This window comes from Trichomycterus rosablanca, chromosome 24 (assembly GCF_030014385.1).
Source record: "Trichomycterus rosablanca isolate fTriRos1 chromosome 24, fTriRos1.hap1, whole genome shotgun sequence".
Lineage (NCBI taxonomy): Eukaryota > Metazoa > Chordata > Actinopteri > Siluriformes > Trichomycteridae > Trichomycterus > Trichomycterus rosablanca.
This window is the reverse complement of record NC_086011.1, coordinates 15,302,583-15,446,761: the sequence shown is the minus strand read 5'-3', so window position 1 is coordinate 15,446,761 and position 144,179 is coordinate 15,302,583. Positions and strand designations below refer to the sequence as shown.

Sequence of the window (144,179 nt, the reverse complement as noted above, 5' to 3'; positions counted from 1 at the left end):
TAGCACTGTCAATGTTTGAAGCTTAAAAGGACACATTTAATGTAGACAAGCTGTCCAATTTATCTTAAATAAGATCCGTTCTGTTACCGGACTGTCAAAATGTTAGCCAAAATTAGCCACTTTCCACAGCGCTACATCTGTACTACTGTTCATTTAGAGGCCGTAAACAATATTCACGTTGCTGAGTTAAGCAAAGTTCATGCTTGATTAAGTCAAGGTGTTCTCAGCACTGTCTGTATTGCTGTCATAAGCACTGTTTATGATGCTGGCGTAATCAATCTCTACAACGCTGCTGTAACCTTTGCCAGTGATGCGTTTGCTTAGATTGTCCATAGGGCTTTCTTAAAATATATGCAGAATGGATGTATCAAAGGAAGTATCAAAATTCCTGCCCTAAATATTGGCACTGTCTATGCTGGGCTATTAGAAGGTTTTTATAGTATAGCTGTGGATTGTGCAATTTTAAAATACAACTTGTTCTGGAACAATATGACAAATACTTTAAAAGCTAATGAAGTTATTAATAAAAAAAATATTTTTATTATGTAATAAAAGGTGACTGTCAGTATAAGAGTTGTAGTATATAATGTGGGATACACTTGATAAAATACAACATGTTTTGGAGCAATTTGATGAATACCTTAAAAGCTATTGAAGTTATAAATATGCTGAATACTTTAAATGCTATTGAAGTTTTGAATAAAAATCTGTTTTTTTATTATGTAATAAAAGTTAAAAGTGTCAGTATAAGAGTTGTAGTGTGTAGTGTGCATTACACTTGATAAAATACAACTTGGTTTGGAGCAATTTGATGAATATTTTAAAATCTATTGGAGTTATAAATATGCTGAATACTTTAAATGCTATTGAAGTTATGCATAAAAATATGTTTTTATTATGTAAAAAAAGTATAAAAGTGTCAGTGTAAGAGTTGTAGTGTGTAGTGTGGGTTACACTTGATAAAACACAACTTGTTTTAAAACAATTTGATGAATATTTTAAAAGCTATTGAAGTTATTAATATGCACAATACTTTAAATGCTATTGAAGTTATGCATAAAAATATGTTTTTTTTATGTAACAAAAGTAAAAAAGTGTCAGTATAAGAGTTGTAGTGTGTAGTGTGGGTTACACTTGATAAAATACAACTTGTTTTAAAACAATTTGATGAATATTTTAAAAGCTATTGACGTTATAAATATGCTGAATACTTTAAATGCTATTGAAGTTATGCATAAAAATATGTTTTTATTATGTAACAAAAGTATAAAAGTGTCAGTATAAGAGCTGTAGTATGTAATGTCGGTTACACTTGATAAAATACAACTTGTTTTGGAGCAATTTGATGAATATTTTAAAAGCTATTGAAGTTATTAATATCCTCAATACTTTAAATGCTATTGAAGTTATGCATACAAATCTGTTCTTTATTATGTAATAAAGGTTTAAAAGTGTCAGTATAAGAGTTGTAGTGTGTAATGTGGGTTACACTTGATAAAATTCCACTTGGTTTGGAGCAATTTGATGAATATTTTAAAAGCTATTGAAGTTATTAATATCCTCAATACTTTAAATGCTATGAAGTTGTTAATAAAAAATTCTTTATTACGTACTAAAGAGTAAAAGTGTCAGTATAACAGTTGTAGTATTTATTGTGCAATGTTACTTATTCTATACAATTCAACCTTGTGTAATGAATAACTACCGTTCCTGTCATGAATGTAACCAAAAGTTTAAAAACATGACGGTAAAACCCAAATAAACAAATAAACAAACAAATTCTATACAATTCTCATGAATTATTAATGCCTTACTGCACTGTTGTATTACTCTGATTACAGATACCGGCTTCTGAGCAACTTTTCTAAGCAACGAGCTATCATGCTAATGCTAGTGTTTGTTTAGATTCACAGCCTTTAACCACTGTCAATATAAACCCCATTTCTTCAATGATATGCTTTTTATTATAGGACTCGATCTTGCAGATCTGCATGGATAAACATCTGTACAACAACAATTATTTGTCAATTAATGCAATTCACTTTTTTTTAAATGTGCAAAAAGGTGAAATAAAGGTGCAAGTTCAGCAACACACAAAACTGCAGCTAAAGGAGAGAGAGTTCGTCAGGTAAATGAACTAAATTGTGAGGTGATCAGGCAAAACAGAAGATGTTGTTACTGCTGCAGAGGGAGTTTTTGCAATTCAAACCATGTAGCATCACAACAGCTACAGATTAATGGACTGCACATCTGCCTTGTTAAAAAAACAGCATAAACATTTCCAAATTTGCATGCTAAGACAGATGTTACTGTAAATGCCATGATAGCGCCACATTTTTATTAGTTGTTTTTATTTTTTAGGGCCAAATGCTAAATGGAAGGGAATAAGATTATCCGACCATAAAGGCATTTGTTGGTTATCTTGTTAAAGAGTAGCTTTATATAAAGTATATGTATTAAGTTCAATAACATGGTTGCGTTATTGATGCATTTGTCAGATTTACATACATACATACCCATACAAATTCCCATGGTGCCACCAATTACATGAAATTGCCACCCCTTCCTTCCCTGTACCAAGATATGGTCACCCTAGTTTCACGTGTGTTGTGGATTAAACTCTCCTGGTGTTGGGTAGCTTTTAAAAAAACTGTGAGCAGAGCCGTGCTTGAGCTCAGTGACGTTAATGCCCGAGTCTAGAGAGATCACTAAAGCACAGACAAAACTACTTCCTACCTTTCCCTTCACAGAGAAGCTCAGTGCAACTCATGATACTCATATTTTTGTAATGCGCAAATATCACTGCCTTGGTGATGGGCATCTAATGTGAGCTAAATTACATTTTATGGCTCCAGCCAGACCTGCCACCAGTGCTGCAATGGTTTCTCACTGTTACAGCTTCACTTAATGGGTTTTCCACTGGAAGATGTTTTATCACAGACAGAAATACCACTATCACCATCTACAGCTCACATTCTGCTACTACACTGAATACTCTTGGATCTGTAGACGTTGCTCCTCAAGGAACACTTGATCACATTATAACTGACTCGTACATTTCTAAAGACACGGTGTGCGTGTGTTGAAAAACAGCTGGCATTTCATATTCCACCTGATAACTTGGCCCCATAAAGCGTGTAGCTTGTTGAAAAAGCATCTGCTCACGTGGCTAATGAGTCAGTCTGGTGCGGTGAAAACAGGCAGCCATGACCTTTTATTAAACACACTCAGCACCTCGTGGACCTGATAAAGTCTCTTTATCATGAACAGCCTGGAAGGAAACAGTGAATGGATCCTGGTAAAAGCCTGACAGCCAGGATTTAACAAGCTTCAAGCCACTGAGACTTAAAATGCCACGATCGGAGTTAAAACCCACGGGCGTGGAGGCACAGCTGGAATTTGGCTTGGATGAGATTAGATGAGCCCTGAAGATAGGTGATTCTGGATCAGCGTAACTGGCACATAGAAAAAGCATGATTGGATTTATTTGTGCCTTAATTACAGTATAAATTAAATAATAAATTAAATAGTAATTAATGCCTGACGTTTCTTGTTATTTAAAATAACCAGTACTAGCAATCATGTGCTTTTTATGTGACCATACTGGACAAAAATCTGACCTAAAACTAAGACTTTTCACTTAGCTACCTACCCATTTTTTTACCAATCTTGAGAAACTGAGACTGTTATAGCTGTAAATGGTGCAGGGGAGCAATTTTAATGGCCATGGATTTAGACTGGTATATATACAGTTATAATGTAGAGAGAGAGCACACAAAGCACAGAGATAAGCAACATGTCTGTCATTAAACTGTTGTAAAATGTTGTGAGCAGATAAGAAACAACAATTAGCACAGAATGGAGGTTCCAAAGTCCAACACCCAATGCAATATGACTAGAGCAGTATAAAAAGAGGCCCACACTTTTTTCCTTGTTCTTCAGCTTACCAACTGCTGTAAGAACCCACAATTATGTTTTAATAAGTCTTCTTTAATCCAGTCCATTGGTACCATTTGCCTTGTTTTGAATTCTCACCACATTTTCCATGACAGACCTTTGAAGCAAACAGTAACAGTGAAGCAAAGCAAAGCAAGTCAGTCGGTTCCAGTGGTGGTTAAAAATATGAACGTTCTTACAAATAGAGATTTCTCTCCATCTTTCGCAGATTTTCTGGATTGCGAGGCTGCAAATCATGTGTAAAAATGAAATTATGGTGCCTGTTGAGGCGGCAACGGTTTTTTTGCATAAACCGCTCAGTGTTTGAGCCTTATATTCTTCTCTTAATTTCACACTACATCAGACGCCTACTCGTGACCTTCCAGCGCAATATCCGAGCGGCTCTGTTCCTCTGCCAAAAAGCTGGGTCTATTTTAAAGCTCAGATCAGAATAGCAGATGGGTTGTGTAAATAATGAGAGATTATATGCAGCAGGTCTAGCATGTAAATGAACGTCAGATATGAAGCTGTACTACGCTTACAGTATCACGTGCCCGTGTTTTACATTATTGACTGGAAGTGATATTTCAGCAGGCTTTTTTGTAGATCCAATATTGTTTATGAAGGCCACACTTCCAGTTTGGCAAGCAGCTTTGGTACTCGAGATCTCACACGGTGACGGCAGTTTACTACTCTTGTGAAAAAACAGTTGAGCTTGTTGCAGATCCAAGATCTCCAGCCTCCAATCTTCTAAGAAGGTTTTTCAGAAGATTTTGGAGGACGTCTTTGGAAATGGGCCTGATGCCTAAGGTGCAAGCTGAAGTTTCTCTGCACCAAACCGATCAAACCAGCCAAACTTATGCCACATTGTTAAAAGAGCCCAAATCAAGGTCGCCGTGGGTCCGATTCACCAGGCGAAAGACAGGAAACACTTGGGGAGGAAACCGGAGCTCCAGGTGGAAACCCTAAAGACATGAATAGAACATTCAAACTCCACACCATAGCAAACTCCACACAGAAAGGACCCGGAGCGAATCAAACCCAGGACCAGCCCTTTTTGCTGTGAGGCAACAGTGCTACCCTCCAAGCCACCTAGCCACCTTGTTAAAAGCATGTAGTTTTATAATATCAATCCTATACACCAGGGGTGTCCAAACCTTTCTTTTTGGGGTCAATGCCACGATAACGCCACCCAGATTGCATTACGCTTCTTCTCCACTGATGTTGACCTCCACTCCTGACTGAGGAGAGCCGTGACTAACACACGCCCCCTCCGACACGTGTGCAGTAGCCGACTGCATATTTTTACCAGCACGAGGCGAGTTCATATGTGGATCAGCTTTTCTTTGCTTTCTTTGGAGCTGCCATGTTTATGTGGGTGTAACGTTAATGTCTTGAGTCGGGGAAAGAAGACTAGGAGTGTTTTAGATTTGTTTTATGTAATAGCGCCACCCAGAGTTCAAACAGTTCAAGCTGCTTTTTAAACACCTGATTAATAGTGGGTCAACTTTAATTTTAGCCGTTTCAAAAATGGTAACGGGACATAGTTTAGTTTGGACATCCCTGCCATACACTTAATAGCAATGGATGTGGCTAAAAAACACCTGAATTCAACAATTAGCAGTGCCGTACACATACTTTTGAGCATACATTAAGCCTGTCCGGTACAGAATGTAATGTTTGATTTTGACTATGTTGGATCTGCTTTATTTAGTTAATGTAATGACTAGTTACCACAGATTTGAATTTATCATAAACAGCAAACGGATTTCCACTTACACACATACAGCTATGGAGTATACAAACGCACAAACACACAATCATACACAGTTTTTGTGTGTTTTTACCATGTAATGTCATTTGCACAATTATCTTTAGTAAACTGCCCATAACGTAGACGAGGCGAGTTCTCTCAGTACAATCCAAATACATTCGAACACACAAATAAGCACCATTACGTCCACACAGTTCTATCTAAATAGCCTCCAGGAATGGGCTCAATGTCTCTGGCACATTAAAATTCATGCTCTCATCTCCTAAAATGCTGCCCACAGGCCACTGGGGGGAATAAGTCCCATTAGCTCTCCCTGTGTATCGAAGATGTTTTATACAGATCAGCTGAGGATTCGCTCGCCATCGCCTCCCACGGGGTGTCAACCCAGGAATGAACCGTAAACGTAATAAACGTATTGGTTTAGACGTCTTGATAGCAAATTGTAATGATATTCATTTTGCTTCAGGCTGAAACTGAGGTGTACACTGTGCATCAAAAAGTATGTGGACGCCTGATCATGTGCTCGTTGGACATCACATTCTGAAAGCATTAATACAGAGTTGGTCAGGCTGCTCAGGCGGCGCAGCGGTAAAAACACACGCTGGAACCAGAGTTGGGATCTTGAATACATCGTATCTAATCTCAGCTCTGTCTGTGGGCTAGGCTGAGCGGCCACATGAACAACAATTGGCCTGTTGTTCAGACATGGGCAGGATTAAGACGGATGGGGTCTCTCGCTCTCATGACTAATGCAATTACGACCTCTGCTGGCTGACTGATGGCGCCTGCACAGAGATAAGGAAAGAGTGCTCTCAGGGAGTGTCTCTCCATACACAGTGCTAAGCTGCACTGCACTCGTCAAAGTGTAGTTGATAAGATGCATATAGCATGCTGCCCAGGTGTCGGAGGGGGCATGGGTTCGCTTGCATGACGCAATCAGACAATTGGATGCACTAAAAGGGAGAAAAAGGGGGCGCCCAGGTGGCGCAGCGGGATATTCCGCTGACGCACCAGCACCGAGTTTCTGAACCTCCCAGTTCGAGGCTCGGTGTTGCCACCGGTCGGCTGGGCGCCATCTGGCGGGCATAATTGGCAGTGCCTGCAGGGTGGGGGACCGGACTATATGTGGGTGGGTGGGTCTTCATGCGCTGTGTAAGGACCCTGATTTGCAGAAGAGACGCCCGTGCAGAATGCACGGACGAGAAGAGGAGGGCTGTACACGTGTAAAGAAGGTGTGGGGCAGCGGCGTGCTCTCCTTGGATGCAGGTCTGGTGTGCCTGTTAACAGCGGAAGACAGATTGGAAGCGCTAAAAATTGGGAGAAAAATTGGGGAGAAAATTCGGAGAAAAATAATAAAAAATAAAAATAAAAAAAAGGGAGAAAAAGGGGAGAAAATGCATAAACAAAATTTTTTAAAAATACAGAGTTGGTCTGCCTACTCCACCCACATATTTGTAGTGATAGGAAAAATTTTCTTAATATTTTGGAGTGGGTCTGTGGCCATTCTTGGGTCCATTTGTGAGGTCAGGCACTGAACTAAATAATAAGAGCTGTCTCGCACATGTAGACCCACATTCCTATTCATCCTAAAAGTGTTCTGGGCAAAGTTCTGTCTTTTCACCCTTTGCTGAAATAACAGCTTTTAATTTCTCACCCCAAACTACTATCACGAAGTTGGAGTCATATGATGAATTTAATTAATTGATTTTATACACCTGAAACACCCAAACTCAATAATTAGGAGGTGAACCCACATATACTGACCTTGTCTCCCCTGCCAGGCCTGCCACTCCCAACCCTGATAAATACCAACAATCCCTCACAGAGAGTGTTGAGAGCGATCTCTCCAACCCACCAGATTCTGCAGAGTGTGTTTCTTCCCGGCAAGCAGAATGACAAGCGATAAAGCCGTAAACACAAATAATTGAGGGCAGGATGGAGGACCGAGGTCGTGTTTTTAGATAAATATCTGCAAAGCGGTAGAGCAAACAGCCTGGAGTTGGGGTTATGGGCCGAGAGGTAAAACAAACGTAAAGCAAACACTGTGGGAAAGGAATGAAAAACTGCATGATCAGAAATCCAAATAAAGAGATGAAGGATTTAAAGCCGACCACTGGGATTTGCAGATCTTTCCAATCTACCTGATTGCATTAAGTTTCCTCTCTACTGATGCTGACCTCCACTTTGACTGAGGAGAGCCTTGACGAACACATGCCCCCTCTGAACGTGTGCAGTACTGACTGCATCTTTTCACCTGCACCAGATTTAATGTGTGGATCAGCTTTGTGTATGGAGACACACACCATGATCACATTATCCCCGTCTCTGTGCAGGCGCAGAAGTCGTAATTGCATCAGTTATGAGGAATCCCCTCCGACACCCTCCCTACGAACGAGCCAATCATTGTTTGTGTAGGCGCCCAGCCTGCCGGTAGCAGAGCTGAGATTCGAACCGACAAGTGAACCTATTAACCTAAAAATTAGGACAAGTGTGCATATACTTCTGCCCATATAATGCATCTTGTAATAGTGTCTAAGCTCCCAAATCAGTTTATTGCATCACATCACAAGTTGACCGATGACTGCGCCAGTACTGAGCAATCACGATTACACACAGAACAGACCAGCTTGAGCCGTCATACATCTCACCCTGAATGGGAAACGAATAGAGTGCACTGACATGACTCTGGATTTTCCACCCCAGCGCTAGTTTTTTGTTCCCCTCCTGGTCTTTTTTCTCTCCAAGTCAAGACCATTTAAAGCACTGTATAATTTATTATAGGTAAAAAGCAAATGGTACATGAGGGAAAGATTCAAAGGAGCTACTGTCAGTAATATAGCTAATCTATTTCTGTCTGGTTTAACAGTTGCTGAAGTTCTGGCGTGACCTGACTTTAATATAACGCTGGAGCTTTTTCACACGTATCCAGTATCGATTCTGGGCTCATTTGGGGGAGGCGAGCGTTATTATTTTTGTTTTGTTTTTTACACAAGCTGGTATCTTTTGGGACGAGGCTTCAAATAAAAGCAAAACAAGAAAATATTTTTACTATTTATATAAATGCATCTTTAAAGGAGAAGTGGAACACAGGTAAAATACATAATGTCTTAAAAATTAGATTTGGATCATTCTTGGTGTCATTAAAGGGTTCAACATAGACTTTAAACCAGGGTTTAAACCCAGGCAACACAATGCATCTTACCCTCTCTAAGATGTAACCTAAAGCCTCCACAAGGGGGTGTTTGCGTATAAGTTAATTTAATTGTTATTATTTTTCTCTGTGACCCATTTTTTTGTCCCATGACCCACCTTAGGGTCACGACCCAGGGTTTGAAAAACCCTGCTTTGAACAAGGTCACGTGCCAGGACGTTAGCGCTTTCAAGGGCATTGTTTATGTTGTTGCTACAACAGCCTACTGCCCTGTATCATGTTCGACTGGCATTGGGACAGTGGTAGCCTAGTGGGTAGAGCTTTGGGCCATCAATGGCTTTGCCATTCAGCCTCTGTCTCTGCTCCAGGGGTGTTGTACAATGGCTGACCCTGCGCTCTGACCCCAGCCTCCAAATATGTTGTACTGTACACCTGTATATGTATATATGACAAATAAAAGCATTCTATTTTATTCTAAGTAATAATACTGCAGTGGCGTAATCTGTACTAGCGTCTACAGAGGACCAAGCTACGCTCTCAAAATTCTTCCATCGCTAATGTTGGTGCAGTGAACAGACAGTAGAAGTCGCTGTTCCATAGACAATGGAACTCTGGAACAGCGTCTTTCCTATAGCTACAGTATGTTTGTGTTGACTTTAACGACTTTAGCCTGTCACATTCCTTTATCCTATATCAGGAGCATCTCTGATTGGTGAATTCCGCTTTGATTGTGGGTAGTATACTGTACTTATAGCCTCTACTAAAGCATATACTATTGATTACCAGTCATGTAGCTTGTGGTAAACCAGATTTGTCAGGTTTAAATATTAAAACACAATTTTCTATTCAGCTCTATGAAATGCTGACAAAACACAGGCCCCTCAGGTACTTCTGTCATGGCCTGTATGGAACGAACCATGTATTCAGTCAGTCGTGAGTAAATATAATTGCATACATGATCAGTGTTTAATATTGCATAAGGTTAAGACGTGGACTCTACAATCCACATTACAAACACGCATTATTTTTACAATATTCGCTCACTACATGTGACAGGGTGGTGTTCAAATTTGAAATTTAAAAGATGATTTAATTGCAGTATGAGTATCAAACTGGTTTTACAATTTAAAAAAAACATTTTTACCTACAGCATTAAGGTATTACAATGTGTAACAGCAAATTAATACATTTTCACCCATCCATTTGCTTTTGTTTGTATACCCAAGTGAAAAGGTTGGGGTGTTGCCTCCTCAGTTCTCCTACAACATTAACAGATGCAGCTCTTATTGCCCACAGCAAGAGAAGGAAAAGGTCCAGGGAGTGTGGACTCATACAGCCGTTAAATGACCTGAAACAAACATCGTCTCCTCACTTCCAGGAATCTCAGCCCCTCTGGCTTTCCGGTCCTCACTTCAGCGCCCGTTTCATTTTGTCTTCAGGCTACCATGTTCATTTTTGATCATTTTCGCTTCACTTTTGAATTCCACCGTCCCCGGTCTGCGGCATCAAGCTTCTATTCATCGTACGAGTACCCGCTGTGAAAAGCGGGCTGATTTTGGCTCGGCACGTCACGTGGCGTAAATCGTCTCCGAGCTAATGGAGCGCAAGTGTAAGTACAAAAAATGTGGCGCAAATTCATTTTGGAGCTTTTTCAGGGCTTTTATGTTGGGCTGGGTTTATCAGAAGGCTTTTCAAAGCAGATGTGAGGTAAACAAAGTGCAAAATATAATAAATACCAGTTTGATCTTTTATTAGGTTTGTCAACATCAAAAGAGATTTTTTTGTCTTGTATCTCAAGAGGGGGGTGTAGCTGGGGGGGGGGGGGGTAGCTTAATAGACCTGTGTGCCTTATACTAGGACAAAAAGCATTGTATTGCATTAGTAAAAAAGTCATAATACAATAATTGGTTAATTGCTTAATCGGAATTCATTAAACAGTATATGAAATAGTTGTCGCCTGTTGATCTGGAGTATTTAGTAGTACAATGGTACCTTGAAACTCAACATCAATTGGTTCTGGGAGTGGCGTTCAGTTTCAAGATTTCAAGGTATTTTTTCCCATAAGGATGTATGGGAAAGCTGTTAATGTGTTCCATGGTCCCGTGGACTTGCATATATTTTAGGCTCATGTAAAATAATTAGGTTGTTTTTGACACTTATACACTGAAAATAACATAAATATAATATAAAAACACTAAATAAAAAGCTGATTCTTACAATTTCCCAGAACCTTGAGCTGTAACACAGGTTTAAAAGTGAAACAGTGAAAGGAAATCCAGATAAACACAGATACATGTGGAGCTTTCAGAGCGAATCTGACGGTTATTCCACACTAATGCAGATTTGTCTCATATTTGCACTTTGATGACGTTTTAAGCCAAGCACTGAACACTTAGGGGACATTGAGTTAAAAGGTTCTACTGTACTTTAAGAGGCACAAAAAACACTTCTTGAATTCGAAGCTGCTAGGACATGGATGGCACCCGTGTATGTAAACCTTTGACTAACAGAAAATTGAAAAGTCGCATGATGTCTTGGTTTATAAAGCTCACAAATTATATTTATTTCTGGATGCACCTTCAATTCTGTTTTGTCATTACTGAAAATGATTAATTATGATTAATAATTTACCTCATCGTTCGTTCTCCCTCTGTTCTGTTCCTGGTTAATGAATCTGCCTGACAGATAAACACATTTAAATGTAATTTTGTCAGCTGCCACAAACATTCGGGGTAAAAGAAATTACCTGACAGATTAATTGATTAATGTCCATAATCTCACATTCTGCATTTTACAAAATGTCTTAACTTTAGTGGTAATGGGGTTTGTGAAAGCAATAAGCTCATGGTCAAGTATTCACATATTTGTCCATATTCTTGATGTATTTTAACATCATGTTCATGAAAGGGAATTTTGGACAGCATCTGACCATATTATGATTTTTATAACATCAAGTAAATAGAAGTTGATGTATTTTTTCCAATTTAAAGCAGACAATCGACCATATGAAGGTTTTTGTGAGGTTAAAGAAAACTAGAGTAGATAGAGGAACATAACATGTAAGATTTGTAACCCTGTCTCGGGTGTGTTTCTATCCTGGACTCTGAGTCTTAAACCCCCACAGAGTGTGCTCCACTAATCCCCAATATCTTAAACGGCAAAGCTGGACACAAGATTACAGAAACATTTTTTCATCTGATTCCAAGCTGCATTCATGCTGGCCAGCTTTATCATTTTGGGTGATTTAAGGTTTAGTAGTTGATCTGGCTTCTTTGACTTCAGTGTTTTTGTGTGGAAAGAGATTTCTGTAATTCCCCAGTGTAATCCGGGAAGTACAAACCTGTGAAAGATGAGAAGTAGGTTGTCCATCCTGAAATCTGAACATCTGATATAACAGAGCGGAGCCAATTTGGAGTCGGATCACGTTAGATAATTTGTTGATTGTCCATTGCGTTTTTCCCAGATGACATGGTAGTAAATTATTTGTACCTGTTGTTTGTTGTCCCTGTTTAGTCAGTCTGTTTAGTCAGTCTGTCATTCCTCTTTGTGTACTGATAGAAAACATAGATTCTTTTTCAGGAAGCTATGAATAAAATATGATTTACTTAATTTCCATTATTGTGGACTTTATTAGACAAATAATACAGCACTTTACTTATAGCATTGTTCTGTAAATGTACAATTGATTATTTGATTATTGGGTCATAACCACTGTCAAATTTCTACATTTATAAACTAGTATTTATACCCCAAGTTGATGTCATACCACTTGATTACACCACAATGTTTTACATTACATTTAATTGTAGTTTGGTCGTCTTTGATGGCCATGACCCGTTTAAAAGACTGAGTTTACCCAATTGCATTATGCTTCCTCACCACTGGAGCTGATCCCCACCCTGTTTGAGGAGAGCGAGACTGTCATACGGCCCCTCCAGTAGCCGACTGCATCTTTTCACCTGCACGAGGTGAGTTTATATGTGGATCAGCTTTGTGTACGGAGAGCCACACCCTGATCAGCATTATTCCTCAACTCTGTGCAGACGCCATCAACCAGCCAGCAGAGGTTGTAAGTCGCTCAGTTGTGAGAAGTCCCTATCCGGCTCCCACCCTGTATGAACAACAGCCAAATGTTGTTCATGTAGCCGCCCAGCCCAGCCGGATGGCAGAGCTGAGATTCTACATCTTTTAAACTCGACGCCACTCACAGAACCAATTGAAGGACTACTGTATCAATGTACCACTGTATTATCAAAATGCTAATAAATGTGTTTAAGAAATGCATGACAATCTGTGCCCTACTCTCTCTCTCTCTCTGTCGGCACAATCCAGTAGTAATGGAGCATTGCTTGTGTAAATAATGATATGGCTTAATAACTATAAGGAAAGTCCACACACATACCTATAGCCATATAGTGCATGTTTATGTCTTGACTATGATTAATACTATAATAATTAGGCTGAATTTATTTCCCTGTGCTATATTACCAGGACTGGAACTTTATACAGAGCTGAAGAGAACTTTAAGATCAGCTGTGGGAGAATTTTCTCTGGACAGGATTACTAAACATGTTTTTATCACCCACTGTTCAAGCACTTTTAATGCTTTTCTCAGGTCTTTACAGTGTAATGCCTTCAAATATCTGAAGCTTGCGTTTGTGTTCTTTGCGGGGCGACAGTAAACTCTGCAGAAACGTAAACGTGATGCTTCAGCGCTCGACTCTGTGTGCACAGTCCCAGTCAAATGTGTTCCGACGCTGATAAAAAGCTTATCTCCCTCCACCAGGATCTACTCATTAAAACAGAGCAAATGTCCTCTCCATATCACTCCCTCTCTTCCCATCGCTTCCTTTCTGCAGATTATAGCGGCGTTATAGTTAAAAAGGAGGCGATGTTTGGTCGGTCGGTCGGCTCTCGCTGACTGCATTCCTAATAGCGTCTTCTAGATAGTGGCAAGAATCGGCTAAATGTAGAGTCTGTCTGACAAAAGCGTTCCAATATCCACTGAAAATCAACCCAAAGGGCGCTCGGCTGATGCAGTGGTTTAATAAGCAAGCTGATCGTTGCAGAGGCTCAGGTTTGAGCCCTAGTGGTGCCTGTATGGTCAGGCACTATATGCACACAGTTAGCTGTGTCTGAAAAAGGGAAGGTTAGATAGATCTTGATGCTTTTTTGTGATGGTATTTGAATATACCTCTTTCAAACCTTAAAAGCCAACATCATCATGCTTTTTGCCAGTCTATAGTGATATAATAATGGTAGCGTCACTTGGGCTGTAACTGTATGCTGGTCAAACAATATAAACGCTTCTTTTTAATGGGTTTGCATGTGTTTTCCCATGTCTGGACTGCCCATAATCAGCCCACAATGGGTCGTAGGATCCTGAATGAGCTTATCTATGTAGATAATTTGGTTTAAATAGGATTTTCCAAACCTGCTTTGCCCAAAATTAGTGATATGAGCAGTGTAAAGTTAAAAACAATACATATATATCTGATTAAGCAATTGTAAATAAGGCTAATCAGCTTTAATACAAAGAGATAATTAAAACCACAAAGGCCACATCATCCTTCCAACCAGAATACTAAAGGATTCAGACTAAAAAACAGGCAGAGTAAATGCGCCCTGGTCACCATTGCTGTGCTGGCATAGATTGTTGGCATGGGAACTAAAGGAAGGTGCTTGGCGCTGAGGCATTTTGTTCAGACAGACACACTAAAAGGGGCACATCGCTGAATTTTCTCTCTGTCACTACCTCTCTCAATAAATGCTCCCTATAGATTGACGGGCAGTTCGGTGGCTCTCGTGAAGAAGAATTAGAGTCCATATTTTACTTAATACTGATTAATGCTGAATGCTTCTAAGCTTATGTCAGTGCAAAGCTGGCAGTTGGCACCCACACTTAAGGTGCCACCCATGCTTGGATTTTTAATGCGTTCTAATTATTTAGTCAAAAATATTCCCTCTGAGCATTTTACTGACAGTAGACCATCTGTTGCTCGGTACACTTCGTCACCCCTGTCTGCCCCATCCGCCGATGGAAAGGGACTCCACCAAACCGCCACATAGGAGACGTTATTAGGCTGTTGGACCATTCTCAGCACTGCTAAGATACTAACATGGTGTGTGTGCACGTATGTGCAGAAATTAAAAATATAAAGCCAGAAGCATCTTGTGATCAGAAAGTTCCCACTGACTTTATTTAGATTTAAAGATATTGTGCAGAAGGTAAGAGGGGGAAAAAGAAGAAGCTTTAGTCTCTAGATGAACACGTTACATAACACTGTGTAAACAGTCTACGTGTTCCTAAAAAAGAAGGCAGAAAGTGTAAACTGTATTCAAAATCCCAGCAACACTGCTACATCCGATACAGCTGAACCAGAATAACAAACACCACCATGTTATTACCCTGTTAGTGTAGTGCAGTGCTGAGAATTATTTGAATTGCAGTGGTACAAATTGAAGTGGTAAGTATTGCAGTGCTAAGAATGGCAGTTCTGAAAATGATTAACATCGCAGTGCTGAGAATTGCAGTGCTAAAAATTGCAGTGCTAAGAATTGCAGTGCTAAGAATGACAGTTCTGAAAATGATGTACATCGCAGTCCTGAAAATTGCAGTGATGAAAATTGCAGTGCTGAGAATAGCAGTGGTAAGAATTGCAGTGCTAAGAATGGCAGTGCTATGAATGATTTACATCGCAGTGCTGAGAATTGCAGTGCTAAGAATTGCAGTTCTGAAAATGATTTACATTGCAGTGCTGAGAATTTCAGTGCTAAGAATTGCAGTGAAGAATTGCAGTGATAAGAATTGCAGTGCTGAGAATAATTTATATCACAGTGCTGAGAATTGCAATGGTAAGAATTGCAGTGGTAAGAATTGCGGTAAGAATCACAGTGCTGAGAATTGCAGTGCTGAAAATGATTTACATCGCAGTGCTGAGAATTTCAGTGCTAAGAATTGCAGTGATAAGAATTGTAGTGCTGAGAATAATTTATATCCCAGTGCTGAGAATTGCAGTGGTAAGAATTGCAGTGTTGAAAATTGCAGTGGTAAGAATTGCAGTGTTGAAAATTGCAGTGCTGAGAATGATTTCAACTGCAGTGCTGAGAATGATTTACATCGCAGTGCTGAGAATCAGTGATAAGAATTGCAGTGCTGAGAATGATTTAAATCGCAGTGCTGAGAATCACAGTGATAAGAAATGCAGTGCTGAGAATGATTTAAATCGCAGTGCTGAGAATCACATTGCTGAGAATCACAGTGATTAGAATTGCAGTGCTGAGAATGATTTAAATTGCAGTGCTGAGAATGATTTAAATCGCAGTGCTGAGAATAATTTAAATCACATTGCTGAGAATCACAGTAATTAGAATCGCAGTGCTGAGAATTGCAGTGCTGAAAATGATTTAAATTGCAGTGCTGAGAATGATCACCTACTGATATATGATCATTTAATCATATAACAATATCATATAACAAGGCGTACAGAGCAACATTTAATAACTGTGTATCAATATGGTAGGTGTAGCTCATAAAATGGCCAATTACTGTATATTTAGGACAGTTATTCCTAATAAAGTGCTCACTTAGTACAATTATTTGCAAATGTTTGACTCCACCTTTCTCTGGTTCCCTGCCTATAATTTTAACACTGACCTCTGAAAAGAAGCTACAGTCCTTACAGGCCTGTGTTGGATAAAACGCAACTGCTTATTGTCTCCAGTCCCCATGTTCAACATGCCTGACTGAGCCCACCTGGCACGCCATTGGCATTGCCATGGAAAACACACACTTAAACACACTCAGATGCTTGGCAGAGTCCTGGAACCTGAGGGAAAGCAGAGGGACACGCTGTTCTGCTCAAGTCAACCTGCAAGCATGGGTTTAGCCAGCCAGCAGCCAGCCAACACACACACACACACACACACACACTCACTCGTCTCTTATGAACCAGTCAATCTGACACTTATGACAAAGCCTGTCATGTTCAGTGAAGCGAAGTGCTTTGTGACATGATGGTCTGTGTTTTCCTCCTTTGTGGTCAGTGACTCGTACCTAATCAGACCATACACATGGAATTCTGTCCAATTGTTCTCATTTTACTCCTGATGTCCATGTTTTACACGTTGTATTTACTGCTGAACACCTGTCAGCTGCTCTGTGGCGGCAAAAATTAATTACAATACAAATCATAAACACTTGTGACTGTTTTGGCACTGCAAAGGTCTTGTTTCATTTTACAGTTTCAATTCAGAGAGTGAGGTCTTGGCCCGTGTTTTGAGGTCAGGCATGACCGAGCTGGACCGCTTCATGACTAGTTTTCAAGATGCCAGACTTTTTTACCAATCACAATTTATCGACTTGATTTTATTAGGATTTGTTGTGGAAAAATAAGGTGAGATGATAAATGAAAACAAAGATACAGTTGACTGGATTGGCAGAATGTATTGGCACAAACGTTGGTTCTTACAGCAGTGGAGTGGCCGAAGAACGAGGAACAGAGCTGTGGGCGTCCCTTTATACTGCTCTAGTCACATCACATTGGGTGTTGGACTTTGGAACCTCAATTCTGTGCTAACTGTTGTTTCTTATCTGCTTACTACAGACATGTTGCTTATCTCTGTAGTTTAAACTCCCAGTCACATCTCAAGTAACCACGTAACTAAGGATTTATTGCAAACTCACTCCACCTGGGAATCAAACCCAGAATGTTCTTGCTGTTAAGCAACAGTGCTACCCACCTAGCCACAGTACCGCCCTTCTGAAACAATAAAGCCATTGTTTCATGGACCACAAACTACTACTAAATAGTTTGTCTATGTCGTTTTGTCTCATTTTGTAGCACATAGGATGTGGTTTGGGACACAGCCAGGAAATTACTTGTAAGCAATGTTTACATGAGTAAAAATCTGCATAGCATGACTGTTAATGTAAAACAATGCAATACTCATTTGTGTAAGCTATGATCTGCTCCAGAGCCCAGTGGTGTTGTGCTTTACTTCCATCCTGCTGACACTTGGTGTCCTGCATCGTACCCCTGGTATTGTGGGAACTTATTTGGACAATTTTTATCTTCCTGACCCATGCCTTTCTTGGACAGATTACTGAATACAAAGGTACGAAGGGTTATGAGCCTTGCTCGGAGGTCCAACAGTGCAAGACTGGCAGTAGCAAGGATGAACCAGTGACCAGTACTTTAATCACTGAGCTACCACTCCTATACCATAACAATGTTGCTCTCAGACTAACACAAAGAAAGATAAAAGAGAAGCCAGTAGTTAATTAAAAGGAGTTGCAGGATGTCCTGAACCCAGCAGGAACAACAACTACAGAAGCACAATGAAACATACAACCAAAATAGCTAAGACTAGTTTGAAAGAAAGAAAGTGAAGATGCTTTGATACTATAAAATCTTTAAAAAAAATTTAAGTTTAAGTTAATCAGAGGGACGTTTGCAATCTTGGGGATTAAAGATGTGTTATGAATATTTATTCCTCCTTATATTAATAATTAATAATTAAAATGTGCATGAATTTGAAGTAGACGTACACACTGGGGCCAAATCACATATAAACAGCACAAAATAGGTTGAATGCTCATTTGCCAAAGCTGTAGCATGGATGGTCAGTTGATGACTGAAAAACTGACCATCCAATCAGATTTTACAGTCTATGAAAATTGCATTAGTGTGCCCGAGTTAGTCAAAATAAACAACCCAGTATGATAAATCTAATGCCGTTTGCCTCAAAGGCCATGGTTTGGTTTTCACTGGTACAGAAACCCCTGGGTGATCTGAATAATGTTGTTTATAAGGAGGAGTCGAGCCTGGAGGCTGTTGGCTTTTATCTCACAGCACATGTAATAACTCAACAGCGCCCGAAGCTCCAACACCTCAGCGCAGGGATGTTTATGTGGCAGCCAAATGGATGTGAACGGTGATGAGATGGAATGCGGGGACATGTGTTTATGTGTTTGTATAGATTTAAGAAAGTATAAAGTATGCATTTTTAAAATTACGACTTGGCGGAAAACGACCCAAAATGGCATCTTAAGAAAGCGCTGCATGTCCACCTGCTATTGTTCCCCAAAACCGAATGCTTTCAGACGTGGTGTGTATCACAGCAGGAGGCGAATTCAGTAAACACTCTGTCATGGTGAATGGTTTCCTCCGGTAAAAGAGAGAGCCTTTCAAATAGTAATCAGCTTTTAATTTGCCTTCCGTCTCTTTCCTCATTTTATCAGCAGTGATGCATTATTTCCAGACAGCTGAATCAAAGTCATTTGCTAAAGAAAAGCATCATCTTTTTTTCTATTTTTCGCTCCTATTATTTGTGTATTGCTTTCAAAGACGTCTTTGCTGGCTGTGTAATTTCCTTTTTTCTGTTTCATTGCATGTAAAAGTAAACTTTAGAAGAAATCACCATAAAGAATTGATCAAATGAGTAGTACAATAATACAATATTAACGCCTAAAAACCTACCAATTTCTACTGATAATGTTTTAATGACACTGTGCAGTCATTCAGGCACCTCAGTATTTACTTTGTGGTGTATACAATGGTGGGAAAAAGTAACTGTCCACATTATTTAGATAGATAGATAGATAGATAGATAGATAGATAGATAGATAGATAGATAGATAGATAGATAGATAGAGAGAGAGAGAGAGAGAGAGAGAGAGAGAGAGAGAGAGAGAGAGAGAGAGAGAGAGAGAACATTATGTTGATTTGATTTTTTTTTTCTTTAGTGCTAATGTGACTGGGCAGTTATAAAAAAGCACTGCTAGTTATACCATGTATGACCTGTATGTGATTCAATGAAATTGCATTCAGTAGCCAGGTAAGCGACACGGCCTCATCCTATAGGAAACAATGGTACAGCTGGTGCAGAAGCGTTGAAGCCTACGGCCAACAACATCCAGAACTCAACAACAGACTTTATTCAATTCTTTATTCTTAATATTGATTTGAAATATTTAGTCCTTGATCATTTAGAACTGAAATAAGACTATTTCATTCTAAAAGTAGCACATTTAACATTAAAACCTCGACTTAAAGGTGGTTTAGTACTTAAACTTGTTTTGAAAAGTTTTGGTACTGGAAACAAAATCTTTGACACTGCAATTAAAGCTTTCAGGTTGGAATTGCTGGACTGGTGAGTCTTCAGTACTCAGGAGTGAAACTACACTGCTGGCTAATATATTTTTACACATAAAAAGTAAATCACAAAGTCTTACTTCACTTTTTTTCCATGTAAAACTTACCAAATTAATTCAACAAGACTTATCTTTAACCTTAACAGTTCAGCTCACAATGTAACAAGAGGAAATCAATATTTTTAAAAAAAGCATTGAAGCAAGAAACACTTAATGAGGCTTTGGAAATCTGATCCTTCTCTCTTTTTACTGGGATATTTTTGCCTCCAGAAATATCAGCACCGAGTCCAAATCTGTCTTCACTGTTTGATCTCTCAGACCATGAAGAGGTTTAATTCGATGAATATTAAACAGTTAAACAACAAGAAGGTTATTTATATGATCTCTTTATAAAATGCAGTGTCTCTTAAGTACATTTACAATAAACCTAAAATAAAAAGTATAGTGTGTTTCTCCAGTGGAAGTTAAAAAGAAAAACTATTGGGATGGTTTGAGGTGTCTGAGGAGCATGTGCTACGATCCGCTCCTCTTCTGGTAGTACAGGCTGAAAGCACAATGGTTGGGGGTTACTATATACCCTACACTACCCTACCCTACACCATACATCATACCAAGCTGTAACCTAAAGCTGTACAAATTCTTTTACTTAATTATTATTGTTTTTTATCTGTGACCCATTTCTTTTGGTTCATGACCCCTCCCAGGGATTGAAAATCCCTTTACTGTATTGTACTAAACAGTAAAGGCACTCGAGTGCACAAACTTGCTCTTACCTTCTGCCTGTAAAAGTGTATGATGAGTAAATGCTGGCTATGCTGATACAGTACTTTGTACACCAATATGTGGTTTGGAACACAGCCACAAACAGTTTAAAACAGGATGACAGTATGTTAGTTTTTTTTTTTTTGCTGGAGTTGAAGTTAATAATATCTATACTAATTTATTTGCAATAGTAAGTCTGGGGAACTCTACAGTACTGTAGAAGAAAAAAATCTGTCAATTGCTTCATCTAAACCAAAACAGAGTTTGTTATGAACGATATTGAACAAGCATGATTCCAAAAACAATGAAGGCTGAACTATGAAGAACATCAAGGATCCATTTGCAAATCTCACTTAAAAAATCCAGTTTAAACAAAAGGTCAATGCCAAATAACAAGGTGAATAACAAGGTGAGGCCAAGGTCAGTTAAAATAACAGCAACGTACAAACAATTCCAAACAAGGTTCATGAACAACAGTCCAGATCTGCTGTTGTCACACTCAGGAAACTCATATTGAAAATTAATCTGATAGAAATCAAAGCTCAGAACTTACAAAACAATGTCAAGTCTCCACTTCTGTCTTTATGTAGAAGAGAATTAAGGTGTGTTGAGTTGAGCTTGATGAGGTTACCTAAAATTCAGACGTTATCCTCTGGTGACCTGGAGAGCTACTGCAGCCAGACGTTCCTACACTCCCATTTCTATTTATTTCTAGTGTACTTATGCTTTTGAAGCTGACAGAAAAGCAATGTAATCATTAATTTACTGGAAAGAAAGCCATTTGTATTTCTTATTTACTGTACAAAAATAAAACCAACAGGTTTATCCTACCTAGTTTAAGCACTTAATGCTGATGTCATATCTACTACACCCGCCCCTTATTCCCCAAAACAGAATCTATTGTTCCACACAACCCAACAACAAATCTCTGTAATCTACATGGCATAGAAACATTATAATATGTATTTCCTTTATTTGTCTTTATACTACCTATATTCCTCACTGTATATTTGTGTGAACATGACATTTTAACCAGGTGAAATTAACTGTTGGAGCAGCTTGTTTGCTTACACTCTTTTTCACCTTTGACACTTTAGACATAACTGATTATTAACAATAAATTTTAAAAAAACATACCACCTTGGGTTATGACATTAAAATGTTAATTTTGAATTTACATGAATTTTCAGGGCAGTTGTAGCCTAGCGGTTAAGTAATACTGGACTAGTAATCAAAAGGTTTCTAGTTTAAGCCCCACCACTTGCCTCTGGTGGGCCCCTGTGCAAGGCCCTTAACCTTTGATTGCTTAGACAATATACTGTCAAGGTACTGTAAGTCATTTCGAATTAAAGTGTCTGTTAAATACAGAAAATGTAAATGTACTCAACTTTTATATATTTAGGGTTAATTTTAACATGGCATGAATAACCATCTGACTTTATATGATGCATAACCGTATGACCTGTCCACATTATTCTAAATATGGATTACCTGCTACACACTGCGCCACAGTGATTAAAAACAACTTTAGCTGTATTTTCGTCTTATCTTCCAGACAGAGTGTTGCCATACATGTGGTGTCTAATTAAAGATGCCACCATTATCAAAAAATGCCACCATTATCTACTTACCTCTCTAACCACCTTCCTCACTGTACATTAGTGGAACTGCACACTACACAGCTCTGGCTGTTCCAACTTTTATATCATTATCCTAAAAGTGGATTTGAGTATTTTTAGGCTCATCGTCTGATTTGTGAAGGTCAACACAATTCTATTTCTATATACAACTTTTATTTATTTATTTTAGTTGCTTATAACTATGATGTAAGGTTTTCAGACTAGCTAAGCTAAGCAAAAAAAACTTTTTTTGGGTGACATTAAAATTTTCTAGGCTCGTCAGAAATAAAAAAGAACCTATAAAACAGGGCACCTTTAATGCCAGGCTCAGCATGGAACCCGTCTACTTTCATGTCTCCCAATTTACTTTTAAGACTTTCTGGTTGAGTCGTCGCTGAACCTTTGGACGGTTTTAAGCAGACTGAATCCTCACAGGTTGATACGGAGCCACTGTTCCGAGTTAAAATAATGACTTCTACTACGGTCCAGTAAAGTCCAAGAAAACGCTCTGTATTCCTTAACAAACTTATATTTTATTACACCTTATTTTCTCATCTCCTTTGGAATTTCCTCAGAATAAGGCACAGTGTAACCTGGATTCAAACGTTTAGGATTATTGATGTATGTGGTTTATATTCTACTACACTGATCAGCCATAACCATAAAACCACCTCCTTGTTTCTACACTCACTGTCCATTTTATCAGCTCCACTTACCATTCTACAATTACTGACTGTAGTCCATCTGTTTCTCTGCATGCTTTGTTAGCCCACTTTCATGCTGTTCTTCAATGGTTAGGACCACCACAGAGCAGGTATTATTTGGGTGGTGGATCATTCTCAGCACTGCAGTGACAATGACATGGTGGTGGTGTGTTAGTGTGTGTTGTGCTGGTATGAGTGGATAAGATACAGCAATGCTGCTGGAGTTTTTAAACACCTCACTGTCACTGCTGGACTGAGAATAGTCCACCAACCAAAAATATCCAGCCAACAGCGCCCCGTGGGCAGCGTCCTGTGACCACTGATGAAGGTCTAGAAGATGACCAACTCAAACAGCAGCAATAGATGAGCGATCGTCTCTGACTTTACATCTACAAGGTGGACCAACTAGGTAGGAGTGTCTAATAGAGAGGACAGTGAGTGGACACGGTATTTAAAAACTCCAGCAGCGCTGCTGTGTCTGATTCACTCATACCAGCACAACACACACTAACACACCACCACCATGTCAGTGTCACTGCAGTGCTGAGAATGATCCACCACCTAAATAATACCTGCTCTGTGGTGGTCCTGTGGGGGTCCTGACCTTTGAAGAACAGGGTGAAAGCAGGCTAACAAAGTATGCAGAGAAACAGATGGACTACAGTCAGTAATTGTAGAACTACAAAGTGCTTCTATATGGTAAGTGGAGCTGATAATATGGACAGTGAGTGTAGATACAAGGAGGTGGTTTTAATGTTATGGCTGATCAGTGTAAAATTTCTTTATGTAATATAACATGTTTGTAATTGTAACTGTATGGCTAGAAGAGTACAATTGTTTTATGTGTCAAAAATTAATTATATAAAATAAATAATATGCTTTTAACTTTTAGACAATTTGAGGAAAACCAATTCCCTGATTGGTCTCTATTGGTGAATGTACTTTTATTCACAAATTGAGATTCAGACTGAGAACTTAGAGTCCATCCCACAGCCCATGAGCTGGTTTTTAGTCTTAGACTGATCATATATTTAGGCTGCTGTAGCTCAGTGGTAGACCACACGCTTGGTGTGTTTGAGGTCCAGGGTTTGATCCCTGGTGTCCACATCAGTGCTGTAGCCTAGAACGGTGGAGTGTTGCAATGTGAATGTAATTCCTGAATTTTAAGGGCAGGTGTAGCCTAGCGGTTAAGGTACTGGACTAGTAACCAAAAGGCCACTGGTTCAAGCAACTGGTATAACCTTCAGTTGCTTACAGAGTGTACTGTCACAGTGCCTAACACTGGGCAGTTGTAGCTCAGTGGTTAAGATACTGGACTAGTAATCAGAAGGTTGATGGTTTAAGACTTACCACTGCCAATTTGCCACTATTGGGCACTGAGCAAGACATGATGATAAGTTGCTTTGGATAAAAGTGTCAAACAAATAATAACAAGGAAATTTTACAGATTTTATTAGTATATTGACATATTATACCATACCCATGTCATAGTATACACAGCATAACCCTACACACCACCCAACACCCACACAAAAGCTATACGCTACAGCAAATGAAAGAAAAACAGAAATAGGTTTAAAAAGCCACAGATACGTGTTTACAGAATAAAAAATAGATCAGCAAGAGGAAGCCAGCAGTTAATAAAAGCATCTGAAAAATAGGACTAAAGATAAAATAAAACAGGAGCCGCACAGGTCAGAAGAAAGAACACGATAGAAAATATCTGACCTTAAAACTTGACACGAGATAGCGTCGACCCAAAGGTCAGCGTGGCATTTAAAACACATAATAAAAAACAAGGCATTCTTTTGTACATATTAGTCAGAACAAACTCAGTATGGCTCATCTTATAAAGCTGTAATAAAAAATACATTTACCCAAATGTCAAGGGTGTGTCGGCAAGAACACTTACAGGTTTAAAAGATAAACAAGGGAAAAAATACATTAAAAAATATAAAATGTATTTATGAAAAACAATGGACAATTTGTAAAAGTAAAAACTGACTCTGTGATAAACAAAAGCCCAAAAAACTAAGCAAATATATATAACAGACATGTATTGGCATCTATTAGCAGTAAGTAAAACAATCCAGAGTGAAAATAATTAGTGTGCACAAACAGTGGGCTAATGACCCTTAAGAAGACTAATCTGTGGTCGTGGCTTTGGCGCCGGTCCCTTTCCCTTGGTCCTGAGGTAAGATGATCCAGGTGCTCATGAGCTAACTCAGTGGTGAGTGTGTAATTGACCGGACAGATCCTGGAGTCGTAGGCCAGCATCCTCTTGATCTTCAGCAGCAAAGGTGGCTCAGTGGCGATCCTCATATCCTGTACAGAGTAAAAGACTGATTAAAGCAGAAGGACGTTGAAAAGGACATTGTTACAGAGAAAGTCCGGGCAAACGATAGTCTGAAAATTAAAAAGACCTGGGTAAAATGATAACAATGCCGCTCAGGTGGCACAGCGGTAAAATACACTAGCACACCAGAGCTGGGATTTCGAATACATCGTATCGAATCTCAGCTCTGCCATCCGGCTGGGCTGGGCGGCCACATGAACAATGATTGGCTGTTGTTCACAGGGTGGAATAAGCCGGAACAGGGTTTCTCATAACTGGTGCAATTGTGACCTCTGCTGGCTGATTGATGGGGAATAATGCTGATCAGGGTATGGCTCTCCGTGCACAAAGTTGATCCACATATGAACTCGCCTCATCCAGGTGAAAAGAGGCAATCGGATAATGCACCAGTTGCGAAGCTCCTCAATCAGCAGTGGAGGGTTGTATCAGTAGAGGTGAAGCGTAACACAATCAGGGTAACTGGATTAGGGGACAAAATTTCAGAGATTCTGAGTACCCTTGCCTGGAGTGCCTGCTTCGTGTCTGGTCGTCTACAAAAGAAACATTAGATGGTTTTCAAAACAGGGCAGTTGAAACCCAACACACACTGAAACGGTTTGAATCTTGTAAAAAGGTGTTTGAGGATGTGCTAACCATTCCACTCCTGGTAGAAAATATAAATATAAATATAGTGTTGGATGGAAATTGACCCTGACAACATTGAAAGATTGAAAGAACATTCAACCCAATATATAAAGAACATTCAAACCATAATGGTTTGAATGTTCTTTCAATGTTGTCAGGGTCAATTTCCATCCAACACTTGAGTCTATAGTAAGACGCAAATGATGCCACCCTAGAAGAACACATTTTTAAGGCACGTCGAGCCACCCACTAGATCTTTTTGAACTGCTGCTCATGTAACGTAATAGAGCAGCTGAACATGCCTGAAGGGGACTCTAACTGTCCCATTTTTTTTGCATTGCTCTGATGGATAAGGGAGAGAGAAACTGCATCCCTTCTCCCAAGGCTAGAGCCAAGAAATCAATGTTTCAACACACTGAAACCCAGTTACACAGCTGAGATCACAGGAAGATACAGATCGAAGTCGACGTTAGGATGTCGGTTCGTTAGGATGATGTGATAAGCGCTCTGTATTTGTGCATCTACCTGCATTTACATTTATATATATACTAGGGCTGTCGTTAATCGCGTTAATTAACGCGATTAACGCGTTAAAATTTTAATCGCGATTAAAAAAATTTATCAAGATTACAAAATTTTATCTAACTATTTTTATTTGGCATATACATGTGTGTCTCTGTGGTAATTATCTGTATTTCAGATGAATTAGGATGTAAAGCACATGAACTGTCCGATGATAAACTACTTTTTGTAATGGTTCTGTGGCGTTTGTGGGACTTACCACTCTTCCCTGACGTCACAGGCCTTACAGAGCAGTAAAGAGCTAGGCCTTTAATAAGAGGCCAGCTCGTTAGGGTGGACGACCTGCAGCTGCGGCTCCCTTATTTAAGGGTACGCCGTCTGGCTGCAGGTGTCGCACCTTTTGTCTTGTTTGCTCCTTTTGTTTTGGGCACTGCGGTGTCCGTGGGGACTGCTGACGGCTCCCCCACGCTTCTTTTGTAGTTTTAGAGGTACCCCCGGTGGCATTAGGCCATCAGGGTGTGTAGACTGCAAGGTTGAGGTAATTAGCTTTTCTTTTACCTTCTTAGAAGTAGCGTGGTGCGATGTCGTGCAGTCCTCGTACTGTGTTTATTTTTCCCGTTAGCATTTAGCATTAGCGGGTGAAGCCAGCCCCGTGACACGGCGCTGGTCCTCTCCCCGCTAATGTTTACCTAGCTAACCTAGCTGTGGTATTCGGCAGCCGGTGGGTGGCGTCTCGGTAAGACACTCGGTTGGTCTGCCAGCACCCCCGGTTCGAATCCGCACTAGGAGCTTGGGTAACTGTTTTGTTAACCGGTTTTCTTTACTCTGTTTTGTGTGCTTTAACAGATTGGCTCTAGCTGCGGCTGATGAAGGAGCCGTCTGTTACCCCGAACTGCGCCTGAGGCGATTTCGGGGCTTTGTAGCGTAAAACAAGTATTCTGGGATTCAGCAACCGCTGGGTGGCGACACCGCTAAGTGCGTGGCTGTCCTGCCAGCCGCCCCGGTTCGAATCCGCACCCTTTTGTGTGCTTTAACAGATTGGCTCTAGCTGCGGCTGATAACGGAGCCGTCTGTTACCTCGAACTGCGCCTGAGGCGATTTCGAGGCTTTGTAGCCGAAAGTAATTGTAGCGCCTTAAGCGCATGAAGTCATCTGCTTTCCCCCGCGGCAGCAGCGCGCTGGTTACGCGCCCGGCTCTCACCCGAGCGGCCGGGGTTCGCGCCCAGCGTCTTTTAGTTTTCTTCTTTTCTTTTTGTTGCTGCCTGCATTCCCCAGCTAAAGTCCATCGGGGTTCCTTATGTTTGTTTTTGAGTTCTGTCTTGTGTGTGATGTTCTGTGTTTTTCTGTTTATAAATAAACTTTTATTTATTTAAACCTCCGCATTTGAGTCCTTTCTCTCCCACGTAACAGAAAGGTGCGACCATTTCTGGACTCAGTGGAGGACCCCCATTCTCTCCCAATAATTTTTTTGGGGGGGCACTCCCTGGTTGCTTATAGCAACCTGGGGGAATCCCCCGGTTGCCTGTAGCAACCTGGGGGAACTGGACCGCTGGCTAGGGACCTCAGGAGAGGTCCCTTTAAGGAGGGGGTACTGTAATGGTTCTGTGGCGTTTGTGGGACTTACCACTCTTCCCTGACGTCACAGGCCTTACAGAGCAGTAAAGAGCTAGGCCTTTAATAAGAGGCCAGCTCGTTAGGGTGGACGACCTGCAGCTGCGGCTCCCTTATTTAAGGGTACGCCGTCTGGCTGCAGGTGTCGCACCTTTTGTCTTGTTTGCTCCTTTTGTTTTGGGCACTGCGGTGTCCGTGGGGACTGCTGACGGCTCCCCCACGCTTCTTTTGTAGTTTTAGAGGTACCCCCGGTGGCATTAGGCCATCAGGGTGTGTAGACTGCAAGGTTGAGGTAATTAGCTTTTCTTTTACCTTCTTAGAAGTAGCGTGGTGCGATGTCGTGCAGTCCTCGTACTGTGTTTATTTTTCCCGTTAGCATTTAGCATTAGCGGGTGAAGCCAGCCCCGTGACACGGCGCTGGTCCTCTCCCCGCTAATGTTTACCTAGCTAACCTAGCTGTGGTATTCGGCAGCCGGTGGGTGGCGTCTCGGTAAGACACTCGGTTGGTCTGCCAGCACCCCCGGTTCGAATCCGCACTAGGAGCTTGGGTAACTGTTTTGTTAACCGGTTTTCTTTACTCTGTTTTGTGTGCTTTAACAGATTGGCTCTAGCTGCGGCTGATGAAGGAGCCGTCTGTTACCCCGAACTGCGCCTGAGGCGATTTCGGGGCTTTGTAGCGTAAAACAAGTATTCTGGGATTCAGCAACCGCTGGGTGGCGACACCGCTAAGTGCGCGGCTGTCCTGCCAGCCGCCCCGGTTCGAATCCGCACCCTTTTGTGTGCTTTAACAGATTGGCTCTAGCTGCGGCTGATAACGGAGCCGTCTGTTACCTCGAACTGCGCCTGAGGCGATTTCGAGGCTTTGTAGCCGAAAGTAATTGTAGCGCCTTAAGCGCATGAAGTCATCTGCTTTCCCCCGCGGCAGCAGCGCGCTGGTTACGCGCCCGGCTCTCACCCGAGCGGCCGGGGTTCGCGCCCAGCGTCTTTTAGTTTTCTTCTTTTCTTTTTGTTGCTGCCTGCATTCCCCAGCTAAAGTCCATCGGGGTTCCTTATGTTTGTTTTTGAGTTCTGTCTTGTGTGTGATGTTCTGTGTTTTTCTGTTTATAAATAAACTTTTATTTATTTAAACCTCCGCATTTGAGTCCTTTCTCTCCCACGTAACACTTTTAGCGGTTTTCACTTTTTTTTCGTGTTGATGAAAAGATGAATGAAATCACGCGATCCCTGTAACGAGTATTTCCATTGGCTGCTAGAGCTCTCCATCAAAACCGCGTAGCTCCGCCTCCTCCCCCTCAGGTAAAAAGTGAAACTCTGTGTGATGTTTCATCTCTACAGTTCATTCAGCTTATTCTATCACATGGTTATAAACATGACTTATATTTGTGATGTTTGTAGTTTTCTAAAAACACATTCGTATCTGATATTTATATGGACTAAGCGTTTACATGGACTGTTTTAATTAACACTTTTTTTTATATAGCTACAGTCAATTGCTTATACGTAGATAATGTCTGCTAACTTGACTGTTTCAGGTATTTATAGGTGTTTAAATGGTAATTTAGAACAGTATTTCCCAGTATTCTTTCTGCATTTTTCTTAATAGATCTATGAAATAATCATATCTGTGTTTTGATGCTTTATTGATGCCTTATATTAGATCAAAACATTATGGTTGGTGCACCTGTTTTCAGTGTCAGGGTCATGAACAGGAAAAGATCCTCACTTTTGTCAGATAATGTGCTTTCTACAATGAATTTAGATTTAATAATTCTATCATATTTTATGAATGTTTTATTGGTAAACACGTTCTTGCAATAACAATGTGCATAACTGTTCAAATTTTGCTTAATTATTAGTTTGCGATTAATTGAGATGAATACATATATATTTAGGGCTGTCACACGATTAAAAATTTTAATCGAGATTAATCTAGATTAATTTTGTTCTTTAATCGCGATTAATCTCGATTAAAATTTTTAATCGTGTGACAGCCCTAATATATACATATTTTGTTTATGCACATTCTCCCGACTTTTAGCGTGTCCAGTTGCCCGATTGCGTCATGCCTCCTCTCCAGTACTGCCGGCCCCGACTCTGATCGAAGAGAACGAAGCTAACCAACCCCTCCTCCGACAAGTGGGCGGCAGCCGTATGCATTTTGTCACCCACACCAGACGAGATCAGATGTGGATTTGCACATGAGGTCGGCTTTGCGCCCTGATCTCTGCACTCCTCCTTACACAGCTTTGATAACCCCAGAGCTGTCTTGAACGTCTTGAACGAATGGAAGATATACACTCTCAAGAGGTGGTAAAACAGACTAAGGCTCTAGAATGTGGTCAAAGCTCTGGAGTGTAATAATTATCAGCAGAGTCTCTGGAGGTGTGTTATTAACAGTCTGAGGAACTGAAGGTAACAGAAAGAGACTGCTATGACAGGCAGAGACTCCGGAGACTCATAAAGCTGAGACTCCGAAGGCGTGGTGATAAAAGGTGAGGGCTCTGGAGTATCTATTAGACTAGAACAGGCTACAAAGAGAATGAGATGGTAGGTGGAGGCTCTGGAGAGACTGTGATGGCTGCCAACATCCCTGGAGGTGTAGTGACAGGGATGAAGGGTTTATTACAGCTGGCATGAGCTATAGAAAGGCACGACGACTGTTAGAGACTGAAGAAATGATGTTAGAAAGCTTGGAGATGGTCTAGGTGATTTTTAAGGGTTAGAGAATTCAGCTGATAGTACATGGGCAAAGTTCTTTGGAGGGTTTTTAGGGGTTTTGGTAGAACAGGGCTTTACTATAAGCCCTATAAGACCACTACCTACTCTGTAGTGGTCCTGTGGGGTCCTGACCATTGAAGAACAGGGTGAAAGCAGGCTAAAAAGGTATGTAGACAAACAGACTGAGTGTAGAAACAAGGAGGTGGTCATAATGTTATGCCTAATCGGTGTATACTTAATTAATGAAGTTGGTGGCAATCTGGTCCCACTGTGGTTTACAAGATGTAACGTAAAGCCTCCACAAGGCGTGTTTGTGTACAAGTTCATTTCGTGTTTATGTGCATTGTTAATTTGTTTATTTAATTATTATTATTTTTCTCTCTGACCCATTTTTTGGGGTAGCAACCCACCCAAGGGTCGCGGGTTTGAGGACAGCACATCCAGCTTGTCCATCATGTCCATCATGTCCATCATGCAAATTAGCTAATCCATTTGAATCTTTTGACCACAAAAGAATGATGTTTTCATTCTAACATTTAAATGCCAAAGTACGCCGGGGTTTCATTATTATGTAGATATTCTGTGTTTTACCGTGAACACCTAAGGTTATGTTACATTACCGGACTTTAGCAATGCTACTGAAAGGTTATGCTTTCATTAGCTCTGCCTAAGCTAATGAATTGTTAAAGGTTTGCTGTGCTTTTGCATTCGCTTAACAAAATAGATAGTTTATATAAACAGTACTTTCCTCCTCCTCTGATTTTTGCTAATTTGTCCCAGTAAATGGGTTTAGAACCATAAGACAAAAGCAACCTAAGTAAATATTAAATTTTATCATTTATTAATGTTATTCACTGGGATAAAAGGAAAGGAAATTCAAAACCAATAAAAGGAAATTCAATACCAACTGACACTCAAACTTTCAAGCTTAATAACTGTCTTGTTGAATCTAACCTTTACTTTCCAGCAGTGCAATACAATATTTCTACAAGCAGCCCACTATACCAAGATAAGAAAGACAGTAATTAAGATATATCTATTCCCTGAGATTCTGAGAAGTCTGCCTACAGAGGAAACCCACGCAGACACTGGAAGAACATGCACACATAAAAGTTCACACATAAAAGAATCGAACCCGGGCCCTTCTTGCTGTAAGCCGATAGCGCTGCTCACTGCACCACTGTGCCACCTTGTTTTGTTACATCTCATATAAAGATAACTTTAGATGGTCTTCATACCAGAAGATACTAAAGAATTATGTCTGGTCATCAGTTCTCAGTTAGAATCTCAAGTGTGAATGGGTTACACATCAGCAACACTTATTTCTGAATCTGAACACATTAATTTTGAGAGATATGTAAAAATAAAAGCACCAGGAAAAGGCAAATACTTCTAATAACATTGTATAGCTCTTCTCTATGTTTCCATTTTAGTATATAAAAGCTCAGAGCTCTGGTTGTTTGGAAAAAAAAGTCTAATGTTTGTGTAATGAGGCTCTTTGGAGATGCATACAGCTTGTCGAGACGAGCAGCATCATTACCTAAGCTTTTACCATCAGTCATCACGATCATACTGCAACAACAGGAAAGTATTACAATAACAAGTGTCAAATCGTGCCTCTTTAACTCACAGCACTGGTACTCTATGTATGCCAATAGAAAAAGTATTTTGCCAGGGTGATAATGTACCCCATATACACTGTATTTGGGCATCCCATTTTAAAAACAAATGGTATTAAAATATAATGACCTCGGTGTGGTATTTTAGCTATAAAAACAGCCACCGTTCTGAGAAGGTTCTGGAACTCTTTTAGTGTGATAGAAGGTTCTGTTTTATATCCCAAACCAAGGCCCTTCTTGTCCAGGGGCCAAATTTTGCTGGACTGCCAGCTCTAGAAAGGTTCGAGGTTGGGCACAGATTCTTCCATTTGAGAACTATTAAGCCCGCTGTAGTTCTTGGGTTGAGAAGGTCCACAGACACTTGCTTGCACACCAGTGCCGAGATTCTGAACTCCTCGGTTCGAAACTCGACGTTGCCACCGGTCGGCTGGGCGCCAGTTAGTGGGCATAATTGGCAGTGCCTGCAGGGCGGGATGACCGGATTACGTGGGTGGGGTCTTCAAACGCTGTGTAAGGACCCTGATTGACAGATAGAGAGGCACCTGTGCAGAATGCATGGGTGAAAAAGGGTTCTGTTAAGGGCTGCATGAGGGTCGGAGGAGGCGTGAGCAGCAATATAACCACCTTAACTGCAATCAGGGATCCCCCAGCAGCGGAAGACAAATTGACTACGCTAAATTGGGAGAAAAGGGGAGAAAATGCATAAATAAAATAGAAAAAAGTATTCACCTCCTCCACTGATCTTTGCAATATTGTCCCAGTAAATGGGTTCAGATCTTTAAAAAGGCAACCTAAGTACCTAAGTACAAGGTGAGTCAAAATTATGTTAACACTAATGGACTTATTCCCCGTGAAATGTGTGTTCGGGCTGGTACTGTTGCTCGCTGGTTTTTGTGTGTTGAACATAATGGCAAACAGGTTGAGACCTGAGTCCTGTAAATCATCCTACACATATGATGTATGGTTCGTGAATAAATGGTTTCCGCCATTCAAGTGTTAACATAATTTTGACTCACCCTGTAAATATAAATAACAGTTTTATCATCTTAGTATCATTTTATTCACTGGGAAAAAAAGAAATCCAATACCAGGCCCTGAAACCTCCAGGCTTTATAACCACCAGCCCTGCTGAATCTAACCTAAACTTTCCAGCATTATAATAAACTATGTCCAGTCATTTAAAATTACAACAGTTCTAAATATATGTTAGGGATGAATGAAGCAAACACAATACACCTGACCACTACTTGAAGTGCCACAGCAAAGAGGTGTTTTTAATACATTTTAAACTGTTTTCACTGAGTAAAGATTGATGTGTAAATGGCATTCTACCACAGAGTCTACCACAGAGTCTATCACAGAATAAAGTGTGTGAAAAGTCAAGGGAACTAAACACATATTCTCTCACACGGTGGTTGTGTAAGTAGAAAAAGTGGGACAGCAGAAAAAGCTGTTAAATGAGCACGACCTGATTTTACAACAATTTGCATTATTTAGCGGACGCTTTTATCCAAAGTGACTTACAGTTATCACTGAATACAGTTTGAGCAATTGAGGATTAAGGGTTTTGCTCAGGGGCCCAACAGTGGCAACTTACTGGTGGTGGGGCTTGAACCAGCAACCTTCTGTCAACCTACTAGTCCAGTACCTAAACCGCCAAGCTACCACTGCCCTTAAGATTTGATCTGAACTCTGAACTGATTTGCCCAGCTGCAGTATTTTCTTGACAGTAAATAAAAGCAGGTCACTCAGGGGACGGAGAGTTTATACTTTAAACCCATTTTAGTTGGTACATCCTGTTTTTTTTCTGTTCCACTCAAGTCACCATCGTGAGTAAAATTCTGCTGTGACAGGGTTAGGCAGGCTCATGATCTATTCTTTTAAATTGAAGGTACTTAGGAAATTAAAGACCTAAAAGGTAGAGCAATATAACTGTACGCTTACACTGGGTGACGTATAAAAGGCAGCTTGAAATAACTCTGTTGGCTAGCCAGATACGTCAACCAGATACAAATGATCTGTGATAAATGACAAAACCAGAAATGCTAAGTAGGCCGCTCAGGTAAAATACACCAGCACACTAGAGCTGGGATTTTTAATACATCGTATCAAATCTCAGCTCTACCATCTGGCTGGACTGGGCGACTGCATGAACAACGATTGGCTGTTGTTCAGGGGTGGGACAAGCCGGACCAGGGTTCCTCATAATTGGTGCAATTACAACCTCTGCTGGCTGATTGGTGGAACAATGCTGATCAGGGTGTGGCTCTCGGTACACAAGGCTGATCTGCATATGAATTTGCCTTGTGCAGGTGAAAAGATGCACACGTGTCGGAGGTGGTGTGTGTCAGTTGCGAAGCTCCTCAGTCAGCAGTGGAGGGTTGTATCGGTAGAGGGGAAGCGTAACGCAATCAGGGTAATTGGATACGACTAGATTAGGGGAGAAAATTGGGGGGGAAAGTACTTAAAGTGCTTTAACTTTCAGTCTGATAAAAAAAACACTGATCCTTCTCATAGGATTACATGTACAATTGGCGCTGGCATTTGGAAAAACAGTTACCTAGAGTAAAAATACCCTAAGGGTAAAGCTGCAGGGTTCCAGCTCGCACACACGAGCATGCATTAGACACATCAGCATTCTCCAACTGAACATAAAAAGAAGCATCAGTTAACTACTCATCTTCTATCACTATAATGAGATGGATTGATTTAATCCTGTATTATCAGCTCAGTACAAACCAAATCAGAGAAGCCCGTCCCTTCTATCTCGTTCCCTTTGTTTTTCAGAGTCTGTCTTTAGCTCGCTATCACTGTCTAAAGATAAAAGCCATTTATGAAGCAGCTAACACAAAGGGCAAAAACGGTTATTGGTATTTTTTTTATCTTCGGGACATGCAGCATTGATGTGTTTGAAGGACAACTTCAGAAACATATCAAGAAAGGACAAGTGCTCGTCAATGTTGAGCTCCACAGCAGTAAGGATGCATTTCTGAAGGCTTCTGGCATGTTACTGATCCTCTTTTAATTTCAGATTAAACATGGGGTTGATTGCCTTATTGGGTTGAGGTCAGAGCTATGTGCAGGCCAGTCGAGTTCCTACCCAACCGTGCCTTTATGGACTTTGCTTTGTGCACTGGAGAAAAGAAAAGGACCTTCCCCAAACTGATTCCACAGAATTGGAAGCACACAATTGTCCAAAATGTGTTAATATGCTAAAGCATTAAGCTTTCACTGTACTGGAACAAAGGGGCATAGGCTAACCTCCAAAAACAAGCCCATAGCATTAACCCTCCTCCACCACACTTTACAGTTGAAACGATGTTCTCCTGTCAGAGTGGCATCACTCCACAGAACACTCCTTGACTGCTCCAGAGTCCAATGGGAGTGTGCTTTACACATATTGCTGCAGAGAAGAGCAGAGAGAGGCAACTCTATATTATTACCCATGGTTTTACAATCCAACAATCTGTCCAACATACTCCTAATCAGGCGTCCAGATACTTTTAGCCATGTAATGTAAATCATTGCAATAGGACTTCATTATAATTGGTCTACATGAATGCAGATGCTGCTGATCCGTATCCGGACACGCTGTTTTCTGTCTGCACCCTGACATGAAGATGTCCAGAAGGATACAAGGTATTAAAACTACATTTCTGCCCACATCACCCGTCTTCTCTCCTTCTGCCACCCATGTTTGACTCCACTTCTGCGCCGTTAACTGTAAACCGAGTGCTTGGACATCGTCCAGTAATGGGCATTGTGGGCAGACAGCTGAGAGTGATGGTGACAATTAGTTGGACAGATATAGCTCTGCTGACACTCGGGCTGAAGTTTCTTCAATCCACCTCCACTGTTTCTTTTACCTGCTGAGGGCAAACTTTTAATCCTGCAGGGTACGAGAAGATAACGGGTTGGTTAACAGTAACTGCTGTTGCATCTGCACTTCTGACAATCGGAGTTAAAGTGTTGAAGTATGGAGGAAGCCAGGAGCAATGTGCAACTATTCACCTTCTTGTTGAGTTCCTTACAAAGGCATCTTTGGTTACTCCAGGTTACTTGAGGAGTGTTGGGGTCACCTCAAATAAAAATAACTGGATCACTCAGGAACATCAATTTTCTTAATTATAAACCAGTGTGCAATGGATCATTGCCTTGCTGAAGGACAAATGATCCCAGGTGGAGCAGTGGGATAATCCTCTAGCACACCAGCGCTGGGATTCTGAACTGTCCGAGTTTGAATCTTAGCTCAGCTACCGGTCGGCTGGGCGCCCCCTAGCAGGCATAATTGGCAGAGCCTGCAGCAGACAGAATTGGCCACTAAGTCTGCTAGGTGGGAAAAGACCGGACTAAAAAAGAGGGTGGGGTCTTCGACTTTACACCAAACTTATTAAAAAATTCTTTATGGACCTCGCTTTGTACACTGGTGAACATTTATACTAGAACAGCTTATACTACATGCCTAAAGTTATGTGGGCACATCTATTAATTAAGATTAAGTAATGAATTCCAATGTTTTGACCACACCCATTGCTAACGTGTATAAATTGCAGTATACAGTATGAAGTAAAATATATGGTTCCACCTTTGTGGCAAGTTGCTGTGCCTCTGTGCACAAAACAAGGTCCTTAAAGACATGGTTTGATGTGAAGGGAATCCGAAGGCCTGATCAAAGTAAAAGCCCCGGCCTTAGTCTTACTGAACACCTTTTGGATGAATTGGAACATCAACTGTGAGCCAGGACTGCTCAACCAAACTCAATAGCGGTCTTTTCACTAAATGGACACAAATTTCCTCAAACATGTCAAAATATTGTAACAACTATAAAGTTAAGTATGTAATTAGTTCAGAAGTGGAACACTTTAATTTTGAAGCACTGTGTACATGACCGTCCATCACCGTCGCTCTTTTAACCACATCAAAGTTAAAAAAGCAAGTCACTTTTAATTTTATACAGGCTTTTGTTGTAGAAATCCATTCACTCATCTTTCATGAATGTAATCATGGCATTTCTGCAGGATTAAAGCAAATTCATTAATTAGTCCCCGAGGCATTTCCATCACACACAAACAGCGTCTACATGACTTTTCATTTCAGAGAGCTGGATGAAGAAGCACCTTCAGTAGAATAATGATGTTTGACAGATTCAGCGTGAGCATCACGTTTCCACCAAGAGGGAACCTACACGGGGAAAACAATACGAAACCATTAACGGCTTCAAATCGTACTCACGGTTTCTCAGGTCTGGGGCTGTAACTGTGAATGTGAAAGGAAGACACATTAGATGAGGTGCAAATAAGCGTTAACAGTGACGGAGGAACTGAAATAATGTTCAGGTAATTCTGGTTTGTTCCAATTCCGGTATGATCCCGAATTTACATACTTAATTAAATAAAAAATAAAAAAATAAAACTAAATAAAACTGTAAATGAAGTTAACCTGAATGCATTATTACAAAACACCTGAGATTTTTTAAATGGATTGATCCTAATTATTATTGCATGAATTTATTTAATGGAAATTTGGGCTGATTTGTAAAATGCAAACAAAAGTGCTGCTCTCAGGGCAGGGGAAGTGTACTGTATAGTGTAGTGCTGCTCTCAGAGCAGGGGAAGTGTACTGTATAGTGTAGTGCTGCTCTCAGAGCAGGGGAAGTGTACTGTATAGTGTAGTGCTGCTCTCAGAGCAGGGGAAGTGTACTGTATAGTGTAGTGCTGCTCTCAGAGCAGGGGAAGTGTACTGTATAGTGTAGCAGCACTACACTATACAGTACATTCGTGTAGTGTGAACTTGGCATAAGTAAAACTCCCATCTGCGTAATAATTTGGGAACTGAGGACACAATATGATCCAGTATGACACTAAGACTTTACTTCTTAATAAATACAAATAAATGAAATTAGAGAGACCTTAATTATTATTGCGTAGATTTATTTTATGAAAATTTGGAGCAATTTGTAAAATGCAAACAAACAAGAATCTGTGGTTCATTCATTCTCTAGAACTTTCATTTAAATGTAAAGTGTAATACAAAAAAATTCCACTTTTATTGACTAAATTTTTTACACTTTGTAAATATTAACAAATTTGGAATTTAATACCTGGACATACAAAAAAATTAAGACAGAGGCATGTTTACCTATGAGTTACATCACTTTTCCTATTATTCTTCAGGACCTGAGGACACTAGATTTGAAAGTGGAATTTTTCCTTCATTCCTGCCTGATATGAGACTTCAGCTGCTAAACAGGCCATTAAAATAAGTGAGTGCTAGCTGTGCTCTTGCTTTCGCATCTTAAAACGACTCTAATGCTATCCCGAATGTATTTAATTGCACCCCTGTGCGCTGCACACCACAGACAGACAGCTTAACAACTAAGTGCTTTTAATGCAATTTGAGACGTGGCATTTACAGGCTGTTGTGTTTGGACCTTGACGAGAAGTTGTTGTTGTGCCATGTTAGCATCATTTGCATAAAAAACTGTAATTTTATTTTAATTATTTTACATCAGGTGAGAAGCTTGTGCTTTAAAAATGTGTGTACTGTAGTAGAATATGTTTTTAGAACACCTTTACTTGTCATATACTGTATATTTACAGTATACAGGTGTACAGTACAGTTAAATTATTTTCTTCCCGTATCCCAGCTTGTTTGGATGCTGGGGTCAGAGCGCAGGATCAGTCATTGGCCCAACAGAGAACGGCAGAGCTGGGATTCAAACTCTCAACCTTTCGGTTGATAGCCCAAAGCTCTACCCACTAGGCTACCAATGTCCCTTGCTAAATGCCATGTCCAGGGTGCATTAATGCTTAGTGTCTAAATTTTCAGACACACCAGAGTTGGGGTTTCAAATACATCGTATCGAATCTCAGCTCTGCCTTCCGACTGGGCTGGGCGGCATGAACTACGATTGGCTGTTGTTCATAGGGGTAAAAAGATGCATCATAGGTCCTCATAACTGGTGCAACTGCGGCCCCTGCTGGCTGACTGATGGCGCCTGCACAGGGCCGAGGAATAATGCTGATGGGGGAGTGGCCCTCCGTACACAGTGCCCGTCAGTGTATGAACTCGACTCGTGCAGATGAAAAATGCAGTCCGTACTGACTGTACGTGCCGGAGGGGGCGCATGTCAGTTGAGAGGCGTACTCAGTCAGCGGTGAAGGGTCGAATCAGTATAGAGGACGCAATCAGGGTAATTGGACACGACTAGATTAGGGGGGGAGAAAAATTAAAAATTTAAAAAATAATAATAATTTTCAGACGGCTCAGAAACCGCGACCCAGACAAAACTACAGCAGTAAAGGAAAACGACAGAATGGTTGCTTTGTGCCTGGTGCCACACAGAAACATTTATCCATACTCACTCAATTACTCACTAACTCAACTTGAGGCAATTAAAAGCTGCCAATGCACCTTCTGCATGTCTTTAAAGTACCCAGAGGAAACCCATGGTTACGATGAGAAACGTCTAAAACAGCAACCAAAAGCAAACACTCGTGGCTAACGCTCTACCAGCTGTGCCAACATACTGCCACCCCGCCCCTGCCCCACATTAATCCCCAATTACCGGCAACAGGAGCGCCAAATTGCTGCTTGATGCACCACGCACTTTCCAAACACAACAGCAGCGAGCGATTTCTAAATATGATTTGTTAGATATAATTCCTCATTCTGCTTTTGGGTCTGTTCACACACTCTCAAAAAAAACACACACATTTCACAAAAATCTCATTACATGTCATTTCTTTTCTCACCAGCACTGTGTACAAATCCATTTTGTGGACACAGAACGAAAGAAAATTCCATTTTGCTTCCACTAAAAAGTGCCGTGAGTGGCTGTTTTGAAACATAACACGGATACGATGAATTCAGAAACTAGATCATCGTATTTTTTTGTCTTGTCTGCTGAAGGCGATTTGCTACCTGCCTCATTATTGCACCCATACTCGGGTGTTCCACATGTACAGGGTCAGCGGGATCTAAACATACACAAAATATTCCATTTCTTAAACAATATACTGTACAGTAGATCTCAGTAAATGTTTTTAATGATCTGATGATTTGCTCACCCATTGAAGAGCAATGTGCACATGATACAGTGGCGATGTTGCAACACCTACCTTAGGAATTCGTCTACACGAACAATGTTTGGCTCTTTCGAAGGGAGGGTGCCTGAGGGGATTCCTCATAGCTGATGCAATTACGACCTCTGCTGACTGATTGATGGTGCCTGCACAGAGACGAGGGATAATGTGATCAGGGTGTGTCTCTCCGTACACAAAGCTGATCCACATATGAACTTGCTTCGGCAGGTGAAAAGATGCAGTTGGCTACTGAACATATGTCGGAGGGGGCGTGTGTTAGTCACGACTCTCCTCAGTCAGAGTGGAGGTCAACATCAGTAGAGAGGAGGCGTAATGCAATCAGGTAATTGGATACGTCTAGACTGGGAGGAAAATAGGGACCAAAAAACATGAGTTTTGGAAATTATACAATGCAACTGACGCACTTCTTGTCACGTCCAAAAACATTCTATTGTAGAGGTATTCTCGGGATGTTGGAATATGACTACTAGCAATCATGCCCTAGGCATATCTACACATTGTAATTGAGTAGTAGTTAATTATGTGTTAATACTTCTAGTTAAGGTACCATACTAAAAGGCAATCAGAAGCTTGCTGGGTCAAGCCCCATCACCACCAAGTTGCAACGCTGTCATATTTGTAAGCTGCTTTGGGTTGAAACATCTGCTACATGCCTTAAATGTAAATGTGATTATAAACCCGTGGGTTGCCAGATCCAGAAAATCCCAAGTTCTACTTCATCCTGGTCACAACTGGCCTGGGACCATGCAGAAGCTTTAATAATTCTGCAATTCCCTCCAATGACTAGTGATCCCAATTCGAAATGGGACTATTTTTGGTGTACAACAGTGTTAGGTACAGGTGTGTGTGTGTGTGTGTGTGTGTGTTGCCTGCACTACCGCCTCTCCATGAAGTTATTTAGCCTTATCGAGTGCTCTCATGGACTTGTAACGTGGCATGAAATAGCTAAAATCGTCACCTTGTAACACAATTCCACCTCAGCACGTGTCAGTGTGAAGCATATAGGTAGGATTTCACACCGCATGCAGGGGGGAATAGGAAAGAGCAATAGGTGCAATTTTAGTGGACACACGTTCACTTTAAGCGGTGGGAATTTGGAAGTGAGATCTGTGTTATTTCACAAACGTCTATACATTTAGTTTAAACAGATCTGATATTCATACAGCTAAACTGGGGACCGAATGATCTCCATCAAACAAAGTAACAACGTTTTTCCGAAGTAGTCCAGAGCACGTGCGACTGTATTTATCACAGCAGCACAAGAGTTTCTCATCCACTGACCAGACTAATAGTGAGTACCATCAATACCCATTTACCTGAGAGCATTCTCAGGCTGCCAGAGCTGGGGCATTATGAGTCCCACTGCATTTCATATTCCATATCTCATTATGGACTTTATGTCCCCGGAGGCCTATTCATACTGAGATGGTGTGTACCGGTCTCTGTGGAGAGAATACAGTGCCAACATAATCTGGCAGCGTCTATTATTCGTCTGTCATTTCCTGTTCCTGTATATATTTCCTGTCGCTGACCATTTTTCCTGCTAATGTCCATCATGCCTCTCTCTGTCAATTATCTTTACATTTTTCCTCTGCTTTTTATCTTCTTTAGAGTATAATAGATGCCGCCTTTGTGCATCTCTATCCAGATCTGGCCGCTTCTCCGGCCGCCTCGGTCCATCAACGTTGCTTCTGTCTATTAGAATTAGAATCTTTATTCATTCACCAAGAAATTTCTCTCAGTACATGTGTCAACATGTGGATATACTCACTTTCTTAACCTCTTATCCACTTAGGGTCACGGGGGGGGCTGGAGCCTATCCCAGCTTTTCAACGGGCGCAAGGCACACAGTAACACCCTGGGCGGGGCGCCAGCCCATCGCAGGGCAGACACACACACACACACACATTCATACACACACATTCACCTATAGGGCAATTAAGTGTCTGCAATTAACCTGACTGCATGTATTTGGATGCAGAAAACCCACGCAGACACGGGGAGAACATGCAAACTCCAAACAGAAAGGACCCGGACCGCCCCGCCTGGGGATCGAACCCAGGACCTTCTTGCTGTGAGGCGACAGTGCTACCCATCAGAGCCACCGTGCTGCCTAACATTTAGATATTGTAAAATAAAATAAAAAAGGGCATTTATAAAATGGAATTATCCACAATTCTTTTTTAACTTTTTATCTGCTTCTGTCCATCATTGTTGCTTCTGTCTTTTTTTCTGTTATTTTTATTTCATTTTTCCTCTGTCCATCACCCCATGTCAGTTATTACGTAGTTATTTTTCTTTATTTGTCCACTATACCATGCTTATGTCCATCTTCCACTGCTTTCTTATAGCATTCTTGTTTGTTTCCACTTCCAGCATGTTTTGGGGAGTCAGAGGAATGCAGAACACCCATATAAAACTCACACGTACACAGGAACATGCGTAAAACAGGTAAAAAAAGACAAGGATTAAACACAGAGACCCAGAACTACATCAATAGTTAAGCCGTCATTGAGCGAGAGCAAGTTTGAATTCTCACTTTGCCACAGCTGGGAGTATAAAAGTACTGATTTTTTCCATCATTCTTGTTTGAGTCCACTTCAGAGGAAGGCAGAGCACCCATATAAAACCCAAATGTACACAGGAACATGTGTAAAACAGGTACAAAAGACAAGAACTACATCAATAGTTAAATCGTCATTGGACGAGAGCAAGTTTGAATTCTCACTTTGCCACAGCTGGGAGTACAAAAGACCTTCATTGACATTTTCAACTGGACTCTAATTGCAAAAAGCTTAATTGCGCTGCTTGTTCAGCGGGAACTGATTCAGTGGCATTTCTCCTTTTTGTCAATCAGAACAGAGGGTACAAAAAAATCACCCACAGTGGCCCAATAATCGTCATAGGATGCGAGTGAAAGCAAAGAGCCATGCAGATAGCCGGACATGCTATTTTCACACATGGAGATAAGAGTGTTTGGTTTCCCTGAAAATCCAGCATTTTATCTGTCAAAAAAATGAGACCTTCTGATGCTTTAAATCATTCATTCATCCTGCCTGCCGCCCCCCTGTCTTTAAACCTGCAGGGGAGGAAGTTCAAAGTATCCGAGCCGGAGATGAACGCCCCAATATTCAAAATGCATTTTTCTTTCTAAAAATCCTCTGGCAGAAGTAAATAAGATGGCTGCACATCTATATACATTTCATCTGCTGACCTCTTTGATGTGCTGCTGATTTTTCATCTCTGTGCATCAGCACTCTGAATGCATGAGGGATCCTGTCACGAAATAACACGAATACACGGAGACGAAGAGACACGTGGAAAAGAAAAAATAGAATGACTGCTTTCTAAAACTAAAACAGTTAAAATCAGTTTATTATACTCTCCCTTAAATTTAAACTATTTTTATACAACAAATCTGATCTGGTGCATTTAAATAATTTAATATAATAATAATAACAACAATAGCCGCTCGGGTGGCGCAGCGGTAAACAGTACGCTAGCACACCAGAGTTGGGGTTTCGAATACATCGTATCGAATCTCAGCTCTGCCTTTCCGACTGGGCTGGGCGGCTGCATGAACAACGATTGGCTGTTGTTCATAGGGGTCAAAAAAAGTCAGACCATAGGTCCTCATAACTGGTGCAACTGCGGCCCCTGCTGGCTGACTGATGGCGCCTGCACAGGGCTGAGGAATAATGCTGATGGGGGTGTGGCCCTCCGTACACAGTGCCCGTCAATGTATGAACTCGACTCGTGCAGGTGAAACATGCAGTCTGTACTGACTGTACGTGCCGGAGGGGGCAATAGAAAAAATTAATTTTAATAATAATAATAACAATAATAATGATGATAATTATTAATTTCAACTAAAAGCCAAAACCTTTGTATAGTATTTGTTCCTAACTAAGCTAGCACCAGTAATTAAAATGTAAAATTAAAGATCTTGTATTAAAGAACCAATAGCAGCTTCATAAACACTGCAGTTCACCTTCTTATTTTAGGCAATTAATATGAATATGAAATATTAAAATCTATTACATTAGTATTTAGAAAATCTTCACATTCACATTCATGCTGAATAAAAGCAGAAGGCTGACCTAAGAGAGACTGAATATCTGCAAATATTTGCTCAGCACTCAAAGGTATTTAACAAACCTCTTGTAAGTCATTGTTAACCTTGTTCTAAAAGATTATGCAAATATTCTCTAAAGCAGTGGCACAGCTCCCACATTTAATCATCTTTTGATTTAAAACACAAGCATTAATATTGCTTTAATTAATTTAAGAGAGGGCCATCGAGCACCTTACTTTGGTGGAGAAAAATAATTATACAGCCAAAAGGGATTCATTTGATTTCAAGGACAGTAATATCTCATTTTAATTATGGAAATACTTGAACTTTTATAAATGCTTCCAGTAAATGGTTTAGAACTACACTGGTGGGAAAAGAAAAACACCGAATGTAAAATGTGAAATGTGTTGAATCTGAATCGTGGACTGATCACACAGCTTAAGCAATCTCCTAACTAAAGGGTTTCTGAGGTGCTGCTAGGTGGTTACTCCAATATATCTGGTGGTTGCTAGGGTGTTGCAAAGTGCTTTATACAGAATACAGTATACAGTACATTCTGATGGTTATGGTTTCACTGCTGAAGGACAATAAGAATAAACAATTGTCATAAACCTTGGCTGGAATGGAACCATAATTAGCATTTGGGAACCAACAAAATGACCCCTAGATGTACAGCAGCAATGACAGAATAAAAGAAACCTGAAACAATTAACAAAAGACTTTCCTATAGAAAATGAACACTGGACTAAATAAAGTGGATAGTCTGTAGCCTTAATTCAGAGTTGATCATGGCATTCAAGCAGCAGAGGATTTTAGAAGGGGATGTTTCAGGTGGCCGAGAACCTGAACCATTTGCTTTGCCTCTTGTCCTCTTTTTATAACGTATTAATGTAGTAAATTTTGCCTAAAGCAACATTTTCATTGACAACAAGTCAAATGTACAAACTCATGTTTTTTTAGAAGATGAAGTGAACATGTACAAGGTACAGTACAATGAAATTATTGTTCCACATATCCTAGCTTGTTTTAAAAGCTGGGGTCAGAGCGCAGGGTCAGTCATTGTACGACGCCCCCGGAGCCGAGATGGTTAAGGGCCTTGCTCAAGGACCCAACAGTGGCTGCAGAGCAGAGACTGGATTTGAACCGACAATCTTTCAATTTATAGCCCAAAGCTCCACCCACTAGGCTACCACTGTCCATCTATGTTATCTAGTAATGCATTTAAATGGGTCCCAAACCAGTACAAATGGTCCATTCAAAGAGTCACATCTGGTCATTGAGAATTCAGAATCAACTCTAAAGCTTGAGAGCCAATTAATGATTCAGTTCAGTTCTCAGTACTGTTTTTTTTACCGTAAACACCTGCCCCTCTGAGAGTCTCTTTACGTTCTTAAAAAGCACATATAGTTACAAAGCAGGACGTGATATTTGGATGTAAGGTTCTCGTAACATTAATTTTTCATACCATTTACCCTTATCTCAGCGCATATGCAGACAGAATCCGGCGTTCGACCCTGCGCTCACCCACCAAGCGCTTAAATTAAAGTGGACTACCAGATCAATAGGGATGAATTAATGATTAGAAAGACTTCAGAGTGCCCAAACTCACGTACGATCTCTCTTAGTAAAGTCAAAGCTGTTGAAGCAAAAAAAATCAACAAATAGCAAGATAAGGGTTTGCTGCAACCCCTTGAGAGGGAGATAAAACACTACATGGACAAAAGTATGAGGACGAATGAGTATTAGATCGGTAGAGATTGGATTCCAAAAGCATGGGAATTACTAGAGTCGTTGCTCATCCCCCCTGCAGCTAAAACACAAGATTTGATCTGGCTAGCAATCAACGCAAGCTGTTACCTAGTGGTTAAGGTACTGGACTAGTAATCAGAAGGTCTCTGGTTCAAGACCACCATTGCCAGGTTGCTGCTGTTGGGCCCTTGAGCAAGGCCCCTAACCCTCAATTGCTCAGACTGTATACTCTAACTGTAATGTAAGTTGCTTTGAATAAAGGCATCTGCTAAATGCCAAAAAGTAAATTTAGTGTATAATTTATTTTGTTTAATAATTTCTTTACACCGGTTAGTAATGGGTACAACAGTTTAGGAGTGTGCCATGGTGATGTACGTAAGAATAAGCATATAAGCAAATAGCAATGTAAAGCCACCTTAACTTTAAAAGACCTGTTTTTTTATGGGTCTTGAATTACACTTGACCAGCCGGACAAATGTCCCCTTATCACATTTTGGATTTGGATGAATTTTTCCAACCTTGGATAGGAGGAAACTGTTTCACGTGCTTTTAAAAGGTGCAGTTAAACAAGCCCTTTTTATTATTTAAATCCGCTTACGACTATGACAGTGTATATGTCATATAGTGTATGTAAACATTGTGTGTCTATGCTACACCACCTGTAAGATAGGTAGGGTCTTACTTATACTCCGACTATAGTAAATAGTATAATGCTCGGGTGGCACCGCAGTATGTTACACTAGCCAACCACCACTGAGCCAATGAGATCCTGGTTCAAGTTTCAGCACTGCTACTGCTACACAGACATGATTGGCTTTGTCTAAGGGAGGATGACCGGGGTCCTACGGTTGATTAGCACTCTCTTCAAGGTATTTGTGGTATGTGCCCAGTGTTTCCAGAGGGTGCTGGATCCACTACAACCCTAAGCAAGATAAAGCAGCTTAAAAATAGAATTTGTATATATGGCATTTACGTATAAGAGGCATTTATATAGTATGTGTGTGTGTGGGGGGGGGGGGGGTTACTATGACAAATATAATAACGGGTTGTTGGTATGAAGGACAATAGTCGACAATAATGGAACAGTATGTTGAGCTAGCTGCTTATTAACGCACAAGGTCATTATCAATTGTACAAAAACAAGTATCTCCAGCGTACCAACTGCCAGGCCCAGGTTGGCACCGATTAACTGAAAGTGTGGTTCTCTTTCATCTGTACTACAATAGCATTTTGCGGCTAATTAAGCATGACTCGCTTCGACTGGGGGCGCCACTTTATAAGCGGTCTTTAAACCCAGCGCAGTGCCGGGGTCTGGTTTTGTCGCCTGCTTGTTTGTCTCTTTGTGTGCCTTTGTTGGTTCATTAAGCCGCCACACCGGGCTGAAGGTTGGACCTCAATTAAGTTAACACTACTTTAATACACTATATTGGCAAAAGTATTGGAACACCATTGTAACTTTTGAATATGTGTTTTGGCCACAATAATTGCTAACAGGTAAAATAATTTGACTCTATAAAACAGTTGTGTCCTAATGCAGGATCACGCAGAAATACTTGGTGCGAGGTGGGAATACACACTGACCACGGGTGTCTATCACTGTGCAACACACACCCAACTGTATGCACCCATAAAGAAAAGACACCATGTGACCGTCGTTATAGTGTGGGGAGTACTGCACTGTTAAAATCATGACCATTTGTCAGGTTTTCATTTGGTTTCTTTTCAATTCTATTCTACTGGTATCTCAGTCATGCTCAGTGGGATATCAGTCATTCAATGATAATGGGAAAAAAAACCCTGATGTGTGGATGGGGCACTAATGGATTCGCTTTGAGTAACGCTTAATGCAATTTTTCCTCTGCACTTATGCACTTTCCACAACACTGGCTGTCATTATCGTGACTAAACAAATACACACCTGCATTCATTTGATTTATTTCCGCTAACCCTTCGCCATGCCGGCCAGGGTGCTAATTGTTGAGTGCTGAGCGCCAGCAGGCCACGAGTTGTGCTATCGGGACGTTACGTAATTTTTATTATGTACTTATGGAACCTTTTTCTGATGTCTGTCTGTGTATGCTGCTCTCGTCTGATCATGAACATTTACTTTAACAGAACATCTGCTGCCGTCAAGCGATGGTGGCAGTTTAATAAATCGTAAATGAATCTAAACCTACATGCACACATGTTTATGCAGATTTCATTTAGAAGCCTTTTAGCTCTATTCCCTGTGGACACAGTAGCATTGGAAACGCAGCGTGATCCTGGCCAGTATGACCAGTTCCAATTTGCTCATAAGTTAGTAAAAGGGTATTTATAACAGGTTGGGGTTTTTTTTATACCGTTTATATCATGCTACAACTAATTGACATGTTATAACATTGTAATAAATACTTATAACACCAGGAGCGGAATTATTTCCTTTTATAAATGAACATTAATCTTTGTGTGAGGAGCAAATACACACTTGACACCACATCCATAAACACGGACTAGGCACTTGATCAAGTTTAGATCAATATGCTGCATTTCTAGTGCTTCAGGGTACGATGATGGCGTTCCACTCCAGCTGACACTTGCTATGGTGTGTGTTAATCTTTGAACTGTGTGGCTGATCAGTCCTGGACACCCAGCACACCCCGGCACAAAGACTATCCAATCCACTGTGGCTAGAGTTACTTCTTGATCTTCTTTGGTCTACAGGTTTTGGGTCTCCATCCTACAACAGTATGAATCCTTCTTCACAAAGGTTTCAACCAGAGGGTTTAGCATTTAATGCTATATAAATACACTGTGGTATCCACCCCAAGCAATTTAAAATTAGCACCCTAAATTCACAACTTCTAAGGGAAAGAAAGTGACAAGCATTAACAGTAATGTCCAACCCCCATGCTTTACTGCTATAGTGTTAGTGCCATGATTTTTGCCCAGTCTTCTACTGTGAAATGCTTCTTTGTCTTAGACGTAGATTAGAGACTGCTAGTTGTCCTTCGATACCACTCAGTAGCTTGGTCTTCATTCAGCACATTGTTCCAACAAAGCTTCATGTATTGGTCCTCCAAAAGCATGGTCACTTTTGGTCTTCCAGATCATGGGTTGAATACATAGTTTAGCAAAGCATTTTATCTTCGCTTCAAGGCCATCAGAAAGACCTTAAGTGTAGCCATTATTTGACTCAGAGAGCATAAAGGGAAAAGGCAAATTATTCCTGTATTACAAATATATCGACTTAAACGAGTTTCTGATGAGATGGTCAAATCCACCCGAGTGTCCTCTCAGCATCTGCTTCAACTGAAAGAACAAAACTTAAGAAAATCTGACCATTTGTTAACAGAAATTGACATGGTCAGTTTCACAAATGTGCTTAATGTTTTAAATAGTGCCAAATACTAAGAAACCTAATCTTTTTTAAGTAAACTGTTATGCTAACTATAATTCTATAATTGTCATTATACAATTTATAGTTCTACAGATTAAGCTGTTGTTAAAATTATTATTATTATCATTAGTAGTACTAAGTGCTTCTTGCCACAACACATTTTGGATTTAGGCTGCTTTCATAAATCACTCCTTTAACCATTTACAAAGCAAGTCCCAACAACATCGACAACATCTGAGTGGACACAACAGATTGAATTTGCACCTTTTTTTAATGTTTTTTTTTATGCGTTCTTGCATCAGCTATTTTTCTCAAAGATGTAAAAAGAGCCATATGCTGGAATACGTGCCACCCCACGCAATTTAAAATTAGCACCCTAAATTCACAACTTCTAAGGGAAAGAAAGTGACAAGCATTGACAGTAACGTCTCCTGACTGGCCTGTTTACTTTCTGTGTTTTACTTTTAAAAGTTTGCATTGGACTAAGTGGCTAAGTGGGTAGCACTGTCGCCTCACAGCAAGAAGGTCCTGGGTTCAATTCCCAGGTGGGAATTACGTACAGGTCCTTTCTGTACGAAGTTTGCATGTTCTCTCCATGTCTGCATAGGTTTCCTCCCACAGTCCAAAAACATGCAGCCAGGCACTGAATTGTCCTATAGATACCTAGCCGCTAGGATGCACAAACCAGTGCATTGTAGTGCCGGTCCCAAGCCCGGATAAATAGGGAGGGTCGTGTCAGGAAGGGCATCTGGCTCAAGTCTGAAATTACCAGACTACAAACCTTTACTACTATCAAAAAGATAAATGTATATAGTAAAATACATAACTTTTGTAATAAGTATTAAAATAGCACAAAATGTATATGTAATACAGTAATGTGTAACATCACTAGCATTTTATTGTTATTTATTTTTGTAATATTTAGTCCTGATTCAACAACAAAAACTATGATTCCAACATCACATCCGCCTCCTCTATATTCACTATAAAACTCAAATCTGTGTAACAAATTTCTTCCATCCTTTTTACCAAGCAGGTGTTGTATGTTGGTAGCATTTAGCGGTTCAGCAGTAAGCATGAAACCGTTCGGATGAATGCGTTTTCTATTGAGCAGCGCATTAGGTTTTAGTTCAGTCAATCAGGCTGAATATCGACTCATTCAGTGATGCTGCAGTTGTTTCCAGATTTACATCAGAGCAAAAACAGAGCCAGTAATTACTGTAGCTCTTTAGTGTTGAATGTGGCTGTAAGAAAGAACAAAAAGAGTATTTAGGGATTAAATGTTTAACTACATACACCATATACACTGTACACAATATATAGTGTATATTGTATGTGTATGTGCTCTAAATCAGTATGGTGTACTTCTGACGATGTAGTAATCAAGCCCTTGTGTTTGTTATTGTCCTTTATATTTTACTTTAAACTTTACCAGCACAGAAATGCAACAGTCTCCACATTTCAGTTTGTTTCCTAAAGGCTTTACGTGAGGTAGTGAGGAAAAAAACTCAAGCTATCCATTTCATAAAACTGTCTTTCGCTGGAATACCTTAAAATCCTTTATCCCCCAGGCTTAGATACACTTATCAAGTATTTGACTTGTCAGATGTGCTCGGAGCACACACAATTCCAGCAATTCACTCCTGGCTTGGCATTTCAACATCTCACTAGAGATTCTAGGAAACTGCTAAAACCCTGACAAAAATGTCTGACACGTCACCGATAGCTGCATCTTAAGCATGTCAAGGCTTTCCAGATGCCAGTCTACTTCTGTGTCACACAGTCATCCTGTTATGGAGGAAAAAAATAGATTTTTTTCCTAAAAATGTTCTAAAAAAAATAAGAATAATGTAAGGTAATCTGTCTGAGAGCTGAAGCTGAGGTGGGAATGGTTACAGCAGGATAATGATCCAAAATATACAAGTTAACTTAAAAAGATGCACATTCATACCCTCACACTGACACTGTGTTAGAGGTGAAAAAATAACAGAATTCACATCATTTATATTCAATCTATTCAATCTTTTTCTACCATATCCTATACCATGATCAATATCAGCACAGAAAGACAGAGAAGACCATTTTTGGCTACATCATCCAACTCCTAGTCGTTCTCCAACCAGTAAAAGTCAATCATTCAAGCTTGGCGTGTTTTATATGCAACACAGAACATTACCAAAATAAAATTATGTAAAGCGTAATTATCAAGAAGTTCAGGTATAGAATCTGTAGTCAGAGTAAGATAAGTAAGATAAGATAATTACTTGAATCAGGTGCTGGTAATTAGTGCAACTCTTCCCCATCCAATATTTTCTTACAATCCATTATCAACTTATTCCATCACACAAGGCAACAAGCCTGACAATCTTTTGTCTTTTTCCTCGGTTCCATTTCCACTATCATCCAGCACATTTCTGTCACCAGCAAAGAAAGAGAAAGCTGATTCGAGTGTTACTGGAACAAAAACACTGCAGAGAACACAATAAAACACAGTGAAAAAATGTAAGAAAGAACGTAGGCCTGGAGTCGTACAAAATGAAGCCAGCGGAATATACACCGAGGGAAATGAACGGAAGATTTAATTTGCTTAACTGTAGACAGCCGTGCTGCTCAACTGCTCATTTAATGTGGATTAGGTTTTTTATAGAGCCTAGTTTGGTCTGATAATCTAATAAAAGAAGAATTATATGCATATTTATTGTAATCAGTGGAAAAGATACTTGGTTTCTGTATGTTATTGCGAAGTAGTTTATGCTGTAAAAGCATTGTTTATGAACAACAGATGCTCATTATGCAATCGATTTAAACAGAGAGGTGAGAGGGTTAGAGGCAAGGAAAATGAAATTCAACCTCCATATGCCAAAACATGTGCGTCTTGCAGAAAGCACCATGAGAAACAAATAACATACACGAGTTTGCTGCATTACTAAAAGTATGTGGACACCTGATCATTTCTTTCCACTGAGGACTCCATATAAATGCCCATAGTGGAATATAACCACTTCCATAATGGCATAAAACTCAACATCCAACTGATGTAAAAACAATCACCAACTGTCTAACCACCTGAGCTGACTTTATTGGGTTTGTTTGAAAACCTAGTGAGCTGCCTTGCTGTTTGCTGCCTACGTGGGCAGCTACCTAAGTAGAAAGGATTCTAATAAGACATCAGACTTATGAGGCAGATTATTCAGACACACTACTTAGACACTGATTACGTCACCGGAGTTTTTCCTTACTAAGCTAACACAGTTAGCCTTAGGCCGTTCAAACAGTTTATCGCTTTGAATTAAGGCACCTCAGTAGGCAGCATTTTAAGGTATCTAAGAATTAAGACAGCCTTCTTCTTGGGATGGGAGCGCATGTAGGATGTCGTAAAATGTGTCTTTGAGAGAGATCACCAGGTTTTCGGACAAACCCATTGTGTTGGGAATTTGATTTTGAATTGATATAATTCCCACAATTTCCATTTTATCCATCAAGCTACTCTCAATAACACATAATGATAAATTAAATATGTTATTCAATTCTGTTAGGACAGATCCTGCTTTCTCCAAGATCTATTGGATGGCTGGGGATGGAGAGTTGTTTTGACAGCATATAAGGTGGATCACATCAGATCTAAATCATTGCAGAGAGGTTATTTGATGGTCCAAGCATCCAAGGAAGAGGAACCCTTTTCTTTTTACCTAATTGTGGCACAGCAAACTAGTCTTATTTATATGGCCACTGAAAAGTCCTGGGTTCATTTCCCAGGTGGGGTGATCCGGGTCCTTTCTGTGTGTAGTCAGTTCCCCCAGTGTCCGTGTGCTCCAGTTTTCCCTACAGTATTAAGACATGCAGTCCGGCTAACTGGAGCTACTAAAATCGCCCTAGGGATGTTTCCTACATTTCGGCCAGTTAATTGGACCCACTGCAACCCTGAATTTATAGAAAACTCTCAATGAGCTTAGAAAAAAAGTATGAACTACTTAAATACTTTAACTTTAATCACAGAATAACAGCTAAATATGTTTTTAATCTCAAGACAGACATGATGCCCCATGCATGTAATACTTTACCTCTATTTCTGACTGAATCTTCACCATGAGTGAGTTCATAAACGTCCTATCCCAGTTACCATGGACACTTGTGAGCTGTGGGTTTCAATTAGACACCATCATCATATAAATAACTTTAAGTTAATGCTCCATCTGCGTCAAGACTAAGACTTAAGTAACGTAAGAACAGACCAATTCTTACCAGGTTTTCATCAGTTAAGTGCACATCAGAGAGAAAAACACAATCCAGTATTCATCTTTAGCTCAGACTGCAGCACTTCCACCTCACTAATAGCTGCTAATTCCTCTAAATGGAAGGTGATAAAAGGTGGAGTTTGAGATCCTGAAGTTTGGGAGGAAAATAAAACAGTCCTGGTTCACTATACATTCCGACTGCAGGGGAAGAAATTAGGAAATGCTGTTCGACTCAGCACCACCAACCCTCCCTCCTACTGAAGAAACAACAGGGGAATGTGGGGGAAGTTTTTTTTGGAAAGCCAAAAAGGAACACAGACTCCCACTGGAGACCCCTAAAAGTAATTACCTGATTACTTTTTGTTATCATACAAAAAGTGAGAGGTGGGTGGATTGTACCTACCATGTGGATCAGAAAGCTTTTTTTTTTTTTCAATTTTGTTAAGGTATTAATCGGCTGTTTTTCAATGGTGACATCAAATCAGAAACAAAGTCTTCTAACGACTGCACAATGTAACAACCTTTCTATGAACTAAACACCCACTAGATCCAAATTTGGAATTCTGCCACAGAATGAAAACGAGAGCATTCGCACTTAAAACTCTTCCACACATGATATATTTAAGAGTTAATGAATTCATTATTGATCCTCGGTAAGTGATTAATTCTGATCCTGATGAGACTGGAGATTAGTTTTTTGGCACGAGTTGTATTGCAGTGAATTTATCAAATAAATGTAGTAAATCTAGGAGTAAATATAGAACAATAACAACATATGTATATTTTGTTGATGATTTATTTTAATTCCATATTAGGGTGGCACGGTGGCTCAGTGGGTAGCACTGTCACCTCACAGCAATTAGGTTCTGGGTTCTATTTCCAGGTGGAGTGGTCCAGGTGCTTTCTGTGAAAAGTTTGGATGTTCTTCCTGTGTCTGCATGGGTTTCCTTCAGGAGCTCTGGTTTCCTCCCACAGTCCAAAGACGTGTAGTATCTGTGTGTGTGTGTGTGTGTGTGTGTGTGTGTGTGCAAGTGTGTTTGCCCTGGACTGGCAACCTGTTCAGTGTGTTTCCTACCTATTGTCCCACGACCCTGAATAGGATAAAAGCGGTGGTAAAACAGACAATAAATGAATGAATTCTAGATTCATTAATTGTTTGTTTTGACCCTCATCAACCTTTTATGCATTTTTAAACATGAGTGTCCTTGGTTGGCCAATATACTGCACAAATAATACGCTTTCTCTACCTATATTAATCAATAAATAAAAACAATGGCTGTCAATAATAAAAAGCAAAAACTATTAATGCAAATAAACTAAACAAAAGATGTTCAAAAGATGTAGCTGATTATACAGACTGTTTAATAAAGCAAATAATCAAGACTGCACTGTGAAGGTGGAAGTGAACAAATTGTCCACAAAATAGTCAAATTTCTAACGTATGAGGACTTAATATTTTTGGGCATAATAACCAAAACTCGCTGCTAGACCTTAAACAGAGCAGAAAGGACACTGCTTTAGTCGGCGATCAGAGGGACTGTGTGTTAATTCACACCCAAAATCCTGAACATTGTGCTTAAAATAGTTGAAATCAACTTAGCACACTACTTAGTGTATTGGGTGGTATTTGGGACACCAGAGCATCATACAGTGAGCTTCCTGCTGATATATAATGTGCCTGTAATGCCCCTAAGCCTTCTAATTTGTTTTATGTTTCTAATATGACTTGTTTTTAACTCTCCCTTCTTACGCGTTTCATAAAAAAGTGCTTGGCTAAAAACCTTTACAATTTTATTTTTGACTAAACCATCTCTAAGATCTGAAATGTTGTTTGTTACAAACACCCCAATGCTGTGAGGCTACTCAGAGGGACCGGGCTATGACCGCCCTCCGTATGCTGCACATCCCGGATAAGCCAGGGTACGCCTGGAATTAATGGTCTGTGAAAAACATCTCAAACCGCCTATATCACAGGCACCATCAGCCTGCGAGTCATGTCCGTCTGAAAACGGGAGGTCTGCGGTTTTTCCTTCAGTCACTGCAGGGATAAGAACTTGTTTGACTCATGAATGAAAATGCAATTTCATCCATGACTAAGGCTGGTGATATCTTGACCCATGCTTGCAGTGATACTAACACTCGTTGTGTGGCACATCCACAGTATGAGTTAGAGAGTACACACACTCTAAAGAGTAAGAAGTTTAACAGAAAACAGGAACATATAAACAGAATGAATGAATATTTCAGAAATGTGCACTTCTATGTGACAAGATTTGGTCATAAATCAAGGCTGTCACGCACCCATATATTTCATCTGACTGGAAACAAATAGTAAAACAGGGTTTTACATTTTGTCTATGATTTTTACCGCAACCCAGGCAGCACAAACAATGAATCAAAATGAAACACAAAACGAAATCTACTTACTTAATAGAAATGATGGCAATCTGGTCCCATTGTGGTTTACAAGATGTAATGTAAAGCCTTCACATGGGGGCAGATGTGGACAAGTTCATTTCGTGTTTATGTGCCTCTTAAAATTTGTTAATTTAATCATTATTATTTTTCTCTGTGACCCATATTTTTCGGCTCGCGACCCACTCTGTGACCTATATTGGGTGGGGTTTGAAAAACACTGCTTTAGAAAACCACACAATATGCAGTAATTGCTTGATGTGGACATAATGTGGAAATTGGACATTTATTTTAAGCACATAAGACTTTGCACTGGGTTTATTGGGTTTTATCATCTTTATATGATAAAGAGCAGGTTAATGTTTTATTTAATGCATAGCACTTTGTTTAGGACGAAAAATACTGAGACAAGAAGACACAAATCAAAGTGCAGCAGTTATACAGAGGAACCGCGATTTAACGTACCCTCATTTAACGGATTTCGGATTTAACGGACAAAATCTGGAAAACCAAATGCCCGGTCCGATTGTTTTAAAATTCCCACGAGAAGCGTACCAAGCCCAGTAGTTCAGTAATTGTCCACTAGTCGCCACACGTCTCTCTATTTACATGAGTGATAGGCTTTATTTTACAGGGAGGCTCACTTTGTTCTCGCCTTTTCTCTGTGTTTTATGCTTCATTTTTCCTTAGTTATGCACCAGCAGCGCTTCAGACTCAGAATAATAGATACCTAGAGTCCTCACGGCAAAAAAAAAAAAAAACATTTTTTTTCTACCATACAAGGTAAATGAAATTTCTCCCCATTAGTACAGTGCATCAATTTTATTATTTATTTCCAGGTTTTACATATACATACATATTTACATATCTATTTACGTTAGTCATTTTATATTTGTGGACCTTATTGCTGCGTTTTTGTATATTTTCACACCTCCTGGAGAGAAAACCTTGCTGTTTTGGACAATCTCATTATACGGACTAGTCCGTTAAATCGAGGTTCCACTGTTAAGTGAGATTCTGATCCAAATTTCTAACAGTGCCAGAAGTTGGTGGCTGTCTTTGGTCGTCGCACAAGACCACATATCATTACTCACAGCCAAGGAAAATCCTTCACACCGTGCTATTTTGTCCGCAAAAGTAATAGCAGGTTGATTAGCGCATGGTGTTATGCTAGGGTAAGTGGCTGTTATCTTAACCTTGCTCACTAAGAGTGTTAGACCTGGATTTGTGTGAATCTGATTGATGACTATTGTAAAAATTATTATACAAATACATTCAACTATAATTTGGTTAGTATTTCAGTCCTTTGTATAAGCAGTGTTCTTACATTCATTACAGAGCAACACATTTCATAATTAAATGCAAACTAGGGTGTGAACGGAAGTCCTTAAGAATCCTCTTTAGCATTGTTTACAAATCATTCATCATGATGTTCACACTAAAGTACCCTAAGCATTAAATTAGAAGGAATAAACTCGTATCTCTCTTCAGTGCAGCGAAATTGGTCTAAGAGTTCCAAAGACACGCTGGTGACCCAGTGAAGGGTTCTTCAGTTTTATATCCTCCACTATAACAGAAACCATGTGGGTCCCAGGAGCAGACTTCATTTTTTACTTACACAGAACAGAGCGTCTTTATTGACACTCAATTATACATCGTTCGTGTGTATTAATAGTGAGTTTTTATAGATTGTGGATTGTTAGGCATAGATGCTTATTGGTTCTGTTGGGAAAAAAGAAGCTGCAATATGAAGTGCACTTGATGTCAAAGGTACATAACTTTCATATACACTTGTAAGGGGCATGTAAGTCATGGTAGTGTTGAGATTTTTAATGATTTCTACAACTGTTGTTTTTGGGTCATACTGTGGGTCATACTGTTAGTTATATTTTTAATTTGGTGGTGTAGAAAGTTCTATAATGTCAAAAAGCCCCCTTGGCTGTGGACTTCTAATCAGTGACTGTGCTTTTTTGGTGGTCATCAGACCTTTCGGACTAATTTGCTCAGCATAAGTTGAGAGTTTTATTTTAACCTTGAGGGAAAAACACTGTTCTTTTTATTAAGTGCAGTCAAACCAGGATCACCATCAAGAAATTATAAGTACTGCACCCATAAAAAATATATGGTTCAGGTTATCAAGACACATAGGGATTGGTAGAGCTTCTAATATGGTTCTCGTTAAATTCTCATTAAAGAGAACTCTGTGTGCATTTTGTTTATGAGAATGCTGTCTATTAGGGTTTAACCCTCATCCCATCTTATTTCTTTTCCGTCGAGGTTTCCTCCAGGTACTTTTTACAGAAAGTTTTCTTCTACGTCTACTACTAGATGGACTAGCTGCTCTTAATTGCACCTAGATATAAATAATAGGCGAGTGAATGTTGGAGTTATAGTTACTAAAAATGACCAGTTACTGCAGAGCAGGTGGAAAGCAGAAAGCAGACTGCACTTGTATTGCTGAGCTATGAATATACTTATAATCTGTGTTGAGCAGGGCACTAATAGGGAGTGAGTTATTGCAATAATAACTTTCTTCTTCATAACTGGGTAATTAATTCAATCTGCCGCCAATTGTCTCAGGCAAGCAATTCATTCTCATTCCCAGTGGTGTGTAATTGAATATTCCCCCATCATGACTTGGAGTCTAAACACCCCTTTGTTTTTTTTGTTGTGTGTCCAGGCCTTTAGTGTAAAGAGTCCTGAGTATGGAATAATGTGGTGGCCAGTATAGTCCTGCAATGCATTAAGAATCACTCATTGTTCAGCTCTTTGTTTGGAAATAGTAGTAATGCTACAGTGAACATCAATAACTGGATTCAAAGCTAGGCTACCTAGCACAATATGCGTAATCGGTTCCTGCTTACAAGAAGCAAATCAGTAATACGCTAGTGTGGGTAGAAAAAAGTCTAGAGGACTTTAATTGAAGGACTCCAGTAATCGTCACATGGTTTGGTTGATTACAGTGTAGTGTATTACATCCTCACTCCATTGCATGTGTGGAAAAGTGCTAATTAAAACCAAGAGCACTGGTGCATTGACATAATTACAACACGTAAGAATGGAAGTGATGTCATCAGTCCAACAAAAGACCGCAAAACCACAAACGCCCTCATTAAATTTATTATAGCGAGCTGTTCAAAGAACACATTTAAAGTCTATTTAAATAAAACTGTTTAATATATTTGTGTTTTCTTACGTGTTTTATTTAAACTAGTTCAACATTGGGGTTATGTTTGTTAATAATGTTGCTGTGTGTATAGTTCTGACCCAGCAGATCCAGCAAAACCCAGAATAAACTTATAATAAAATAACTTATAATAAAACTTATAATAAAAATAAAATAAATTAATGTCACAGAAAAAATCAGCTGCAAAAATAAAAAAAAGATGCACATTTGGCTACATAACGAAGTAATGATCTCAAGATATTAAAATAATCATGCAATACAATCTAACTGTGACTCGCTGTAATATTCAGGACCAGTGTGGAGCTTAGAGGAAAAGAAATCAATATAACGCCAACTAATATTAATGTGTAGCTTAGCTTCATCAAATTACATTACTGGGAAGAAGAGGAGGCCTAATTCCACCAGTAATGGCTTATATAGTCTCTCCTATTGAACAGTGCCAGTGCTCATCATGAAAAGCAATGAAACAGAGACAGTATCGATTCGGTAAACAATGGAATTTTAGGTTCAGCCTTCAAAAAAAAAGTAAAGGTGGCCTTAGTATGTGCTTATTGGCATTTAGTTTACAATACTGAACTGGTACACCAATACAAACACAGAACTATTTCACCCACATACAGACGACCTTCCAATGAGATTTATTTCCAGTGAGAAGCAGTAGAGAGTCTGTTCTGATGGATAGAGCATTGGCCGTTTAACCTGTGCATTTGATACCACATGAGCTGGATTAACACAGTCTTAAAGAAACATGTTAGCATTACATTCAATGTATTTCTGATCCAGAACATCTTTGATAAAAATGTAGCTCACCAGGTGATGAGTGATGAGTGATGCAACAGAAAAGCTTTTAACCAATATCATAAGATCCCAGTATACACTATGAGGATGAGGAGACCTATTCTAGAACAGTGAGCATTATTATGGAGTTTGACACCCAAAAGATGTTACACAGTGAGTAGCATCATGGGGAAGATAAACACCACACATCATTGGATGACTCAAAACAATGATAAATAAAACAATGATAAGTCTTTGGCAATATTGAAGCTTTTTATGTTTGGTTGTAGAAGGATTGTGTATATTATGATCCCAAGAACACCAACAGTGAGGTAGATAGTTGGAAGCATCATGGTAAAGGGCATAACATTATGAGCACTGACAGGTGAAGTGAATAACACTGATTATCTCTTCATCACGGCACCTGTTAGTAGGTGGGATATATTAGTCAGCAAGTGAACATTTTATCCTCAAAGTTGATGTTCGAAGCAAGAAAAATGGGCGAGCGTGAGGATTTGAGCGAGTTTGACGAGGACCAAGTTGTGATGGCTGGACAACAGGGTCAGAGCGTCTCCAAAACTGCAGCTCTTATGGGGTGTTCCCTGTCTGCAGTGGTCAGTATCTATCAAAAGTGGTCCAAGAAAGAGAGAGGAACAGTGGTAAACCCGCGACAGGGTCATGGGCGGCCAAGGCTCATTAATGCCCGTGTGGTCAGATCCAACAGACGAACTATTGTAGCTCAAATTGCTGAAGAAGTTAATGCTGGTTCTGATAGAAAGGTGTCAGAATACACAGTGCATCACAGTTGCAGGGCTGTTTTGGCAGTAAAAGGGCGACTAACACAATATTCAGAAGGTGGTCATAATGTTATGCTTGATCTCTAAATACATCTGAAGAAAAGATGGATGTTTCAACAAGACAATAAGCGCAAACATAAAGCCAAAATATCTTGGGAGTGGTTTACAAAAAAGAAGGTGTTTTTATGGCCCAGTTAGTCTTCTGACTTGAGTATGTTCCTGTCTCATGGACCTTTACCACCAGCGTTGGTTTATCATGTGCTTAATTGTTGTATGAAACATAATGTAATAATAATTATTGAAAGGTTTATGCTAATGTAAACGTTTAATTTCTCCCATATATCAAATGTTCATTGATATTACATACATACATACAAAAATAAGCAACTGACCTTAGTATTTCTTGAACATTTTAATCTGGAGCAAATTGTATTTACGCCAGCCAATTTTTTCCCATTACGAGTGGCCTATACCTAGTGCACATGCATTATAAAACAGCTCTGAAAATAGGGTGCCAGCCTGGTCTAAAGGAAATGGTTTTCAACAACAGCAGAAAATTATTTTCATTAATATTTGATTACTATGCTATTGGGTGCAGAAAGTACAGTTTATTAATAATTTTCCAAGGTTGTAAAAAACCTGATTTTGCCCAAAGGAAGAAATGCTGTATGTCCGTTTCTTTGTACGTCAATAAAACACTAATCTCGGTGATGTAAGAGGAAATGTTCTGCCTGGATAAGTGAATATGAAAAAAGCAGCTCACCATGACTTCCAAGTGAACTCAGGCGTCGAACATATTCAACTCTACAAGTGGATATGAGCAATTTGTTGTTGTTGAGGGCTTACAAAGAGTCCTCTTAACCTCGCTGAACATCTGTGGGATGAATTGAAAGGCTGATTGTGAACCAGGACAATCCTGCAGACAGATTATGGAAGATTGTTAGATGAGCGTAGGCTGTTATAGCTGCAAACTTGATATTAAAAATCATGTGTTTGGAATTGGATGTTCAGCAAACTTGTGGTCAGCGGACTCCCATTCATGTAGGATTGTGGGTTACTTTTTGTGTGACTTCTTTGTATGTGGTGACCCTACAGATACATTAAGGCTCCTGGTAGCATAGTGCCGAGGGCCAGTAATGTGCCCATTTAGCACAAAAAGGTCACAGTCTGAGAAGGAACGGAAATTATGTTTCTGTCCATGAGGGTAAAACAAGGTCAGACGTTCAGCAGAACCTGACACTAGAGACATCTAGAGACTAGAGAGCATCTTTAAATCAAGAGAAGCCAGTAAAGATGGTTCGGATATGTCTGGTTTGCTCCTTCTCTAGCTGTTTAAGGTACATCTCACCTAACAGCTCCAGAGCCACAAGAGCAGCACAAGCGTGTTTAACACAGATACACTGTTTCATTAAGGTGACTTTAGGGCAGGTCAGACCCCAGTGAATTTTCCTGATATGCCACCAGTTAGTCGCTATATTTAAACCTGGTAGTAGAGACAGAGCATCTTTAAATCAAGAAAATCCAGTAAATGGTTGGAATATCTCTGGTTTGCTCCTTCTAAAGCAGTTTTAGGTACATCTCACCTAACAGAGCTCGTGGGAGATGGACCACTGGAGTGCTGGAGGGATAATAACATATGACTGCATTGAGAACTTTGGGATCTAATAGGCTATGCTGGAATCTATGTGTACGAAACATTTGCTGCCACTGCAACCCCCACCAGAAAAAGTGGATTTTTTTTTTTCCCTGCTCTTAATTGCCTTTTTTGAACTCACCAGCAGTTGGTTCGTACATCAGCAAGAAAAAGTTTGTAATAGAATTTACCAGAGACAATAATAACAATGAGAATTTAAGTGTATAATAAATTGGTGAATCTTAATTGCATAGTGTGAGGAAATGTGCAGACAGGAAAGTGTCGACACTGCAAATTACCTTTAATGATGAAATAGTGTAACAGACTATAGTGTAATGCAGTCTGATACTTAATGGCTAAAAATGTGCACCGTTTTAACATGTTTCTTTGTTAAAGAACGAGATGTCATGCTTTTACATGCAGCAATGGGTCCTTACCATAAAGAACCAATGCATTAAGGCCTATTAGTCCAGCAGCCTGAAAAGAGCCCTGAGATTAAACCTATTTAACATCTTTGGTATGAACAAGAACATTATTTAGAAGCCAGGTCCAGTGGAGTGGAGGCTCCAAATATAGACGCAAATATAGTATGAGGCAACTTATTAAGGTCCATGGATTTGAAATTGGATCTGCAATAAAGTCTAGGTCATGATTCCACATAGATTTGTCCATCTTGTCTATCAAATGGTTAGACAGCAGGTAACCAAAATGATGGTTTTACTCAGTTACCCCAATTTTCTGTGCTCTTTGATGTCAATGGTCGAACCATCAAGGTTGGGTTGTGGCACTCCAGAGCAACAAGAGCTTCACAAAAGGGTTAAACACTATGTCACTATGTCTGGCTCCTGTCTGACCATTTTTAGTCTAGATGTCTAGATGATAAAATCAGACCCTGAGAATTTACAGCTCAAGCTCAGAACTCCATCACAACAAGAGAGCTGCTTAATCAAGAATTAACATCAACAGCGTCTTGCTTCTACCCCAAATTTACACCTGATGCATCAAGTAAGTGTTGCACCCACGTCACATCAATCGTCATGTACAAATCAAAAGTGAATCTACACCAGGTACAAGAAGGCACCCGAGTAGCAGTGTTAAGTGGGGTGGGGGGGTGTCATGAAGGTAAAAGTGTGCAAAGCAATTTTAATTATGTACACACACACAAACACACAACTAGGACACTAACTGAGTGGCAGCAAGGTTACTAACAACATAGTCACACGACTACGCATAAAAAGTCAAATTAGCATTATAAACGGTTGATGTGAATACGCTGGAGTTTGATGGGCTGCATTCATGTTGGGTCTCTGTAAGATTTTATTTTATGTATAATTTAATCAGCTAAAAATGCTAAAGCAAGTCTTCTTTAATGCACCACGTCAATAAATTCCACAAACCTATTTTAAGAAATGAATCTATATGTTTATATATGCATAATGGCCCAGTCAGTATTAATTATGCAAAACACAATTTGCCAGATGTTGTTATTAATCGTGATGCATGGGCTGGCTCTCAGCAGAACTGCTTTCAAAGGCCTGATTAATCATTATGACAGTTTGTAGGATATGATGCTCCTCTCTGCGATTTATGACATGCTACAGCAGAAGAGTGACTTTTATGCTTTCCAAGCTGGTTGTTAGAAGAGGACGGAGGTGGGACAAGCAGAGAGAGACTTGCAATAGATGATTCATAAATAAATAATCAGATTATGAGAGATATGAGGGGTAAATATTATGTTTATGTTAATTAGAGTGACCATATTTTGGTTTTTGAAGAAGAGGACACTTGTGGTAAGATGGCAGCATGGGCCAAATAGATAAACAGATCATTTTTAGCAAGACAGCTAACAAATGCCTTAATGGTCAGATAATCGTATTCCCTTCCATTTAGCATTTGGTCTTAAACAATAAAAACAACAAATAAAATAGTTCATCAGCAGAGCTATTTCACCAGAAAGTGGCACTATCATGGCGTTACCAAAAACCTCTATTTTAGTTCACGCTGTGTCAGAATCAGGGAAATACTTTTTAACAAAGCAGACGTGCCGCAGTCCATTGATCTGTAGCTGTTGTGATGCTTTGTGGTGTGAAATGCAAAAACTTCCTCTGCAGCAGTAACATCTTCTCACAAAATAGGTCATGGCGAACTCTCTCTCCTGGTTTGTCACTAATTAGCTTTTGCTGAAGTTTAGCACCAGGTTCTAGTTCCCCACTTTTGCCCTGATTTGCCAAACACATTTGTAGCCTCTAAAATCAATGTGTAGTAAACATCATTCAGCATTTTATCATAGCTAGCTGATACAATTGGCTGCGTTCTTTATGAAATGCTCACAGAAACTAGTGGTAAGTAGGAGTTCTGTAAATAGCTGTTTAAACAGCACATTTGTGTAATTTAGAAAAAGTCACCTTCTACTGAAGTGCATGCCGCTTGAAGGTATCTTCACCAGCGTTTGCTAGTTAGTTGCTAGTTCAGACTATACAAGCAGAATTCAACAAACAGCTTCAGTCAGGCCAAACAGGTCAAATTTAACCAGCAGCCAAATAAAAATTTAGACTTGTGTAGACAGGTAAGTCTACACAAGTCAAGCAGGCTACAACCAACAGCTAAAACAGGTAGAGCAGGCAGAGAAATTAGCAGCTAAAATGCTAAGCCACAGCTTAATAGCTAAATACACTACAATAGCACACATTTCTGGCTAAAATAAACTACACTACTAAGCAAAGCCACCATAGCAAGTTACTGGTCTGACTGGATACTTAGTGTGCAATTTCTGGGTGTAAATTACAATGCAGAAATAAAAGGAATATTTTAGACCTGTGAGACAGGCATTCTCTAAATAACAATGAAAAGACGCGATTCTGAAGAGCCTTTTGCACTGAATAGGGAGGATTTTTCTCTGCTTCTTGTATTATCTGGATTCTATTCACCCATTTTAAATAAAAGAAACGGAGCCCATTTGATTTTTTTTAGCCTAATGGAGCGTTATCACTAAACTGTGGGGCTGCAGATTTAGGGCAGCACTACAGGATCCTCAGGGGAAACTGTTGTGATGTGAAACATGACCTCGTCTCCATCAGTGGTATCATATGATGGACAAACAACCTGCTACACTTTTTATTTATGTGCTAAGTGTGAGTGAATTTCAAAAATATGAGATTTTATTGCTTTGCTTTGTAGGCAGACCAATGAAGTGGATGAGAACTGGCATCTAGTGGTAATGCTGGGTAATTGCATGTCTTGTAATAAATAAAGTGAAAAGACTGTAGTTTGTGCTTTGGTGGAACAGTGGTTACAGTTAAGATCCAGGGTTCGAATCTTAACTGTGCCAGTCAGGTGTCTACTGTGGTGGAAAAATCCTTAATAAAATACCTCAAAGACTGGATTGTGAGTAGAAAAGAGTTTTAATCTTGTCTGCAGAGAAAGATCACATTGACAGTCTCACACTGAGGCTCTGTGAATGCGATAACAATAATCATAATAATATATATCTGGTTAATGACCTTGTAGGATGGTGGAAGATTCCACAGTTAACATAGGAACTGGTCTAAATCAACTAGAACTAGGTTTTGGACGTCATACAATGCAACTGACGCACTTATCACGTACACCACGTGCACATCCAGTAACATTCTACTGTAGCAGTATTCTTGGAATATGACTACTGGCAATCATGCCCTAAGCATATCTACATTATGTATTACACAAATGTGATTGGCTACATCTGAGAAAAGAAGGGTGGCTGAACAGCTTAGCCATTGGGAGGTGCACATGTCAGTGCACTCTCAGTGCCGGTCCAAAGCCCAATAAAATAAAATAAAGAGGGTTGTGTCAAAAAGAGGGTTCACAGGCCATGTCAGTCAGTTCGTTTTGGACAGTGTTTACTTTGAGGCTTTTTTTAATGCTCCTCTCAAAGGTCATGCTCATTCCCTTTTTCTTTCTCTCATCCTCCCACACATTCTTCATCTCATATAAATCTTTGTATTCATGTAAATTGCAAGCTAAAAAATAAGAGTTATTACATATCATGCCATTTATGATGCTGATTTGTTTACAGCATTTGGAAAGAAGGCAATTAAAGCTAATAAAGCAGATTACTGAAATCTAAAAGAACTGTTCTACAGTTTGTGAAAGGCCACAGTCCAACTGATGAAGCGAATTACTAAGCTATAAATGATCATAAAGAGCAGCTAGGTGACATGATATCAAGTTCTTGATTGTAAGCTTTCAGTGCACATCTTTTGCAGTCCAGAGCAAACACACAGCATTGCAGTCAGGTTTCATTCTGTAATCCGATCCAATTTAAAAAACTAAGCCGGGTACGTTTGTTTTTCAGCCGTCTCCAACATCTAATTTTGAGAGTTAGTCTTGGCAGAAAAATAGACTTCATTTTTCACATTCGTTTTAAAAATGCCTCAAGCATGATAGAGAACATATGCTTAGTTTTAATGGTCTCTTGACACCGAGACGCACTGCTGCTTCCACACTCGGGATTTTAGTCGCAGATCATTGAAAGATCACTGAAGAAGAGACATTGCTCAATTGGGCATTAAGATGCACTGCAGTCGATTAAAATGATGCAAGTGGTTTTATGTCTTACCTTGGGCTTCATTTGCATTACATTATGCCAGACGTTGGAGGAGGATTGTGCCAGATTTACAGTAACCTGAGAAAGGGAGCAAACCTGCATCAGTGGAGCAGTGAGTCACCAGAGACGGAAGACGAACATAAGTCTTTTTTACATTTAGGAAAAGCTGAAATATATTCTATATGAACTCTTGGTGTTTACCACCATCTAGTGCCTGTATATTTTCAGTTTTTCAGTTCTAATATCTAATGCATCTGGTTTTACTCCAGCCTGGTTATGATTATAAAAAAAATAACCAGCTATCAATGCAGAGCCGTCCAAAGAATTCAAATATTTCAGCATTTAGAAGGATATCTAATGGATTTTTGCATCAGATGTACACATGAGAAGCATATTACTATTTATTACTCACATAGCTCATTTTCAACTCACAAAACCCCACTTGGGCACCCAGGTGGCACGGCGGGATATTCCACTAGCACACCAGCGCCGAGATTCTGAACTGATTTTGTGGGCGGGGTCTTCAAATGCTGTGTAAGGACACTGATTGGCAGATAGAGGCGCCTGTGCAGAGTGCATGTGGGAACAGGGTTCCGTTAAGGCGTGAGCAGCAATATATTAGGGATCAATGACAAATTGACTACGCTAAATTGGGAGAAAGTGGGTGAAAACACATAATAAATATATATAAAATATATCCTGGAAAGTCATTGGTTGGCAAGACAATGCCAGGCCTTATTCTGCAAGTGGTACAACACTACAACACTGAGTGAGAGTGCTTGACCGTCCTGCCTGCAGTCTATTTCTTTCCAGTTTTGTCTCTTGGACATGTATTGCACATTATATAGAGGGGGAAAAGGTGACAGTGACCATGAAGAGCACCTGAAGTCTTGAATCAAGGAACAATGGCTAATATAGTGAAATAAATAGTGTCATTAATAGTAAATGTGATGCAACTCAGTGGTAAACATGCTTCTGTCCCAACATTTTTGAGTTACGTTTGTAAAGTATTATACAATGGAAGCGATGGAGGGTTAAGAGCCTTGCTCAAGGGCTCGACAGTGGCAACTTGACAGTAGTCAGGCTAAAACTAGCGACCATCTAATCAATAGTCTACATTACCACCACTTACTTACTTTAACCACTGCCCCTACCAGTACAATACCAGCTATACTGTTCAGGAGGTGAATATCAACTGAACACTGAATGAAACACACTTTCTCGCATAGAGAAAAGTTAATTAAACAATTAATCAAACGTTGTGAGTGAATTTTGTTTACTGGAGATGCATCACAGCTTTGTAAACACTGTTATAAATAATTACATTTAGATTGTATTCAGGAGTGTAATAAACACTGCAGGTTTTAATTAGAATCCAAACAATGTCACTAATTATAAAGGAAATCTAATTTTTTTAAAAATAAAAGCTCTTTTGTGATAATTTGTTCCACACAGATTACAGAATTGTGCTGTTAATTTTACACTGTCTAATTCAAACGCATGAACAATTGTTTTTTTAAACAATGCAGGAAATATCACACAGTGAATGAAAAATTAGTCCCGTTTTACCTTCCCCCCCCCCCCCCCCCCCCCCCCCCCCACACTGATTGAATGAATATTAATGGTGCCAACTGACTGTTGAAATTCAGATCCATATTGATTTATGATAACACCGATGGCCAGATAGAAGGTCAGAATCTAATAGGAAAGCTGGTGCAGATAGAGTACCACGCACGGTCATGATCCCAGCCCTAGCAGTTCGTTTTCTCTGCAAACGTTTCTCCTATTCATCTCTGACTCTGAAATTGTGTTTGGAGCCGAGTTCACCAGGGGCCGGGGCTTCGACTTTCCCCGGCGCTCCGATGTTAAATGACCTTTGAAACAATTTGATTATGATGTTCTGCTGACAGGCGCAGATTTGGTGGTAATGGATATAAAGGCGCCACAGGGAGAGCGTGCGGTGTGAGATCTAGGAGAGAGCAGGAAGAAAAATGGAACAGAGAATGTGAGAAAACAGTGACTTACATGAGGTGAGAAGAAAAGGAGGAAATTGATAGACCATTCTATTACAATTAATTACTATTCCAAGACATTAAAACTTTAGCATGTTACAGCATGGTTGCCACAATGGGTGCTCGCTATTGGCTGCCATTTGTAGCATATACACACAAAGACAAAATATACTCAAACAAAATTACATTCCTATTCTTCAGGGCTTGGCAAGGACAAGGGTTGGCACTTCTGGCATTCGCTAATAGAAGACAATACACAGCACCAGAGGAACCAACAGGGGTACCCACAGTACCTACATTATGAGACTGTTTGTCAGTCAAGAGCATATTAGCCCACAGATTATTATAAGGTTTACATACATTCTTTGACCCACCATGACCCGGTTCGAATCTCAGCTCAGTTACTGATCGGCGGGGCGCCACCTAGCAGGCACAATTGGCAGTGCCTGCAGCAGACAAAATTGGCCATCAGTCTGCTGGGTGGGAAAAGACCAGTCTAAGTGGGTGGGGTCTTCAAATACTGTGCAAGGACCCTGGTTAGCAGACCGAGGCACATGTGCAGAAGTGGATGAGGGGTTGAGGGACTGTGCACAGTTTGGAGGGGGTTTGGATCAGACGAATATACCCTCCTTGAACACAATCGAGATCCCCAGCAGCAAAGGACTAGTTGGCTATGCTAAATTGGGAGAAAAACGAAGAAAATGCATCAATAAATAGAATAAAAGAATGACATTTGGATTTCTATTGACGCACAAGTTGTGTGAGACTATTTTCTCTATTAAAAGGCTAACTAGGTGATGTGTACTTTTCATTTGGACACACACTACACTGTTGTTTGAGTCTTGAAAATGAATTATCACAGACACTCTATGTATCATCACATGCACTAAAATGTCAGGTTGAGAAGCAGCATCTGTTTTCCTCTTGTGTGTAATTGCAGGGCATCATTGACTCACCTCTTTACTTACCACATTCTGGTGGATATTTAGATAAAAAATTCATATAAACACAACAGTTAAGAACTTACTACCAGAAATTATGATGTATTCCTGCTGGTGCCTCTAGCAGCCAATGAGAAATACTCACCACGGGATTAAACAGCTTTGATGATAGCACTGTGGAACTCCCGTAATCCACCTGACACCATTGTGTCATGGCTCTGATTTCCTTTCTACATAATTCCTAAATATTACATGAGGACAGACCCCAGATATATTGCAACATTAATGAATTAAATGACAATGTTAAAGCTTTTTTAAGCCACACAGTGGAGAGAGAAAACGATTTAGGATACATAACATTGCACATCTTCTGCATCGATATTAAAGAAGCTTTTCTGGCCTCCTATAGAGAGGATTAAAGACTGAAATTCAAGTTTACACCTGTGGGAGTTGTAATGATGCAGAAATCAAATAAAAGCCCTTTCTTTATGTCTGTGCTTGTAAAAGGTTTTGTTTTCCTCTGAGGCTTAGCAGGAAAAAGCAGACAGCGCCGCTACTACAAAACAACACCAAGAGAATTCCCAGCTGTGGAGTGGAAAAAAGAAATAGAGAAACTCCAACTAAAGAGTACTGAATTATTAAACAGCTCATCCACTATCTGAACCTTCATATTAAATAACAAAATGTTTTACTGATCTGCAACTTTTTAATAAAGCTATGACAAATACGCCACTCATTCATTCCTGCATTAAACAAATGACAGTAATCAAGCGTATTACAGGTCTGCAAAATAGCATATGGATGTTCCACAACACATCTGAGCCAGAAATGCTCCTCAAGGTGGGGGTGCTTGGGTGGCACAGCGGTAAAACACGCCAGCACACCAAAGCCAACATCTCGAACTCTAAGGTTTGAAATTCAGCTCTGCTACTGGCAGTTTTGTTTTGCCCGTTTTATAACTGTGCATTCTTGCCACGGTTGCATACCTGTCTAGTTGCTCTTTCCACACATCATTTCAACCACACACAAAAAGAACAACACACTGGGAACAAAACATACAGATTAAACCAGGTGTGCCCACTCACTATTTACCCACACATTGTCCACAACCATTTATTATGGTATTATACTATTTAATACATCTATATGTAGTTAGCATTTTAATCATGTATTAATATATTAATAAGATTAATAATGTGCACATGGACATTTGTGAATGTGAACGTTCTTATTAAATCAACTATAACAACAGGATGTTAGGTGGAGGCAGTTATTACAGACAGTGTGATACTACCATCTGCAGTTCACAAAGTGAAACTGCATTTAAAACATATTTTGCATTTTAAACGAGGAAAATAATTTATAGAATTCATAGAATTTACTGTTATGTAAATAGTATTCATTTTTAAAAAATGCTTTTATATTATAATTTTAATAATACTGAAAACTGTCATTGTATATAAGCTAAGTGCTGTCAGGATTAAAAACACTACACAGGGGCGTAACTACAGGGGGGCAGGTGCACTGGGGCCCATGGGGGGGGGGGGGGGGGGGGGGGGCCTCCACGACATGAACTCAACCACTCACCTCACTTTAATTTAATTGCACCTACGTTTAATTCATTCTGATCAGCTATCATCAATATATATATATATACAGTTATTTTAATATGTAATATAACATAAAAAGATTATAACCAGCTGGATACCAGCCTAAATAATCTGCAAACTATTTACACTGTCTGATTGGTATTAAACCTCTGTATTTTGGTTTTTCATTTGCTAGCCTTAGAATTCACTTTGTTATATGGGTAAAAAACATTGTTCATAAGTATTATCTATTTTTAATTGAATACAGGCATAACAAATGCAAAAACATTGTATATAAATGATAATCTAAGGATAGAAATGTGATATACAATGTATAATTTTTGTTTGGTTTAAACAGAGCTATATGTGCTTTGGTACTGAGGTTCATTTAATGTAGATTTTTGGATTTTAACATGTGGACTGTTTTATGTTCACGTGTTTTTAGATTGTATATGAATATCACACGTTTACATGGAAAAGAATCTGATCGAGTATATATATATTATGAATTGGGTTCATGTAAATCTCAGTTGTCTTGTTTGTGTTTGACATGTCGACTTTCGTTTTCGTTTGAGCTGCAGGTCCAGCCAGATCAGATTATTTAAAACTGGGTGTGTGTTAAAGCTGTGAACTGGTTTTACAACTTACTGTGATTAGGTTGAGTCGAGTTGAATCTCGTTAGTGACCAAAATCCCCCGAATAGAATCGTTAATAGATGTGAGAATGGGCTGTACACAGAGTGTGAAGGAGGATTCAGATTACACTTATGATTCCACATGGGAGTCTGACGATAATAACGCTGAAGGAACACAGACCAGCTCCAAACAGGTAAAAAGTCTGTTTACTTTATCAGCTTATGGGTATGATTCAATGTGACAGACTTTCTGATTATATTTTAGCATTAAAAACATAATAAAACAGGTTTATAAGCTGTCAGTAAGTTCTTTAATAGGTATTTAGTTTATATAGACTGTTTGCAAAAGTGAAAGTAAAATCTTCCGTATGTTGTTCAAAAAGTGCGATCAAGGTCAGGAATGACACAATTACAAATTAATGATCACAATGACTTTTTTGAATAAATAATCTAAATAATTATATTTTCTCCTCTAACTTTTTATTAATACCCAAGGTTTTGGAATCAGATGTACGACAAGATCGTAGCAGATGTCCAACTGTATGTTCCTCTTGCTTGTTTACATTCTATATTAGGTTCTAGGACAGTCAAATGGATCCAATAGTCATTGCTTTAAGTCTATATTAAGGCATATTTAATCTTACTCTAGCAAAATAATCAATAATTCTAATACATTTAATAGATATCTTTTTAATTTTGATCTCTTGGTTTTTGTTCTTTACTGACTGATGTGTCCTGTTTGTTGGTTTTATCTTAATTCAAGATTAAGAAGAAGAATTTACAATGCAAGAGCAATTCATGTTTTCCATACAAAGGAAAGCCTAAACGAAAGCATCAGGTAGGTTCATAATCATGTTCATAAAGTTTATAATAAATAAAAACATCATTTTATAGAAGTCAGTGAAAGCAGATGGACAGAAGTGGCAGGACACATTATTAGTGTTAATCCAAAGTCATAAACTGTAGGCAGGTTCAGGAGATCACTAATCAGTAGAACGCAGAAAAGGACAAAGGAACAGGGAACAAGTAACAAGTAATAAATAACCTGTTTCTGGTTTGTGTTCCTTGTTCTGACTAAGAACAAGAATCAGGAATAATGCCAATCAGCCATGACACACATATACTGTATGTATAGAGGTACATATACACAGATTAATACACAAAAAAAGGTGGCTTCACTATTAATAGAGGCTTTACTGTTACCTTATTCTGAAAATCATACCATAGATTCTGACTAGCTGTGTGGTGGATGCTTTAGGTTGATGTAAAGGGAATTAAATCATTGCACTGTAATGCATGTTGCCCCCTGTTATTAATCTTATTTTAGTCAAGTGAGCTGCAGACATGGAGAGCTTACAGAAATGTACAAGCTGCAAAAGACATGCAAACCTACAGGCACAAGTGTCGGGTAAGTGTTCACAGCTTTCTTATTTATCACTTTGGTGGCTGTCGTGGGGGGGGCGGGGGGGTATCGCATCACATCATGTGTGATACATAAACCGAGCCATTTGGGGGAACCCTGAGTACTGGTGCACCCTTAGTGCCGGGCCCAAGCTCGTTTAAATGGGAGAGTTGTGTCAGGAATGTCACCCAGTATAACAACTGTGTGGACGAACGATATGCTGTGGCGACGCCTAAAGGGAGAAGCTGGGAGAAGGGAGAAGCTGCAAACCCATTTAAGTTCATATAAGTGATCCAGCTTTCCAAAAATAAGTGTATCTATATCAAATATGCACATTAGGTGCATTTTATGGTGAAGATCATACAAAGATCTGTTATTCCACACTAGATTTATGTGAAGAGCATTGGTGGTGCAGAGTCCTTCACTTCATTCTGAAATTGTTTCCTGAAATTGTTTCTTATTTTTATCTTCTAAGCAGTTAAAGTTGTTTATTCCATTTTAGGCAGATGTTGCTCTAATATGCTTATTTTATGTTATTTTTCAGGCAGTATTACAGCGAGTTAAGAGGGACAATGACTATAAACTGGGCCATACGCAATTACAGAAAAGGGTAATGAACAATCAGGAAAGCACAGCTTCTAATACGTAATAAAATGTCTGAAAATGGTGCATGTATGTGTTAAAATGTTTTTTAAAATTTCTAGGTAAGAACACCTTCAGCGCTTACCAGTGCTTTGTGGTGTGGAAGCATCAAACAAATATGGAATTCCAGAGGTCCAGAAACATCTCTGAAAAGCACAGAGAGAGAACGAGTACATGTAAGTCAGTTTGACAGGACTGGAGCCTTTAGGCTGTGCTGTATATGCACAATGTTTAAAACGGACAGGTTGTATGAGTAGTACCAAACAAATGGTTTATTACACTGCATAACAGTTTATATACTATATGGCCAAAAGTATTTGGGCACCTAACCATGAGCTTGTTAGACATCTCATTTATAAACAAACTGTATTACAATAGAGTGACCGTCACCTCTATGTGATCATTGCAGCTATAACAACAGCCACTCAGTTTGTGAGAAGACCATTCAATCAGAAGACCATTGGTATAACTGGGCACTGATGTTAAGCCAGAAAGCTTTAGTTGATGTTCCAGTTTATTCCAAAGCAGTTTATTTAGTATCAATATTAAAAGTCTATATCATGCATGGCCAGGGAAGAGCAGGTCATTATCTGGTGTGTATACATTACAAAAAAATTACACCAGCACCCTGTGCAATTTAGCCCTGTCTGCACAACTGCTAGTGACCACTATCTTATAATAATACTTATAAAAGAATTGTATATAATGTATGTAGTACTTATAATAAAATAATAATATTTTTAACCCAGCAGCTTCTTCACACATGTTGCAATTTGCTAAATTGTTCCTTGTAAATGACTAGCATCGGCTTGCTCAACAGGGGTTTTTGTATCTGTTGGTCCTGGATTTTGTAAAGTTGCTTTGAGACAATGTCTATTGTAAAAAGCGCTATATAAATAAAGTTGACTTGACTTGACTTGACATGCATCACTACAAGAACACAAACAATCTATTAGAGAGCAAATCGGTACAGTTAGACAGGTACAGGTCTTAGTCTTAGTCTTAGTGGGTAGTAAGACTAGTGAGACCTTACAGCAAGAAGGGCCTGGGTGGCCGGGGTGTTTTTTGTGTACTGTATTATGGTTTCAAGTGTAATAATAATGAATTATGTAACAATTATATTAATATTATAATGGATTCATATATTTTGAATATTTTAACAATTATCAAACATTAAAGTGTAACAAGTAAAAAGTATAAGAGACTTTGTTATGAACACAATTAATTAGTACTATTTAACCTAAGCAGGGTGAATCAGAAGCTTTTTTCAGGAACAATGTAGGCAAGGTGAGATTACACCATGTACAAGGTGTCAGTTTATTACAGGACATGACACTGATACAAAAAAGATTACTGTGTTTTTATAAATACTGTATATTAATTAGTAATGTTAATTCTGTATTCATGAGCATTATAACCCTTGATTATTTTTTTACTCTAGAAAAGGCGATACACTGAAACGTCATGTGATGTGAGTAGTTCAGAACCCAAATTAATGTTTTACATATGTACAATTTAGGTATTTACATGAGCAGTAATTCATAGTGTGATTTGTTTTAAGAATTATTTCTTTGTCTGCACAGGATGACGATTTGCCTAATCTCCAGTTTTATCGAAACAAAAAAAAATCCATCCCTGATGGTACAGAATCCTATTACTACATACATAATTACAATTCTCAACAGACAATAAATTATGTATAATATTTATGTTTTTCTTTCAAGGTGTTAAAATCGATGACATTCACAACCACTGGGCTCGTGATTACCAGAAGCTTGAAAGCGTGCACTCATACATTCAGTGGTAAAACAGAGTTTCTATTTCTAACAGAGTAACAACATTTCCTTACTGTAATGCTAAACTGTGCACTGATGAGGCAAAACTTTATTATCTCTAACCAAAAAATGCAAATCTTACTGTCTATTTTGTAACAGTACCGCATGTCACTGTTAGGGATTTATTAAACACAGGGCTGATCCTAGTTACTCATAGCACATGTGTTGAATGCAGGACAAACAAAGACCAGGGTAAACTAGATTAGACCAGAGTAAAAAGGAACAAATCTTATGGCCAGGTAGATTGGTCAAAATATTGCACAAACAGAGAGAAGAAACAAACCACCAACTTTTCCTTCCTCTGTTTGGTTATGTTCCTCACAACCACCGTTTATCAACATAACACTCAATTTACTGGGATCTAGCTGATCCTATGATGGTTTACAGTACCACTCAGCGATCAGAAAAGTACACTGAATACCTTTACTCATTTACTTACCGTATTTGAAAAGAATTTAGCATTACTACATTTTACTTCTACAGGCTGTTTCCACTTCAAGAGCAAGGGGTGAATCCTTATGCAACTGCTCTTACTGAGAAAGAAATCAAGGTATGTGCAAAGAGCTTTTTTAATGCAACACAATCTGGCAAAAAGTGTGCAGAAACCAAATGTAAATAGTAAAATATCCTTTCATATAATTTGTTGCAGAAATACCAGGCATATTTATATCCTTTTCTCTAAAATGTAATAAAATACCAGTTGTTCATGGATTTCATTGTGAATTCTGATTTTTAAGCTGTTCCATGAGGACGAGGAGGTAAAGAAAAGATTGTTGAAGTCTTACAACCTCATGCTGGATTTCTACGGCATTAAACTGCTCAATCAGGAAACTGGAGAAGTGGATCGTAGAAGAAACTGGAGAGAGCGATTTGAGAACCTAAACAGGTTAATTTTATTCTTCATTCAGCTACTTTATGTCAGTTTAATTTGAAGAACCAACATACAACTTACTTTGTTGCTTATGTTTCAGAAACACACACAACAACCTTCGAATTACTCGCATCTTGAGTTGTCTGGGTTTACTAGGTTTTAGTCACTATCAGCCACCACTTGTAAAATTCTTCCTCTATGAGACGTTGGTGAGGAAGACCCTTCCCCGAGTGAAGCAAAGTGTTCTAGATTACTTCATGTTTACGGTTCTGGATAAGGAAAAACGAAAGAAGCTGATTGCATTTGCCTTTAATCATTTTGAGACGGAAGAAGACTTTGTGTGGTGTCCTCGGAGGATTCAGAAAAAGCTTTTGCAGGAGAATCGTCGTACTTCTACGAAATAAGGATATGATGGTGTATCTGAATGGTTTGGGTTTGTTAAAGGTGAAATATTTGTTGTGTCAGGACACTGTTTCATCTTAAATCAACTGGGTAAAACAACTACAGATATTGAGTGGAAGACTTGACACTAATAATCATTACATTTAACTTGAATAACTTTAAATTATTTTCTGTTTGCCTGGTTATGATTTTACGTAACTGACTATTTTTTTTTACATAAGAAAAATCTGCAGGCAGATTCTGCAGAGCCTAAATGAGTGCAATATGGTATTACATAAAATCTTAATCTTTTTGTTCTTGCTTTATATACAGATCTTTAATATAATGTTTACTTTTAGTTTTATTATAGTTTATTATAGTTATTAGTTATTATTCTGCAGCTCAGTTATACAGTCTATCATTGTGTTAGACACATTAAATCTTGAAAAACTTCATTCTTTTCAATTCTCAATTTCTGAGGTCATCCTAGAAACTGTTCTATTCTATTCTAATCAACCTGCTCTGTGAAACCAAAACATGCAGTTATAGACCCTGGTGTACTACTTTAATTCCTATTAAATTAACATGTCTAAACTTAATATTATATTTTAAGAATCATAGCAACAATAAGACCCACATTAACTTGCTGATCTTCAAAAGCCATGTAGTCCATCCCAGTTATTAACTAAGGATTTTTTTTTTTATTCCTAGGTTCATTTGCTACAAATCTGGTGGATGATGTTTTTGTTGTATGTTTGTTATAATATATTTCTAATATCCACTAGGGCACTAGGGTTAAGAACAATAAACAAGAACCTGATTTTTTACAATCTAGGTTGCATAGCTCTTTAATAAATGCATAGTTTATAAGTTGTTGTAATTTTTTTATATTGTAATTGCTGTGGATAAAAATGCATTTATGTAAACAATGAAATTGTATTCAAAATAAAAGTACTTTTTCAATTTTTTCATTTTATTTTCATCAACCACTTTATCCTGAGCTGAAAGAAGATTGTGTGTGGTGTCATAAGAAGACGATAAGAATAAGTGTTTGCAGGTGAAACCTGTGCTTTGTGACGGTGTACCAGAATGGTTGTGTCTTGCTGGTTGAAATATTTTCCACACACAGTTTTATTAGAACATTGTTTAAACTTTAAAAATGTAGCTATATGAAGTATAGTTGATTTAAGTGTAATATTTGACACTATTGGCCAATGGATTTCATTTGCACAGTGTGCTTTAAATAAATAAACAGATTAATTCTTGTCAAACACTAAATAGCAGATATTGTTTTATATACATCAAATCAATTGGCATTGTTCTTACATAATGAATCATTTTATTATATAAAGATTTTTTTTTTTTATTTAAAGTCAAACATTTCCTTGTCTGGTGTAGTAATTGATGTTTATTGTTCTCTGTGTTTAATAGAACCAGTTGGTTCACATATTTATAAGAGAGGTGCAAAAGTAGCCTTCACTGTCAGAATCAGTCTGCTTAGTGTTAACTTTATTAATGTTTTTTTTTAGTCTGGATCAATAATCAGTATTTTGTTTACATATTTGTCCCATTTATGTTTCAAATGTTCAAACTAATTTTAATATTAGACAAAAATAATCCAAGTAAACACAAAATACCTTTTTTTATAATGATGATTTAATTTAATTGACAAAAACATTTTGTTTAGTTTTACCTGACCTCGTGATGCATATAATAAGTATTGATTATTTATTAATTTGAGGTTATATCCTGATTTATGTCAGGTGATGTCAGTATCCTGCTCTGGTTATTCATACAAGGTGGAACAGGCGGGGCTTTCACTTTCATTTTCTCAGAACAGAATGTTTGGGAGCGTGCAGCGTTTTATCTCTAGTTTGCTTCAATCGAGTTTATCTGAATCTGTGTCTGCGGATACAGAAATTCCAAACTCGGATATGAATCGTGAAAAGGACGAGCAATATTACCTGACATGGGAAGGAGAAGAAGTAGACGAAAGTGATTACGAGGAAATAAGTGAGGTGAGATTAATTCTGCTTATGCTGTTATAAACCCTAATATCAAGTTACCAGCGCTTTACAAATTCACATTTTGTTCCTTGACACTATAAACTAACATGAGCTTGTTTTATAAACTTTACGGTAACTGGTTGTACACTGTGATTCTGGGTTGTTTTAAGTTTACAAGTAAGTAAAGCTGTGACTCAGCAGCCAACATAAGTTTCAGTTTAAGTGTTCAAATGACTAAAGCTGGATTTACTTTCGATTCTAATAAAATCCCTGTAGTGACTCAGCTCTAAAACTAACAGCGTTTAATACATCAGATTTTTTGGTTAATATATCATCTATTTGGGGAAACTCAAACAGCAGTCCACTTACATAATGACTCAAATTATTCTTATGTTACCCTTTAATAAGGAGTTAAGTTAAGTTAAGGAGATTTTTATTTTATTTTATTTTAAACATTTCCTTGTCTGGTGTATTAATTGATGACTGTCTTTCCTTTTCTCTGTGTTTAAGAGAACCAGTTGGTTTACATAATTATAAAGGAGGTGCAAAAGTAGTTTTTACTTTCAGAACTGGTCTAGTTGAAGTTATAACTTCATTATTCTGTGTTTTTGTCATATATTTTAGTCCCATAACTGGTATGGATACCTACACACACATACTGCAGGAGATATGCAGCACTTCAGGTATAAGTTTAAGGTAAGTTTTCAAATTCGAAAAATTATTTGCATTGGCATAGATACTTTTCTTTCTATAGATACAGATACTTTAAAAAGTATTTACCCTCACCAACCACCAACCATTTTTACACTGAATTTTTCACCTGTAATTTAAATTAATTTAAATAGGAACTTTAATTTGTTAGTTAGATATATACAGTATATATATATACATTTCTTCACATACAAGCACTTCTTCTGGAAACTATTCATAAATACTTATTCCCCTTGTTTAGTAGTACATTTTTAGTAATAAAAGTTGTTCATCTTATCCTTCATTAGAAAGCTCTGGAGGCTCCGTTTGATGATGATGTAAGTTTTTATTACCTAATTTTCTTTTTTGTATATTTGTCACACTAATTAATTTAAGACTATTAAATTAAAACATGAAATTATTCAGAGACTATTCAGAGGTATACGTGTTGATTTGCCTTTCATAGCTATTCACAGCTGGTAATCTTTTAGAATATTTTAAATAATTTTGCTCAAAAAATAGGGCAGGTTCATCTCTTCACCTTTACAAAATTCTTGAAGATCTACAAGGTTACATCTACCAGGACTTAGTCATTTTAGCAGTGTCTGACATCAGGAATTTTAGCCCCTACTACTGCAGAACTGCTCTAAAGATTCAGGAATAAACTGCTTGTTGTAGGTATCGTCCCACCATAATACAATTGGTTAATGTTAAGATTTTAATAAGACCAGTCAAAAACTTGCTGGCTTTGTGATCATATCATGTTTTGATTAATGGCATCAAATCATGCTGTGTGATTAATATGAAATAATAGAGGTAAAAAGGGGGAAACTACTTTTTCACAATTACTGTTTAAGCTTTTTTATATTCCTTTTCTAAAATGGAGTTTGCATGATCTCCCCGTGTCCACGTGGGTTTTCTCCGGGTGCTCCGGTTTCCTCCCACAGTCCAAAAACATGCCACCAGGCTAATTGGAAACACTGAATTGTCCTATAGATACCTAGCCGCTAGATGCACAAACCAGTGCATTGTAGTGCCGGTCCCAAGCCCGGATAAAATAGGGACGGTCGTGTCAGGAAGGGCATCCGGCGTAAAAATTGTGCCAAATCGATGCGCGGATCGTGATCCGCCGAAAGCCGGCCCCGCAACCGAACGGGACAAAGGCCAAGGAGAAGAAGATATTCCTTTTCTAAAATGCACCAAACATTTTTGGAAGATCTCATTGTTTATTATTGTTGTACCTGCAGAATGAACCCCTACCGAACGTGCAGTTTTATCGAAGTGAGACGACTTCTGAGCCTGATGGTATGGCATTTTATTGATAAATAAACAATGTTGTTGATGTTTATGCATATTTTGTATTTTATATTTAAACACAGGTTAAGAGATTATTATAATGTTTCTTTATTTTCAGGAGTATACATAGATGAGTTTCATAACAGCTGGTTTGGTAAATATAGGAAGCTGGAATACGTGCACTCCTACATTCAGTGGTAAAATACAAAAAACACAACCACTGACTTCATTTTAGTAAAAATGTATAATAATTATTTTTTGTTCATGTTATTGAAACGTAATAAGATACCCTCACTGAGCACTTTATTAAGTACACACGTGAGGTACATTCATTAAATATTTTATTTTTATTTATTGTATTTTATAGGCTGTTTCCAATACAAGAAAAAGGAATGAACTATTCATCATATCCACTCAGCCACAAAGAGATCCAGGTACGTATTACACCAGAATCTGTCATGTTTTATTATGTCAAATGATCAACAACACTTTACACCTGTGTCCCTAACACGAGCTGTATGAGAGAACTGTAATGCTTAATTTGGATGATTTGCATATAATGATTTGTATTCATTATTATCACCTACAGTTAAAACAATTGGTTTAAAATATCTAGTAAAACCTGTTTTAGAAACTTTAATGTTTCCTGTAGCTGCTGATTTATCATTTAGTGTGTGTAAAAAAGGGGCAATAAGAGTGTAACACAGCTTCTTTTGTAGATCTTCCGTAGCGATGAGGAGTTACAGAAAAAACTGTTGAAGTCTTATAAGCTCATGCTTCACTTCTACGGCATAAAATTGCTAGAACCGCAAGAACAGCAAAAACAGCAAGAACAGCAACAACCGCAAGAACCGCAAAAAATGCAAGAACCGCAAAACCCGCAAGAAATGCAAGAACAGCAACAACCGCAAGAACAGCAACAACCGCAACAACCACAAGAACAGCAACAACCGCAAGAAATGCAAGAACCGCAAAACCCGCAAGAACAGCAACAACCGCAAGAAGTGCAACAACCACAAGAACAGCAACAACCGGAAGAACAGCAACAACCACAAGAACAGCAACAACCGGAAGAACAGCAACAACCACAAGAACAGCAACAACCGGAAGAACAGCAACAACCACAAGAACAGCAACAACCACAAGAACAGCAACAACCACAAGAACAGCAACAACCACAAGAACAGCAACAACCGGAAGAACAGCAACAACCTCAAGAACAGCAACAACCGCAAGAAATGCAAGAACAGCAAGAACCGCAAGAACAGCAACAACCGCAAGAACAGCAACAACCACTAGAACAGCAACAACAGCAAGAACCGCAAAACCCGCAAGAACCACAAGAAATGCAACAACAGCAAGAACCGCAACTACCGCAAATCGGAGAAGTGTGTCGTGCAGATAACTGGGAAGAGCGATTTGAGAACTTAAACTGGTTAATATGATTTTTACTCTTATCTGTAGTTTATTACTGAATGCTATTTATAAAACAGAACATAATTCTATAGTTTTAATCTTGTTTTCTTTTCAACATTACAGGAACACACACAACAATCTCCGCATCACCCGCATCCTGAAGTGTCTGGGCATACTGGGTCTAAGTCAGTATCAGGCACCGCTGGTTAAATTTTTCCTCCAGGAGACTCTGTTGAATAAGACACTTCCCAGAGTAAAGTGGAGCGTTCTAGACTACTTTATTTTTGCTGTTCTGGATGAGAACAAGAGAAATGAGCTAATAAGATTTGCTTTTCAACATTATGAGCCTAAAGAACAGTTTATGTGGTGTCCTGATAATAGCAAAATATTTAAGAAGAAAAAGAGCAACCCTAAAAACGAGAATGAGAAAACAACACAGCAACCTGAAGATTTGAAGAACAATAATGAACAACATGAGGGTACGATTAGCACACCTGGATTATGCTTAGACACAGGGAGTGAGGATCAGGATGCTAAAAATCAAGAGGACAAAAGTCAAAGTGATTCAAAAGAAGATGCTAAAGACCAGAAAAGTGGTAGCAAAGAAGAAGAAAAAAATGAGATAGAGAATAGTGTGCGAAGTGAAAATAATGAAAATAGTGATGGTTCTGTAACTGAAAACCAAACTATGGATACCAGCACTGACACAAACACTAACAAATATCTAGACAAAAAGGATGAAATTCCTAAGGATAGCAATAAGGCATCTGAATTAGACACAAATAAAGAGAGTGATTCACAACTTTCTGAAGACCAGAAAAGTGGTAGTAAAGCCAGAGATGAAAATGTGACTACTGAAGCTCTCACACTTCACTGTACCAAAGCTGAAAAGCACCAAGTGCGAAGTGATAACACTACTGATGGCTCTACATGTGAAAGTCCAACTAAGGATACTGACACTGGCACAAACTCAAACAAAGCCATGAAAAATGCAAACGTTAAAATACAAGATAACGATAAAGCAGAGGACAACGTGACTGCTAATGCTAGTACAAATGCAGCACAAGAACATGATTCTGTACATCGGACCAAGTCAACTAAACAGGCTGAGGTCCTGAGTAATACAACTAGTGATGACCCAACATCTGAAAACTAGATCAAACCAAAATCAAGGAAAATCAGCTAAATAATAATCTGACCAATAAAACGTTTAGTTCAGGTTCAGAGACAAAAAACGAGAACAAAAGTCATGAGCACCAAGATCACACGAATCAAGATGATAAATAAAGCAACCAAAAACATTAAGAATACTGACACTGGTCCTAAACAACGTTGTGAAGAAAATCAAACAATGCTTATATGTTAACCAAACCTGCTAAAAGTGTTCAGATTGTGTGATAGTCATTTATTACAGCGTGCTGAAGATTTACTGAATTTAATAAATAAGAATATATTTTACAAAGGTAGATGTAAAAGACAAAAACACAATAAGTGTCAACATGAAAAAAATCAGGGACACCACAACTAATATGACTAAACCTGTTGTGTTTATTACAAACAGTGTAATAATTGGACAGCAATGTTGATCTACTCGGGTCTCTGAGAGTAAAAGGTAAAACTCAGGGATAAATTGACAGGGTTTCATTGACAAATACTGTCATGTTTAGGTTGATATTTAAAACTGAGTATTAAATATCAATAAGATTTTTGGAAGTGTATTATTTGTAGCTCATATTATCTAAGGTGCTCAGTTTGATTATCTATTGAAATCATTTTTTCTATTTTCTATTGCTGCCCTAAAATTCATTTTAAAATGATTATATTACCATTGTTAATGAAATATTGCATTATGAATATTGGATGTCTTGTTACAAATATACATTGTTTTAATTAATGTAAAATAGACATTACAATTAACTTCATTTTAAGAATTTGTATGTAATAAACATATGATTATAATATTGGTGTCTAATTTTTTACCCAATGTGAACAGGCATAATAATTTATTCAATTGAAAAAGATCCTATTTTTGAATTGACCTGTTTAACTGTTTGACATACCATATTCAACAAAAAATGTACAATTCTGTAAAATTTTCTAATACAAATTAATTATTCCATTAATGAAGCTCCAATGCAATTATGTATAAATGTTGACTTCATTATCAAATCTAAAAGCATGGTACTGAAATGTATATGCGATGTTACTTGTGTGTAGTGGTGCGTGATACTGCAGAATTTGGTATCGATCCGATACCAAGTAAATACAGAGCGATTACAAATGAACAGTTTCAGAATGTTTGTGATGTTTCTGCTCCATCATGTGGATCTTTGTTGAGGTAACTTGTCCAGTTGCTGGACTGAGTCACACTCGTCTTCCGGGGAGATTTACTACGTATCTAAAGAAAAGTAAATAATCTGAGAGCAGAACTTAAATATCAGTATCAAAACCTGCTCTAGAGAGAATATAAGGTCAAGATAAAGACTTGTACACCGTGTGCAGTACACTAACTATACAAAAGACATTACAGCTGTGAGTTAATATCCAAGCTCAACAACACCGGTGCTTCTCAGCTTAGCCGCTAGTATTAGTTGCTAAGCTAATTGCAGTGGTTTCTGTTTCTATAAGCACTCTGTATTTATAAATCTATTATTAATATTGTAATACATACATTTTTGTAAGTAGCTGCTCTCAGTAGGGTTGTAGATATATTCGGTTGTTTAAGGCAGTCAGATTTCTTGTTTCTGGTGCTTTACTTTCTCACAACGTTACCATCACGGCGTATCACCACCAAGCGGCTAACTCATACCACGTGGTTGTGTTTGCTGGGTGAATAAATCTGTAAATTTTTAACAGTAACCGAATACATGTGTCCTTGTTCATTTAAAATAAAAAATAGTTGATATTCTGTTTACATTTATAAGCACAAAGTTAAAATAAAACAGCACTTATTCACCAAAACACAAACACAGGGAATAGAAGCTTCACTACGCATGCTCCGTAAGGTGCGCAAAGTGTGTAAGGTGCGTCTGTACTTTGTGTATGTATAGTTTACACTATTATTTCCATAAAATTGCCCCTATTTCTGTATGAGCAAAGCAAAGTATTCAAAAACTTACAATCTTCCAATGCTCACCAATGTACTGATGTGTGTTAGGATTTTAACAACATAACAACGTGACGGTACCACAACAAAACACAGCAGAGCAGGAGGGGAGGAGCGAGGTGGTAATGTAAGATGTAAGAGGAGTGAGTCTGTACAGACATGGTTTCTACATGGGAGAAATGTGCTGAATGTAGCTTAAAAACAGTAAAATAAAGTATCGATCCAATTCCAATAACAATGGTATCGATAGAACCGATATTTCGATCAATCCGCCCACCCCTAATCAAAATCCAAAAGCTTCAGACTGCAATGTGTATCTAAAATTACTTGTCTAAAAAAGACAATAAACATATTCTCACCCGTGTTCAGGTTTGAACGTTAATGTGCTTATAAAACACTTTTAAAAGAAATAAAATAGACACGTAAATTTTGGGTTGTTTTATAACCCCACTCCACTTTAGTCAACAACCGGTTAGTGTTAGCTAAGCAGGTAGCATTAGCAGGTTACATTAATCTGAGGTATGTTTTCAAATAATCACATTTCTTATTAATCCACTTTGTTGTTTTTAAATAATTCAGTAAACGTTCATTCTTTACTCGTCTGAAAGGATTGTCATTATTTAACTTCATTAATGCATATTTATCAGTTTGAAGGTTTTCTGCTCTTTCTTTCTTAGCCACAAGATAGATGCGTCAGAATGTCTAAGCAAGGACGTCCATTAAAAAAAGCACACATGCACTAATACCTGAAAATTGTGTAGTTTTATTTGTAGTAATTTGTTAACACACTGTTAAGCAACACATAAAACCTTTCGCACTGTATGGTCAAAACTATGTGGACACCTGATCATGGATTTATTGTACATCCCATTTCAAAAGCTTGGCATTAAAAATCAATTTGGCTGTACCAGCCTGCATTCTCTCCACAAACCTTCAGAGTATTTTTATATTTAAGCAAAACAGCATTTGTCACTCGTTAGTTGGGTTATTGTCAGGGCCTGTGCAGGCCACAGAGGTGTTTATAGACCTGGCTTTGTGCACAGGAACACAGTCATGTTGGAGCCAAAATGGCCTTGCCCAAACTGTTACCACATATTTGGGATATGCTGGTGCCATTGTGTGACCTAACTGTAAAGGACTTTTGACATCATAACTGCAATAAAACAATCTTAATTGTGACTGTCTTTTGACACCACAATGCATTTTAACACCTGGCCACTAGGGCGAGCCAGGTACAGTTCACCTGCCAAAGCCTGGCTGTCTGGGCATTCTGTTATGTGGAGGTGGCAAACGTTCAGGAAATTCACTCCAAGAGTGGATGGGAGTCTCAAATGGTGCATTCTTCTAAGCATTTAATATGATATTGCACAAGCCACACCTTTAAACACCTTAAAGAGTCGATGGTTGGGTTTGTGGGAATTGGTGGAAGCAAGTGCTAGCCCTCCTGTACTGGTCATTTATTAAAGACATTAAGTAAGTGGAAACAGGTGCTGCTGAACTCTAGTACTCATTTTACCCTTATATAAGGATTTATGAAAAACTACAAAATTTTATTTTAATTTTTACCCCTTTTTCTCCCCCTTTAGCACATCCAATTGTTCAATTAGCATCGTGCTTCCTCTCTGTCTATGCCGAACCCTGCCCTGACGGAGGTGATTGAAGCTAACCCGTATCCCCTCCGAAACACGAGCAGCAGCCAGATGCATCTTTGCCACCCACACATTGACGAGTTTGGCGCCACCTAGCGCTGCATGCGGAGAGACACACCCTAAGGGCACCCTCTCCCATCTCTGTGTAAGCGCCTCCAATCAGCCGGCAGAGAACGCAATCGCATTCTGACAGAGAGAGACCCACATCCGGTTCTTTGTCCCACCCCCCACATGAGCAACCGGCCAATCGTTGCTCATATAGCCACTCAGCTTCGAACCGGTAAAGCAAGGCTGGATTCGATACCACGCTCTCAGAATCCAGCCCTGGTTGCAGCGCGTTTCTTTTTACCGCTGCGCCACCTGAGCGGCTGAAAAACGTAAATTTTTAATGCGTCACAACAGTGTAAACATTTTAAACAGACAAAGTAACAGAAGCGAGTGTCATACAAAAAAAGGTTTAATGAACAAAACCTGATGCGGCTTACAGGACAGCTGTGTGACAGTTGGTTCCAGGAAAAAGTTGCTAAAAGTTTTACTGCACAAGTAATTTGTTTAAAGTTTACAATAATTATATGGCTTCACTTTTCTATGAAAAAAATAAAAACATACATGTATATACACAAATACGTATTTACAAGTTTTTATTTATTAACCATTATCGAATGTACTCTTAAAATATATTTTAAGAGGAGAGTACACAACACGCATCGTCCTTTAAACTCAAATGTACAAAACCATTAACCTTAAATGTAACAAAAATTGTAAAATATGTAGTACAAAGTTTGTTTTTTTACACATAGAACACTTGTGAAATATCCATGCAAATCTGTTCAGGAAAATGCCAAAGTACTAAAGCTTGTTAAACATTTCTAAATATTATAGACCTCAAGATCTGTAGTGGGGGGAAATTTAGTTTGCGACTTCAGTATCAGGAGACTTCTCAGTGTCCTTCACGGTCTCGGACCTTTCTTTTCTCTCCTCCTTTCTATCTTTACTTCTGCTCCTGTCCCTCCTTTCTCTGTCCCTCTCTCTGTCTCGGTCCCGATCTCGTCTATCTCGGTCTTTTCCACGCTCTCTTTCACGACTCCTTGAGCGCTCTCGTCTTTTGTCTCTACTGTGTCTATCCCGGTCACGCTCTCTATCTCTATCTCTATCTCTGTCTCGGTCTCGGTCTCGGTTCTTTGCTCTGTCTTTGTCATGTTCTTTCCTGTCTGATTCTCTCTCCCTGCCACGATCTCTTTCCCTCTCCCGGTCTCGGTCCCGGTCCCGATCCCTCTTCTTGTCCCCGTCTTCTCTGTGACGTTCAGTGTCTCTACCTCGATCTCTTTCCCTGCTGTCCCTGTCCCTACTGCGGTCTCGGTCTCTGCCCCTCTCCCTGCTGCGTTCCGTCTCTCTGCCACGGTCTCGGTCTCTGTCTCTGCCCCTTTCCCTGCTGCGGTCAAACTCCTTGTCACCCTCCCGGTCCCTGTGGTCTCTCTCCCTATCCCTTTCTCTACTTCTCTCCCTGCCATGATTCCATTCACGATCCCTGTTCCAGCCCCGTGACAACCCACCATGCGGCCCATCCCGGTCTCTGTCTCTCCTCCTGTCTTCCTGTATGTCTTCCCTTAAAGAGCTCTCTTGAGGTTCAGAACCTTCTCTAGTGGAGCTGCTTCGCCTTCGCATTTCAGGGGAGCGCCTTCTCCAGTGCTCATCACGGTGAGACTCTGGGCTATGCCCACCCATGCGGCCCATAACATTAAGGTGACTTTCAGGAGGTGTAGGTAACAAAGGTCCCCTTATAGGTCTTATATCATTTGGATGGTCATTTAACTGGTAGCGTGGTGGGCCTCCGGCGTTAATGTCACTATAGGGTCCGGGTGGGGGCACTCTTGGCCCGCCAAAATGCTGAGGCGCTGGTCCCCTGTGCCGGTCAAAGTCTTGAGTACCACCTCTTGAGTCTTCAAATGGTTCTCTATGCTGAGTTGAACTATGAAATTGATTTGGTGGTGGAAACCTGTGTCCTGGTAAATCCCCTGCAGAACCAGGGGGGCCTCTTCGTCCATCAAAATGGTTTGGTGGAGGTGCCCTAAATGCAGGTCCAGCCTGGGCATGGGGTGGTTCCATCCCTTGCTGATAACTTGCAATATCTTGATCACCAGGTCCTCTTGGGATGTTAGGTAGTGATCCAGGTTCCCCAATGTTGTGAGATGGAGGTGGGCCTCTTGGACCAAGGAAGTGAGGTTGTGGTGCTCTGTTTTCAAAGTGACCAAGAGGTGGACTTGCAAATGGTGGAGGTGGGCCTCTAGGTCCAGGAAAGTTGAAGGGTGGAGGAGGGGCATTAAATCTTTGTCCGTCAAAGGCCGGACGTGGTGGGCCAGAAGGAGGGAGGCCAGGAGGTGGGCCATGAGGTGCAATATGATGTGGTGGTATGTTACTATTGAATATTTGAGGAGGAGGAGGAGGGCCTTGCTGACCCATTGGTGGAATTTGAGGTGGAGGGCCTCTAGGTGTAATAACTGGTGGAGGCGGTCCTCTTGAAGCATCAAACTGTTGACTGTTTCCCCATTGATTCTGATAGGGTAGATATGGTCTAGGCGGTGGAAACCGAGACAGCTCGGTTTCCCCATGAGGTGGACGCAGGCCCTGCATTGGTGGGGGCATTTGCATTGGTGGGGGAATCTGCATTGGAGGTGGACCTGACATTGGAGCTGAAATATGCAAGGGTGGTGGAACGCTCATTTGTTGTTGTGGGCCAAGCATAGGTGGAGGCCCAGATAGTGGTGGAAATGACACAGGAGGGGGAATGTCAGATGGACCGTGGTATTCAGCTTGTGAGTTTGATGGAATCATTTGTGGCATATGGGAACCATGGGAATCCATGTAGGATGAACCTGCTTGAGTGATATCTTGTGGCTGACTAATAGAAGTGATTGGGGTGCTGATCGTTGAGATGTTGTAATACGTAGGTGAAGAAGATTTTGCAGAATCTTCCATGGGAGAGACCTGATCATCTAAGGGCTTTGACTTTAAGATACTAGCAGAATTTGGCCAAATCTTTTCAAAAGTTTTGTTTTCAGAAGAATCCTTCTCATCCTTCTCATTGGAACTTGCTTCGGGTTCTGTATCAATATAACTCTCCACTAGTTCAGGGTCAATTTTCTCACCTAAAAGTGGAATGCAAATTTCGGAGTTTTCCGTTTCCTCTAAAGGTTCCTCTTCATTTTCTGGCTCCTCCTCTTGCTTGGATGTCTCTGACTGACCAGCAGGAGGATGCAGTTGTTGGGAGTCGACATAGGCATCATCTTGTGTTGGGGTGTCTGTGGATGCACAAGGTTCTGTTGTGTCAACAGCTAAAGTGTGCTGCACGGAAGTATCTACAGCTTTAGGTTGCTGTGATGTCGATGTGTCCAGAATCACAGCAATCTCCAGCGTTTTGTTGTCTGTTATTAATGTAGCAACAGTTGTTGTATCTGTTATAGTGGTAGAAGCAGTATTAGAAGTAACAGCAGGGGACTCTTCCTTCTCTACAGAGTCAGTGCTTGTCCTAAAACTGGCAGCCTGTCTGTGGTCCCTACTCTGCCTGGGATCCCTTCTTTGATTAATAACTGGAGTAGAAGAGCTTTTTGCAGCCAAATCCTCAACCAAGCTTTTACCAAGCTGAAGCAACTGACTGCTTGCTAGAAGAGATTTAGCAGGTACAGATACTACATCTTCAGGTTGCTGCTGCTGCTGTGGTAATTCAGCCTGTTCTTCTGTTTGCTTCTTGGAACCTGGATCAGACTTAACCTCGTCAAAAATTGAATCATCTTCAGGATCATATTCAACATCATCCACACTAGTCTTGACCTCCTCTTGCTTGTTGGATATAGAAACCAAAGAATCTTTAGAATTTTCTGTACCAAAAGCAACACTTGGATCGTATTCTTCTTCAGGGTCATAGGGTCTATCATCCTCTTCTTCAGCTACTTTTTTACCTTTATTAATAATTCCAAACTGTTCAACTATTGGATCCAGCAGAGGAAACGCAGCATCTGCTGAAGTGTCTGAAGGTGACTGAGAAGCTTCTGAATCTTGAGTTTTTTTGCCAAACAATGTCTTTAAAATGGTCTGAAGCGGGGTCGCAGAAGACGTGGCCGTGGCCGTGGTAGTGGAGGCTAACGGGGAATTACTGCTCGTGCTCGCGGTTACACCAGGTGCCTTGACTGAAGACAAGATGGAAAACACTGATGATGCAGATGTTCCAGGTGGACCTACTGATGACTCGGAACTGCTAAGTGGTGGTGGAGTTCCGGGTGGAGTAGTGCTCATAGGTTCCAGACTGGTTCGCACATCAGCTTTACTAACAGGAATTGCTTTTGGAAGGCCTGTCTCGTCATCCCGCTGTGTTTTAGAGCGTTTTTCTTCACTCTCTAGAGGAACGCCGGGCCGTTTCTTGTCTTTTTGACAGATTAACAATCCGAGAAGAAGATTGGGGCGAGCTGGCTCAAGACCTGTTGAGAAAATACAAAATAATTTATTAGTGAATTCACAATTAAAGACAAAAATAAAGATACAAGACAACTACAGCATTTCAACAACACAGTGCTCAGTTAAATAAGGGTTTGTTCCGGTAAATACAAGGAAAGTGTTTTGTTTAGAGTATCTGGAGACATGACATAGAACATGACAGTTCAGCATAACATTCAAGACATATATTTAAGTAAATCTAAATCTAAATGTTTGCACTCATAAATAACCAGCACATCATTTCTTAACACATAATTAAACAGTATTTTCTCACACAGCATCTTAAAAATAAGTAAAAATGGCTAGTGAACACCTGAACATCACATCCAAATCAATGGAAATATGGAGTTTAGTTAATGTCTAAGAAAACCTTACCAGCTATACCAGTCTAAGCCAGCCTTTGCTATTCTGGAAGGGCCTTAAATTGGTTTTAAAACATGACTGAGGGGATTTACTTGCAGTAATCTTCGTGAGATTTAGTAGTGTCAGACCTAGACGGTGGGTTTGGTCTTCAAGCTAAGTTAAAAGCATCCAAGTTCATACCAAGAGAAAATATGCGGATCAAACACTGAATCCTAAAACAGCCGAGGATCTTAGGGACCTGTTAACACCATCCAAAACAGCACATAGCCGTTTCCTCTTCTCTGGTGAACTTTATAGTTGGAGCTGTGGTAGGGTTCTCTTGGGATTCGGAAAACCCGACTTTGTCAGAGAGATGTATTCGTGTCGTTCAGGGTGGTGTGCCTGTGTGCCATCCGGTTATTCAAACTCCAGCTGATTCTTGTCTCTGTGCATGTTGATCTTAGGTTTGTGTGCGGCTGCTTTGTCATTGAAATGAATCAGTAAAGCACTTAATAAACAGTGCTTGTACTGATATTGCTATTAAAAGCAGTTTAAAACTTGGCTGTGAATGTTGCAATCCAAGGCAAACTTACATTAAGCATTCCAGCACTTTGCAGTCATGTTCTGTGCGCTTTGCAGCTGAGCTGAGCTGGACATTTTCACATTATGTCCAAAACACTGGGAGCTGACCAGCTCTATAAACTGATAAACTGGTATCATCCTTTAACAGACTGAAAGTCATCGATCACTTGAATATGACACATTCTAATGCCAGTGTTTGTCAGTGTGGTTCCCAACCTTTTATTCGGGTAGACCACTGCAGTGACTAAAAGCAGTCTGCACACACGCATACACTTATATGTGCAAGATGTATCTCTTTGCGTCAGGCCGCAATTGGCTCATGGTTGTCTGCACCTGTAAGCAATGCATGGGACTGTAAATGGTCAAATCCACTATTGAGTAAGAGTGTTACACTAACTGTACACCACATGTCATTATGTATATACTTATTAAAATTGTTCTATAATGACAAACAAATTCAACAGGATGAAGAAGCTGTCTTGTCTTCTGGAAATCAACAGGAACAAGTCAGACCAGTGCCTTCTCTCCCTCATCCGCAATTTAGTCCAGTCGACGACTTACCACGATTATTTTAGTCTCGTTGCTGTAACCAGAGAACCACTGAAGCTTTTCTGTGGCAACTGTGTAGTTGGAATTTCCATTTTAAACAATTTATAGTCCACCATTATACAATAAAGTGTAAAGCTAAGAAAAAAGGCTGTGACACGTCAGGTATTGCACCAAATTTGGATGCATTTATTAGAAACAAAAAAAAAAAAAACATGATACAAAATGCATACAGGAAAGAACAGAAATCATGTGCATAAATGTACAAGTACAAATCTTTCTATTTAGGAACAAACCCTCTTCTAACTGACACGATTTGCACCCACCATACTTACCCAATATTTATACCAGGCATTTCTGGATTGCATGTTTGTCAAAAACGTCTTGACAGCTTTTTAAAAAATCTTCTCGTGAATGCTTACCTGGTCCATCGAACGGTAAAAGTTTAGCAGGCAGTGGATCCGTCGAGCTCAGGGGGATAAGGTAGAGGTCTTTGATGCGCTTGTTGTTGTTGGCCACCACGCCGAATCGTTTGCGGCTGCTAAAATAAGAAAATAGGGACACGTATGCGACTTCCTCCTCTTCGGTCGCGGGATGGAAACGAATAAGACACAGCTCCTGGAAGACAAACGCAGATGTAGACACACAGGGATGTAGGTGGGATTTGGGTTGTCAGCTGATAAACGTGTAATTACAGGTATTTTGGTTTCTCTTACTTTTGACACCGACGTCTTCAGTTTACCCACGTAATCCCAAACTGTGTGTGGCAATATTCTACCACCAATATGAATGGTATCTGGCAAGTCCTGTGAAGCGGTAAAAAAATCAGTTATAGCTAGTAAATCTGTGCTCTAATAACCACATACTATAAATAAGGCCCTACCCAATTTGCATCACGGACTGTGAAACGAGCAGTTTCCAGTGTAATATTCAGGGAGGTGATAGCTCAGTGGTTAAGGTACTGGACTAGTAAGCAGAAGGTTGCCGGTTCAAGCCCCGCCACCACCAAGTTGCCACTGTTGGGTCCCTGAGCAAGGCCCTTAACCCTCAATTGCTCATCGTGTTCAGCTCATTGTGTAAGTCGCTTTGGATAAAAGCGTCTGCTAAATGCTGAAAATGTAAATATGCAATTTGCTGTGAAATTCAATATTTAAGGTTCGTGTTTTTCATTCGGGTAGCGCTCAAGTGCCTCACGTTTACTGGTTAATTTGCACTATGAGGCGTTTTAGTGTAACCGAGCGTCTTTAGAGTTTGTTAAGTTTATAAAGTAAGAAATAAACTGTACATAGCCAAACTACTGGGAGCAGAATACTTTACTGGCTTGTTCTTTAGAGGCGCAGAACAGACTACAGAGAGATGATCACATGGGTAGAGAAGCTCATTTTCCCATTTATTATGGAATCCCCATAGGGATAAAATGTACTCAATACATATCATTGACTAAATACTATCATTCAATTTATGAGCGTTATATAATGACTGCGGTGAAATGTGGCACTTCTGTTTACGAGGTCCATAAAATTAAGCAAATTTGAACTTGAATGTAGTCGGGTCTCAACTATAAGACCTGTCACGAGTCATGTACTGCCTTCTTTTTTCCTTGTGTAATGCCCCCACGTTACTCATACGTATGAACACTTGAGTACAAAAAACGACATAAAATAAGCACTAAATGAGAAACTGATTTAGTGACCTATAGAAACATTTAAGTGTCAATTGGCCTGAACACACGTGTAATAAAACACCTCTCTTTGTTGATATGAATCAATTTTAGTCCGGTCAGCATCTTGTAGCAAAGCAAACAGAATTTTTAAGTTTCTGGTAAAATCCTGTGAGAAAAAACACAAACAAACCTCCTTGAGATGCTCAAAGGAACCTGAAACCAGATAAGCCTTTGTGACAAACTTGGCGACAGAGTGCATGTTGATGAATCCTTTCCACAACATCTCCTGTCCTGACAGGAACAGAGCTGTCTCACCTTCGGGAGGGGGCTCGGCCGTGCTGCAGGAATACCGACAGATGTCACTCATATTAACAGCATTAGCACAGTAATTACGCAATGCTCAGTAGATTTTAGGACCCAGTGCATTCTGTATATATTCTACAAACGTTTGAAAATCACAACATTTGATTTTATATTGAAAAGCACCTTATTCAATGTTTATGCATTCTCAGTACAAGCTTATTAATACTTAATAAATTAATAATGTGACTTACACTATACACTATACACTATTCCTGTTTATAAGCACACATCAGTCTGATGTCATTTCTGCACTTTTCAATTATAACACACAAAATTATAAACATGTGTATTTTAATGCATTTTAACTGGAACACATGTAAGAAGTAAATCTAATTATGGCCAATAAGGCAGTCGTAGCTCAGCGGTTAAGGTACAGGGCTAGTAATCAGAAGGTTGCTGGTTTAGGCCCCACCTCTGCCAGGTTGCCACCGCAAGGCCCTTAACCCTCAACTGCTTGCATTGTATGTGTCACAACTGTAAGTCACTTTGGATAAAAGCATCTGCTAAATGCCAAAAATGTAAATGTAAAAAAAATGCAATAAAAACTTCAGAGACAATCTACCTGGATGCGCTAGCCCCATAGTGCCGTGATTCTGCTTTAGTCTTGGGCAGAGACAGCGGAGCTACAGGCGGCAGAGGCAACGGCCCTTTGTTCTCCACCACAGCAGCTTCTGAGGGCACAAGGTTGGCATAAGGCACAGTGATAGGTGCCCCAGGTGCAACAGGCGCAACAGCAACAGGTTCAGCCTGAGCCACAGGTGCAGTGGAGCGGTAACTGGCCATACGAGGGTCACGTCTGCTTATCGTGACTGAGGAAACCGGGTTAACCAAAGGAGCTTGGACGACAGGTGCCACGCTGCTCGTATCTCCCATACCGCTCGGCTGATTAGGTATTGGTGCTTCACTTCCAGACTGTGAAGCAGCAGGTAACTCTGTTACAGGCTTTTCTGGAATGTCCTGCTTTTTAGGAACGGAGATCTTAGGCTTTTTGGCTGCAGGTTCGTCGTCGGCCGATTTCTGACCTGTGAGAGAGGATGAATTACGGTAAACACGACGATACTAACCAGGAGAATCGGAAACCATGTAGATTTGGTATTCCAGTGATCTTACCTGTGCAGATCTTGCAGTTAAGGTCAAACAGGTGAGCCCTGTGTTCTGCCGTGGTGTCCTTAAACATACTCAAGATGTCAGGCACAGCGCTGTTCTTTGCTGCTGATCCAGAACCCTGAGGTGGAGCAGAAGGACGAGACTCTGGGTGATCCTAGAGGAAGAAAAACAAGTGTATGTGAGGAAAAAGCACATCAGTACAATAACATGGTGCACACATTCAAAACTATTACATTGAATATATTCCCAAGTGATAGTTATACTGTATAAATTAAATGTGAATTAAAAGACATTGTTTAGAAATGTAACAAGTTAGCTTTTAAAAAGTTAAACTACTTGGTGAAGCTTGAGGATTTGTGAACAACCTATTGTGATTTCAAAAACTATTATTGATAAAGTGCTGCCACAAATGTCATCATGCAATGTCATCTAAGGGGTTAAAGGTCAAGCAAATTCAATACATTTTTTAGACTTGCCCTATTCTGACCAAAGAAATCACCAGATTACCTGAATCTTTTTACAATATTATATACGGCGTATGGTAAAAGTCATTTGCCATTTTTATGGTTAGTCTCATTGAACTGATTGACAATTCTTTAATAATGTTTGGCACAAAGTGGTGAGCCATGACCCATCTTTGCTTGCAAAGTCCTCCTTTCATACACATTTATGTTAAAATCTCTCACCAATTCAACTGCATATTATGGACTGTCTATGTCTGTGTGTTACAGGCATCAACATTTACAAAATACAATCAAAGTGATAAGCCAAAAGTCATTTCTTGAAAATCTACGAAAAATAACAAATCAAACAAAAATAAGGGATGAGGAACAAGTAAAACAAAGCCATGGGTGGTGGGGGCTAAGAGTGGGATTGAAAAGTGGCAGAAATACATACGTCTCCATCAGATATTGAGGGAGCGTCTTCCATGTCAACATCTGCTGGAGGTGCCTCCTGTTTGGACCCAGCTTTGAACTGCCCTGTCTGTGATTTTCCACCAGCTGCTGAAATCTTAAAAAAATATATAAAAAATTATTTCACTGATACACAATCAAATACAGTGATCTGCGCATATCTTCAATTTTCTGTTTTACCATTACCATGCTTCACGTTTTAGAATTACCTCTGCAGGTTCAGTTTTTCTCCACTCGAAAATGTCTTTGGAAAGAAGCTCCTCAGGGCTGAGTCTTACTAGCCGAAATGGACTGAGATCTCCACCAATCACACGATAGAACAGACCCTAGGAAGAAAAACAACAAAAGTCAAGTACTGTTTACTGAGGCCTTCAAGAGGCCTGAAATAACTTGCTAATCAAAAACACAAGAGATACTAACATGTACCAACCTTATTTTTAGGGTCCTTCAGGTTAAACATGAGAGTCCTGTACTTGTTCTTGTACTTGTTGTCTGTGTTCATACACAGGTTAAACATTTCTTTCTCAATGGTGAATGCCAGCTTGCCCACTTCACTTTCAGACATGGAGAGATCATCGCTGTCACTCACCCTGTGGAAAAATTTAACAATAGTTTAATTCCTAAAACAGCCCAATTTAACATTAAACATTCATATAGTTTTAAATAAGTTTAAATGACTTGGATTTTTTTGCATTACTTGTATGATAATGTACTTTGTTTATCCCTAAGAGTAAATTCTGAAGAAAAATTCTAGAATCATAAATGATCTTAGTAAATGGTGTAATTGTACGGGAACTTGGATGAAAAACAACGTTCTGTGAGATCACTGCATTAAAACAATGAAGAATTTCATGGTCACAATCACCTTAAATTTAACATGAGGCAACAAAACAATGACCCAAAACACAGTGCAACTCTGATCAGCAGCAACAGAAACGATTTTTGTGGTAATGGAGGTTCACCAGATATAAAGTATTGGTTTACCTACATTGGCATCAACCATGAATTATTAATCAAAGCTTTGCTAGTCAAACATGTATTCATTTGGTTAAACAAAAAAAAGTATATAAGCAAAAACCAACAAGTTGTCAATTCTCACCTTTTGTACAAGATGTCAGTAAGCGAACGACGGATGTTGGACCTCATCTGGTTGTTGGGTGGTGGTTGAGTGGGAAGAGCAGGAACTGAAGACTGCACTGGCTTAGAGACTGGTGGCTGACTCTTGGTGGTAGAGGAAACAGGCACAGGAGGCTTTTTGGATGTAGAAGAGGGTCCAGAACCTGAGGATTCCTTCACCCCAGTCTGCGAGGGCTTTTTAGGGATGGTGAAGGTGCTCTTGCTGACACTCAAGGCTCCAGTTGGATGGATTCGTGATCCAGGGGGACCAGAGGAAGAGAAAACTGGTATAGGAGGAGGGGGTGGCCCTGGTTTTTTGGCTTTATTTTGGGATAAATGCTGCTTTTTCGAGTCCTTAGCACTGCTAGTGGATGTACTTCTCAGTTTTCTTTTGGGTGAAGTAATAGGAGCAGACTTGGGCGTCTTGGAAACCGGAGACTTCTTTCCTCCTTTGGGGGATGCAGTCGTCACTGTGGGTTTCTTCTCTACAGGAGGAACTTCTTTCTTTTCTGGCTCGGCTTCTTCTTTCTTTTCCTCTTCCTCCTTCTTAGGGGCTGCTGAGATAAAATGTAAGGGGTATATATACATGTAAATAAACCTTCAAAAACTTGTAATTATTACATTGTCATTTATAATGTTCCTGACAACAACTTTAATACAAATGTACACTTTGCTAGGATATGTTGATGTCCTGATTTCTTTAATGCTTCATATGTCTACTATTTAAAAATAAAATCACCATGACTTTTTGAATATGCAATATGCATTTTCCCCAAAGTTGTCGTCATAGAACAACCAACGCACATGCTTTCAAAGAAAAATATGACAAATGGTAATAGAGGTGGTTCCATAACTCCTGACTAAAGGTTGTCATTATTTAAACCCCCAAAATATCAAGCAATTACAGTAAAATGACACATGCTAGGATTTCTAGTAGAAAACCAGCTCTAGCTTTTACCTTTATGGCATTTCTAGGGGTACCAGTGAAACACAACAAAAACATTAAACAGGGTTGAATAATAACAATCGAAAATTACATCAAGTAGCCCAATTTAATCTTTTATTAATGATTATGTATGATCATTTTAAAACACTACACAGTTCACTTGCTTGTCCTGGAAACTAAATAACCAGGTATATTATTGCATATTGTGCAGAAGCTAAAATATAACATAAATTTTTCCCCCCACACATATTTTCTAATTCAAAAGCTGCCACAAAGTGGCTCATTATACAGATGGTCTACACTCATGTATGGAGTTTAAAGACCTGATCTGTGTAACTCTGGCTTCTGCATCCATTGGGCAGTGCACTGTGTTGGTATGTTGTAGATTGTGTTTATTGTAAATGTGGTATGGAATTGGCTGTAGCCAAGCTGAAGAACAAATCCCATACTGAGAATTTTAACCCTGAGAGTTATAGACACTCAGTGTAAACAAAGTGATTTTTACTTGTCAAATAATCATTCATGTTGGCATAAATCTCATCATTTGTGGCAGGTGAATCTAATCCTTCTTCTCAGCAAAGCCTCTTTCATTTAATACTTCTAATTATGCAAGAGCAAATGAGTCAACATCACTGGACAGTACATTCTTTTTAAAACCTAAATATGAAAACAATTATAAACAATAAATCATTACCATTAAATTACATTAGAATTGTCCTACAGTCTTAATCCAAAAACTTTGACCGTACAGTTTAAAATGTCTAGAATCTGTATGTTCTAAATCCAACTTAAAATTGTGTTGAAATGTGAATTCAGCTTCTGGGTGACACGGCAGCCTGTCATCTTCCAGCGTGCAAAGTCTTCTTAGCTTTAACCTTCACAAAGCATCGGGTTTCTTCTCTCAACAGCAAGTATCTGCGCTGATCAGTGGATGACAAGGGCCAAAACAGGCTGAAGCCACGAGATTAAAAATAACCACTTTGCTTAAAATTGAAGTACAAGGGATCAGAAAATTAGCTGTAATATGACTTTATTTGAAGTTCTCAAAAATGCATTTAATAAATGCAAGAAAAATTAGGAAGATAAAACATATTTAAAAAGTTCTGCTGGTATCTACCATCAATGACACCGCTTTATACTTATGCCGCTTCTCCAATAGATAGTGTATGGAATGGTCACTACTCCAAACAAAAAATTGGTGCCCTGGTCTAAATATAAGTATTTATATATATATATATATATATATATATATATATATATATATATATAAGTATTTGAACTTCGCTCTCTTGAGTAACATTTGGTGCTACATTTTATATTGTGGAATATATATAACCATAAAGCAATCAGTGACCAAAAAGCACTGCTTACAACAGATCAACGTATCATAATATAGTGTAAAAGTGTGAGGAATCAGTAGGAGCAATAAGAAAAGATCAAAGTTTGTAATTAAAAAGCACAACAGATCTTTTCTACAAAAAAACTACATCATAATTATGATTAAAATGTAGCTGTATTGCTCTTTCCACTGATGTACATGATGACATGACAATCTTGTATTATACATAGTATTATACTAAGGCTAAAACCTGATGATTAATTATACAATATATAAACTTATTAGACATGAAAATCCAATGCGCTGCAAGGATTATTGTTATCAGCTAAATTAAATGCCCAGGAGTCCATGGATTTAGAAATGTACAGAACCTGAAACGGTACAGAACAGTGGCCATTCATAACTGGAGTTTTTTCATAATTAAACCACAGTGCTGTGCTGATCTTGTTCATCCTAGAACATAAATGTTCAAAGGTGTTTAAAAAGATTATCACACATCATTATCATTTTCTTAAATACGACTTGTGTGGGCATTCTTTCAAAAGTTTCCTGTAGTGACCCAGAGTTCTTCATGCCTTGGGGATCTGCCAAGTGTCAGTAACTTTTGTAAGTAACCAGTGACATCTTCACCTCTGGCTTATTACATCTTGGCCAAACATGGTAGAACATATTTCCTCAGCATCAGTCGAAGGGCTGGTGCAATTCTTCATGTGTTTCAGCCAGGTTAGTTCCTCCAGTGACTGTGTGCAAAGTGGCTTACTGGTGAAGAATAAATATAAATAATACTTGGAAACACTGTCCTATTAAGAATGCCCATTAGCAGGCAACAGTAATAGAGTTCACAATTCTCCTGCAAAGGAGCACAGTGGAGTTAGGAAAATGGGTGCTGGAGTTTTTTTTTTTCCTCATTTGGGTTGACCTCACTTGTCTAAAACATGCAAAACGTGTGAGCAAAGTAGACATGATTCTTTTAAATTGGCCTACACCTTCATGTCTAGCTAAAGCGTGCTTAAAAGTGATAAAGTAAGCTCAATAATCCGGTGGTGTATTTAAACTATCAGGCCTGATTTCTCATTAGTGATTATGATTATTATTGTCCCAATACAAACTTTGACTGTATTGAAAAGTACATTAGACAGTTGTCTCTCGCCAAGGTCACTTATTACTAAAAGTGCATTTGTCAGGATGTGATGTGTAACTTCTTTTTCTTTTAATCTGTTATAGATTTGCAATTGGAAAAGCATGGATAACACTGTTTACAATGCGAATCCTGCTCCAAAGTCACCACTGCAAACTTATCACAGCACACAACAGCTTGTTTTTTTTGCAGTGCAGCCTCCAAAAACACAGCAATGGTTTGCTGGACACGTTCCTGTTTGTGGGTTCTCAAACTTCTCTAGCTAAGGTTTGGGTTTTATTTCAAACCTCGCTAAGTGACCACAGTTCCATCCACTTGGATGGGTACTTATGATCACATACAGGTTAAAACCTATTGTTAGATCATATAAACATCATATGTATAATCTGTATTTTTGACCAAGCACGTTATTTATAATACTTATTAATATTCAAGTGTTCCAATTAATCATCATGAAATTACTTCCTTACAAGTGTATGATTTCTTTTGTATTTAATCTGTAGTTGTGGAAGCTCACTCTGCAGTCAAATAAATACAGGCAGTTTTGAGACTTAAAGTGTATTGCACCATCAAAGAGAAAAGCAGCATTAGTGTAAAGTTGGTGGAAGGGGAGGAGAAAAACGCCAGAAACCTACCTGATCAGATGAGCAGTCAACAGTTCTGTTCTTATGAGGACACAATTCCCAGATTACAGTGGAATTAGGAGAAAGTGACAGTCATATCAAATCAAGATTCTGACCCCAGTAACCAGTGCGTATCATGACCAGGCACCTTTGATTTTAAATGTCTTATAACTTTCTGTGGTGAGTTATCTGCACAGAATCAGCCTTCATTTTCCTAATAATATTTATATGAAGGCTGGGTTTTTAAACCAGCCTATAAAATAGAAATGTACTTTTCAGTTTACGCAAACTTCATGTAGCCCTCTGCAATTAATACTTACCCTTGTTAACACACATACTTACCCGTTCAGCACCTCTGAAGCATCTTTATACATTACACAATTATAACGAATTTTTAAATATAAATACATTAAAAGTGCATGTGCATCACCAAGTTTGATCTCCCAGAATGCCTACATCTTGACCGAAAATTCTAAAGTGTTCAGGGACCTCAAGGATAATTCCGATTTACAGTGACTCGAGAGGTCAAGCCTACTTCCCTTCTAAAGCACAACTTCATACCATTTCTCATATCAGTTCTACACAGGTGACAGAGAGACAGATCAGTAAAGTGTGGAAAACCTCGGAGATACATACACGCTTTGTTTAACACAGATGGTGATATGGGTGTAGTCTTTTCTGGAGCTACTGCAATGTAATTATGATCGCTGGACCAGGAAGACATGGCTGGGGGTGGCAGATGCTCCTCTGCGATTCGGTCTTCTTCGTCCGTGTCATCGGCTTCTTGTCTGTGGCTCTCGGGCTCGGACGAGTCCTCCTGGGCTTTGCTCACCGACCCGGTGGACCTCCTGGTGCTCCTCCGCTCAGGATCGGAACTCTTTAAAAGAAACAAAAAATAGAAGTTTAAATTGGGCTCTGGGACATGATGCTATTTAAACTGTTTAACACCTTTGACTAATACATAAAGTTGTACATGTATGTAAAGTGTATTAGGTTTAATATTCATTAATATTTACGGCTCATTTAAATAAAACTTTTCACATCACCATGTTTAACTATAAATGTACAGGTTAATTAATGGGATAAAGGAAAACATTAAGGGAAGATCGGTCCTGTAGTATAATCATTTACATAAAGACTTACCTGTAAATCATGCACCATGTTAAGTTGTTTGTGATGCATCACTGAGAGATTTCAAGTAATTTCAAGTTTGCCTAATAATTAAAGTGTACAGTAACGGCATTTACATAAAGGCTAGACAAAAATTAATAACAACTGTTTTTTAATAAATGGTGAAGCTGCTTTAGCAGGGCTGTCTATCATGTGGTCCATTGGCCATTTATAGCCCATGGCATGGTACCCCAAAATGTATTTTTTATTAACAATTGTTAACAACTAACAATTTTAACAACTTTACTAATCAATGTTTTAATCAATTAATTTGGTTATTCTTCTAATATGAAACTTTTTAAAATTATCAGGCAAATGCTGAATGTTTCTCAATCAAAAATGCTTTATTTGTAACTAAAATATTTAAATATTATTATAAATTCTAAATAATTAAACATTGTACATTGCACTTGTTACCTGCACCATGTCTAGTTCTACCATCATAGTTGTTTGATATTTATGGTAATTTCATAGTATTACCATTGGCTCTGTTATTGCTACCAACCTGAAAGCGACAAACACAAGGCTTTATTATTGTATTAAAAAAAAGCTGTGGATGCCCAGTTTGCCCAGGTTTGGGTTTCATGTGGATGGGAAAATGCTGATACAGGCAAAACAATCATTGCCTTATATATAGATCAGTTTTACTTTTCATAGCTCAACTAAACGACTTCGTAACTATTGTTCATTAGTTGTTGCAGACCAAGTTTAATATTAATGTGCATTATTGCAATTGTGCTGCCCATGAAACAAGCTTTTGTTTACAGCGGAGGTGCAACTAAAAGCAACAAAACACTGGTTTGTGATCACAGTATACCAACTGTCAAATGCAATCTATATAAAGCATCATGGTTAATATATAAAATCTGACACACATATATGCTTTATGCATCAATGCTTTAGCATGTTTCTTAACGTAAGCACCGCTGGCACATTATACCTTGAGTGTGGGCTTTTTCTGCGCCTTGGCCTTATCCTTGGGTTTGGTCTCCTTGCTGTCGGTGGTGATGGTCTTCATGGCAGCTGCAGCATGTTTAAGGATGCAGTCGTTACCGCAGTAGACAGAGTCGGGCTGAGCGTCTCTCTCGCAGCCAGGACCGATGCACTTGGGGAGAGAGGATTCTTCTGCAGTCTGCATCACCTGCTAAAAACTCAGGCTGGTCAGACTTACCATGCTTTAAAAAGATAAATCAATCAAAAGGTTGTACAACCAGATGTTGAGATCCCAAGATTCCCTGTTATGTGATCAGAAAATAAACAAAAAACAGCATGTCTTCCCCATACATAAGCTTTAGTGCCATTTTATTTACTTTAAGTAATTAATTTGTGTTACATTTAAGACACAATAATGGCCAGCAAAGAAAATCCAGAGCTACTTGAGGATTCCAATGTTTCTTATTTGTAGGTTGTAGTTGTAATCCTTTTGAAAGTATACTTTTAAAGTAATTTCATTAAAGTGGTATTTTGGTAAACGAAACTATTTACACATGTAGCTAAACAAACTAACCAGTACTTAACATTGTTATTATAAAACAATAAAGAAAACTTACTATCTATGCTATCTACCACACATTAAGCACTGATCAAGTCAACACACATAGTTGACAGGTATTTAGTTTTTTTTTATACAAAATAATCTAGTTAATAGTTTGTTTTTGTTTTTTTACAGAACACTTTATTTAAGAAATAAAATGTGAAGGATCCACATCTATGTGCCCATTTTACCAACATGGCAACCCAACATATTTCAGCTGCAGTTTGTGTCTATTTTCAAAAGCAGCATTTAAACATTTAAACAGGTAGATTACTAGAACTAATCCAATATTGAAACATTACAGTACAATATTTAACCTTAGTTTTTTTTCACCATTTCTTTTGTTTCCAATTCGATGTACATCCATAACATTCCTGTCATCTAAGACTCTATACTTCCTTCGCCAACTACTACTTACTTAGCATTAAGCTAAGCTACTTTCACGATACAGTGTATCCTATGGAGCGTTTCAGTGCCACATACCTTAACACTGTGCTACCTTGAGCGTCACGCATCACACACATTCACCGCTTTGATGCCTGCTTTTTATAGCTTATAGCTGTGCTGAGAGTTCAATTTGATCAAACTTTGACCCTGCCCTTTTTAAAGTGCCACCAGTAAGAAAAATGGCCACGTCTGCGTTTCGCTTCTGTCCATTTCTCAAACAGTAAAAAAATCGTTTCTATCTGTTTCACTAGACCTGGACCTTTTGTGGCAACTAGCGAGTTGTGAAACAGGGAATGGATTTGCATTCTAGATAGCAAGTCTCCTCATCCTGGAATCACGTTGTAGCTTCATAGCTGTTCAGTACGATTTAATTCATCCATACATCAACAAAACTAACAGTTTCATCAGCCCACTTACATTTTGCTGTTTTGTGTTTAATCTTCTCTGAAAGCAAAGGCACTGCGGTGTGTTCGTGCATACATTAACACACATTTCATACAAAACTGCATGTGAATAAACAACAATTCAGTCAATAATGTTTATTATTTCAAACTTCCCACTTAGTGGCACTGGCAGCAGAAAGCGGTTTTCCCACGCATCATGTGAAAGGCTTTAATGATGCCGTAAATGATGATAAGCATCCAGCCTCTGTGAACGAAGCGTCCTTACCTTCCATTTTAATAACTACAAATTTGGATTAGAAAAAAAACATTTAGGGTATTTAAAGTAAGCTAATCACTTCAAGCAGGAAATTATTTTACAGTGAATGTTAACAGAAAAGACAAAAGTACTATACACCCTTACCTCAGGTAAACTAAGTTTCAATGAGGTTAAGCTGTTTTTCAGAGTTTTTCTATTTTACAGAGAAATGCTTGTTTAATACGTTTACATTAATAAAAAAAACAATTACACCATTTTCATTCAGTAGATTAGATGACATACAGCTTACTACACTTAAACATTCCTATTTTATCATTCAGACAGGGAAATAGTAAGATAAGGTTAACACTAGTGTGCTTTTTTTAAAAGCACGTTTATAGATAGTTATATAGTTTCTATTACTATTCCACTACAATGCTTGCCATAACAAAAGTGCCTTATAATTAAATCTTAAACATTAAGCCCATTCTCACAAATTTTAAACTAACACAATCAATAATCTCTTTGATAAGAAGGCCTGTACAATTTATTGACTATTCATTCACCTAGTCATGTGTTATGCAATGCGTAACAGATCACATTCTGATATTAAATAAAATAAGCAAATGAAAGTCTAAGTAACTTTGGTCTGGTTGGTGATGCCACTCAGGCTGATTTGAGCATAAATAGGTCTGATAATATAGTATAAGTATGTTGTTCCTTTAAATAAATGCAACAGCTGGAAATGTATGACATTAAAAACTGATTTAAGAGCAAGACATTGCTTAAGGCTGAAACAACCTACCGGCTGGAAAATCTTTATTTTCTTTTTGCCGCTTGGGTTGGTTGCTTTTTCAATTCTGCCCTTGATCCCCAGATCATTTCCCTCCTTTTCTTCTGCAGCCACTGTAGTGGTAGTGTTAGTAGTATCTGTGAACATGGCAGCTTGACTGGCAGGAAGCAGACTTGGCTCTGGCTTGAACGCACCACCCAGAGCAGTAAGGGTTGGTTTGCCGTTTTCAGGTACCGCTGTAGAGACTGGCGACCTGGCACACTGGGCTTTCTTGCTTGTGCAGTTGGGACACACGTAGTCCTCACCATTGCGCTCCATCAGGCGACCGCGTGCCTCCGTAATGCCCACACAGTCTCCGTGAAACCACTCCTCGCAGCGGTCGCAGCAGATCATGAACCTGAGCACACACTAGACACTTCAAATACCTCTTTATACACTTGAGAACATTTTAGTGCAATTACTGAAAAGCAGTAAACAACTACATGCAGCACCACAAACCAAATGTAAAGACACAGTCTCCGCACTTAGACAAAACATATTAAAAATAGAATATTAGACATTGCATGCATTGATACATTACTAGCCATAGGTCACAGTACACAGTTTACTGTGGGAGAAAGAAGGTAAACATGCCAATCAAGCTGATCGTCAGCATTTCAAGCTAAACATTTTTATCTGTTGTACTACAAGCACCACACACAGATTTATTGTTGGTATGGCATAAAAAAATAACCAAGAACTGGAATTTCAAGGGGCGTAGATTAGAGATGGGACGATCGATCAGCTATGAATCGGTATCGGCCGATTTTTAATCAAAATATGCTATCGGCGATATTTCCTAAAAGTAGCCGATCCGATCGTGTGATATATAAAGACCACGTTAAGTTAACAGCTCAGTGGATTGATCCAGACTTTGAGCTACGACGCGCCAACCATCACATCACCATTCATCAACCATCGTACAGAAACCATCGTGAAAGCTCTTCATGACCTAAAATAACATCATTAACGTTGTGCATCATACATACGATGTAATTTTGCTGATTGTAATATTTACTTTAAAAAGATAATTCAACCCGGTCACATCTGAGTCGATTCTATCAGCACGTTATATAAACTCCTGGTTCACTTTGGTAAATCGTGAGCGGTTCTTACTTGTGATGTAGATGAGAACAGAAAACGTTACAGAGCCAATCAGAGGCAAAAGTTTATTCATTACCAAATTCGTTAGTTCAGGATAATCTGCTGAACTTTTAGCTCCTTAGACGGAACGAGTCTGACGGTCGGTTACAGATCTGTGGTAATAGCAGTTTAATTAAGCTTTTTAATGAAGCTTTTTAATGTAAGAGAGTCACACAGAATGTTCTGTAGTAGTTGGTGTTTATTTAAAACCACGACATTTAATTAATAACAGTAAACACGGAGAGATAACCGAGAAGAGAAACTTACGCTTCGCGAAAAATGACTCGTGAATCAATGAATCACTTATAGCGATACAGTGAACAAAGCGTCTCTTCTAAAGGCACACCCCCCCCCCCCCTAAAGGCACCCCCCCCCCCCCCCCCCCCCGATCGCCTATCGGCCGATGTCCCTGAAAGGAGATCGGTGCCAAAAACCCCGATCGTCCCATCTCTAGCGTAGATATGTGAATATGAATTATCATCAATAACATGTGAAGTTCAGGTAGGTTTGTTTAATTCTTAACACCATGTCAGCTGCTATGGCTATCATCATGGCTGAATAATAGACTAAGTCTTTAAAAATCAAAGTAGGAGGTCGATTGGCTAATTAAAACTAATTGCCAGCTAGAGAAGCACTTATAATAATAATACTTAAGGCACTAACCTTTTGTTGTGTTTCTGTCTGCAGATGCAGTAAAGTGCATTAGGGTCATAATAGTCACTATCAGTGTCGCTGGATGAGGACTCATCGTCCTCCTCTTCACTTTCCTTTAATGTCTTTGGTCCCGTTCTGGGCTTGGCATCTTTCTTGGTGCCTGCTTTTGCAGGGCTTCTGGAGAGCAGTCTGTTTGCAGGAGCGTCCTCTATGCTGTCCTCTTCCTTCTCGTCATCTTGCTTCTCCGAGTCCTGTTGTATCTCATTCAGAGATTCCTCCATCGTGCAATCGTCAGCACCAGTTTCGGTTTCAGTCTCTGTCTTATCTTTAAGGGACTCCTCTTCATTCTCAGAACTATCGCCGTCGCTTAAAGAGTCCGCTGTGCCAACTTTGGGTGAAGCGACCTTCCTCCTGCCCCTACCGCTGGTTCTCCTTACAGGAGATGTTGGTTTGCTGTCAGATCCTTTAGGCTCTACACTTCCATCAAAGCTGGCCTCCGACGTCGTCTCGGACAGAGGATCTCCGATTTCCAGCTGAGCGGGAGCGCTGCGTCTTCCGCCTCTCCCTCGCTTTACAGTCACTAGAAACTCCTCGAGCTTATCTGTTCGTTTGGCCTGGCGACCGCTGCGGCGAACGGGCGTTCCTTGAGCGTCTGGACTTCCTGCAACACCTGCAATCTCTCCGGCCATGTCCCTTTTTGCAATAGTGGTCCGTCTAAAACCCCAAGTCTTCTTCACCTCACCAGGGGTATCGGTTGTTTTTTCAGTGTTCTCTATTGTTTCATGGGCTGCATCACCTTGGTCTTTGTCATCTTTCTCCTCCTCAGTAATGGCAGCTGGAACTAAGAAAGTGTTTACAAAATTAGATACAAGTAAAATTGTTTCTTTCTACATGATCCAGCAACTTTAGATTTGGTGCAGCAATCAATTAATATATAACATTGAACAAATTAGGTGCAGGGGTTGAATTAATATATTAATTGGGATTGAAGCTGAAGAATCACCTCATTAATAAGCATTAAAAAAAAAAGCCACCAAGATGCTACAAATCAGTAAAGCAGATTTACTTAGAGCTCTAATTCATAAGAAAGCACAGCGCTCCATGTCAGCAGTACCTTGTGAGCTAGAATCCAAATCCTGGCTGGACTGAGGCTCAGGAGTTTGGGTCAGCTCATGGCTCACAATCCCCTCCATAGGTGTTGGAGTCAATCACTACGTTTCAAACCAAATTATCTACATTCAAGGGAAAGAAGCACAACACATACAATGCAGAGTTGAGCTTTTTCACTGCTTCAGCTAAGGTGGTGTGGCCAATGTCAAGACAGTAGAAATGTTGTTAAATGAATATTTAAAAAACAAAAAGTAATATTACAATGTGTTCTATTATATTCTATTTAATTTTCTATTATATATAATCCAATATGTGGACAGTAGTTCACAACAGTATTGTGTTTATACTTGCTAGACACAAGAAATAAAAAGAACTTGATATAAGGTAGCTGTTGTCCACAGTGACTTTAAAATGACTTGAGATGTGCTAAACATGGTATACACAGTGGGTAAACCACTAGTGAAGATGCTAACCCTTTTGCTCCATCAGCATAACAAAGTTTGAGAACTACAAAGGCTGTATTTCCATTTAAAAAAATAACAGCAGATCCAAGATGTGCTGATGGTAACACTACATCAGCACGCACCTACACTGCTTTAGCTACATACAATCTAAGCTAAAACAAAATTCACAAGACAGGTTGTGTTAATAAAACTCAGCCCTAAATTAAAGTCATAACCCACAAGAACTTTCACACATTACTGAACTAAAACAACGAACCTGATGTATTAATAAGCAATAGAGCTAGATACCTGTTCGAGTGTCTTCCAGGTCTTTTTAAACTGGGATTAGTGATCAATTACAGCACTTCCTGGTGCATAAACATCACAGGAAATCTAGATGAGAAGAAAACAAGAAATTAGACTACAGAATTTCCAAGTAAAACTATGTGCATCGCACTAGACCAGAAGAGTCAGAGGCAGGCTTCCGAAGAGCTGCACATTATAGCACATTCAACACGCCTCGCTCAGCTCAACAACTAATCGATCCATGTTCAGACTGCAGGCCAAATGAGATTTCTATTTTCAGTTCTCTTCTGACTGTAGCTAGCTTAATTTGCTTATGTGCCTGTGCCGAGTAGTGAGAAAATGCCAAAGGCGTGCAGGTTAGTTTGGAGTAAAGATGTTAATGATCGACAGACTAACTTAACCAACAACTCTAATTACTAACAAATAAGCAGCTTTTCAACACTTAATCTCAAGAGTGCTGGATGCATCGTAACCTTGGTGGTACAACAAAGTCTAAACTCACAATATGGCACTTAAGAGTAACTTCTAAAAACAGATTTAATGCTCACACCTACTAGTAATATTAAAAAGATTTAGAAAAGATGCAGAAGTTATGAAGCAATTCTTGAACACTCAATTATGAAGCAAAATATGCAAAAGCAAAGATCCTAAGTTTAAACAGAATTAGTTAAACTCAAACGTAATCATATCGCTTACAAATAATTCTCAGTAAACTCTAAACTGCACACAAACACTATTAGACAAGAAATAAAACACTATATTAGCAGTAAGTACAAGAAGCCTGACTATTACGGTCAGCATAAAAAATTTAAATAAGATTTAAAACATAACATTTTCACACCCACATATTTAAGTCCAGTTAAATCAGACCAGGTGCATTTTCCCCCCTTGGCATAATTTATTTGAGTAGGTGTGAAGTCAATAATTGAATTTTGGTGTGAAGTCAATAATTGAATTTTGGTGTGGACCAAAAGAACCACACAAACAGTCTTGGAAAGAGGAGCTGGTCTCAATCTGATGAAAAACTAGAGGGGTTTGTCTGTGGAGACAAAATGGTCCAACCTAAAAACCAAGTGTACTCCACAGGTTTTAGTTAGATGGATCCACGCTTTGAATGGGGTGTGGCAGAGCTTGTAAACAAATTTTGTGAACTTTAAACTTTACACACCCTTCAACATCAAAAATATCTGCTACAGGTTTTTTACAATTCAATTAAAAAAATAAAATAAAATAAAAAAGGCGGATAAACTATTGAAGCACGTATTTCTCCATGTTTCAGTGCATAGCAATATACAGTAGACCAAACCACAGGAACATTTTTCAGGTGTGAAAACACCTTAAGGTATGATTTGCATACAAACAACAGATGAAATGCAGTAGGTTTGTAGTACACAACTGAACAAGTGGCTGGTGCATCTGTCAAAGCTATAATCGTGGGATGTTCATGAATTATAGATTCTCCGATAACCCACAGAAATCATGAGGTTGTTTTAAGTCATTTCCAGCAGCTAGTACTACATTTAAATTAAAAAGTAAAGCTGGAGGGGAGAAATCTGGAGCATAAATCCAGAAAACAAGATTTAATTAAAGAGACATTGCTAAATATCTCTATAAAACAGTCTATAGAGGAAGTACATAGTATTAATGCAGATCGAAGTATGACAGACTTATGAGTTGTGTGGTCATCAAGTCTCTTTATCAATCAAATATGTGACATTGAATCATGCACCTTGTTCACAGATGTACAGAGGTGCATGCCAAAACTAGCTATTACTAGTCAAGTCACATGCCAAACAAAAGCATAATGTGGTGACAAGTTGCAAGCTTTGTATAATTAGTAATTAAGCATTGTAACCTAATTTGAAAAAGCATTATAATAAGTACATGAAATACTGGCTAAATGAACACTTGGCTAAACTCCAGCTCACATCAAGCACCCAAAACTAAGAGGTAATTGTGCTCAGTTTAGCCAAAAGATGACAGCAAAATCAAAATCATCAAAGTAAAGAAATAGTAGCAGCAAAAATAGAAAAAGGATTTATTTGCAAAATTCCCTGCAATAATTACTCCACCAGTAATGGTATTTAAAACTAATAAACATAACTTAAGCAACTATCGGTTGATATTAATAGCAGAGCTGAGAAGTGGCTCGCCCATGAGCACCACAAGCTGATGTAATCAGCCCTGGAATTCTGACCAGATTAAGTACAACAGAAATTCAGCTGCTTGAAGAGATGGATGCTGAAAAGGTCCTGTATCAATAACCTCAAGCCACCTGATGCGCAAAGGAATGTGAACTAATTTTCAGCCATTAATAGCAAAATGAAGAAAAAAAAAAAAAAGAAAAAAAAAAAAAAAAAAAAAAAAAAAAAAAAAAACTTGCCAGTAAAAGTGGCAAATATGATTCCAAGAATTCACATGTAATGTGATGGTTACTGATTACATTAGTAAAACAACAGTAAAATGCGTACACATTAACTTTATATGCACAGTCAGATGCAAACACAACAACAAGACCTCATTAGCATGCGTGCAGCGGCTCAGTTCGAAAAATCTTTTTCCTTCCACTAACCAAAAGCAGCATTAGGGTGATTTCTAGTGGTCAGTACAGACACATCACTGTTATATTTACTTATTCACAATAAAATTACACTATCACATGCACACTGAGGGGGGTAACTGGACATGCACTTGTGAGGCACATAAGTAAGATCTAAATAATTAAAATAAACATTTGGACAAAGCTACTAGAGACGTGGATATTTTTTCACACAGAGGGAGCTGTAAACCTTCTTAAGCTCAGCTGGATGTTTTCCTGAAGTCATAGAACAGACATAATGCAGCATTCTTATGTTTGCTCCTGTGGTTGCTTTACTTTAGTGGGCATTTCACCTGCTCTTGTTTGCACATACACTGTATTACTCGAGTTTTGTACTTGGTCACAACTGGGTAAATTACCGTCAGAATACTTGACACTCACGCAACTCTGAACTACTATCAGTATACTACTGATTACTCACAGGGAAGATAACATGTATGGAAGAGGATATAACATCTAACATACAGGAAAAGACACCAGATACATTATGCTGACCATCATTCACAAATATGGTCATGAACCTTCTAACCAATGCTGCAACCATGAGTGTGTTACATGCACATCAGTCAGATTACTACTAGAAATCAGATTAGACAATAATCCAATTATTGGGATAATTTGCATTTAAGTAATCTGATTACAGAAAACATCAGTTTACATAAACCATGTAGTGATCAACCTGTCACCAAAAAAAACAACACAGGCAATAAGGCAGCCACATAATAACCCATAAATGAAAGAGAAGAGCTGTGAAAAACTACCAGCTGCATCTCTTACCACCCAGTATGTAAATAAAAACACAATTATTTTAACATGTATAGGCACTTTTATCAATCATATGCACAGCACATTTAAACATGGTAAGGCAAATACCGGCCCACCAAGCAGGTCGCCTGTCGTTTCATATATGTACTATGTAGTATAGATTGTACACTTTCAGACAACAGTATAATGCAAATACCGACCTATAAACACAGTATGCATCCCTGGGTTTGCTTGTGCTGCCATCCAATAACTGGAGAATGTTTTGTCATCTCCTCAAGTGCAAGATTAATAGGTGATATATCCCTCATGTTAAATAACTTTGTTTACTTCTTCGCCTAGTATAATCTCTAATATCCCCAGGGAAATCACCTCCCCACTCACACCAGTACACACAAAAAGCAAACAGACTGTCCATTAAAAAAAATGTGCATAAATCAACTACAGGGTAGAAATTCAATATCTTGATCAGATGAATTATATTTAAAGTATAGAGTCAACATGACAATTTGAATAATCAGATTACAGACAGAACCTGAATGTAAGATTTTTGGTGTGCATGTAGACACACACAGTGACTTTAATGTCAAGTTCTTTCCCTGCTAGATAATCACACAGTGAGTGTGTTTACACGCACACTAATAACCTAAATATGGTCGAGTTCTGGAAGTAATCAACAGCAAGAAATACACACAAAGGATTATAAATCATTTAATGCTGGATAAATAAAACAAAGCAGTGCATATTGACTGCCATTAAAAATGTTAATTACTAAATAAAGCTTGCTTTAAAAAAGTGATTTATATCACCTTACAACTAAAAGTTAAAATGAACTGTTACTACGACACGACACTAAAATGACTGTAAATCAAAGCTGGTTTCCTCAAATTTCACTACATATATGAAGTCATTAAACAAAGAACAACTTAATAACTACCAATCGAATAGGTTAGAAACTCACGAGCTGCATGGCAAGAATACTATTTGTAAATAAAAACATACTAATAGCTTCCTAACTATTAAATAACTGGTCCAATTACATCCAGATATTATAAACTGATTGTATATCGAGTGTTGAATACACATTATTTATATTTATCCTCCTCACTCCTAATGTCCAGTATACTGGACATTTTTTTTCTGGGTTTTATAACTCGACAGGAAGTTTTACTTTGTCACACTCACTTTTAGACACTCCAACACAACTCTGTCTTTCTACTGGTTGGTCAAAGACATTGAGAATTTTTTTTAAGCTTCTTGAAAAAAGACCTGAAGATGGCGGCTGTTGAGAAAGCTTGTTGCCTCCGTGACCGAACAAAACATACGTTTTTATCTATTAATGTGCACGTATAACCAAAGTGTTTTAGAAATGATGTATTTTTAGAAGGTTTTTGTAATGATTGGTAACAATATAAGCGATGAATATGTATTTACGCATACTTAAATTTCGAACAAATGTTTTATGTCCAGCCAGCTGGACATTTGGATTTAACGTATTGAATGTTGTTTAGTTTGTCATGCTAACTATGAATTAGAAGATGTGCATCAGTATTACTTTTTGCATTTTTCGTGCTGTACATATCTTTTTCGTGTATGTTAAGGGCTGACAGTAGATGAGGTGCTTAAATTACTAGATGATAGTAATAGACTGCAGTGTTGAGAGTAGTGGGATGAATATCAACAGGATAGTGATAGGGAGTCAAGTGATTCTAAGCCAAGATGTTAGATGCAGTGGGGCAGAACACTTGCCAGTGGTGGGTAGTGATAGCACCAGCTTTCAGAGGTGCAGAAACCCTAAGCATAAGATGTTTAAAATGTAATGTATTTCTTTGCATTCAAGTTGAACGAAACTGCTTTTATGATTTCCACACAAGGTCCCGTTAAAAAAAGAAAAGAAAAACTCAAAGCTGAAATGCAAAAGGTTTTGATTTGAATAATTTAGATATCATTTATTTTCAAAATATTTATATTGAAAGATAGATATGTGGATAATTTAAAATTTAAAATTAATATTCACAAACTGAATATTCTGTTTTATGTTTTAGTAATGTTCCTTGTTTTTAAAATATATCTATAAAAAGAAAGTTTGTTTATAAGAAAAGGGGAAATGAACAAAGCTAAATGTTTTAATTAAAAAGTTTGAGTTTTCATTTTTAAGGTTTAAGGTTTTAAAATTAAAAGTTTTAAATTAAATATTTAAAATATTCATATAAATAATTAAAATGTAAATTTTAACTTCTGTATAAACTAGTATATGCTTTTTAATATTATAAACATGTATTACATTATGCCATAAATGTACAATACTTGATATGTCACATGTTATAATGGTAATAATAATAATATGTAAATTTTTTCAGAATCTTGCACATTTCATGCTCTTAATTCCAAATGTCCAGTATACTGGACACTAAATAACTCACAGTCCCCAAGCAAAATTTCTTTTTTTTTTGTATAATGTCATTTAAAAGGCTGAAATGAACAAGTGTTGTTACAGGATATTGTTTGTTTTCAAAGCGTCCAATCTCGGGGGTGAGGAGGTTATATCTAAAAGGCACTGGTTGCTGTCATGAACTGACTGTGTATCACAAACTCGCCTCCTGATGTTTTGGTGGCGAGTTTATTCGCCTGTCAGATACAAACAAAACAGACACCACTGCCCACTTTCGATGGTTTTCAAAATGAAATTTGCCTTAAAACTAGTTTTAATGACCTGAATATACAATTTCATAATAAGTATCATGGTATTAAATATTTTGACCATCTACGTTAGTTAGCATAGCATAGTCTTTTTGACACGGCCAATTCACAAAGTAAGATAAGAAGGATTTTTTAATCATAATTTTAGCATGTTATCAGAAAGAACTGAACACAATGCAGTGCTAAACAAGTGAATGCTGTTTACCTCAGTCATTAGAACCCAAGTGTAAAGAAAATAACGAAATATAAACGCTGCACTCGTCGCCATTTGCTAAAAGCTAATCCGCTATCGAGTCAACGCGCCCGCGACACAACCTCACGCGCACACCCTGATAGCCACTGTAGCTAAACAACTGAACTATTGTATACAAACAGTACAGAAATTCACACATTATACAACACAAACACATATGAGGTAAATATAATCACATATATTATATATACACATACATATATAATACTCGTTGTACATGTTAACCCTTCGTTAGCTCGGTTAGCTAATCACCATAGCGACACCACACGAAGGCCGTTCGCTTTTAAAATTACAATAAACGCTTGTAATAGACGGAGAATAAAGCAACATCCCCACATCATGATTACACACAAGTTATTAGTGGTACAATAACGTGTTTTTATATTGTAAGGATATTCTGCTTGTCTGCGACCGTGACGCCATTAACGGCGAATAGAGCTGACGAAGCCTGGCGGTACAACAAACTACCAACCACGCGACACTTCATTAAAATAATAAATCAAACACATACTGTTAACGCATGCATTCAGTGTCAGTAAGTGATGCATACTCACTTAAAAATGTCTTATGTCTGCAACACGGTCAACGCAAAGTTATGTCCTCCATTTTCTCTTCCCTCCTCGCTGGCGAACTAGTAGTGATGTACCGTTTGCAAACGAGTCTGCCAATTAAATCGGTTCTTTTAAGTGAACATTAGGAGTCGACTCGCACTGCAAAGTCAAATAGATTAAAAGCTAGTCAATTGGCTTCCACATAGAGACGTGGGTTTTGAGGATCTGAATTTGCTTCTTGTCTTTGGTCGCTTTCTTACCCTCCAAAAGTACGAGGATCCAACCGATGAGCCGGTCAAGAGACAAAAGAATCGACTCTCGTTGGTAAGCTGAGTCAATTGATTTGACTGAAGTGATCCGTTCCGCCCATCACTTCAGCGCGCGCTCTGAGGTTAAATCAGCAGCTGCAGCGCCGCATCAGGACGGAGGTGCAGCAGTCTTGTTCAGCAATTTAACAAAGAATATGCGACCCAACAATCACCAATTTATCCCATATTTTAACTTCTTACTTCTGTTCTTTTTTAAGGGGCAGTTTATGGAAATAATAGTGTAAAATATTAGTACGTAAAGTACGGACGCACCCTACGGAGCATGCGCAGTGAGGCTCTCATTCCCTGTGTTTGTGTTTTGGTGAATAAAAGCTCTTTTCTTTTGACTTTGTGCTTATAAATGTAAACAGAATAGCATCTATTTTTATTTTTAATGAACAAGGACACATGTATTCGGTCACTATTGAAAAATTACAAATGCATTCACCCAGCAAACACAACCACGTGGTATGAGTTTGAACAACTGAATTTATCTACAACCCTACTAGAGCAGCTACTTACAAACGTGTGTATTACAATATTAATATGATGAAGAATTATAAATACAGAGTGCTTATAGAAACAGAAATCACTGCGATAAGCTTAGCAGCTAACACTAGCGACTAAGCTAACAAGTACCCGTGTTGTTTACCTTGGATAATAACTCACAGCTGTAATGTTTCATATAGTTACAATACTGCACACAGTGTACAAGTCTTTATTGTATATCTTTCATAATAATAATAGTGATGGTTTATGAGTTATTTGGGGTTTAGTCAGTATCTCAGCTGTGAACTAGTTGGCTAGGCTAGGTATTAACACCTTCACACGGCTGTTCTAACCTTATTACTAGGGATGGGCGGATCGATCCAAATATCGATAGTATCGATACTTCAGTTTTACTTTTTCTCCGCTACATTCAGCACGTTTCTCCTGTTTTATAAGAAAGTAGAAATCATGTTTGTACAGACTCGCTCCTCTCACATCTTACATGAACACATTACTGCTCCTGATCTGCTGGGTCTTGTTGTGGTACCGTCACGTGACTAAGCGGCACTGAGAGAGAGAGAGGATGAGAGAGAGAGAGAGAGGAGCTGTATGGGGAGAGAGAGAAGGCTGAGAGGATGAGAGAGGAGCTGTGTGGGGATATATTCAGTGCAATGAAAGGGATACATTATGTTTTGTTATTATATAATTGGTTCTGAACAAAAACCTCAGACTTAGTTCATTATAGTAATAAATGCCCTACTCATAAATCATGACACACTGCTCTCCCCTACATGAAATTAAAACAAACTGCTTTTATAAGTAAAAAGTATCGGTATTGGTATCGACGATACTGGCCCTGTATTTACTTAAATTTTGCAGTATCGCAATCATTACCTACATGCACAACTGGTACAGAATAGGTACTGCCATACATTTCTGTGGGGTGGTCCCAATGTTTTAACTCACATCTTGTGAAAAAAGCAATTCTGCATACATACCCAAACACCCACAGTTTTAACACCACCATTTACACAGTTTTAATATATGAACCTTTTATTAGAAACAATAAAACAGTACTCAACATCTCAACTTTGAAAACTGGTCCTGTGTATTAAAGTCAAACAGACATTTATAAAGTATGATTAAACTAAACAAGTCGGCATAATTATATTTCAAATATAATACTTTCTGAACTGTTTGAGAATGTTGAATTAAAAACTGTTTAACAGTGATAAAACTGGCAGCAAAAGCAGCTGGAAAATAGCTGTCACCTGTATTCACAATGAACAAATGAAATGAACAAATTCATGTGATGTGTAAAAAAAACAAGCTTGGGCTTTAGACATAAGACTCAAAAAAACAAAACTCAAATGGAAATAGCCACACATTTTAATGCCTTTAAAGGCAAATATCGATAAATAGTTAAATAAAGTTTGTATACATGTTCTCTTTTAAATTATAAACAATATAAACAATAACCAGATTTTATCTGGTGATACAGTAAAGTTGTATCATGGTATAACATATCCGATACACTTTGATTATTTAAAAAAGCCACGTACCACTGTGCAGAATTTGAGAATAATAACACCTAATCCAGTCTAACAGGTGAAACTTATTTTAATCTTTAAAACAATCTAATCCCTGTTTCACACAGAGAGGGTTTGAACACTGCACACATTCAAACACACGATGCCATATTGTGCATATTTTACTGTTTTGAATACTAAGCACACTTAAAAATGTGAGTACACGGGGGGGAGGGGGCGGTGATCTAAGGATGTTTATATTTTTAGTGAATTTGGTCCTGGGTAAAAATGTAATCTACTTCAAATAAACATCCCAGCATGACAGCTGAATACAGAATACATCGCCAAATAGTCAAATCTGTGGTATCACAAGTGTGATGAAAGACCAGAGTTTTTCAAACTGCCAGCAAGGTGGACCAAAGTGTTTAAAAAGAAATAAAGAAATGCATCTAATTGTTTATCCAGGAGCTTCTTCAAATATTTAGATGGTATTACTTCCAAATGTATATGCATCTAATGTCAATTACATTACTCAAATGATTTTGATCATATAAAGTGCACACAAGTTCAGTGTAAAACAGGGGTTAGTGAAGGACACAGAAAATAAAATATACTTCAAATTACAAAACATCCTTCCCAAATATAACCAAAGTATCTTTAAATTCTGTCTAAATAAAATCAAGAAACACCCATATAGGGCTTAGATAGTCGGACAATTTGAAACTAGATAGATAGATAGATAAATGTAATATGAAATGTGATGAACACTTTCACAGTGAACGATATCTGTCATTTAGGATCTGTAAAGTACTGAGTCACTAATACAGGGGTTTAGTTATGATTCCCAAATCTTATTTTATCACTTACTTACTTACTTACACTGCACTTACTTTTAAATTGGGGGTATTTAGGTCCCTGTAACACTTTGCTAGTGTTTTTGTTCTCCAGTAATATGACAAAATGTGCATCATTAAATACCAAACAGGGTTTCAATCCTACAAATTCTCCAAACATCTAGATTTTCCTTCTAGCTTTGATCAATGTACAATAATAAGTGCTTGATTCCGCTTTGTTTGTTAATGTACTATTATTTCATTAAATATTAAAAACGTCATTTTCTAGAGGCACACAGCAGAGGCATTAAGTGCCAGTGTCTGTTGCTCATGTCATATTATTGGCTTAATATTAAACTATGTTGGTTCTACAAAGCCGTTAGATTAAATGTTACACAAGGAAGTTTTTTATTTCATTGTCGTCAGCCGTTTGATCCTGGTCCCTGAATTTACTAGATTGGGAGGAAAAGGTGGGACAAATCCACAAAAACAAAAAGAAATATGATCTTTTTTCTGCCTCCAGGAGATTTTCACCTCGAGTTGATTACAGAACATTAGACTGTAATGACTTAGTGTGACATTTGCTGCTTATGCTGTCATAAAAAGACTAGATTAGATTCTGGATTATTTTGGGCAGCTGTATAAATGCAGCCACTAACAGTTTTATGAAATGATCAGTGTAAACAATTTAGGCATTACTTAGAGACGTAATTTCAGTCTCTTTAACGCAATACTGGATTCTAACTGTTACTGATTCATATTCCACTAGCACAACCTGGTAAGATAAAAACAAGTTTCGCTGTAGTGATTAGTGATGAAGCATGACTCGTATATTAATGCAGCTGTACAGCAGGAATTGGATTTCTAAGCTAGGACAGATCGACAGAGGCACTGTCCTTAGTTTTGTCCGTGTTGTTGTCCTTGTCTATGGTGGGAGCTGATGCAGTCTGTCTGGGTGAATCCTGACCACTGTTAGAATGTCCACTTGTCTTGGGGATGGCGTCTGTGCTTGACTCGGTCTCTGTCTCTTGCTGTGAGGATGTTGCTAAAAAGCAAAATGTTTTTTTTTTTTTTTTGACAATATATTTTATATTAAATTCAATGACATTTACTGCATAGTCAAAAGTATCTAGACACCCTTTAAAACTGAGAATTTAACTAAGCAGTAGTCTGTGAAGTGTTCTATCCTGCAAAGAGGCAGCATCTCACAAAGAGTTGCACAACGTCATCTGTGAATCCACCACTCGTGCAGGAGACTTAACCAGACAGCAGAGGTCACTTCTGCCTGTTAGAAGCCCCACAAGGTCGACAGCACAGCTGAGTTTCAACTTCGAGAGCTGAAACTCCATTGTCCCACCCAAACAGCCAAATATATCCAAATCTTGATTGGTAATAGTTAGGGCCCTACTAAATTCATGGGAAAATTTCACGTACCTTGTTTTTCAAAAATTACAGATTTCACAGATTTTTACAATCACCACATTTCCCAGCAATCATTAAATAATAGTCATAAACTGAATGATAGAACAAGTGGTTGAATGTAAACCTAGAACAACCAGCGACGGTCTCAAATACGAAAATATTGGTCTGCTTTAGACTTTAACATCTTGGACATTTTGACTAAGCGATTGCTGACTGAATTGCTGTAGGATTGCTAGGACACCTCATAATGCAAATAAACAAGTAAACATGAGGCACTTGAACGCTACAAGAATGAAAAACGTTTAATTACTAAACACAAACCTTACATTTAGAATTTTGCTTGTGTAACTGTTTAGCTAGAGCCTAAGTAATAGTCCTTACCCAATATCTGTCAGTGATCAGTGAATCAGTGAGTGCAGTTCATCTTACCGGACTGTGTGCAGGACTTCATGTGTTCAGGCCAGTGTGCTTGCTGGCAGGGGTAGTCGCAGTAACTTGTGTTCCAGCAGCAGTAAAAAATGGCTTCTTTCTTGCAGTTAGCGCACCACTGCTTCTTTTTGGTCTCGTCCACGGCCTGCTGTCTCTCCATCTCCATCTGCTTTTTAACCTCAGCCATCAGCCGCTCTCGCTCCTGCTCCAGACTCTGCCGCATCTCTGCCATGGTCAGCTCTACATACCGAAAGTGTCAAAAACAAATAGACATTTATGTGCTTGTATGATGTAAAACTGACACAGAGCTTTATGTTGAATGATCCCATAATCAAGACAAACCTAAATTGTGCTTCATCTCTGATAACTCCTGTTGATGGAGCCACTGCAGTTTTTCGATGTCGATCCGCAACCGTCTAATCTAGAAGCAAAAATATCGGTATGTCGTTATTCCATGTTGTGCCTGGCAAATGATCAAAACTTTATCAAATGTCTTTTTAATACCTCAGCGACTGTGTTTCCTGACGTGCTTTTGGAGAGATCATTGTATATTTCAGTTACTGTCCCTTTGATTGTATCCATTATCTGTAGACACATACAACAATAATCAATATTCATAACATTCATCAAGTAAGCACAGTGACTCCTGTAGCAAAGCCAGATAAATCACCATTCTGTTATTAAACCATCCACACTGCAACCAGTCAGAGCATTTATGTACCACATATAGAATCTTTTAAATAAAGAACAATATCAATACAATGACGGAGGGGAACTGTGGCTCGGTGGGTAGCACTGTCGCCTCACAGCAGAAAGGTCCTGGGTTTGATTCCCAGGTGGAGCGGTCTGGGTCCGTTCTAGGTGGAATTTGCACGTTCTCCCCGTGTCTGCGTGGGTTTCCTCCCACAGTCCCAAGACATGTATTTATTATATACTTAGTATTCCCATTCTTATGCTTATTATTATTAGTATATATTACTATATTGCTATGTATGTACTGTAGACTAACACCATATATGTAAATAGTTATAGTTATAATTATTATACTGTCTTTTCTGTTTAAACTGTTATTGTACTTTCAGGACACCTTACCTTGTTAGTATACTTCGCAATGTCCGCTGCAATGTCAGCAGAGGTGGTGGGAATCTGTAGATCTCCAGCCATGGATGTTGATGGTGACGCAGAGCTTACTGTGACGCCTGCCATTATAGCAGCAGACACTGGGGCACTGGTGACGAGAGCGGCAACTGAGGGTAAAGTGCTGTGTGGAGAGTCTTTCTGGTGAACGACTGAAAAATAAAATATAGATTAGTTTTAATTACATTTATTTTTACTGATCACTGCAGTAAATCTGGTGCCACCTGGAAGCAAAGGGTAATAATCCTGCTCATCTACTGCAGGGCAACACACACTCATACATTTACTTACTTATTTTTAAGGGCAGTTTTAAAGAGGTCAGTTTACACTCTGCATGAGAAAGTACCTCAAGGAATTCCATGGAAAGATAGGAAGAGCGTGCAGAAATTCCTACAGTGACCGAAGCTGAGATTTGAGACCCAGACCCCCAGGACCCGTGTCAATGTGTGACACCTACTCTAACAGCTTGGCCACCATACCCCCTTTTAAATGATTCATCTAAGTAATGCGTATACGTAAACATTCTTAAACCCACCTTTAGCAGCTTGGCGTGTTTGATACCGAGTACTGGAAGACTGCTGTGCCGAGGACGAGACCTGCTGCGCTTGCGTTACCGCCTGCGCCTGCGTCTGTGGCTGCGTCTGGCCCTGCTGCTGACGCTGGACCTTCTGCATGTGCCACTTCTGAGACGATGTTTGAAACTTGGTGCCGGGGTTCCACACCACGGCCCGCTGCACCACCGGCATGCTCTCGCGAGGCAGCAGGGGGCGCTGCTTTTTCACTGAGCCGGCGGGGGTGGAAGAGGTCAGGGCTGTGGGAGTAGTGGAGTTTGGCAGGGCGGAGGAGGTGGCGCTGCTGGAAACTACAGAGACGGCGACTACATTTAGAGGAACGGCCATGGGAGACTGGGACGGGTCTTTGAGGCCTGCGGTGGATGAGGGTGCTGAAGGGGTTTGAGATGGAGCGAGACTGCCTGCAGGAGGACCCTTACCTGAAGGATAAGAATGAGAAAAATAATAATATGCATCTATTAATTAACAGTGTCTGAATACTGACTGTAGCTCATCTGTTGTTCTGTATGCTTTGTCACCCCTGTACCCCATTTATCAATCAAGAAGGACCCCCATAGGACCTCCACTGACCAATGACCAAACGTGTTCACCTAGTGGACCATTTTTGGCACAGCAATGGCACTAACATGATAATAACATGGTAGTGTCTGTTGTTCTGATATGAGTATGTCAGGTGCAGCAGTGTTGTTGGGATTTTTAAACACCTCAATAAAATGCTTTAAACAAAAATGTAAAGCCAACAGTGTCATGTGATCAGAAAGTGTCCAGTAATAAAAGTGACCAGTGATAATAGACCATTGAGATCTGGGGATTGAGGTTCAAATCTCAAGTGGGTGCATACACGGACATGACTGGCTAATGTTTGGGATGGGGACAGAGAGGCTGAAACTTGTCAGTGTTGACTCAGTGCTGGGCCCAAGCCCAGATAAAACAGAAGGGTTGCTTAAAGAATAATAGGCAAAATAATAAATAAATAAATAAATATTAATAATAATAACAATAATAACAAGACAAATTATTGAGGAAGCAAAACTTGACCTCCCAAATATTTGACCCAATGCACCATTAATGTCTATAAATTAGTCCCTGGTATCTCACCCTCCGATTTGGAAGTTGTTGGTTCCTTGAGTGCAGTGACATTGGCCGAGTCCTTCCTGCGCCTCTTCCTCTCTTTTCCTCCAGGCTCTTCTCCCAAATCGATCACCAGCTCTCGCTCAGAGTCCGAGTCCATGTCTACGTCGACAGACACGGGTTTCCTCGTCTCTTCTTTGGCCTTGGACTTGTCTCGCGCGCTGGGAGATTGTGCTACTGCTTTGGTCGCCGTCTTGTCCGAGTTAGATCCTGGAGAGACGCCGCTTGCTGCTTTTTGCACCGTCTCACCTTTGCTCAGTGAACCTGAAGTACTAGATGATTCCGTCTTGCTGTTCTTCTCCCCACCAGCAGAGGACGAGGGTTTGGACTTCTTTTTAGACGGTTCTTTGTCTGTTTTGTCTTCAGCAGATGAGTCCCGGCCAGGCTTTGGTTTCTGATCATCGTCGCTGCCGTATTCGCTGTCACTGGAATCAGATTTGTCGGAGTCGTCGGAGTCGCTGTGATCCACGCGTTTGTACGCGTCCTCTGATATTTCGTTGATTCCTGCACACAGATGAATAATAACGATAAAATAAAATCCACAATTATAAACAGAAATACAGATGAACCTCCATTTAACGGATTTTGGAAAACTGAATGTCCAATCTGATTGTTTAAAATCGTTGAACCTACCTCTATACATGTTGTGCTTGTTAGGTGCCTGAGCTAGCATACTGGACCACTACACCTCCAAAACTCCCTATATACGCTACATTAAAAAGATGTTTGTTTCATTTAGATTGATGTAAAAAATCATTTGTGGCCACTTTCAATTCGTAATGGCAGAGAAACCCAGCATATGGCCGAAGACGTCTTTCTTGTTAGCTCACCTAGCTGTGCTTTGCAGCTCTCTATGGTTTTGTCAAGGTTGAGCTGAAAGCGGCTCCTGATCTGTCTCTTGGGGGAAGTGAGTGAAGTGTGAGGACCCTGCTGCTGCTTTACAGACTCGCTCAGCTCCTTCAGGTCCATCTCTGCCTTACTCCGGTCTGAGACGAAATACAGACAGATACATGGGTATCAGTGCAGGCAACGCTATGCTATATAGTTTATTACATTACATATTACATGTATATTACATATTATATATGTTTATTCTATTTATTCACTTACACTGACACAGTATTAAACATCGCACATCTGTTTATTTTTACTGCAAAGGACACTTTCATAATAGTTTATCTATCTATCTATCTATCTATCTATGCAAGTATATATATAAAACCAACTCAAGTTATTTTCAGCATTAATCAGAAGAAGCAGTCACTTACCAAGGTTAAGGTTCAAGATGCTGCCAGTGTTGGAGGTTTTATCTTGTTTGACAGGCGTGTTGGGGACTCGTTTCGGGCCGTCCACCGCACCACCAGCAGGACCCGCTCGAGGAGTGGCTGAAGAGGCTGCGAACACCAATGAGCTGGTTAAACAGAATGAGCTTTTTTGACATGATGTTAGGTGTGTGGTCCTAATGTTTTGGTATGGCGATGCATATATAACAAGATAGAACTACAATATGGCCAAGGTATGTGGACAACTGTTGTAATTATTGAGCTCATTTTTTAAAATTGCTGCTGCATGTGATGAACTAAAAGTTAAAAAAACTGAACCTGTAAGTAAAACTATACACAAAAATATAATTTATAATGTTACTTTATGATTTTCATACTGTGGTGTCTTTTAAACTGCATCTATAAGTTTATAGATTTAAAGTTTATAATTTTAAAAGAAAAGCTCTTAACATGACGAAGCAACGTGTTACTACCTGTGCTGTCAGGAGACTCCTCTCCTGTGCTGTGGTGTTGTGAGAGCCCCCTGGATTGGCCCTTTTCTCCACCGTCTTGCTCCCCGTCAGAGGAGTTGGTACTCGTCGGTGATCGAGGGATGTCCACCACAGAGATCCGTCTACCGGCGGCACCACTCATCCCTCCGGACATCATGCTCTTTCCCATGAGCTTAGGCGACGCTGTCATATCGAAGCTAAACTTGCTCTTGTCCTGTTTTTCGAGATTGACTACGCCAGCGCTGGGGTTCGCCGGGTCGAGAAGCATTTGGAACGTGTTGTCTGGTGTGTACGGTGTGCGGAACGGGGCGTAGTTAAAGACGCCGAATTTCTTGCGAATGTTTTCCACGTAGACTTCCATCTCCTGCATGGCGCTGTTGAAAATGCTTTTGGTCTTCTTTACAGAGAAGGGGATTTCTTTAGACATGAGGTAACAGTTGTTGATTGGGACCCAGGCTCTAAAATAGAGAACATAACAGATAAAAAACAAGGTGAATCCATAAATGCTAATGTGAACAATAAAAGTCAGTACCCACTGTGCATCCCAGATTGAAGTTTCCTAGTCTCTGTATTGTATTCAACAATTCTTACCTGTCATGTTGTCCAAAGAATCGAGCGTCCACTTGTCCGTCTTTGTCTCGTAGAGCTTTGGCAGGCCAGAATGGAAAGCCCTTAAGTTTGGCCCACACTAGAGGATGAGGGTTACTCTAAAATAAACAATTTGAACAAGCAATTATTACCTCACATCAGCTTAAAACGTTTATTAGACATTATTACAGTCATGAAGTCATCAGACTAAAACTATTCGAAATCCCAGTCGTATCCAATAACCCGATCTGTTTTTTTGCCCCTACTGCTGCAGATCTTCCACTCTTGTTCTGGAAGATCCGTAACCATCACACATCCCCTCTTGCACGTGTGCTTATTTTCACCTGCACAAGATGGGTACAAATGGAGATCTGTATCATACACGGAGTCACTCACCAATGATCCTCCTTCTCATTGTGCAGTCGCAGTTGTAGCTAAGCAGTTAAGGTACTGGACTCGTAATCTAAATGTCACTGGTTGTCACTGACGGACACTTGAGCAACTCTCAATTGCTTGGACAGTATGCTGTCACAGTACTGTAAGTCGGTTTGGATAAAAGCATCCGCCAAATGCCGAAAATGGATAGGCCAGCAGAGTTCGTAACGGCGCTCCCTCTCTCGGACAAGCCAGTCGTTGTCTGTGTAGGTGACTGACCAGATATTAGCAGAAATGAGATTTGAACTCACAAGCTTGAGATGTCAGAACTGGTGAGCTAGTGCCAAAAATTCTTCATTTATTTTCATTAACCAAGTATCATCAGTCTTAATAGATCTCACACCACCCACTTTGATGGGAGATCAAATCCATGGCCTCAGGAGTATCTGAACAAATAAATAATTATATAAGACATAATACTCACGCACGGCTCACAAAACCAGTTATCCCTCTTCTGGCAGGCTGAAAGATAGCACTCTGGACAGACCTCAATCTCATTCATCTGAAGGACAGAGTATGTCTGAAACAACTGACACCAAACTCTGCATTTTCATTTGAACTTCATTTCATTTCAACTTAAAACCCTGTTTTACTCACCTCGTGCTCGCAGATCTTTATTATGACTTTAGCTGTTGTGGTTAGTTTATGATTTCCTAAAAAAAAAAAAAGTAAAGACACCAAAGTTTAATTTCCAACCAATTAAAATATAAAATTCCTACAATATAAAAAGTGTTAAATTCTACCTCCATTGTAGATAATGCAGTTGTGCAAAATCCACTTCACGTCGGCCAAGAAAGCTTCGGTGGAGCCGTACATTTTCTTTTTGATATTCTGGAAAAGAGTGCAACAGTTTAAACATTAACTGAAGACTCTACACCCCTATCCAGCGTTTTCTTGCTTAGATTAATTTATTGTATTTAAATGCTTGACTTCAACTGTGGATTTACTCTTTACTTTCTACAGAAGTACCCTGGTGTTAATGGGTCGTTTTTTAATACTGGTAAACCCAATGTGTCTTAAATGTTTACATATTCGCTACATATTTCATTCAATATATTTGTAAACATCTTGATACAGAATCAAGTGACGTGTTTACCTTTTCTAATGTACACAGATCCATGGGATGAAAAATGTACTCTGCATAATCTGGATGTTGCTCCAGACACACAGGCTTCTGAAATGGTTCTGTCTGGAGAGAGAAAGTGAAAGACACAGAGGCTGAGACTGGATTGATATAATACTGAAGCATTATCTGACAAACTTATAGCAAATCATTTGTTTTTATTACGAGGGTGGCATTTTTCCCCTTTTTGCCCAATCTAGTCATTTTCAATTTCCAATCAGATTTCTAGAGAGTCGTATAACGTACAGAGAGTCACGATGCGCCCACTGTGAATTATCCACGACTCGTTCAAACACCTTGACCAGGTTGTATTTGCGGTGGCTCTGAGGTAACCTATAAACCTTCAAATCAACTGTCAGAAATAAATTTGAATAACACTTTTTTACTGACGGCACTGATCTATCGAAGACTGATTAGATCAATTAATTATCCATTTCTAATTTTAACTAATTATTAATAGTTATTCCTTGTTAAAAGTGTTTACTAAAATAAAATGTTACATTATAAAAAAACACAGGTGAGAGAAGCTATACATGAATCAGACTCTGTTCTAATATGTACCACTTAACAAAGTTAGTCAGGGTTTTTTTTAATCACGGCTTTATCCTTGTTAGGGTCACAGGTCCGGTTACACTGAGAGACAGTGGGCACAAAGCAGAAATAACCTGGACAGGGCGCCAATCCACCCCCGACAATCCTAGGACATAGCCAATCATGTCTATGTGGATGCCCGGATGGCCGATAGCATCAGTGAGAACGGAACTCGAGTCTCAGCAGTGGTAGGCTAGCGTGATAGATTTATGTTTGGGAAATACTTGACGATTTTTAAGTGGCTGTAAACACTTACACCAGGCTGTTTCATCTTCTGAAGGGCAAACTTGAGAAGGTAGGACAGCTGTTCCAGAGTTAGCATTGTCATCGCCTTGCTTTGGGTCTCAATGCACTCAGCTATGGTTATTTTCTGAAAGGCAATGAGAAGAAAGGAGAAAAGTAAATTATTTCATGATGTAGTACAATTTTATGTAAATATCTTTTTAGCCATCACTGATAGAGATCAATTGCATTTGATTTTAAATTAATATTATAATTTAATAAAGTGGAAAATTGATTTTGCGGTCCAGTTTTCTGCTGACGTGAGACGCCAGCATCCTTTAATATTTTTCAGGAAACTGAGTCAGTGTTGTGTTATTTTTTGGCCATCACAACAGAACCGAAAAGTGCTCTGACTGCAGTGCTGGTGTGTGCCAGTACCTCACACTCTGGGCAGAACCAGTCGCCTTCAGGCTCAGCTGCCAGTTTGAGGCACTTGGCATGGTAGACCCGTGGGCAGAGCTCACAGCACAGGACCTGGCCCTCACGGTGGCACACCCAGCAGTAGAAGTCGTTCCTGCCGTCCTGCGGTACAACATCAACAGGGTCTGTGGTGAGTGTGGACTGCTTCACATAGTAAAAAGGACCATGTCTGAGTTTGGACTGAAATGTAGGCAAAAAACACAACAGAGTAGATGTTTCAAAATACAAACGACTGCAGCTTCTCACACAGAGACAAAATATATAGATGATTTAATTCACCTAATAAAGGGAAGAGCTTTACGTGCAAAAATGTCCACAAACGTTACACAAAATGACATTTACATCCATAGGTATTACTGGAGATCAGATTTTTCATAGAAATCTTTCCTGGACGGTGGAGGCTTAGGTGTCCAGATACTTTTGGCCATATATCACGTGTATATCATGTAGGATAAGCAAACAGCAGCAATAATATTGCTGTTTATCATAATCTGGAGATGAACAAAGAGCAATGAACCTGGTCTTTGCTGCTGTTGACAGCTCCTGGTTTCTTCTTCTTCTTGACAGGGCTTGGGGAAGCTTCGGTTGGAGAGTGTCCATTTGAAGAGTGAGGTGGGCTGGGCGCTCTGCGTTTAGGAACAGTGCGCTCAGATGACCCTGCGTCAGAGCCTGCGTAACGGAAAAACTAAACTGATTATGTACATTAGGTATTACAGTGCTTAGAAATGCAATGATTTCAGCAAACGGTTCATGTTCTGGAACTGAATGACTGGACCATGGTCAGGTCCATGACGGGTCCGATTCCACCTGGAAGCACTGAGTGCAGGGCAGGAATTCATAGATTTTCCCAACTCTGGAAAGTAAGCTGGGGGTCATTTCTAAGCAGCATCAGGTCCCACGAACATCAACACACATACAAACGACTGTGTGGACAAAGCTTCATCAAATACATTTTCCTGGGTGGTTAGATGTAATCCAAAACCTAAAAAACAAGGTCTGCTGTGAACTACCAGCTTTGGTAACAAGTGTCACTGTTCACGGTCAAGCAAGCTTTAGATTACTATAAACCTAGAGACTGCTATACAAGAAAAAAGCCTGAACTTTAAAATCAGCAACTTAGACCTTGAATAAAGTTGACAGCTGATCATACAACATAAAAGGGTTTTGTGAAGGATCATGGTCTGAGGCACCTGCCTACACAGAGGCGTATCGCATACGGAGAGCCACGCTATGCTCCATGCGACATCCCCTCTCGCGAAGGCACCCGAACCAATAGCTGGAATTGCATATCACGGGAAAAGCAAATTGAAACTCTCTGCAGTGATGTGCTAGTGATAATCCTTGCACTGATTTAATTGTGGGTTGTGCTAGTATTGTATTCTAGGTCTTTATACAAAGTAGCTAGAGCAGCGTGTGCATGTTTTCTTACCTTTGGATCGAGTGGCAATTTCCATTCCTTGTTTCACATGGAATTCTAACGTCACCTCTTTTTCAGCCACACTGCAAAGCACAAAAAACGTTTCTCATTTTAACACTGTTTTCTTACACATCATGGTGAAGAATGACTTCTCAGACCATTTTACATCTTCCTGGAGTATCTCTGTGGAGTACCGCCTGGGGTTTCCGCACCATTGAACTCTCAAATGTGCATCTGTCTTTGTAATGAGGGGTTTTTATAGTGCAGCCCTGCTATAATGTCATTCGTTATGTTATTAATGACCTGTCACTGACCTGGAGACGGTCTGTAACGTCCTTTATTATCTTCTGCTTTACCTTACATATCACATACATACATATGAACATATTATAAATACATAGTCTAAATATTTATATAATAATTATTCATGGTCAGGCTCGTGGAGGGTCCGATTCCACCCAGAAGCATTAAGCGCAGAGCAGGAATTCATAAGCAACTCATAATTCTAAGCAACTTCAGGTCCCACAATCATCGGCACAACTGACTGTAGGGACAATGTGTTGGGTATATATTTATAGATACATACATGTGTGTACATAGTAGTGAGTTGTATGAGTGTATCAGGTGCAGCAGTGTTGTTGGGATTTGAAATGAGAATAGGGCAACAGTATTCTGTGATCAGAAAGTGTCCGGTGTTAAAAGTCTAGAGACGAGGCCGCTCAGGTGGCGCGGCGGTAAAAAGACACGCTGCAACCAGAGCTGGATTCTGAGTACATCGTATCGAATCCAGCTCTGCCTTACCGGTTCGAGGCCGGGTGGCTGTATGAGCAACGATTGGCCGGTTGCTCAGTTGGGGGGCGGGACAAAGAACGATTAACACACAATGTGCATAAAAAAGAAGCAGTGGTGGCTCAACGGTTAAGGTACTGGACTAATAATCATAAGATTGCTGGTTCAAGCCCCATCATTGCCAGGTTGCCACAGCTGGGCCCCAGAGCAAGGCCCTGAACCTTCAATTGCTTAAACTGTATTCAGTGTTGATTGTAAGTTGCTTTGGATAAACGCAGCTGCTTAATGCAGCAAATGGAAAAGAAAAACAGCCCCAGTTTCTTACTGTATTTAAAAATCCCATTTATAAAATAAGCAATGAATGTACATGTGTACATACGAGGTAGGAGTGCCTAATACCCAACAGTACCTAGCACACACACACACACACACACATATATACAGTGTTAAGCATACTGCCTGCCATGTATATGGCTATGAGTACCTCAATTCTCTGTCCACCCTAAAAATCGAAATCCTCACCCATACAAAATTCATATTTCTGTTACGCTGCATTTTGTACAGTTCTGAAATCAGTCAACTGCTTCTGCTGTGCTCATTCCTCCTCCTGTATACACACCCACCATTCCACTGCTCCATCAACAACACAGCCACCTATTATCAGCCACACGCAATAAGTCTAAACGATAAAAAAAATAGACGTTTGATGTTCGCTGCTTCACTTCCCTATCTATTATCATGTAATAAAGGTTAATCACATGCTTCTTTAGAAATCAGGTACATTAACTGTCCTCTCACTGAAGCACTGATATCTTTGCCTTCCCAGGTTGACCTGATTCTTTCCCTCTCTGCACCTCTGGGGAAGAGAAACAAAAGCACAGACATGTAGTTCTAACATTTGCAGAGGCTGTGCACTTGCCATCTTGGCCTCCTCCTTTCTGACTGCACCATCCATCCTGAGCAACATCCATCCTGAACAATCAATAGCACCACTCTACCTGGCACAAACCCCTCAAACAGCAAAGCAGTGAATAACACATCGGTATCTAAATAGAGAGAGGTATAAATATGAATATCCCTGTGGATCATAAATGAAGCAAAAACATCACGCGCATAACAACAGCATACCTTCCTTCTCTTTATGTGCACGGGTTCTTCAGGCGGGGCCCTTTTTTATTATTGTGTTTTTTTTTCTCCCTTAATTCTAAAAAGCAGGTTGGGGACGTAAGACAAAGATGGGTGGCGAATTTTCCAGAAGGCCTCTGCTTTCTCCCTGCTGTTCTCGGTGCAATTGTCAATCTTTAACCTCAGCTGTGGGCTGCCGATTGGTTTGAGAGCCACACGGAGGCGCCTGATTGGGTGTTCGGCGCTGTGTGGCACGCTGGCTCTCCCTGCTCTCCTCGTTTTCCTCTGATCCACTGCTGCAATGCAGGGAGGGCTGCTGCTGCCATCCACCATCAAAACGCTCGGAATCACACTCCAGTTCTCGCTGTGAGCCTTCACAGACAGGGCGACACGGTTATATGTTTTGCGGAGCGATGTCTTTCCTTTTCGGCCGGCTAACGGCGACGTCGTTGGCGTCCGTTTTCCAGAGCTTTCGGTGGCGATGAGGAGAACGCAAGCCTTGCCAGCAGAGTGGCTCACAAGAATGTACTGAGGGCCTTACACACACACACACATGCGTAGAGACAAAGAAGCAAAAAGAAAAGTAACCTGGCTTACAGGAAGCAGACTGGAAAACAACCAACCACCCTTTATTATCCACTCTGGTCTCCATTCAGCATGTAGTCTGTTTAAATACACCTAATAAGAAATCTAAAGGCTGAGAAATGTAAAATCTTACTATTTCACTCCATGTCATTTTCATGTTTTAGCACTGCTTTATCCTGGTCGGGGTCGCAGTGGGTCCGGGTTCCCAAGAATCACTGGGCGCAATGCAGTAACACCATGGCCAATCCATCACACGGCCTTGGACAATCATGTCTGTATGAAGACACCCAACCTTCTAAATTTGCCCCTGCACCCCCTAAATCTTATTAAATGTTATTAAAGATAATGCAACAACAGCTGGAACTGATGTTTTCCTTTATTGATTAGAGATGCAGATGTTGGCGAATTCTTTAATCGGACTAATAACCAACCTTCATTACTCAATGCTTGACCTTTAACCACTAAACTTATACTATACACATGCTTGTATTACATGTCAACAAGGCATTATGAACGTAACGTAACAACGTAACGTAGCAAATACAGCAGAAATCTAAGTGCCTTGTAACACTGTGAGTAATCACACCTACGATTCAACTAGATGAACCCAACAGCATGTGACGAAACAAGGAAATAAACAAACTAACGTGACAAAATACTAAAACTTAAGCAAAGAATAGAAACAAAACCAAAGCAATAAAGTCACAGCCCAAATCTGGACTCGAGTATGAAAAGCTAGGCATCTGTACAACATCCACTCAACATGATCAGCAGATAATACAGCAAACAACAGACTGGCGTACAAACAAATGTGCACTTCAGTCAGCTACTCAGTCCACAGCTTACCAAAGAAAGTGAGAAAATTAGGTAGCAGAACCTGATAGCGGGCTAGCATTATACACCGCCCATCCACAATGACACGCTAAGTTTAAAATAACTGCTACATGCCGCCTTTTTACCAACCAACGGTAACCAGCGCATAATCAGATCAAACACGCTGCACTGCATTTTACAGCAGGGATGCAGAATTTGTCAAACACTTATGTAGGAAGTCTATCGTGCCAGCCCACCATCGCTGAGATCTGCGATTCGTCTGAAGGACGAATTTCTTTTCAATTGTAATTTCAATTGTAAGGTTATGTTTATAATAAATGAACAGTGGCTGCATTAAGTTACTCATTAAAACAAGCTTACCAACAGTGAATCAAATTCCTCTGCTAAAGATCATCTGAGAATGTGCTTCAACAGAAAGGATAAGACTCCAGGAAACATGCCGTGACCTTTTGTACTAAGGCCTTGACATGGTGTGCTTACTTATCAGTAGTGCCAAATACTAAGAAATCCTGGAATTCCTCTTATTATATGATTTGTAATGAAAAACATTGTATTCTAATCGAGAAAACGGTCTTTGGCCCTCACTATATTTTGAAGGTGGTTAACAAAAGGCTGGCATTATTTTAACTCAAGTATAAGTGGCATTTTTCTAAGCTTGATTTAGACCTACTATTGGACTAAATTTAAATACCAACTGTGATTAACCACAGACCGTCATTCTAATAATAAAAAGTTAAATCACAGTGATTTACTAAACATTTACTCGTTTACAATGCTAACATTAGCCCAGACGGTGCAGCGGGATATTCCGCTAGCACACCAGCGCTGAGATTGTGAACACCCCGGTTCGAATCTTGGCTCTGCCACCTCGGCTGGGCGCCATCTAGCAGGCGTAACTAACAGTGCCTGCGGCAGGCACAAATTGGCCACCGTGTCTGCTGGGTAGGAAATGACCGGACTAAGTGTGTGGGATCTTCAAACGCTGTGTAAAGAAGGACCCTGGTTAGCAGATAGAGGCGCCTGTGCGGTAAGCATGGGCGAAAACAGGGGCTCCGCTAGGACTGCGCACGGGTCAGAGGAGGCGTGAGCAGCAATATACCCTCCTCAGATTCAACCTGTTTGAAACACGATCAGGGTGCCAAAAAGTTGGAATCGGTGCATTGAACCCTGAAGTAAATTCATGCACCAGATACAGACAGATATCTGTGTGGAGAATACAGGATACACAGGTTCTGTACTGCTGGCAAATGATCAGCAATGGCAAAGCCAACCGCTTTTCATAGACTACAAGAGTAAAACAAAAAACCAAAAAAACAAGACAATCAGCTGAAAAGTGCAGCACATCAACACCAGTCATAAGTCATCGCAGCTCCTAGAGACTGACTGGGTTTGCCCTTACACTCACAAGGCCTTCCATTTTGACAGACTTGGCCTGTGACACTGTTGTGCTCCTGGTTTGCTTGTCTGATCTGATCAATACTTCAGCTGAGTGAGCACCCACCAGTTTTAGCAGCTCTCAAAAATAACACATAAGCCAGCAAGACTGACACACAGGAAGACAGACTGTTGAGTCCTGTCTCTGTCAGGAACCAGCTCTGTGCTGTTGGGATAGGATTTATTTCCCACCACCTCCAGACTGAGAGCATTATTTCTGTTTGAAGACACTGAACAACATTAGCAAGACCGGAAGTGAAAGCATAGGAAAGCCAACTTACCTCTCTGGATGCATGGCTAAAAAAGACTTGTGTGTAATGTCAATGCTTATTAAAACATGGAGGACAGCCCTCAGCCCTCTCTCTCACTGCAGAAGCACAGCCTCGGCACTCTGAGGCAGCCGAGCCAAAAATCCTTCCGTGATTGGACGGCGGTTGCTGGCAAGCGGCAAGGCATCGCCTGATTGGCCGAAACGCTTCCTGACTGAGTGTCTTTTGTTCAGTCGGAGCTGGTTTAAGGACACAGCAAAAAGAGATAGGCCTTGACCAAGGAATCCATATTGAGAAAGCCAAAAATGATCCTGTAACAGCATATTTTCCAACAGTAAAATCAGGAAGGAACCGAATTTAGGCTCATTAAACCGAGAAGCAAAGTAATAAATAGGTTCTTCAACACAGGCCCAAAGCAATCCTGTAAAAATGAAATAAAAACATTATGGTTCCCTCTCGGTTAGTTAAGTGGGCATACATAATACTGAGCTTAACACTGAGCACTCATAATATTTAGATCATTTACAGAAGGGTGATTTAGAACCATTAAATGCATACCCCAAGTCACTAGTGACCCATGACCTAATTTCCCCCATTTCTACATTAACTGCTGGAATTCGGTTATTAAAATAGTCCATTTTATTATTAGAATTTTAATAGCAATTATTTGGCCTTGTGTTGATTCCATACTAACACTGCTAAATGTAAAACCTCTGTTGAATTGTCTTGGTTATGCTAGCATAAACCGAATCCCAAAATCATTTCAAGTTTGTACTAACATGCACTACATCAGGTACGACAGTTCTTGCTCCTCCACTCTATGTACAGTAGTGCAACAAGTACCCAAGTAAAGCCTTTAGAATTCAGAATTCATCTTGGAGGCTATTAGTATTAATACTAACACATTTCAGAGTCACCATAACCATTATGTTATCTGTTTGGGTCTTCAGGCTTCGTATTGGCTCGTTCACTATTTTTCTGATTGTATCTATACGTCTTGTTGCTGGGCGTCCTCTTCCTCTTTTACCTTAAACTCCTCCAAGCATAACTGTCTCTTCCAGTCCTTGTACTTAATTATCATCCCAGTTACAGCCACACAGTCATTCTGTTCGCCTGATTTAACAAATCATGGGTTTAAAAGATCAAGACTAGGGGATTTAACCAGGTAAAATCAGGTGTGTTTGTGTCTGATTGGTATAAAACCTGCGGTCCTATCAGACCATTCTGCACCTGTTACTCCAGAAGAGTCTCTCAAGAGTCAATTCTTCGAGTCGATTCAAACAGACACTGTGGTAGATTTGAATCTTTGGAGTCGATTCCAAACATATCACTTAAGAATGGACTAACTGGCTGGCAGCAAAAAAACAAAGCTAGCTCTCTTATTACATGCTCTTGATAACTAACATTTGCTAGTTAATTTTGGTAAATGACTTAAAATATGGTAGGTAAAAAATTATGTATTTACATTTTTAGTTGTTAGCTGTAGTTGCTAGTTTAGCGTCTGGAATAACATCAAATTCACCTACAAACACGTTCCAACAGCCACGACACAAAAAGCACGTGTATAATATTTGTAGTAGTTGTAGTATTGTTGTAGTATTGTTTATTTATCATAATCTCAATACCTGTGTTTGTGTGGAATCGACTCCTAGAATCGACTCAATAATCATTATCAACCGATTGATAATTTCTTAAAACGTGGCATCGACACAGGAGTCGGTTCCAAAAGTTCCCATTTTTTTGGCACCAAAGGCAGTTGAACTTATTTCACATTGTTATTTGTTTTGTAAACGTATTAAAGCAGTATTTGCTATAATCTCTGCATCTAAGGATACTTTGGTTTCCTATTTATTCTCCTCTAAAATATAAGATTCAATAATAAAGAGCCAATCAAGGCTGGCTCACTAGTGAAATGTTATACTTAGCTTTAATTAGCTAGCAAGGGCACATATATTTATCTCACTTAATATTGGACACGTTTCATTCTTATCTTTATAGACAATGAAAGAAGAATTACATTTCTGTTTAACTAAAGATGATTTAACTCGTGCCATTTTATTCTACATTATTGGCTGGAATAGCAAACTCAACTAACTGGTAATGTTAGCATAGCATTACATTTAATGGTCATGAGTGGGAGTTTGTCGTTGGTTTACTTTAAAACTTACTTTATTTCCAGCATCTCCAGGCACAATTCTATTTTGTACATGTTTCCCTTTCCAGTACACGCTTTTCCTGAGTTGACAGAGACCAGTCTTGTTTTAATACCAATGACAAGAGTGAAGAAAGCTCTCAGGACGAAGCTGCAGAATCGACTCGCTTCAACAGACTCGAGTCGACTCCCACTAGCACAGGAAACAGCAGCGCAGGGAGTCGACTCATTTGGGTCGATTCTTTGTTCAAAGTCAAGGCTAGATTTCAATACTGTAATATTTACACTGTTATTACAGTTTAATTAATATACGTTATAACAAAAGCATGTGTTTAAAAGCTTCTTGCTTCTGCTTTGATTTTGACTAATACTAAAAATCATTCATTTTTACCAGTATTGGTATTGACTCAACCATAATAGTTATTATGTTAAATGACTCAAATCATGCTTAACTTGCACTTTCTTAAATGTTAGTGTAGTATAGTCTTAGCCCGGTTCCTATTTATGGTAGGGCTGACCCTGGTGATTATTTTATAGTTAAAGTAACCTATGTAAATACAGTAGTAACATTATATAACCCTTGACCCGGCCTGTAACAAGAGAAGTTTTGTGTGATTTTAATTTGGGTTGTGTGATTTCAACAGCTGAGGATTATACTGCTAAATTAAAGTGGTAGTTTCAGATATCAATAGTAGCAGTGTGCTTTGAATAAAGCTGTTGGTCCACATAGAAATATTTAACCCAATACGGTCTTGTTCAACTGGCAAAACTGAAGCAGCCTTTTTATCCTCAGGTGACCCTGCTGTACTGGACAAGCCACATTACAGTGGTTTCAGGAAGGGATTTCTAGACTTTTTGCACACTTTATTGTGTTGTGGATTTGTTTTAAATGGATAGAACTTCAGTTTTTACCCATGATCTACACTTTTTGATCTTTACACGTTTGCTGTGATATGCCAAATTGTGGCATCCTGTCCATCAATTGTCCTTGACATATCTAGAGCTCAGTCTACCAAAAAAATTTTATAGATTGGAATTTAAATAGTGATGATAATAATACTGTAGTAATAACAGGGTTTACAAACTTTTTCATGAATTTTTTCTTGTATGGTGTATCTGAAATTGCAAACTGACCACTAGAGGAAGCTGTTTTCCTTACAGCTGCGTCTCAGTGTGATGTTTGCTGATCACAGCTGTCTGAGACATCATGCTGCATTAATAAATTAAACACCCTCCTTAAACACACACACACACACACACACAGAAACACACTGCAGGGTGAACACACATGGGCAATCTGTGACAGGAACTATTTTGGTGTTGCACATTAGGTTCATATGTATTTACAATGAGTGAGTGCTGCCGAGCTTCTTGCTCCTAAAGACTAAGGTCAGATTCCTATCTCAAGGCTCTGTTTGTAAGGAGGATCAAACCTGGGCTTAATCCTCACTCACAGTTATTGTCTTTGAAGAGTTTTGCCTGTCCTCTCAGAGACCTCTTAGTTTTCCTCCTGGTTTTCCGGTTTCCACCTTAAAGAACATGCAGACGATGGATTGGCTTTGTCACCCATGCTCTAGTAGCTTCTAATTTATGGCAGACCTTCGTAATGTATGGATTACATCTGACCATCTAGACAAATATTATCTCAGTACAAGGTGACAGTTTAGGTTTTTTTTTATTAACCTTGGCAATAGTCCACAGTTCATTGTATATGGTTGCCCAACTAGTATGTATGTAAATACCTGACAGAGTGTCACCCACGTTCCAGTAGCTTCTAATTTATGGCAGACCTCCTTAATTTATGGATTACATCTGACCATCAGGCCAAATATTATCTCAGTATAAGGTGACAGTTTATTTTTTATTATTAACCTTGGCAATAAGCCACCGCTCCTAGTATAGGGTTGCCCAACTAGTATGCATGTAAATGTTTGACTTTAACTGTAGTCTACTGAACAAAGAAACTACTTTTTTATTAAATTAGGAGCATACACGTACATGAGATCAGATCTACATGCAAACTTCTTATTCCTGTCACTCTAATTACACTGAAGGAGGAAAGTTAAAACAAGAGTCGGGTGGTTGAATGCTTGCAGGTAGATCTATAGGCACAGATGATTAGGGGCTATCTCCTGTCCTTTCAAAGCCCAATCTCTTGTCCTTTTCAAAGGGAGTGGGCAGTAAGGGGGGGCAGTTGTAGGAGTTTTTTGCTGGGAAGTGGGGGAGGTGCACAAACAGGTCTAAGGGCCTCTGCTGGGTGTCTAAGGAATGTTATTGAGGTGTTCTTAATCTAAACACACACATGCACATGCATGCACATGCATCGGCTTCCACTTACTTAACAACCCAAACTAGGATGGATTTAACTATTTTGTGACTGGTTGATCTAACCGTGTGTATCAAAGGTTTACATGATGAATCAAGTTTTTAAAAAGTTTAGAATGTGACGTTTCTGTTGAATTTCAGGTCTCAGGGTTGAATGTGTCGTTTGCATGTCCACACATTCTCGTTCAGATGTGATTAGAGGCCGGTGTTGCAGTCATGACAGGAAACAGCAAGCAATGAGCTAATTACAACCGCCCCCCCCTCCCTCTATTCTTTCCCTTCCCCCTCCTGCCACCTTCCCTCCCTCTGTCCTCCGTCCACGCTCACTCGCTCCCTTCCTCCCTCTTTAGCACTGTCTCCTTTTCCAACAGTTGAAATTCAACACTGGTATGCCTGGAAGGTCACCATGGCGACCAGGCCCCTGCTATCTTCCGACTTCCTAGGGTACCTACAGCATCTGCAGACTTCAGATAGGAGGCATAGATTTTACCCACAGGGTCTGACAAGTGGAAGAGAATAAATCTAGATCATCCTGGATGTACAACTGCGTGGTCAATTTTTATCTCTGGGTTAACATATTGAATGTGGCATGTTGTCTACAATTTGTCATCGGTCTTTCTTGCATTTTTCACCACAATGGAAAATGTTAGTATATTGCATATATGTTAGTATATATTTAACAAATATTGCTTCCAGGTATGTGTACTGCATAATACAACTAACCAACTAGCCTCTTAATTTCTAATTAATAGATTCTGCATTAATTTTCAATGAAAATGGAAAAAAAAGATCAAATTGAGATCAGTGGTTTGAAAGCCACTGCCACTTTTACAGAGATGTGTGTGTGGGGGGGGGGGGGGTAAATGAATGAATACATGCCTTTATTGTCATTGTATATAAAATACAACGAAATTTTGTGTGCAAAAACAAGAACATACACACTAAAACGATGAAATACACACAACAATTAAGTCTAAAAGTATAAAAAGAAAAATATATAAAAAAGTGTAAAGAAATTATATAAAGTTTATAAAAAGTGTTGCAATATTGCACATAAGATATGGTCATATGAGTCTATCCTATATGAGTGTATTCATTGCAAGGTGGGGGAGCGCATATGTAGTGTAAACCGTAGATAACAGTACAGGTCTGAATGCTTGACCTCTACTGTAAGGTGTGTGCAGGGTGGGTGATAATGTTTGTTTCTAATGACTCTTCCAGCAGAGCAATTCATACCGTCGACTGTTTTGCCTCTTCTTTCTGCAAAGCACATGAACAGCTCCTGGTCTTCCAGATTTTGCCTCGCATTCCATAGTTTCCCTTAATTGCTATTTCTTGATGACATATCAGAGAGTGAAAATTGCAAGCTGGGGGCAATTCGAAAGTATCAATTAGCTTCGTTTTTAGATCTCTCGTCAGCTGCTTTAATTATTTATCAAATTTATTACACTCTGGAATTATCCATTGACAAGCCTATTCATTAAGTTTTAAAGCTTGAAGGTTACTGGAAGGGTGTCTAAATCTTTGTACACTCTTCAGCTATTATTTATAATATTACTTATTACTTTTATGCTTAGTTAGCATGAGGCTTCTGGTTAGTAGGCCAGTATCAGATGAGTATTGATATGACCCAATACTTAGAGCCAGTGGCGTAACTAGGAGCTCATGGGCCCCAGTGCAAGAAAAAACTTGGGGCCCCCTCAACAAATTATATATATAGTAGTTCATGTCGTAACCCCCCCAGAGTTACACCCCTGCTTAGTGCTTGGATTTCGAAATTCAGATATAGATTTGGGTATGGATGGAGGGGTCTCTGCAATGTTTGGCAGACATGTTCCGTAAACTTGTGTCATCTGGAGGCTGAGCTGTTGCTGTTCCTTTACAAAAGGTGGCACCACATGGTAGCACCATGAAGATG

General features: G+C 39.3%; 3 protein-coding genes across 11 annotated transcripts; 1 reads left to right on the top strand and 2 right to left on the bottom strand.

Annotated features, from left to right (window-relative positions):
* The first annotated feature begins 72,686 nt into the window (after window positions 1-72,686).
* On the top strand, window positions 72,687-85,059 carry LOC134301984 (opioid growth factor receptor-like protein 1). Of its 3 annotated transcripts, none has more exons than XM_062986934.1 (12): window positions 72,687-72,858; window positions 73,160-73,204; window positions 73,428-73,502; window positions 73,992-74,072; window positions 74,611-74,676; window positions 74,771-74,884; window positions 76,150-76,179; window positions 76,292-76,349; window positions 76,433-76,511; window positions 77,027-77,093; window positions 77,281-77,429; window positions 83,327-85,059. In XM_062986934.1, the coding sequence occupies exons 1-12, from the start codon at window positions 72,754-72,756 to the stop codon at window positions 84,357-84,359; spliced, it is 1,902 nt and encodes a 633-aa protein (XP_062843004.1). In that variant the 5' UTR covers window positions 72,687-72,753; the 3' UTR covers window positions 84,360-85,059. The 3 variants fall into 3 exon arrangements, with proteins under 3 accessions (XP_062843004.1, XP_062843003.1, XP_062843002.1); XM_062986933.1 differs by lacking the exon at window positions 83,327-85,059 and adding an exon at window positions 77,515-78,693; XM_062986932.1 differs by lacking the exons at window positions 72,687-72,858; window positions 73,160-73,204; window positions 73,428-73,502; ... (6 more) ...; window positions 77,027-77,093; window positions 77,281-77,429 and adding an exon at window positions 82,479-83,222.
* A 3,340-nt stretch (window positions 85,060-88,399) lies between these two features.
* dido1 (death inducer-obliterator 1) lies at window positions 88,400-118,438 on the bottom strand. 4 transcript variants are annotated; one of them, XM_062987093.1, is made up of 17 exons: window positions 118,272-118,438; window positions 111,407-111,490; window positions 110,659-110,776; window positions 109,554-110,385; window positions 107,721-108,105; window positions 105,236-105,439; window positions 103,762-104,002; window positions 99,063-99,636; window positions 98,394-98,553; window positions 98,173-98,289; window positions 97,947-98,060; window positions 97,053-97,203; window positions 96,505-96,964; window positions 95,770-95,917; window positions 94,633-94,722; window positions 94,339-94,534; window positions 88,400-92,430 (listed from the first exon to the last, which is right to left on the bottom strand). In XM_062987093.1, exons 3-17 carry the CDS (start codon window positions 110,735-110,737, stop codon window positions 88,868-88,870), a joined length of 7,314 nt encoding a protein of 2,437 aa, XP_062843163.1. In that variant the 5' UTR covers window positions 110,738-110,776; window positions 111,407-111,490; window positions 118,272-118,438; the 3' UTR covers window positions 88,400-88,867. The 4 variants fall into 4 exon arrangements, with proteins under 4 accessions (XP_062843163.1, XP_062843165.1, XP_062843164.1 ...); XM_062987095.1 differs by having other exon boundaries at window positions 99,063-99,633; XM_062987094.1 differs by having other exon boundaries at window positions 105,236-105,436.
* A 1,668-nt stretch (window positions 118,439-120,106) lies between these two features.
* Window positions 120,107-137,828, bottom strand: zmynd8 (zinc finger, MYND-type containing 8). Of its 4 annotated transcripts, none has more exons than XM_062986533.1 (20): window positions 137,797-137,828; window positions 132,761-132,831; window positions 131,849-132,000; window positions 131,290-131,511; window positions 130,886-130,999; window positions 130,012-130,104; window positions 129,659-129,746; window positions 129,513-129,568; window positions 129,340-129,417; window positions 128,484-128,599; window positions 127,875-128,350; window positions 127,387-127,512; window positions 126,949-127,104; window positions 126,086-126,622; window positions 124,951-125,406; window positions 124,371-124,567; window positions 123,783-123,863; window positions 123,621-123,699; window positions 123,279-123,518; window positions 120,107-122,472 (listed from the first exon to the last, which is right to left on the bottom strand). In XM_062986533.1, exons 1-20 carry the CDS (start codon window positions 137,808-137,810, stop codon window positions 122,297-122,299), a joined length of 3,528 nt encoding a protein of 1,175 aa, XP_062842603.1. In that variant the 5' UTR covers window positions 137,811-137,828; the 3' UTR covers window positions 120,107-122,296. The 4 variants fall into 4 exon arrangements, with proteins under 4 accessions (XP_062842603.1, XP_062842605.1, XP_062842604.1 ...); XM_062986535.1 differs by having other exon boundaries at window positions 131,290-131,433; XM_062986534.1 differs by lacking the exon at window positions 137,797-137,828 and adding an exon at window positions 134,060-134,124.
* Between the last annotated feature and the right edge of the window lie 6,351 nt (window positions 137,829-144,179).

What these genes read in the sequence shown, in the direction of transcription:
- LOC134301984 (XM_062986934.1), top strand. Translation starts at nt 72,754, where the DNA reads ATGGGCTGTACACAGAGTGTGAAGGAGGATTCAGATTACACTTATGAT. An exon ending in CAGAGAGAGAACGAGTACAT is followed by an intron (nt 74,885 to 76,149) that starts GTAAGTCAGTTT and finishes TTTTTACTCTAG; the next exon opens with AAAAGGCGATACACTGAAAC. An exon ending in ACACTGAAACGTCATGTGAT is followed by an intron (nt 76,180 to 76,291) that starts GTGAGTAGTTCA and finishes TTGTCTGCACAG; the next exon opens with GATGACGATTTGCCTAATCT.
- dido1 (XM_062987093.1), bottom strand. Translation starts at nt 110,737, where the DNA reads ATGGAGGGGATTGTGAGCCATGAGCTGACCCAAACTCCTGAGCCTCAG. An exon ending in GAAAAACTGAACCTGCAGAG is followed by an intron (nt 98,061 to 98,172) that starts GTAATTCTAAAA and finishes TATTTTTTTAAG; the next exon opens with ATTTCAGCAGCTGGTGGAAA. An exon ending in CCTCAATATCTGATGGAGAC is followed by an intron (nt 97,204 to 97,946) that starts GTATGTATTTCT and finishes TTCTTCCTCTAG; the next exon opens with GATCACCCAGAGTCTCGTCC.
- zmynd8 (XM_062986533.1), bottom strand. An exon ending in TAAAGATCTGCGAGCACGAG is followed by an intron (nt 129,418 to 129,512) that starts GTGAGTAAAACA and finishes TCTGTCCTTCAG; the next exon opens with ATGAATGAGATTGAGGTCTG. An exon ending in TTCTTTGGACAACATGACAG is followed by an intron (nt 128,351 to 128,483) that starts GTAAGAATTGTT and finishes TCTCTATTTTAG; the next exon opens with AGCCTGGGTCCCAATCAACA.